The sequence below is a fragment of the Schistocerca gregaria genome, chromosome 7 (assembly GCF_023897955.1).
Source record: "Schistocerca gregaria isolate iqSchGreg1 chromosome 7, iqSchGreg1.2, whole genome shotgun sequence".
In the NCBI taxonomy this organism is placed as follows: Eukaryota; Metazoa; Arthropoda; class Insecta; order Orthoptera; family Acrididae; genus Schistocerca; species Schistocerca gregaria.
Window position 1 is genome coordinate 232,763,519 of NC_064926.1, and position 144,179 is coordinate 232,907,697.

At 42.9% G+C, this 144,179-nt stretch overlaps 1 protein-coding gene across 1 annotated transcript; it reads right to left on the bottom strand.

Moving 5' to 3' along the window:
• Positions 1 to 34,277: 34,277 nt before the first annotated feature.
• Positions 34,278 to 111,398, bottom strand: LOC126282358 (uncharacterized). The gene is made up of 3 exons (XM_049982016.1): positions 110,464 to 111,398; positions 109,556 to 109,998; positions 34,278 to 34,360 (listed from the first exon to the last, which is right to left on the bottom strand). The coding sequence occupies exons 1-3, from the start codon at positions 111,396 to 111,398 to the stop codon at positions 34,278 to 34,280; spliced, it is 1,461 nt and encodes a 486-aa protein (XP_049837973.1).
• Positions 111,399 to 144,179: the final 32,781 nt, after the last annotated feature.

Genomic DNA, 144,179 nt, shown 5'->3' on the forward strand with positions numbered 1-144,179 from the left:
TTCTACTGCGAAACTACGTCGGTGACAAGAGTCTATAATTCAGTGTATTACTCATATTTCCTTTCCTGAATGTTGGTAAACATGTGCAACTTTCCAGTCTTTTGGTACCTAACTTTCGATGACCGACTAGTTGTCTATGATTGCTAAATATGGGGCTTGAATGAAACCGAAATGGCATGGAGCCTCGAAGACATGCCTTTATTAAGCGCTGTAAGCTGTTTCGCCACAAAGAGAAAATCTAATTTTAATTTACTCATGTTGGTAGTTGTTCTTGATTCGAATTCTGGAATATTTACTTTGTCTTCCTTGATGACGGAATTTCGAAAAACTGTATTTAGCAGCTCCGCAGCAGTGCACTGTTATCGGTAACAATACTAATGGTACCGTGCGGCGAAGGTATTGTTTGTGGCTTGCCGCTTGTGTACTTTACATATGACCAGAATCTCTCTGGATTTTCTATCGGATTCCAACGCAAGAGTTTCGTTGTGTACGCTATACCTTTCTCTGTAGTCAACTGTTCCTCCTTCAGTAACACTGGAAGCATGTTTTCAAGAAAGTCTAAACAACGAGACCTGGTAAGGTTATGCGGTAAGACAATAAGCCACACACAATTAGAGAGAAGCGTCCTTGAAATATGTCTCTACAAAGGCATGTGGATTTTCGTCGGAGTACTACTTGAGTTACGAAGGTTACTGATAGCGTCACGGGGGAAAATATTGCATCGGTAAACAGTATTAATGGAGACGAGGTACTGGCATAATTCAAGCTGTGAGGACGGGTTGTGAGTCGTGCTTAGGTAGCTCAGTTGGTAGAGCATTTACCTGCGAATGGCAAAAATCCCGAGTTCGAGTCCCGGTCCGGCACCCAATTTTAATGTGGCAGGAAGTTTCAGTATTAATGGAATTACTCGCTGATTTGCAATTAGCCTACGACAAAACTCGAGTCACCTCCCTGCAACTCCCTCTCGGAAGTGTTGAAGCCGGTTAAATGATAACCATAAAGGCCATTTGCATGTAATGTCAACCAAAATCTTGTACATGGTTCAGTGAAACGTGTAGAAATTCTGTGTGTGCGTATTGAACGACTGAGTTCTACTGAATGAATAATACCTTCTATTTCATCTGCACGCTGTTCATTTCCACGTTCAGATGAAGTGTTACTGCTGGACACTTCGCCAGTCTCACACTCTTTAACGAAAACGCTAGTAATGACCCCTGAATGAGGCGCTCTTTGGTTAGCAAATCGTCTACCCTATTATCTACAAGCACCAGCAGCATTTCCATTACAAAACCAGCAAACGAATATCACATCGGCGAACTCATCATCTGTAAAGACGTGTGGCATGTTTAAGCGATAGTGCAGAATTGGTCAACAAATCAGAACCACAGTTGAAAAGTTCAGTAATGTAACCGCATTTCCCAGTATTGCCATCTGGTGCGGTCTCTTAAATTTCATTTTCCCAGAACTCGGTATATCAGAAGACATTTACTTTGTACAACCACAAATTTTTTATATCTGCCACTATGGTTATTGTTATTATTAGTCATCAATAGTGTCACTATTAATAACATTATTATCATTATTATTGTTACTAGTGGCGACAGCTTCCGTAGTAAAAGTACTGCCAGTATTAACTCTTATTAGTTCATAGTCCGTTTATTTACTCATAATGTCAGTATAGATACTCAGATGATTTTTAATAATATCTGTCACATTAAAAAGTATACTTTCTTAGGAACTGTGATGCCAAAAAGATACTGCACGTGTGAAAGCCTGTTCAGGTGTGAGGGAGTGCCTGATGCCATACTTACATAAGGTTGAATAAATAATGAATAATAACTTCATAACTTGAACTTCAAAACAAAAGTTACAATCGATAAATGAACCAATAACTACTGGCTTACTACCATGTGAAATGATAATTGCTCTCTGCAACCAGCTGTATCTCTGTAACGAACAAACATTGGACACCGATCCTGTGTACAGAAAAATGACGAAACATTTCCAGAGCGTGTATCAACGCATTAATTAAAATGCTTGAGGTCACATGCGTAAACTGGCGTGGGGCCCTTGATGCAGATCGAATCCTGATAGTAGTAGAAATTTACGTCATCAGTTTCGGTCCCGAATAGGGAAGGTAAGTGATGGTCTGCATTCATCACCATGAGACTGTAGGCCAACGACCTGTGTTCATTTCGATAGCTGTCCGCAACGCCTATTTGAGTGTGGGTACGTGACACTGTTGGTGGTGATCCATTCTTCGAATAAGGACGTTAAGCTCTGCTTTGCTATTGGTGCCATTCCACAGCAGCATAAGTAAGCTAAGTGCCTTGACTGAACTTCACACTCTCCCTCCAGTTCACTCGTAGCAATAAAAGAGCAATTCTACTCCTCAAAGTCACGCAGCAAAGTCATCATTATGATACAGATAAAAGTGACACCTCATAGTGTGTAATTGACAGAGAAAGCCAACGGTAAGTCAAACCCTTGAAGACAATAGGGAGTTCCTGCACTGTCGGCAACGCTAGCTTACTGAGTCTAGGAATCACTTTGACTTTTGACCTATGTGAAGCACTTATTTACCTCCTCATTTCCTCTTTTGATGGTATGTAGTCCCGATATATGTCTCAGTTTCCTTTATTAAGCGTGAATCTACCGAAACCAGTGAAAGGTGTGTATTACTTTCGTACCCTCTTCACAATTTTATCAATCCCTGACGTATTACCGCATTATTCAACATTTCTCTCAGGTATTGGTCTGTCTGTCACTTGCCGTGCTTCGGGGAGCATTTTTCACTTTTTTTTCATTTATTCACTGAAATCAGTAGCCTCATTCCTTTTCCTAGGCCCAAGTCCTACTGAAGATACCTGCATGAAACGATAACATGGAGACGTAATGTCAAGGAGGTGGCAGTTTCTTTCTTTCCTTTCCTGGGACCCGTGGGAGGTTTCGTTGGCCTTCTTTATGCTTGGCTGGTGGGAGCAAGTCCCAACGGCATAAGCGAACCTACTCACCGTGTTTAGAGTAGGGTTCTTTGATTGTCTTTGTACGAGGGTTGAAACTTTAACAGTGGCAACAATTTATTATAGCTCGTACAAAATAGATACGTGTTTGAAAGTCTTACTGACCTTCAAAGTAGTCACCAGCATTATGTAGAATCCGTTGCCAGTTGTGTTGACAGTTCGAGCGGCGCTCTCTATTGTCCGACGAATTTGTAACAGTTCTGTAATGCCGCGAAGTGTTTCATTCAGTTTAGAAATCGAGTTGAACTTGCGAGGGCGTAAGTCAGCGGAGTGCAGCAGGTGGTATAGCACTTAGCAGCTCCATCAGTCAAACAAATCAGTAACAGCTTGCACTTCATGTGCTTGAGCATTGCCATGCAAAATGATGGTCAGGTTCTGCAGAAAGCGCCGTCTCTTCTATCTCTAAGCTGGTCGTAGGTTGTGTTGCAAAAAGGAACAGCATAGAGGCAGAAGTGATGACACTTTCTTCAGAACCTGACCATCATTTTGCAGGAGAATGCTCAATCACATAAAGTGCAAGCCGTTACTGATTTGTTTGACTGATGGAGCTGCCAAGTGCTATACTACCTACTGCACTCTGCTGTTTAGCCCTCGTAAGTTCAACTCGATTTCTAAACTGAAGGAAACACTTCACGGCATTCGCTTCAGAACTGCTACAGATTCGTCGGGCAGTAGACCGTCAACACAACTACACTGCTAAGAGTATCCTACGACCTTCACATCGCTGGCAACGGCTTATACACAATTCTGGTGACTACTTTGAAGGTCAGTAAAACTTTGAAACACGTATCTATTTTGTACGAGCTGTAAATAAATAGTTGCCACTATTAAAGTTTCAACCCTCGTATAATTCAGAACTTTCTAGAACGGCATGGAACTTTTTTTTGTACATATAGAATCTGGCCCTTGGTTGGCTTAATGGCACACGCTATTTAGCGGATGCCAAGGATTGGTCATTTACCACGTCTCTTTAAAGAAGAGATTCTGGACATAGAGTCTCCGGGAGAGTTGTGAATTTTCGTTAGAGTGACACTCAGTCGAGCAGCTGATGAGTACTCAGACTTCTGCTGGAACGTGGGGTTTGATATGAAGCATGGGTGAGATGTGCAAGTTATGTCGCATTTAAACCTCCTGGTATAAGCGCCGGCAGGGGCTGGGGGCTATTTGCTTTATTTCTTCTTGCTTCCGTGTGTGAAGATTAATTATTTCACGTGGAATTTAAAATCATGTATTGAAGTTGTTGCACTGGTTAGCGAGGTCGCGGTAAGATGTTGGTGAGTTATTGTGCAAAAGCTCTCCTCACAGGGTCCTCCAATATAGTTGTGTTGTAAAGACATAAATTTCAGTTATTCTAAATTCAGTGTCGAACGGGCTTGTGATTTTTCTTATAATGATATCGGACGCGACGTGGTCACTGGCCACTCCAACCTTTTCTATAACCCCATCACCGGCAGAGAAGTCAAGCCCACAGTGTAACGAACACCACTAGTCACTGTATCAAATGAACAATTTGCAGATCGCTAGAATTTATAGAAGCTTGGGGCGGCGCATCTTCCTTGTAGCCAATTTCTGTCTGCCTGGATTCCCTTTGTGGGCGTCTGTCTGAAAATCCTGTCCAGTGTAGATAGCTATCCCCACAAAAGAAGTAGTATATGAATGTCTATATTTTGGATATGTTCTACTTGGTAATAACCTTTGTAATAAATAATCAAATTTCTGGGCCCAAATTATTTGTCATTTAAGATTATTTCATCAACCTCTACCTTCAGAACGTTCTGGTATGACATCAGCAATTTCTCGAAGAGAAAGCATGTTGAATGAAAGTAATTTGGTAAACAACTTTATGGGAAGGCAACCACAGATCAGAAACCTAGTGAATTACACTAAGATATACTGAACACTCAAAAACTATTCAAATTTTCATAAGAAATTCAACATTTCAGAAAGTTAAGAATGATGAGGTGTTGCCAAGAGCCTCATAGCTGTATAAACGTGCTTTATTCCCAACTACTGGCTTCACATCGCTATAAATACATCTTCAGGCTCTTCTGTCAAGATTACAAATCACTATCACTATCGAAACGGGTTTACGATATCTTAAACGATTCTGGGGATATTCGAGATCATTAGTGTAGCTTAAACGCCCTGTTTCCTTCACTGGATTCATTATTTTCGGCCAGCTGGATTTCACTCGATGCAAAAAGACACAATAGTACTTTCGTCATACTTGTGGCAAAATACTTACAATCAGAAGATAGACTGAACGTAATGATAGCCATTAGCAGAAATCTGTTACATGACCCTAACCGTACCTCAAGATAAGGAGCTGTAGAACATTGTTGTATACGCTTCTACTTTTTGGATTCACGCTCTTACTCAAGAGATTCATAGTACATGCTCTGTCTTCACTGCTGAGGTAAAACGTCATGCGCTGGTGGGAGTAGAGTGGTTGAAACAGACGGACAATAAACTGCAGTTTGTAGAACTCACTACCGGCAGTAAAGTACTTCCTTTTAGCCACCCAACGAGAAACTTCTAATAAGTAACTTGCAATGAGGTATGACTTCCTCCTCCGGTGGGAGGACGTCACACTGTATGGTAGACTACTTGAGTATTTCAAATTTCGCTTTCTCACATTTTAACTGACTGTATTTTGTACTCAGACAGTATGACAGAGGCTAGTTGGCCAGTTGATATGTCCTCTGTTTTTGCACTCGATGAATCGAGTGTAACACAGCTTATAAGGTTCTATAAACTGTGTAACTTGCTGGCTCAACCACTAGTCAGAATGCTTGAATGTGTTGTCAGTATGTCTCGTTCAGCCTGGCTTTAAGTGATTAGCTAGTCACACTTTCCAGAACTACATTTTTAGGCTCTATTCTATACTTCATTTAATTTTAATAGCAAATTTTGACGTTGCCGAAGTCGTCGATTTTATATTTTACGTTTAGCGCCATTAGCCGTGACGGGCTTGGTGAAGAAAGCGCATATGGGAGGGAATCCGAATGTACTTTCAAGTCAATTAGTATTCCATGCTGTTTTAGCATTACGTGTCGTACATTCATCTGAAACTGTTTTAGCAAGAGCGACGGTAAAGTTGCTACTGAGTACCCTAAATCCACTATGGCAAACACACACACACACACACACACACACACACATACATGCAAACTTGTGGCTTTGTTCAGTCTGCCTAAAATACTCCGGAGGAATGTCATGAAAGGTCCCTCTTGTGCTTATTGAGGAGAAAATTCTGGTACCCTACTACAAGTCTACCAATTTTTAATCTTTAGACGGAATATGCCTGCATGCTCTCTGCCTCTTCATATTTGTTGAGTGTTGTACAATGTCCCCAGTCTACTATTGTGTGTGTTTGTGTGTCCAGTTTGGAAAGACACCAGTTTCAACCAGGCATGAAGAATGGTGATGCCCCAAATCAAGTTCAAGATGCAGATTGATCATTATTAATGGAATCCTTATATTATTAAAACTGCGAGACCCTTTTTTTTTTCAAAATTACCAGTATTCCTGGCGGCGTCGTACACGATGAGTTCGAGGTCGTGCGTCATTCCAGTGACAATTTCGTTTATGTGAAACTAATGACTGCTCCATTAAATATGCGTTAGCTCTGCAGTGCAAATTATCCTTATAGACTGTAGAAATATTTGTTTTAACTTGTCAAATTTTGGATGTTTTATAAGCTACTGATGTACAATTTGAACGAGACTTTCTGGTTGTATCAGAGTTTCACTTTGATTAGTTTGACTGATGATGGTGTCGGCAGTTAATTAAGAGAGGGTAGAGGTAACGACGTTGTGCTGCAAACAGTGACAATCTATTGCAGAGATCTGCGTCTTTAATTCATGTAAATACTTGACACAAACGTTGGGTGAAATATGCTGTTCTCCATTATCTCAAGCTTGTAGTCCCTATATCAATAGAGAGCATGGTAAAGTTCTGCCAAACAAAACATTCACGTATGCTACCAAGCGGTAAGGAGGTGGCACAATAGACAGCTACCCTTCCAACCGACCCGCATTGGTCATTTGTTTTGCCTATGATACTTTTTACTATCTTTCCAGTTCGCTAAATATGTTTGACATACATGTTGCTACATTAAGAGATAAACACTGAAAAATGGTTCAAATGGCTCTGAGCACTATGGGACATAAATTCTGAGGTCATCAGTCCCCTAGAACTTAGAACTACATAAACCTAACTAGCCTAAGGACATCACACACATCCATGCCAGAGGCAGGATTCGAAAATGCGACCGTAGTGGTGGCGAGGTTCCAGACTGTAGCGTCTAGAAACGCTCGACCAACCCGGCCGGCGATAAACACTCGCACATACTGAAAAGCTTCAGAATGTCATCACGGACTTGATCACAGTCTCAGGGCATACCACCTGGACTGCAATCTCAACGAAGGACCGCTGATATTTCTCACAGAGACGTCTGATAGAAGACTGGGAACGGAATTGGGAGGAAACTCCAAGACAGAAAGGTAAGAAGTAGGCAACAGTTCACACGTCGGCACCTTATTCCACGAAATCTCACACAGATTCAATGGTTAGACATGTTGTCTCTCTAATAGCCAGACTCAGATTTAACAATGGATGTTTCCTAGCACATTTTCACAGGCTGGATATCGCACCGACACCTATCTGCTCTTGTGGAGAAAGAGACGAAGGTGTTTTCCTTTCGATGTCATAATCTTCTTGGATCTACTGCAGTCTTTTACAAGAACTTGTGAAGCTTTGTCATCCGTGGCCAACCTGCCTGACGGTGGTTTTAACAATACAGAATCATGGACTTCTCCACACACTATACAGATTCTCTATTGCCATAGGTACCAGCGTTTAAAAGCATCAGATCACCAACAATGAGCAGCACAAACGAATTTAATAACAGGGGATTTTTCATTGGTAATATGGTACGGATCTATATGTAACTACACTCCCGGAAATTGAAATAAGAACACCGTGAATTCATTGTCCCAGGAAGGGGAAACTTTATTGACACATTCCTGGGGTCAGATACATCACATGATCACACTGACAGAACCACAGGCACATAGACACAGGCAACAGAGCATGCACAATGTCGGCACTAGTACAGTGTATATCCACCTTTCGCAGCAATGCAGTCTGCTATTCTCCCATGGAGACGATCGTAGAGATGCTGGATGTAGTCCTGTGGAACGGCTTGCCATGCCATTTCCACCTGGCGCCTCAGTTGGACCAGGGTTCGTGTTGGACGTGCAGACCGCGTGAGACGACGCTTCATCCAGTCCCAAACATGCTCAATGGGGGACAGATCCGGAGATCTTGCTGGCCAGGGTAGTTGACTTACACCTTCTAGAGCACGTTGGGTGGCACGGGATACATGCGGACGTGCATTGTCCTGTTGGAACAGCAAGTTCCCTTGCCGGTCTAGGAATGGTAGAACGATGGGTTCGATGACGGTTTGGATGTACCGCGCACTATTCAGTGTCCCCTCGACGATCACCAGAGGTGTACGGCCAGTGTAGGAGATCGCTCCCCACACCATGATGCCGGGTGTTGGCCCTGTGTGCCTCGGTCGTATGCAGTCCTGATTGTGGCGCTCACCTGCACGGCGCCAAACACGCATACGACCATCATTGGCACCAAGGCAGAAGCGACTCTCATCGCTGAAGACGACACGTCTCCATTCGTCCCTCCATACACGCCTGTCGCGACACCGCTGGAGGCGGGCTACACGATGTTGGGGCGTGAGCGGAAGACGGCCTAACGGTGTGCGGGACCGTAGCCCAGCTTCATGGAGACGGTTGCGAATGGTCCTCGCCGATACCCCAGGAGCAACAGTGTCCCTAATTTGCTGGGAAGTGGCGGTGCGGTCCCCTACGACACTGCGTAGGATCCTACGGTCTTGGCGTGCATCCGTGCGTCGCTGCGGTCCGGTCCCAGGTCGACGGGCACGTGCACCTTCCGCCGACCACTGGCCACAACATCGATGTATTGTGGAGACCCCACGCCCCACGTGTTGAGCAATTCGGCGGTACGTCCACCCGGCCTCCCGCATGCCCTCTATACGCCCTCGCTCAAAGTCCGTCAACTGCACATACGGTTGCGGCATGCTACCAGTGTTAAAGATTGAGATGGAGCTCCGTATGCCACGGCAAACTGGCTGACACTGACGGCGGCGGTGCACAAATGCTGCGCAGCTAGCGCCATTCGACGGCCAACACCGCGGTTCCTGGTGTGTCCGCTGTGCCGTGCGTGTGATCAATGCTTGTACAGCCCTCTCGCAGTGTCCGGAGCAAGTATAGTGGGTCTGACACACCGGTGTCAATGTGTTCTTTTTTCCATTTCCAGGAGTGTATGTACATGCTGTCTACAAAGTGTTCTAGGTGCCAACAAACAGATATTCTAATATTAATTTTCTATCAACACCTCTGTATTTTATGTAAGTGTGAACTGGCACTGTGATATAAGCTAAAAGCCAATAAATTCAATTTAAAAAAAGACAGGGGCCAAAAGAGCAAATTTTTAATTCCAAGTTGCTTGTTACTGCTGTAATATTGTTGATCTGTCAATTCTCATTTACCAATTATGCACACATCATAAAAGGTTTTGTTTCACCCAGATTCCCAGAACTCCTGAAGATAGGCGTTGACTGTGGACATTGTATCACAGACACAGTCCGTTTGACTGTTCAGAGATGACACTAAACCCTTCCAAAGATGTACACAACCAAGCATGAACAGCGCCTATTAGACGTAAGTGGTCCGATAGCCAATCAGTTCCAGTCATTCCACCAGAAAGGATATACACGAAACGTGTTGTCTAGTTCAACCATGCCTAGACGGTCAACACGGCTGTTCCATCACGTCTGCATTGTTACTTTGTGCCTGGAAGGGCTGTCAACGAGGGAAGTGTCCAGAGGTCTCGAAGTGAACCAAAACGATGTTGTTCGGACATGCCTTCAACGAGACAATCGTCGGAGACGTGTTTGGAGGGAACCCGGTCAGGATGATCGCTTTAGACACATTGTTCAGCGAGTGCACCGATGTGGAGGTCCCCTAATGTTTTGAGGTGGCATTAAGTGGGGCCGACGTACGCCGCTGGTGGTCCTGGAAGACGCCCTAACGGCAGTACCATACGTGAATGCCATGTTCCTACCGATAATGCAGCTCTATGGATCTACGCCGAATCGCCATTGAGTAGTGGGACAATCTGGACCAACAGTGCCTTTATGATCTTGTGGATCGTATGCCACGACGGATAAAGGCATGAATCGATGCAAATTGACGTCCTACTGGGTATTAGTGGTACCGGTGCAGCAATCTGGATCTCCACCTCTGTAGGTCTCGCTTCGGATCTGGTTTAAAACGTATCCTAATGCAGTAAAGCCAGAGTTGCATCGTCAAAAGGTATGAATAAAATTCAAGATGACATCGCCCATGCTGTGACCTAGTATATACCATATTTTAATTATGTGCGACGGTGCTACGTTGCTTTTGCATCTTTTTACGATGTCACTATGGTTTCATTACAGTAATACATGTTCTGGAACAGATCTGCAGTTGTCATCGCTGACCGTGACCTGCAGTCTAATGGCCTAACAATTTTATCATCATTGACGGAAATAAACGAAATTTATCTACACTTTCTGGAACATTGTTCTATTCACGACCATGAATGAATTACGTTTCGAATTTTCCGTTTACGTTTTACCTTGTTTTATTAAGAAACATCTGTATCTCTAGGGACTACTTGTGTTGCATTTCTGCTGTCGAATCTCTTCTGCTTCCAGCACTAAATAGCACACAAACTGTGTACAAACTTCTTGGAGAGATGTGTATTGACTTGGTGCATTGTGTTGACATATAGTTATTGATGCCCATATTTCGTCAACACTTCCTGCCACTGACGCTGCTTAAAATCAGCTTATGTTAAACACCTAAATATATAACAATAATGCAGTTGCAAAATCATTAATACAACCAAATCTTTGACGACTCTGAAGTAACTCTTTAGGTCCACTTACTGCGTCAAGGAAATTTAATACAACAGACAATACGTTAAAATACGATTTCTTTGCCTATATTGTAACGGGATAATTACAGTTCTCTTTATTACGACTTTAAAACTGCGAAAAACTGTTGTGCAAAGAGCATACATGCTGTGTTCACATCGTCTTGCTAGTTTTACATAGGGTTTGAATAGTTACCTAAACCATTACAAATAACTGCAGGGATGTTTGTTAGAAACAGGGCATATCTCATACCTTCCCCTTCCTTTGCCCACAATTAAGATATGAAAACTGAACTACATATCTGTGTTTATATTATTGTTGCTATTATTATCATTATTTTTGTTGTTTCCGTTAAATATTTTCGTAATTCTAAGCACTAGTATTCATATTTTAATCTTAATACATTGTTTCCACGTGTTCTATGGTCTTGTGGCATTGACGCGAAAAACTAAATAGAAAAATGAGAAATAAAGAAATAAACAAATGAGCGCACTGGAGACATCTGACAGCCTTGACATAAAACGTGAGTCTGGCGGGATCTCATCTCTTTTTCCTTAGCTTCATGGCAGCTCACCAACTCACGCTGCTGGACAAACACCCGTGGAAACGATGGATACTGGAGAGAGTGATTTAGACACAGCTGTGGTGTTCTTCCATCATGAGACTGTTGTGATGCTGTTCTCCACACCAGCATACTCTGTACATATCTCTTCACATCTGCATAACTTCTGGAACCTACCACCATTTGAACATTCTTGCTGTAGTCTACTCTTGCCCTCCCTCTACAATGTTTACGTCAGCCGCTTCCTCCCACTACCAAACTGGCGACTATTCGATGCCTCAGAATATAACCTGTCAACCGATTCATTCATTTAGTCGAGTTGTGGCATGAATGTATTTTCTTACAATTATATTGAGAACCATGTTAATAATATTAACTCCACCAATTGGACAAATCTTTGACTTTCTTCTGTAGCACAACGTTGTAAAGGCTTCTGACCCTTTCTTGTCTGAACTTCTTACTGTCCTCGTTTCACTTTCGTACAAAGCTACAATCCACACAAATATCATCATGAAATGCTTCCTAATACTTAAGTTCATGTTTAATGTTAATAGTCTTCTTTTCATCACAAGTGCTTTTCTTGCTCTTGCTCGTCTGCATTTTATACTCTCTCTACTTCAGCGATGGCAGTTATTTTGCTGCCAGAATTGCAAAAGTCATTGACTATCTTGGTGTCTCACTTTTTAGTCTGATACCGCCAGTGTCACTTCATCTAATTCGACATTCCACTGCCCTAATTTTGCTTTTGTTGATATTTACCTTATAACCTCTTATCAAGCTATTATATATTCCGATTAACCTGTCGTCTAAGTTATTTGACTCCTTTTCAGAATTGCAATGTTACTGACAAAACATAAATTTTTATTCCTTCTCATTGAACCGTAATTCACTTTCAAACTGTTCTATTTGTTTCCTTTGCTACTCGTTCAATGTATATATTGAACTATATCTGGGATAGGCTACAACCCTGTTTCATCCCTTCTCAACTACTGCTTCTTTTTCATGTCCTTCGCCTCTTATAACAGCAATCTGTTTCTTACAAGTAGTAGATAATCTTCCGCTGCCTAGGCTTTATCACAGCTATTTTCGCAATTTCAAAGTGCTCTGGTTATTTGTTCAACGGATCTGTCGCTTTCGAAAATACACTCAGTGGAAGTTGGATAGCAGCCTAGCGGTACTGTGAGACTGACAGTGTGAAGCCATTTTCCGACTAAGATTGTAGATGTAGGTGTCACGTCCTAACGGACAGCGCTTCTTCCCATTTACGGCCCAGTACACCGTCATGATGTGAATTATTCCCATTCGGAAAACAAATGTTGAGCAGCACACACAGGCAAAAGTTGTGGACTTGGCTTGTCATTCGGCACCTGACAGAGGCTGACGGTCCCTGACAAGCGTTTTAAGTCGCCCGCTAGAGTACGTCACCTGTTTCCACGGCTGAATACCTTAGTCGGGTTGAACACCCTGGCTGAAGGACGGAGACACGAGGTTTCAAACACACAAACACACACGCACGCGCGCGCGCGCACACACACACACACACACACACACACACACACACACATGCATACACCCCCCCCCCCCCCCACACACACACATAGGCTCACGTTCTCTCTCTCTCTCTCTATCTCTCTCTCTCTATCACACACACACACACACACACACTAAACGTGTACGCAGCAGCGTGCGCAGTCGCGCAACTCACCAAAGCCCCTCTCGCTCTCCGATCGGCCGCACAATATATTCCGCGCGTGTAACGAACCAGACCGCATTTGCATATCCCCGCCGTCGCTAAGGCCCAGTCTTAATTTCACTGCCCGCCACGTAATGATTCTGAATAATGTCACACGAGTGTGTGTGTGTAAGTGGAAATCCTGATGCTGAACCATTGTGCCGTCACTATTCAATCAAATAAGCTGCCGTGAGCTTTCCTTTTTTCTGGATGGCAGTCGGTACATCAACGTTCGACTAGACACGAATACCAGCTGACGGCGATATTTTTGTCAAGCGGTTCTAGAGCAATGTTTAGTAAACATGCCTGAACTGTAAGATAATCCACCTTCACTTCGCTCTGAATAACTCTGACTTTTGCAGAAATTTCGTAAGCAGGACAACAACGCTTGTGACATACCCTTTCTCTGCAGACGGTTGGCGTGGTGTATGAGCTGATTTTCTTGAGAGTTGCCAACTGTTGGACCACCCTGACACCGCCGGTGCTGATCGTTTGACTGTTGCTAGGTAACGAGGCAATGAAGCACCATTTCGACGCCTGACTGTTTCTAGAAAACGACACAACCGATTCGTCGTTCGGCAGTCTATCACGTCGTAAATACAACTTCTATGGATGTGTACCATTCATCCGTCACTAATACGAGAACACCATGGGTATAGACAACCGTAGTCTAATGAAAGTGACGCAGTATATAACATTGTACGCCTAAGGCGTTCACCACAAGTACATGGAGCGTGTGCAACTGAGGGGGACTAGCAATACAACAATGAATCGTCTCCATTGGCTATAATACTTGTGGCAGCCGTTCTATGGTTCATTACTCCTAAAGCAGCTTATTGATGTGAAACCCTCAGAGATATACTCAGTTAATATGCTCGAAGCTATACTTGTTTTTATAGTCAGAAAAGGTGCGTAAATTGTGTAAGCACACCGTTACTATTTCAGTTTCTTTGTACTTACGTAAGGCGCGTTTTCCCACTTTTTGATATACTGGAACTGGTTCCCTCCTCGTGCATGGGCGAGCGTCTATTGTTCACTTATCCCCAGCACCAGAACACAAAAGAAGCTAGCTTTCAACATCAGGTGGGGCCATATCAGGAAAGGTGCAAATAAACGGAGTTGTGACTTCTTTCTCCCATAAATGGTGTAGGATCCAGAAAGGTACAACTTTGTTTTAGCCATGACAAGTAATTTATTTTAATTTCATCAGAACTGCTTATTATGAATTTCATAATCGACATATATTAGAATACAAGACATCAGTTTAATGCTAAAATCTCAAAATAATTCGCAAAAGAAAAACAATTTTATGTAGCCCTGCATAACAGTGAAGTGAAAGGAAACAAAAAAGTTCAAACCAGTTTATTGTATTAATTATAACATGAAGCTGTAATAGATTGCTGTAAGACGAAAAATGGGGTAATAAAAACTAGTAGCATATCATAATGCACTTCACTTACGAACTGATACTTTTACGTTTCTTTTACAGGGAAAAGCCTCTTCAGGACCGAGCCGGATTGGTGACAGTACAAAAGTTCTACTGTCACCTCTACGTTTGTTAGTATTAATCGAGGAGCTCACAATATGCGGGTCTGTGAAGTTGCCTGTGCGTCTGGGTAGGATTACTCGCTAACACGTGCCCATCGATGTTATCGAAAGAGGACGAAACGCGATTGAAGAGCAGCAGGGTTTTGGACAGAGAGAATAAATACGAGATAGTCTGGGAGGGTAGTAAGAGCAATAGAGGGTTTTCTTGTTTGCTGCGACAGATCATGCAAGGGTAAGACTATGATCAGTTACTGGGTATGAAAGGTACATAAACGAGGTAAACGTTTGTAAGAAAATCTTATATTGAACCAGATATGGTCAGGTATAGCATCAATCGTGTAGTAGCATCGCTCCTCAACAGCGATCTCTGGTTCAAGGTGTTATGCGTAATGTGTTACAGCACCTTTAGATAGGGAGACGTATGGAGGACTCCCAAGTGTAGAGACATGCTGTATCTGACGAATGCTGGATATATATGCTCACTCGCTATGGACAGTAACGATTCTTTATTTGCAAGATACCACGCTGGAAATAAAGCAAAGAAAGTTGTTTTGTTACCAATGTAATTCGCATATCCATAAGTGATGATTGAGACAATTTATATCACTCAATTCCAATGACATCGTAAAGGTTATTGTTAATGTATAATCAGTTTATTGTGTGTTAATTGCGAGCATTATTAATTTTCAAAGAGTCAAAATACAAGATATAAAGTTCGTGCCTTATTGTTACTTACCACAAGTCAGTACCAGTTCCCAGATACATGTCGTTTTTGATTAATTATTTGGCTTAAGAAGTTATTGTCTCTTCCATATTCGATTTCATTTACACGTATGCTAAGTGACAGCCTTGCACAGTAGCTGTATGCTAACCTTACAATTTAAAGTACTAACAGAGAGAACTGCGAAGAGCGTTACCTCTGCGCAGATAAAGGTAAGAAATTTTATTTATTTTTATTATTTTTTATTTTATAAAAAGGGAAACGTATAGATTAAAGTTAGATATAGTGGGAAATAGTGACGTTTCGTCCCAGGGGAGCAAGACTTTTGGTCAGGTGAATACAGGGTTATAAATATAAAATCAAATAGGGGTAATGCAGGAGTAGGTTTAATAATGAATAAAAAATAGGAGTGCGGGTAAGCTACTACAAACTGCATAGTGAACCCATTATTGTGGTCAAGATAGACATGAAGCCCATGCCTACTATAGTAGTACAAGTTTATACGCCAACTGGGTCTGCAGATGATGAGCAAATTGATGAAATGTATGATGAGATAAAAGAAATTATTCACGTAGTGAAGGGAGACGAAAATTTAATAGTCATGAGTGAATGGAATTCGAGAGTAGGCAAAGGGAGAGAAGAACACATAGTGGGTGAATATGGATTGGGGGAGATAAATGAAAGAGGAGGCCGTCTGGTAGAATTTTCCACAGAGCATAACTTAATCATCGCTAACACTTGGTTCGAGAATCATAAACGAAGGTTGTATACATGGAAGAATCCTGAAGATACTAAAAGGTATCACATAGATTATATAATGGTAAGACAGAGATTTAGGAACCAGGTTTTAAATTGTAAGACATTTCCAGGGTCAGATGTGGACTCTGACCACAATCTATTGGTTATGACCTGTAGATTAAAACTGAAGAAACTGCAAAAAGGTGGGAATTTAAGGAGATGGGACCTGGATAAACAGAAAGAATCAGACGTTGTACAGAGTTTCAGGGAGAGCATAATGGAACAATTGACAGGTATGGGGGAAATAAATACAGTAGAAGGAGAATGGATAGCTCTGAGGGATGAAGTAGTAAAGGTGGCAGAGGATCAAGTAGGTAAAAAGACGAGGGCTAGTAGAAATCCTTGGGTAGCAGAAGAAATATTGAATTTAATTGATGAAAGGAGAAAATATAAAAACGCAGTAAATGAAGCAGGCAAAAGGAAAAACAAACGTCTCTAAAATGATATCGACAGGGTATGCAAAATGGCTAAGCAGGGATGGCTAGAGGACAAATGTAAGGATGTAAAGGCTTATCTCACTAGGGGTAAGATAGATACTGCCTACAGGAAAATTAAAGAGACCTTTGGAGTAAAGAGAGCCACTTGTATGAATATCAAGAGCTCAGATGGACACCCAGTTCTAAGCAAAGAAGGGAAAGCAGAAAGGTGGAAGGAGTATATAGAGGGTCTATACAAGGGCGATCTACTTGAGGACAATATTATAGAAATGGAAGAGGATGTAGATGAAGATGAAATGAGAGACACGATACTGCGTGAAGAGTTTGACAGAGACTGAAAGACCTGAGTCGAAACAAGGCCCCCGGAGTAGACAACATTCCATTGCAACTACTGACGGCCTTGGGAGAGCCAGTCCTGACAAAACTCTACCATCTGGTGAGCAAGATGTATGAGACAGGCGAAGTACCCTCTGACTTCAAGAAGAATATAATAATTCCAATCCCAAAGAAAGCAGGCGTTGCCAAATGTGAAAATTACCGAACTACCAGTTTAGTAAGTCACTGCTGCAAAATACTAAGGTGAATTCTTTACAGACGAATGGAAAAACTGGTAGAAGCCGACCTCGGGGAAGATGAGTTTGGATTCCGCAGAAATGTTGGAAAACGTGAGGTAATACTGACCCTACGACTTATCTTAGAAAATAGATTGAGGAAAGGCAAACTTACGTTCCTAGCATTTGTAGACTTAGAGAAAGCTTTTGACAATATTGACTGCAATAGTCTCCTTCAAATTCTGAAGATGGCAGGGGTCAAATACAGGGCGCGAAAGCATATTTACAATTTGTACAGAAACCATATGGCAGTTATAAGAGTCGATGGGCATGAAAGGGCAGCAGTGATTGGGAATGGAGTGAGACAGGGTTATAGCCTTTCCCCTATGTTATTCAATCTGTATATTGAGCAAGCAGTAAAGAAAACAAAGGAAAAATTCGAAGTAGGTATTAAAATCCATGGAAAATAAATAAAAATGGTGAGGTTCGCTGATGACATTGCAATTCTGTCAGTGACAGGAAAGGACTTGGAAGAACAATTGAACGGAATGCACAGTCTCTTGAAAGAAGGATATAAGATGAACATCAATAAAAGCAAAACGAGGATAATGGAATGTAGTCGAATTAAGTCTGGTGATGCTGAGGGAATTAGATTAGGAAATGAGACACTTAATGTAGTAAACGAGTTTTGCTACTTGGGGAGCAAAATAACTGATGACGTTCGAAGTAGAGAGGAGATAAAATGTAGACTGGCAAAGGCAAGGGAAGCGTTTCTGAAGAAGAGAAATTTGTTAACATAGAGTGTTGATGTAAGTGTCAGAAAGACGTTTCTGAAAGTATTTGTATGGAATGTAACCATGTATGGAAGTGAAACATGGACGATAAATAGTTTGGCAAGAAGAGAATAGAAGCTTAAGAAATGCGGTGCTACAGAAGAATGCTGAAGATTAGATGGGTAGATCACGTAACTAATGAGGAGGTATTGAATAGAATTGGGGAGAAGAGGAGTTTGTAGTACAACTTGACAAGAAGAATGGATCGCTTGGTAGTACATGTTCTGAGGCATCAAGGGATCACAAGTTTAGCATTGGAGGGTAGCGTGGAGGGTAAAATTCGTAGAGGGAGACCAAGAGACGAATACACTAAGCAGATTCAGAAGGATGTAGGTTGCAGTAAGTACTGGGAGATGAAGAAGCTTGCACAGGATAGAGTAGCATGGAGAGCTTCATCAAACCAGTCTCAGGACTGAAGACAACAACAACAAAATTCATGCAGTTTTGGTTTGGTTTAAAGTTATTGACAGTTTGCATTCTCGCAGTCAGGAAAGTTCAGTACAGGGCAAAGCACATAAGCGACGACATGAAGTACACGTTCGAACGCCATTCCCATTCAAACAGATGTTTTGCAGGGAACTGTCGGTTGTTACTTCAAACGTACAATTTTCACATGGGAACAAGTTTGTGCGTATCGAAATTCATTGTATCTGTGCATTACGGGTAACAGTAGTTTGCGTAACTCAACCATGGACAATGCCGAATATACTCGTTTCCCAAAATAAAACTGTTGCAATGAATACCAATTCTGACAACACGTCAGTCAATGAAAGTGCATCTTCAATGCTAAGCAGTCAAACTGCTTTGAATTTTGCTTTACCTTCCGATATCGAAATTAATCAGACGGCACATTCCACTAATTCGGAAGCCGATGATACACATACTTCCCACGAACAAAATTTGCATTATGATCATGTACCTTGTGAAACTAATCAAAATGACGATACCGAAACCTCAACAGACCATATATCTCAAATTCTGAGACTGTTGAACAGTGTACGTAAAATAGTTTAAACATTGATTGTCGATTATGGAATAATGCCATTATGATGATGTTTCAAGAAACCATCAATGAACACGAATAGCAATAAAAAGTCACAGCAGAAACAAGACGAACGTTTCACTCGAATGAACCAACAGACAAACAAACTCATTGATGAAGTTAATAAATTGTCACAAAAACAAGAGGAACTAACATGCTGTATAGAACAACAAATTAACGAATGTTTAGAACAACAAGGACGCGACTTAATGAACCCCTCATTCAGCACATAGAGACATGTAATCGACTTAAAGGGGAAGTTACACTTCCAACCCAAGCTCAAAATGAGACCATTAACCAACAAAGCAAAAAGATCGAACAGATACACGAAACTCTCGTTGACTAGCAACATTGAATCAGCAAAACTGTAATACCTCACGTAGAAAAACACGTAGACAATTGTTACAATACAGTTTTCGGTGATCTTAAAACCGTTCGGTACACGAACAAAAAACTTCAAAGCGATTTTACAGAGCACAAAACACAAGTAGAAACTAGTTTGAGTCAACAACTCAAAAAACACCAAGACGACACACAAACTGTCATCAATAGACTTGAACAATTAAGTACTGATTGTATCGTAGTCAAATCTGACATTCGGAAACTTAATAAGTGTACAAAAACACTGCAGAATCAGATCGACGAAAATAACGTCAACGATACTGCTAAAATTTCATCACCTACAGAAAAACTTGATAACCTTCCGAACAGAGTAGAAATAAAGTAATACCGATACTAAATCTGAAGACATATTGCCTTCTTCTTTCATTCAGTCGGAACAATTTCAATCTATGAGCCGTGCTATTTTAGCTGAACTCACATAGCAGTGCACTGAAATGAAATGAAATGGTCGTATGGCATTTATTGGCCGGAATATCCACATCGGGGTTCGGCTGCCGTATTGCAAGTCCTTTTAGTTGACGCTACTTCGGAGACTTGCGTGTCAATGATGATGGACACACAACACCCAGTCCCCTCCCGGGAATCGCACCCGGCCACTTGCGTGGTAGGCGGTACCGCTACCGCTGCGCTGTGGAGGCGGACACTGAACCGAAAGTTCAGAGTTTAACACCGTGATATTGCCACGTAAGAAGATCAGACATCATACAGTCAAGTACATAGTAACCTCCACTAAATCAGGCAGAACAATTTGACACTCTATCACTAGAGCAGAAACTTGGCAGATTACGGCAGTTGAATTAGACGTAGAGCAACGCCCGCAAAATACATTTTTTAACAGTAATGAACGGACACAAAATTTCCAACACGATGGTTTGGATTACAAGCATCTCTTGTCAGTACGTAAGTTCAAAGTATACCGCAATAACAAAACAGACCTCTATCCCTTAGACGGGTACAACAGTTTTCATGGCCTATTATCCATTAATTAGAATTCATATGCAGTTTTTTGGAGGGCGAGCCCACCACGAGGATGCGCCCAGTTGCAACACAATGCTCCTCATTAGAAGAATTTCAAAATGTCTTTTTGTCAGCTTATTGGTCGTACATTACACAACGAGGAATAAAAAGATCAGTTAATCAGTCAACAGTCATTTGAACTTCGCAAACATTACGTAATTTTTTGAGCTCATGGTTCAACAAAATCTGCACCTTACCGAACCTTATAGTCAATCAGCATTATAACGGGATAACGAAAAGAAAGCTTTACTGCATTTCGAGATCTTTTAAAACTGTTGGAAGTACAACATTCTGACAATCCCTTTGTCAATAAAAATTTCTCCCAAAAAGTCAACTGTAATAACACGCATGGATATCAAAACTCATCAAGAAATTTTAGTGACAGATGTGATAAGAGGTTTAGGAGTAGCAAGAACATTGAGAATAATTTTCACAGATGACAAAATTTTAATTCTCAGTATTCACAAAACCAACATCAGAACCAACAATTTGGTAGCAACGACCAGATTTTTCAGCAACAAAACCAGCAAGTTGGGAATTCCGGAGAACAACATTCCCAGCGAGGTCAACCCAACTTCAATGGTTCGCCGCAAACTTTCGTGAACACGCGACAAAATAGCAATAATACTCCACCACTAGACAATAATTTCGTGTATCGAAACTAGATATTGCATTTTAACCAAAATGTTTCGTATCAGACTAGCTACAGCAACAAACGAAGAGGTCATAATAAGAATTTTCAGTGTAATTATGCAACATTTTTTTTCTAAAATCAAAGGCAATTTCGACAACAACCACCACATAGTCTGAATGAACCTGACGTACGTTGACACCCACCTCATTACCCTAATGACCACAACAGCAGAAGTGAACAAGTAATTGGGATGCCACAGCAAGCTTCGAAACGTAATCAAATTCCGAATACTACATTACTAGTGGACAACCCCGTTGTTTTAGCCTGCAACGACGATCAGTAATTAGAACCTCACGAAACAGTAACGGAAAGTGCATCACTTTCCATGACATTAGAGAAACGCTTTTACAAGAAAAGAATCAGACTAAGAAGACAGCTTCACACCCCATCACTGAAATACAAATCGGTACACATACAAATTTATTGCTGTGATGGATTCAGGTTCGCCTGTTACTGTGAAAAGTGATGCTGCATTTAATAAGTGTAACCGAAATTTTTCCTCTTCGACTTTTCCACGGACCAAAACAAAAGTACGCGGCGCAGTTTCAGGCAAAGGCGTCGACATAAAACTGCAAACTTGTTTACCTTTCTCTGTACATGGTCACACATTTTATTCTAATTTTTGGATTGTTCAAAGACGTCGACGTAAAACTTCAACCACATTTACCATTCTCTGTACATGGTTACGCATTTTATTCTAATTTTTTGATTGCTCCCTTACTCACCATCTACGTAATGTTTGGTATGGACTTTCTGGTCGAACATAGAGCTATTTTCGATTCAAAAACTCGTACCTCATGTTAAATGAAAAGCCCTACCAGTTTGCTATGGAATTTCACCATCATCTGGGGAACAAATCGTCAATACAATCGAACTTGTTTATGTTACCAAAAATACGCATCTGCGTACATCCTTTTACACTGACACTCATTTTCCGTGCACTAATGTGTCAGACTATGTGGAATACGACGTTGAACAAACAGTTACCAACAAGGTCGGAGAAAGCCAAGCAACAACTGATGACGAACGGCGACAATTACATGACGTTTTACTACAGCATTTACGAGTCTTTGATGATATTGGAGGTACTATGACAGGTTTCTTATATGAATTTCAGGTCAGACCTCACAATTCTTTCAAATCTAAACATTATGCCATACTATTTATTTATAGAAAACAGGTGAAACTGGTATGCCAATCCATGCTTGACTAAGGAACCATAGAACCAGCTGTGAGTCAGTACAGAAGGCGATTACACATGGTTATTAAAATGAATGGAGCATTACGCCTTGTTCTCGATTCGCGCCATATCAACGACATTATTGTAACGGAAACCGATCGAGCACACACTTTAGACAAACTTTTACAGAAATTTTAGATCTAGTGTTTATTCAACACTAGATCTAAAATCGGGTTGTGCACATTGAACTTCACTGGAACTGTAGAAAATACACGGCATTTCTCTTTTTTGGCAATTGTAACCCAATACGTTCAGCTACATTCATACGAGGTATGAACACAGTAATACCCGCTGAAGTGAAAGACAGAATAACCACATATGTTTAGACATTTTAACTGTGAAACCCACATGGTCTGCCCCCAACAATACTCTTCAAGCTTTACTTCAGACGTTTCTTCAGCAACGCCTGTTAGTTAATCTGAGTAAACCCCACTTTGGTAAAGCTTCTATTAAATTTCGAAGCCATGTCGTTTCTGCCGACAGCGTAGCGCCCGATCCATAAAAACTGCCTCAAAAAAGCAGCTTCGTAGCTTCCTAGTACTGATCAACTTTCTTCGTCGCTTCATTCGTTATTCTGCACTCGATACCGCGAGGTTGTTTCAATTAAGGAGCAAAAATATTATCTGGACTTGGCATGGATAAGCTCTTTCCGAATTCTTGGACCTTAAACATGCACTCTTGAATGCACCGGTAGTATCACAACCTGATCCCTTTAATAACTCTTCGATCGCCACTGATAATTCCAAAACAGCCCTCGACGTATACATTACTCGAAGAGACAGAAGAAGATTACATCATCGTTATTAAAAGTATTTCATTTGCGAGCCGCATTTTGTCTGCTGCAGAAAGCGACCGTTCGATTACAGAGTTGGAAACCTTATCTGTCGTTTGGGTCTTTACTACATTTTGACACTTTTTGTATGGAAAACATACAACTGATTGTACTGTCCACCGTGTCATTCAGTTTCTACTTTCCTTGAAATTTTCTCACGGTAGCCTTGGACAATGGAATTTATATTTACAGGAATTTGAATTTACTGTAATCCATATTCCCGGTTCTCAAAACGTGGTAGCTGATACTTTATCCCGTTATCTTACTACCAGACAACAAGACATTGCCACACAGTTTTGCCAAACTAATTAAAGCAATTTGTACATACAGCAAGTAGCATTTGAAAACTTTATTTCTTCATCTCTAAAAGACATTTCCAAAGAACAGGATAATAACAGTATCTGGAAAAATATTGAGCACGTTGGCATGATAAGTAGAATTCAAGAATCAGACTTCAATACTTAGTACGTAACAATACTCTCTTTCGACATACACATTCACAACTGTGTCTTATGTAAACCTGAAGATATAGGCAACAAATTAATTTAGTACACGCACTTAAGTTAAGCATATTATGGTTCACAGAAGTGTTCCCGCTTTCTCAGACAGAACTGTCACTTTGTAAATACGGACAAACGTATACGACGTGTACCAGAAACATGCAAACTTTGTCAACAAGCGAAATTATCGAGACTCCTTATCTCGCTCCATTATATCCCGTTATACCAATTAAATTACGTCAGATGGCCCCCATGGATATCTACGGACCAGTTCCCAGAAGCAAAACAGGATTTCCTTACACTTTCGTAGTGGTAGAACTAACTTCCAAATTTATACAATTCACACCGTTACGTGAAGCTACAGTCATAACTGTTTCAGCAGCTTTTACTGACGTTTCTTACCGATTGTAGGTCATTTACCAAAAGTTTTAGCTTGTAATGTACCGCAATTGAGATCTACTACCTGTACACGTACTCTGAAAGCTAGGAAGATTACACCTATATACATATCCAGTTACCATGCTTGATAAAACCTATCTGAACGCATTATGAAAGAAACTTGTAAGCTTTGTTGTATATACTGAAATAAGAAAAGCACCGACTGGCATGAGTATATTTATACACTACTGGAAATTGAAATAAGAACACCGTGAATTCATTGTCCCAGGAAGGGGAAACTTTATTGACACATTCCTGGGGTCAGATACATCACATGATCACACTGACAGAACCACAGGCACATAGACACAGGCAACAGAGCATGCAAAATGTCGGCACTACTACAGTGTATATCCACCTCTCGCAGCAATGCAGTCTGCTATTCTCCCATGGAGACGATCGTAGAGATGCTGGATGTAGTCCTGTGGAACGGCTTGCCATGCCATTTCCACCTGGCGCTTCAGTTGGACCAGCGTTCGTGCTGGACGTGCAGACCGCGTGAGACGACGCTTCATCCAGTCCCAAACATGCTCAATGGGGGACAGATCCGGAGATCTTGCTGGCCAGGGTAGTTGACTTACACCTTCTAGAGCACGTTGGGTGGCACGGGATACATGCGGACGTGCATTGTCCTGTTGGAACAGCAAGTTCCCTTGCCGGTCTAGGAATGGTAGAACGATGGGTTCGATGACGGTTTGGATGTACCGTGCACTATTCAGTATCCCCTCGACGATCACCAGAGGTGTACGGCCAGTGTAGCAGATCGCTCCCCACACCATGATGCCGGGTGTTGGCCCTGTGTGCCTCGGCCGTATGCAGTCCTGATTGTGGCGCTCACCTGCACGGCGCCAAACACGCATACGACCATCATTGGCACCAATGTAGAAGCGACTCTCATCGCTGAAGACGACACGTCTCCATTCGTCCCTCCATTCACGCCTGTCGCGACACCACTGGAGGCGGGCTGCACGATGTTGGGGCGTGAGCGGAAGACGGCCTAACGGTGTGCGGGACCGTAGCCCAGCTTCATGGAGACGGTTGCGAATGGTCCTCGCCGATACCCCAGGAGCAACAGTGTCCCTAATTTGCTGGGAAGTGGCGGTGCGGTCCCCTACGGCACTGCGTAGGATCCTACGGTCTTGACGTGCATCTGTGGGTCGCTGCGGTGCGGTCCCAGGTCGACGGGCACGTGCACCGTCCGCCGACCACTGGCGACAACATCGATGTACTGTGGAGACCTCACGCCCCACGTGTTGAGCAATTCGGCGGTACGTCCACCCGGCCTCCCGCATGCCCACTATACGCCCTCGCTCAAAGTCCGTCAACTGCACATACGGTTCACGTCCGCGCTGTCGCGGCATGCTACCAGTGTTAAAGACTGCGAAGGAGCTCCATATGCCACGGCAAACTGGCTGACACTGACGGCGGCGGTGCACAAATGCTGCGCAGCTAGCGCCATTCAACGGCCAACACCGCGGTTCCTGGTATGTCCGCTGTGCCGTGCGTGTGATCATTGCTTGTACAGCCCTCTCTCAGTGTCCGTAGCAAGTATGGTGGGTCTGACACACCGGTGTCAATGTGTTCTTTTTTCCATTTCCAGGAGTGTACATTTCAAGAAATTACTGACTTCATTCCAAATGATTCTACATTGTTGTCTCCGTACATGGTATTAAAGAATGTTGAACCACCGAACAAAATAAAGTAATTAGTAGCATTTCCTACTTCATGATGACTATGTCACCATGAAGTCACCAACATTGCAATCAACAATGTTGAGCGTGCATCTGAACGAAGAAAGAACACGGCGTGGTAACATTTTACAGCTGTGCACTGAGTAAGCCGGAAATTCAACAGTGAATGTATTTTGTCTGTAGGTTGGTTATCTGTTGCTGGCAAGATATGTGAAACCGGCACCAATAGAATTACCAACAAAGGAAATGACAAACGTGCATCTTTTCACTGGTATAGAAAAGGTCCTCACAACTATGTTTGAGGATCAACATCTTTGATTGTGCTATCGGAATAATTCCAAACAACTGCCATTGGTTTAGCTATTTAGCTGAACGTGTGCATTCATCAACCATTTCCTAACCGTCTTAAACGAGTCTGATCCAAATATTAACGTAATTTACACCCCCAAGGGCGATTAGACAAGATTTTACCATGCAAACGACTTATTATTTGGTACCTCTCTCCCCCTTCCCACTCGTACAACCATGTTAGTGTTCGCTACTAATACTGATATGTACTGTATACAGATCTTGACTAGGGCGACTCTCTCATTTCGACGCCCCAAGAGGCCTTAAACTGGTTCTATCTACGCCAGAAATCGTTTCCGTACACTTTTACACTAACGCCTTCATTCCCAGTCTGTAATGATGTCGAGAAATCCCGCCATGACACTATTTTTAGCCACTACGTTTAACTTTCCGCAGAAGTTAGGACGTTTGCCCCACTGTGATTATTCTCCACATGTTTCTGCACGCGCGCTCTAGTGCACGCATTTGTAACAAATTTTCCTCTTAAATACTGGCCCATTCAGAAACACATTATGTATCCTACCATTAAATTTATCGACGTAAGTTTGGTGCAACGTGGTCCGCACCTGAAATAGATATAATCATCGTGTCATCTAGAAACACAGTTTCGTGGCAATAATTCCGCTGATAACCTGACACGATTCCGTGTGTGAAATTTTCTGCTTGAGACTCACACAATTTTTCATGTTGCAAGCAATAAGAAACGTCTTTAAATGAGGATATAAGATAAACATCAACAAAAGGATAATGATGTTAACTGAATGTAGTCTAATTAAATCAGGCGTTCCGAGGGAATTGTTTTAGGAAATAAAACAGTAAATGTACTAGATGACTTTCGCTGCTTGGGCGGTAAAATAGCAGATGATGGCCGAAGCAGAGAGAATTTAAAATACGGACTGTAAATAGCAAAGTAAGCATTTTAATTCAAAATGTTCAAATGTGTGTGAAGTCTTACGGGACTCAACGGTTAAGGTCATCACTCCCTAAGCTTACACACTACTTAACCTAAATTATCCTAAGGACAAACGCACACCCATGACCGAGGGAGGACTCCAACATCCGCCGGGACCAGCAGCACAGCAGCATTTCAGTAAAAGAGGAATTCGTTAACATTATATATCAATTTATGTTTTGGAAAGTCTTTCCTGGAGATATATGAAGTCTTTTCCGGAGCGCAGTGAAAGAGTTTGATAAGCAGTTCAGCCAAGAAGCGAAGAGAAGTTTTTGAAATTTGGTCCTGTAGAAGAGAGCCGAATATTATGAAACGTTCTTTCCTCTTAACTTGAAAAAGAGAGTAGTACAAACACTTACACTTCCGATTATTGATTACAGTGATGTTATCCACAAGCCCTTTCTCAGGAAAACTCACGGCTCCTGGATCTTATTATAAATGCTTGTGTTCGTTAAATATAGTCATATTTCACCATCATATGCACTGCTATCCTGGCTTCGTGCAGAAAAGTGCAGAGACTTCCATACCATCCATCTTCTCGGCTGTCTCTCATATCTTTCGTCGACCTTAACGTTCTTGTCTGAACAACGTGGCGGTAACACACATTCCCATCAGAGCAAAATCCTTTATGTCCCACTCCATCGTGCAGTCACTTTCTCGAAGTCGTTTTCACTAGCAGCAACCCGATTCTTGAATAATCTCCCGCTTTATGTAAGAGAACTGAACAACATTTGAAGCTTCAGGAGACAGTTAATGATACATGTACTAAAGTGACAATAACGGTTACTGTTGTCCCCGTACGGACTCGTCACCTTTGTACATGCTTCTTCCCAATCAGATATTATTCATGCACCAGTGTTCTTAGCGGTTGCAGTCACCTCAAATTTCATGTTCTCAGAACTCGCTATATCTGAAATCATCTGTCATATATATTTATAAATTATTTCTGTGGCTGCCACTATAATTATTGTTTTTACTGTCATTACTATTTTACCTGTTATGACTATTAGTGGCAACGGATGCAGCACCACAATTGCTGACAGTTTTAACTTTGTTAGAACAAAATCTGTATTATTTACTCACAATGCCATTTCAAACACTTAAATCACTGTAATACTATTGTCATATTAACATGTTTTCTTGCTATCTGAAAAGAGTATTTGTCTATCAGGAGTACAATTGCACTTGATGTAGCAGCTAAAATCATGCGAAATGAGTCGTACCTATGAATAAAGGACTCACAGACAAAGTGGCTTACCTTTCAAAACCACATTAAAATGGTTATTTCTTAGAGAACTGTGAGGTAAAAAACGTACTTATGTGTGAAACCCTGGTCCGATGTAAGAGAGGACCTGATGGCCCTAATCATAACAGGTTAGATAAATATGTAAATGAAATAAATAAATAGATGGGCAGATCGGGTAACTAACGAGGAGGTAGTGAATCGAAGTGCGGAGAAAAGGAATATATGGCTTAACTCGATTAAAGGAAAAGCACGGATGATATGACATATTCTGAAGCATCAAGGAATAACCAGTTTGTAATGAAAGCAAGTGTGTTTGTGTGTGGGGGGTGGGGGGGGGGGGGGGGAGAGGGTGAAACTGTAGAGGAAGACCAAGAGATGAGTACACTAAACTCGTTGAAAGGTTGCAGCAGTCACTCGGAGATGAAGAAGGCTTGCACGTGATAGGGTAGAGTTGAGACCTGCATCAAACCATGCTGCACACATAATATCATTACTGCAGCAATATTTAATTGGCTTCCAAACGGCAACGCTATCTTTCAGGACGACGATATTGTAGCAGTTGAACCTGTTCTCTTGGTAAATGTTTCGAAGACCGCAGCGTGGACATTTACGAGCACGAATTGCTCTCAACCGCACCATTTTTTAATGCTGCTGATACCATACCATAAAATGACACATACTGTCATTCTGTAGACCTCCCCTAATTCAGTACCAAGGTTTTATGATGAAACACAGTCGCAGAAAGCGAAGGAAAGAACTCCGTAGTAACAATTAGTTGCCCCTCTTTCAATAGTTACAAAGTGCACTCCGTTGTCATATCCCCACATTCTTTCAGTGTATGAATTTCACAAGTGTCACATTTACTCTGGAAACGACGCATCACGCAAGCGACGTTTCCAGAAGAGAACGCGAATAATCGAGAGGGAATGTAATTACTGAATCCAGATGACATACATGTTTATTGGTGAATACGATTTACATAACATTACTGCTGCATCAATTACTCACGTGACACGATTTTCTGTAAGCTTGTATTCTGTCGCTAATACGCAATTTTTCGGTCCGTATTCGCTCTACATTTACATTAGATTTTAACGAGGTTTGTAATAATACAGTATTAAATTCAAAGTGCTGATAGAAACATACTCGTTTTCTCAGGCGAAAGGAACGTAAATCCACACGATAAAAATGTTCTCAAGAGCAACATAATAATATTGTCACAGTTTTGGAGAGTATTTTCATCTTCACTAGAAGTGAGTGACTAATAAATTGAAAATGAAGTTTCTAAAAAACTAGTCTCTGGGTTGATGTCTGACAGTAGCAAAAATTTAACAATAAATTTTTAATAATTACATGGTATTAGAACACTCCAGTATTAACAGCTGAGAAACGACAGTTCATGTAGCATACAAGTGGAGTGACTGAAAAACACTGCAGTTAGATATTCTTTCTAACAATTAATCACTGCGGTTGCTTCCGTTACAATAACCCTCCAGGACTCGGGTAGGCGCACCGGCCGGGCATCAAATCCGCCCGGCGGATTAACGAGGAGAACCGGTGCTCCGGCCAGCCTGGATGTGGTTTTTAGGCAGTTGTCTTCATCCCGCTAGGTGAATACTCGGCTGGTCCCCACGTTCCGCCTCAGTTACAGGCGTCGCCGACATTTCAAAGACGTCCGCACTATTTCACGATTTACACTAGACGCAGACAGTTGGGGTACACCGATTCCGTCCGGGGGGGGGGGGGGGGGGGGAGGGTACGGAATGGCATCCGGCCATGCCTAACACTAACATTTGCCACATCCGTTGTAACCACGCCAACCCTGCGATCGCTGCGGGACTATGGCGTAAGCGAAAGAAAGATTACTTCCCTTACAACCCCACGTTTCAGTCCTAAGTTATACACATCATCACGTGTTTGTCAGTTCGCCATCTTCAGCGATTCACACTCACAGTTCGACAAAGGTATCCTCCATACGTTTCTATGGATCACAGACTTCAATTCATATTGCACTTCCGTGTTTTCCAATCTGTGGTCGTATCTTTTGACAGGTGCTCGTCTCGGTGATTTTACTTTTTGGCATGTACCAGAGAATCTCGTTGTTCCTTTCACCATCCATTCGCTTCGCAACCTGTTTCACAACGTCATCTAGGGTAGCGGCGCTGGCCACCAAAGTTTCCGGTTTCCCTCCAAGACCCAGAAAAATGATCCACGGCTTGATGATGCAGAAGGAATGGAACACATTTCATTAACGAAAATTAGGTTAGGTTAGTGTTGTTTAACGTACCGTCGACAACGAGGTCATTACAGTAACGAAAATTAGAGTGACCTGTATCTGAAAACGTTTATTGACAATCTCCCTACTCTATAAGTCGGAGTGTGGACTGTAGGAAGTGTGAATGTGGTCGGAAATGGAAATTTCAAAAACAGGAATGCAAAACCTCTGCTATAGATATATTCGGGGTCAGAGAAGTAGAGAAGTGAAATAGAAAAAAATATTAACGATTTATGGTCCGCTGGATACAGGGTAATATCAATAGAAACGGAAAAAGGTGTGTTACATCCCAGATTAGTATCCCAGGAACACACTAAAAATTCGTCCAAGTTCCACGTTGCCAGCTCCTGGGATCTGAACCACCTGTGTCTCTGACTAGTAGACAGCCAGGTAGGGGGAAATACTGAGTGACCTGTGGTGAACACTGAAGCAAGAATGAGCGACCGATTGCCTAAGTCTGCAAGCGAAGCATAATGACATCATGGAAGCAGAGAGATATTGTCATACTAGAGATAAAGCAGAGTTTCGTAAGGAAGGCTAGGTACAACACAACAGTAAGTATTCAGGTGTTGAGCCAGCGGAAAAGAGCCTCTAAAGTTAGACGATGCGAAGGTCTGAAGTGGCTAGGAGAGCTAACAGCGACGGAAAACGAGGACATTCGATGTCATAGCCATTCCCAAGACCGTCGAGTGCCCAGTCTCAGCCCTCGTGTCAGCTACAGCTATGCAGTGGGAGGTGAGGCTATTGAGGTCGACCCTCGGCACGCCTAGCTGTATTCGAACGCCTACGGAACCCCCCCCCCCCCCCCCCCCCCCCCGGGAACCATGGACCTTGCCGTTGGTGGGGAGGTTTGCGTGCCTCAGCGATACAGAGAGCCGTACCGTAGGTTCAACCACAACGGAGGGGTATGGGGGGTATCCGTTGAGAAGCCAGACAAACGTGTGGCTCGTGAAGAGGGGCAGCAGCCTTTACAGTAGTTGGAAGGGCAAAAGTCTGGATGACTTACTGATCTGGTCTTGTAACACTAACCAAAACAGCCTTGCTGTGCTGGTTCTGTGAACGCCTGAAAGCAAGGGGGAACTACAGCCCGAGGGCATGCAGCTTTACTGTATGGTTAAATAATGATGGCGTCCTCTTGGGTAAAATATTCCGGAGGTAAAATAGTACCCTATTCGGATCTCCGGGCGGCGACTACTCAGAAGGCCGTTGTTATCAGGAGAAAGAAAACTGGCGGTCTATGGATCGGAGCGTCTAATGTCAGATCCCTTAATCGGGCAGGTAGGGAAATGGGTAGGTTTAAGTTAGATATAGTGGGAATTAGTGAAGTTCCGTGGCAGGAGGAGCAAGACTTCTGGTCAGGTGAACACAGGGTCATAAATACAAAATCAAATAGGGCTAATGCAGGAGTGGCTTTAATAATGAATAGGGGAAGCTACTACAAACAGCATAGTGAACGCATTATTGTGGCCAAGTTAGATACGAAGCCCACGCCTACCACAGTAGTACAAGTTTATATTCCAGCTAGCTCCGCAGATGACAAAGATATTGATGAAATGTATGATGAGATGCAAGAAATTATTCAGATAGTGAAGCGAGGCGAAAATTTAATAGTCATGGGTGACTGGAATTGAATAGTAGAAAAAGGGAGAGAAGGAAACGTAGTAGGTGAATATGGATTTGGGGGAAGAAATGAAAGAGGAAGCCGCCTGGTAGAATTATGAAGAGAAAATTACGTAATCATAACTAACACTTGGTTCAACAGTCATAAAAGAAGGTTGTATACATGGATGAGGCCTGGAGGTACTCAAAGGTTTCAGATAGATTACATTATGGTAAACAGAGATTTAGGAACCAGATTTTAAATTCTAAGGTATTTCCAGGGGCAGATGTGGACTCTGAACACAGGGAGAGCACTAGGGAACGAATGACAGTAATGGAGGAAAGAAATACAGTACAAGAAGAATGGGTAGCTTTGTGGGATTAAATAGTGAAGGCAGCAAAGGATCAAGTAGGTAGAAAGATGAGGGCTAATAGAATTCCTTGGGTAGCACAAGACATATTGAATTTAACTGATGAAAGGAGAAAATATAAAAATGCAGTAAATGAAACAGGCAAAAGGGAATACAAACGTCTCGAAAATGAGATCGACAGGAAGTGCAACATTACTAAGCAGGGATGGCTAGAGGACAAATGTGAGGGTATAGAGACACATATCACTTGGGGTATGATAGATACTACCTAAAGGAAAATTAAAGAGACCTTTGGAGAAAAGATGGAAACCCAGTTCTAAGCAAAGAAGGGAAAGCAGAAAGGTGGAAGGAGTATATAAAGCGTCTATACAAGAGCGTTATTCTTGAGGACAATATGATAAAAATGGAAGAGAATGTAGATGAAGATAAAATAGGACATATGATACTACGTGAAGAGTTCGACAGAGCACTGATAGACCTGAAGTCGAACCAGGGGCCCAGGAGTAGACAACATTCTATTAGAACTACTGACAGCCTTGGGAGAGCCAGACCTAACAAAACTCTACCATCTAGCGAGCGAGATGTATGAGACAGGCGGAATACCCTCAGACTTCAATAAGAATATAATAATTCCAATCCCAAAGAAAGCAGGTGTTGACAGATGTGAAAATTACCGAACTATCAGTTTAATAAGCCATGACTGCAAAATAGTACCACGAATCCTTTACAGACGAATGTAAAAACAGGTAGCAGCCGACCTCGGCGAAGATCAGTTTGGAAATGTTGGAACACGTGAGGCAATACTGACCTTACGACTTATCTTAGAAGAAAGATTAAGGAAAGGCAAACCTACTATTCTAGCATTTGTTGACTTAGAGAAAGCTTTTGACAATATTGATTGGAATACTCTCTTTCAAATTCTGAACGTGGCAGGGTAAAATACAGGGAGAGAAAGGCTATTTACAATTTATACAGAAACCAGATGGCAGTTATAAGAGTGGAGTGGAACGAAAGTGAAGCAGTGGTTGGAAAGGGTGTGAGACAGGGTTGCAACCTATCCCGGATGTTATTCAATCTGTATATTGTGCAAGCAGTAAAGGAAACAAAAGAAAAATTTAAAATGCCACACTCGTGTGTGAACGATAGTGACACTTTCTATTACATTTGGGGTGAGATTTCATTTACGACACGGAAGAGGTAGTTCACGCCTGTTGTCTCCAAAGTTTATCAGCTGTACTTTGGCTGCAAGGAGATGCAGTAGAAAGGATAGGCTAATCATTTCTGGTGTAATACCTGTGCTGTGCATCTAATAGAGTGGCTCAATGGGAAGCAAACTTCCATGCGATTTGAAGTGTAAGGTAAGAGCCATATTGACGACTGTCAAAAGAGGATTGTGTATCCAAACTTACTGGCCTAGAGCTGCCTGTATCTCAATCCCCTGCACATTGGATGTCGACGTAAAAGAACATTTATCATCTTCTGTTGAACCTGGAACCCAATATGAAGAGTTTAGAGTTAGTGAGTCAGAGATTCACCGTCTTACACAGGAACAAGTCGATGAACTTGTTCAGGATATTAAACTCAGCAAGGCCAAAGCAGAACTTTTGGGTTCCCCACTGAAAGGGTGGAATGTAATTTGTTCTGGCGTAAACGTCTCATAACGACTTTTTTCCAGTAGATGGAACCGTCCGTTTCTGCAATAATGTTGATGTGGTTGCTGGAAGCATTGGATATTGAATACTACCCACAGGAAGGGAGGCTTTCCATAGATACTTTAAAGGTGAGCTTCAAATGTGTGCTTCTACGTAATAGAATGTGAAAAACCTTCATTATACACAGATGAAAGGGACATTCACCTCATTGAAGCATATTCTACAACTATCTATAAGTGGAAAATCTGTGCTGATCTGAAGGTCGTAGCGCTCCACCCAGGTAAACAATTAGAAAATATCGAGTTCTCGTGTTTCATTTGAGAGTGGGGCAGACGTGCAACTGATAAACATTACATTGCGAAAGATTAGCCAAAGCGAAGCAACCTAGAACCAGGGAAGATGAATCTATAGTATAATTCTCTTGTCGATAGTGAACAGATTCTGCTGCCTCCACTCGATAATAAACTCGGTCTCATGCAGATTTTCGTAAATGCCCAGAACAGGGAGAGTGCAATCTTTAAGTGTCTTCAAACAATGTTTCCCCAGATGACAGATGCTAAGCTCGAAGAAGATACATTTATCGGCCAACAAAGAAGGGCAGTCCTGAGGAGCGATGATTTCACTGAAATACTGGACGAATAGAAATAAAAACAGCATGGTTCTCCTTTCAAAATGTGACCATCATTTTTCTTGGAAAGACGAGAGCAGAGAATTGTGTGGAATTGGTGGAGAACATGGTGACATCTTTCGAAAACATGGGTTGTCACACCGCTCTTAAGTTGCACTACTTATACTACCACTTAAACTTCTTTTCAAAGTCTTTCCATGCTATCAGTTATCAACATGAGGAGTGGTTCCATCAGCGTGTCGCTACGATGGAGAAGTGTTATCGGGCAAAATTGAATCTTAATATGTTAGCCGACTACCGCTGGACAATCAAGAAGAAGACTTCAGAAACTCCCTTCACACTAAAATCTCTAAAGAGGAAAATGAGAGAGTATTTTGTTGAAATGTGTGTAGACATACACGGAAATTATGTTTGTAATAAATATACTGAAGTGACGTGTTTATACATACAGAGATGGAGATACCGTATACAGAAAACAAATAGAGTAGTTAGGGTTACATTTATATACTATGTGTATACAATTACAACAAAGTGCGTGTACCGCTAAAATAAGAACCAATTAAATAGTTTTCGTGCTGTTTTCGTGTTCAGTGAAGTACGAACCTAACAAAAGGTTTTCCCTTGTTGACCAGTGTTTCCTTCTGTCGTTCCCCAATCTGCGCTTCTTGTGCTTACTGTCCAAAAACTTTGAATGGTAAGTTATGTAAAATATTTTAGAACATTGTTCTAGGAAACAGCGAGCTGACACTATTATAATTATACTGCAGAGATCATCATCACATCTACTTTCCTTGGTGGTAGTAGGAATTCCTGGTGTGGAGCAGGCCCGTCCGTGCTGATGTTGAGACCACTGCTCAACACCAACACGGACGGGGCCTGCCCCACATTAGGGATTCCTACTACCACCAAGGAAAGTAGATGTGATGATGATCTCTGTAGTAGATCGAAACGGGTCATCAACACATGCAAAGTAACAACTTACACACGATCACGACTGTGTTAGTAAATAATCCTAAGTTATCTTTTTTTGTGAAGCTACATTCAACAGCAAGTCTTACCACGTGTCTCCTCATCCAATGACTTCATTTTGCTGCAACTGTCTATGATGCCCTTTTCAGCGCAACCATTCAGCATTTAGGATTTAATTTCCCGTTAGTGCACGTCTAGTGATAGCTCTTCGCCAGTACAGTGCCCACTATAGCAGATGTGAACAAAACACAATCAGGATCATATTAAAAATTGTTGTTATCCATAGTGTTCTGTGTTCACAAATGTCTCGGAAGACACTTGGAGGCGGAAAGAAGCGTACGGGGCTGGTGAAACCACTGCGTGGGCAGATGGCAATGGAGAGAAGATGGAGAGTTGGTGTGAGGCAAAGACAGAGGCTATAGTCACATTAACAGCGCAGCCAAGTATTCAGTTCTTCTCACTGCACATATTGATCACGTAACCATCTTCTTAAGTGCATTGGCTCCTAGCTTGCTTTACGAACCACGTTAATGAAAAAGAAGCCTAGTCTGCAATTTTGTAGCACAATATTTTTGCCGATGGGTTTGTTTCTAAATAGCTTTTCTGTTACCACTCATGGTTTTCTTTTATTTACATTGCACACCATGCGTTTCAGAAAATGATTCCCATTTTCAAATGCGTTCCTCCATGTGTTCTATTCCTGTTTTGTAATGTATTTGATGTGTGTGGTTCTGCAATGATCTGTTAACTTTACTGCACTCCATATAAAATGTGCAATTTTTCAGTTAATTATCGATATTTATATATAGTGAGTGACGGGATTTGGAAGAAAGTGTACTTACAGTTGTCTAATAGTCCATTTCTGCATTTGTTTTTATATGCAGTCAACAGAGATTATGTTACAGGTCTTCCACACAGTATGATACACTTATGTACAGAGGATACGTATCTTAACAATCTGGTTCATAATTTGCTCGTTTCCTTTTACAATAGTGCTTCTCTCTATGTGTTAAGAATTTTATTTAAGTATCCTGTCGAATCATCTGTAGAAATTCTCTAACAATGCATCTCCTTGTTTTCTATTATGTGAATACATCTCCAGTTCTAACAGAACCATCTTATACCCTTTATTTAGTAGCTTGACATTTTGCTGTACTTTTCCACATGACAGCCCTCTGTAGTGTATTTGGGCGGCTAATTCTGATACTGTGTGTGTGTTGAGGATGTAGGCATTTATGTGTTCTGCTTAAGTTGTGTTGAAATCACGCACTTTTCGACCTACGTAGAACTAGGAGCATTCCTTGCATGTTACTTTATGTATATTTATTTGTTACTTATAAAAAACTCTTTCTTTTCACAGTAGCTGGTCTTCACAGACCATTTCTAACCACCGGCCGGAGTGGCCGAGCGGTTCTAGGCGCTTCAGTCTGGAACAGCGCGACCGCTACAGTCGCCGGTTCGAATCATGCCTCAGGCGTGGATGCGTCTGATGTCCTTAGGTTAGTAGTTCTAAGTTCTAGGGGACTGATGACCTCAGCCGTTAATTCCCATAGTGCTCAGAGCCATTTGAACCATTTTGAAACATTTCTAATGAGTCAAGTCAGATCTTTGACGATGGTGACAAAACGATGCAGCACTACTCTTATACAAGACACCAGCTGACAATAGAAAAATCAAGGTTCTGTATTCCCGACGCTTAGACTTTCGTGAGAAACTTCGATCAGCTTGGAGGAAAATGCTGAAAGAGACCGACACTACCTCGCCTTATGAGGCAGCCCCTTGCATGGCTTGCACAGCCACGCAGAAAACGTATGAATGTGCATAGGCTGCAAAGGCTGGTGTGTGCACAAGCTCGATGGTCTGATTCTACGCGTCGCTCAGCATTGTGATGTAGCTAACTGCCGTGTTTTCTTAATCCCGAGAAAAGAGCCACACGCCCGCTTAGTCAGAATTGGAGACTGCTGGCTTGCGTGAAATTGAGTGAAGTTGTGTGGACAGTGAGTGATATGGGCCTACTGCCGCGCCCTCGGCTACGTGACATTGATTAAGTGCTCTCACAAATATTTCTTAGGTGAAATTCGGCCTTTCTCTCTGCTCAAGCCATACTTCGCCACAGGACGTGTAACATGAGAAAAAGGGTGTCTCTAGCGTCACATGCATGGACGTACAGGAACGTTGCATTGAAGGCCAGCGATTCTGCCGCCGTCTACAGTACATCTACATCTACAACTACATTTATACTCCGCAAGCCACCCAACGGTGTGTGGGGGAGGGCACTTTACGTGCCACTGTCATTACCTCCCTTTTCTGTTCCAGTTGCGTATGGTTCGCGGGAAGAACGACTGTCTGAAAGCCTCCGTGCGTGCACGAATCTCTCTAATTTTACATTCGTGATCTCCTCGGGAGGTATAAGTAGGAGGAAGCAGTATTTTCGATACCTCATCCAGAAACTCACCCTCTCGAAACCTGGACAGCAAGCTACACCGCGATGCAGAGCGCCTCTCTTGCAGAGTCTGCCACTTGAGTTTGCTAAACATCTCCGTAACGTTATCACGGTTACCAAATAACCTTGTGACGAAACACGCCGCTCTTCTTTGGATCTTCTCTATCTCCTCCGTCAACCCGATCTGGTACGGATCCCACACTGATGAGCAATACTCAAGTATAGGTCGAACGAGTGTTTTGTAAGCCACCTCCTTTTTTGATGGACTACATTTTCTAAGGACTCTCCCAATGAATCTCAACCTGGTACCCTCCTCACCAACGATTAATTTTATATGATCATTCCATTTCAAATCGTTCCGCACGCATACTCCCAGATATTTTACAGAAGTAACTGCTACCACTGTTTCTTCCGCTATCATATAATCATACAATGAAGGGTCCTTCTTTCTATGACTTCGCAATACATTACATTTGTCTATGTTAAGGGTCAGTTGCCACTCCCTACACCAAGTGCCTATCCGCTGCAGATCTTCCTGCATTTCGCTACAATTTTCTAATGCTGCAACTTCTCTGTATACTACAGCATTATCCGCGAAAAGCCGCATGGAACTTCCGACACTATCTACTAGGTCATTTACAATATGTCTGAGTAGTGGCTGAGCAAAGTAGTTCCACTGCCATTCCATGATTGTGGGTAAATTAAGGTACTGGTCAAAATCGTCCTAATGGGGAACAGAAGTCAAGGAAGCTGCGGAAAGGCGGTCAGCAGACAACTTGCTCATTCAGGACGAGGGTTTTTCAGCTCAACAAGCCATGAATACCCTCATTCTCGTCTTTGCTATCAAAATAATGAATGTGTAATGGCTACTTAAATGCTGAATGTGACGTTTGTGCATCATCTAACAAAGTGGTAGCAATGCCTGGCGATGCAATTGCAGTTTTCTTTGCGACCGTATCTTCGCAAGGACTAATGATATTAAAAATGTCTTACCGGTTCCACTTGGTACATCTAAAAAGAAAAACCACCTTGTTCAACATCAACCGTCAACATAATCCGATTATATATATATATATATTTTTTTTTTTTTTTTTTTTTTTTTTTTTTTTTTTTTTTTTTTTTTGCTCTCCTGTCAGCATTGGCTCATAATTCGAAACAATTGTAGCAAAGTCAACGTCGTTATACTGTTTTTCTCGTTGCAAATCGCTTTTAACTAAGACAGTAGCCGGGCGATCAGATGATGGCATACCGTATGACTAAGTGGAAAATCTGAAATTAAAATACATTCATTTTCAAGCAACACTAAAGCTTCATTATACATTTCTGGAGGGAAATCTAGACTTGGACATTGGTTTGTTTGGTTTGCTCGGTGCAATGCGTCTTCAGTCATATAAAGCACTCCGTCTTCAGGCCACAAGTGGCCCATCGGGACCATCCGACCGCCATATCATCCCCAATGACGATGCGGATAGGAGGGGCGTGTGGTCATCACACCGCTCTCCCGGTCGTTATGATGGTTTTCTTTGACCGGAGCCGCTACTATTCGGTCGAGTAGCTCCTCAAGTGGCGTCACGAGGCTGAGTGCACCCCGAAAGATGGCAACAGCTCATGGCGGCCCGGATGGTCACCCATCCAAGTGACGGCCACGCCCGTCAGCGCTTAACTTCGGTGATCTGACGGGAACCGGTGTACCCACTGCAGCAATTCATTATATAGTTTTTGTATTTTTTTCCACTGTCGATGACTGTGTTGGATAATGTGTAGTCAAAATAATTGCAAATAGATGACGAATTTGTCTGACAGGCCTGGATTGATTTTGCGCCATTTTCAGTACCTTTCTGTTAACTCTCCGGCTGTTAGCTCCAATCACTGTCGTCTTTCAGTTACGAAAGACACATTGCTTATAAAACTTTATTACAGTCTGGAGGACACTTATCAACCGCGCTAACTCTGCTGCTACAATCTGAAACAAAGTAAGTCTGCATTACTTTATTGCTTTCCTAGATTCAATCGATCTTTCACGTGCGTAAATTTAGACGTACTGAAACTGATTGCAGCTACCTTCCATGTTACCTAGTATTATCTTTATTTTTAAACTGTGGAAGAAGTGTCAAGTGCAAAAAACCTAGGACAGAGTTTAGTAGAGATCCTAATGTATGGTTGGAGTGGTTCAATGAGCTGAGTGATGAAGATGCTCACAGCGATAACTCTGACTCAGTGACTGAGGCTGTGTTCATGAAAGCGGTCATAATTCAGGAACAGAACAAGACGTGTCAGAAATTGATGAATATGAATCACAGGAAGAAGTAACTCAAGAGGATGCATTTTTCTAGGGAAAGATGGAATAACTAAACGGAGGAAAAATAAATATCTTACCGCTGTTAGAAACAGATCTTGTAATTTTATTATGCGTTTGCCTGGACCAAAAAGTCAAGCTCGTATAAAAAACACAGAAATAGAATTTCCGAATTTGTTCTTGGATCAAAAGATAATAAACATTATCGCAACACGCACTAATATATACATCAATTATGTTCGTGGTAACTTCTCTAGGGAAAGGGAAGCTAAAGAAACAGATGGAATGGATATCATAGCTTTCTTTGGTTTGTTATATCTATGTGAATCTTTGTGATGTTCTAGGAAGAGTATATCGAAATTGTGGGATAACTCAAAGGGAAACGGACTTGCATCATGTTACTTATGCGTAAGTGAAAAACGATTCAGGTTTCAGTTGAGATATCTGAAGTTTGATACTATCCGTGATAGAGGTATTCACACAGAGATTGACAAGTTGGCTGCTGTGAGCGCTGTCAGAAAGGCACTTGAACTATTCACGAACAATTGACGAAAATATTTTTCACCTAGTGAGTATCTTACTGTTGACGAACAGCTTTTGGCATTTAGAGGAAACTGCCCGTTCAGGCAATATATTTTTACCCAACCAGCAAAGTATGGGTTAAGTGTGTTTGCTTTGGTTGATGTGAAAACAGCTTACACTCTGAATTTAGAACCGTACGACAGTAAGGAAAGGGAGGGACAAAGTAATGCCAGTAATTCAGCTTAAGATATTGTGCTTCGAATGGTCACACTGTTCCAAAACTTAGAATATATTACACTGTGCACAAGTGCTGAATGTATTATATTTAGATTTAATACAAAAATCATAAAACTAGTCATAAAGACTGTTCAAAGTTAACAAATAGACCGCTTACTTTGTGGATGACACCAGTAATCCGTGCAAATGACGATGTCACGAATTTTCGCGCGAGTAACTAAGGGTTAATACAGTAAGTTAACGTTTAAACAGCAAGTATCGAAAATATCCATCAATTTTCCCTAAATCCGGTAACAGATTCCACAGAAATGGTAGATGAAAGTTACTTGAACTGGTTGCATAGACACAGTTAGTTCTTCAACTCATAACTGGTCTGGCCCTATACGGTCCGATCGGGTCCGTAGCCGTATACATATTGCCGTATCATCTTCTGCCAATAGCATCATTTGATGTGTTATGGAATTTCGTACAAAAGCAACACTGAACGGCAGACTATCATTCCGTTGGATCAAGAGTGTTATTTACCATCAGGATAATAAACAATAGCTAAACGAAAAGGCAGACGAAGCACTTCAGAGATCGGATCGCGCCTAACTTGGGGATAGCAGCCGAAGTAGTTCGACTATAAGACCAGAGCTAGCCCGGCAGTCTCGGAGGACAGACATGTTTTCTGTCTTGGTCGGTATCGGTTAATAACTAATTAAATACCTCTGATTATTTGGGCATGTAACTGAGAACAGTTTGATAGTAATTAAGCTAATACACAGTTCACTGTTTCTTTTATTTTCTATGTAAGTGTGAAGAATGGAAATCATTCATAATGTGGTATATAACTGCGTAGTTTCTCGTATTCTGCTAATAAAAAACGAATGGCATCCCGTTTAAAGTAACCAGTGCCAAATTAAATTTTTTGTACTGTACGAGTTCCTCGCATGGTCTGTAGCATCGTCCATATCCTCAGATGTTTCCATTTTATTGAGCACTACTGACAATACCTCGTTTCTTCAATAGAAAATTTCGTATCAAAAACTCTTCTAAAATTGAGTTATACCAACACTAAGTGAAAAAACGATTTTTTTTTAGATTCGTTTGTAGCGTATTACTTCCTGATGTTACGTAGGAAAGAGTACCTGAACTTTACGAAGCAAGTGTTGATTGTAATGAGAAACTGTTGGATAATACTGCATAATTAATAATTGAATCATGTATTCAACTGTTGCCGTGAAACATAATTTTGGTAGTATCTAGTAACGCTTCGTATGTTTAAACGGAGGGAATTAATTTCGGTTAGCGGTATTAATTGCTTTCGTCGTGATGGGTAGCTGTACGTTTTGCAATCATCAGTTTCGTAATGAAATAAATTGGGAAATCCACTATCTGGATTACATTTCATTGCTCTCGCCGTTCACCTTAATACAGTTAACGTTCAGTCGTTTGGACATTTTCAAATATATCGCATGCTGCAATGGAAATTTGTTCACTGAATCAGTTTAACGCTGCTACTAACTACTGACAAACATTGAACGGTCAGTCAACTATGACTTAATCGGCAACCAGCAAAATCTGTCGTATGTCCACAAGTCGTCAGTAATGAATGAGAGCAAAGCTCCGTAGCACATGGCCGCGACATTAAATTAAATCACTGTAGGAAGAGCGTTCGAACATGATGAGGGATAATAAAGCTTTACCCATATTTCATGGCAGACGTGACAAGAGGATACGGCTGTACGTTTTCTTGGAGACACCCGCTAGAGAATGTACGTTTTGTCTGCCATAATTGGCCAGTGATACTGGTGCTGTAACGGCCAATTCGAGTTCGTAAGCTTATTAACTAAGAACGAAAAGCTCGGATTAAAAATGGCGTACGACTGGATACAGTACTTCGTCCCCATTGATCATTACATACATGGAAGAAGTAACTACGGAAGTAAAAGATAATTTCAGGAGCGAGATTAAAATTCACAGTGAAAGATTACGGTAAGTGAAAGAGAGAGGGAGACACGGATTTCCGAGTATATGATAATTCACTTCCCTCGAAAATTTCCGTCATCTATGTTACCATAGATGATGTGTCACTGATCTCATTCGTACTAAGACTGCACTACACGCGAGATCCTAGTTGCTTCCACTGCCTTGAGTGGAATATAAGGGTTCTGAATAATGTTCGCCAACCTGCAGTCTTCTACAGTTGTCCCCTGAGCAGTAAACAGTACATAGGTCGTGAGTCCGTTATCTTGAGGTTATTATAAACTGTTAGCGAAAAACTGGTACTGTACAAATAATTAAATTTTGAACTGGTTTCTTTAAACAGAGTGCCACTCGTTTTTTTAGCAGAATATGAGAAACTGCACAATTGTAGTCCACTTTATGAATCATAAATAATTTCCATTACTATCACTTTCGCAGAAAATAAAGAAGGTAATGAACTGTACATCAGCGTAATTACTATCAAACTTTTCCCAGTTACATGTCCAAATAATCAGAGATTGCTAATTGGGTTCTTAACCGATACCGACCAAGGCAGACATGTCTGACCTCCAAGAGTGGTGAACAACACTGATCTTATAGCCGAACAACTTCGCCTGCCACCCAAGCTAGGTGCGGTCTGAAGATCTCCAAAGTGCTTCGTCTGCCTTTTCGTTTGGCAGTTGTTTATTATTCTAGAGGTAACTAACACTTTAAAACCGATTGAATTATAGTCTGCTATCGAGTAATGCTTTTATATGAAATGCAAGTACATTCACTGATTAGTTTTTCTAATATCAATTGTTAAATGTTCTGATTTTGGAACACTACTTCCGACAGTAGGAGTAGGTTTAATAATGAATAGGAAAATAGGAATGCGGGTAAGCTACTACAAACAGCATAGTGAACGCATTATTGTGGCCAAGATAGATACGAAGCCCACACCTACTACAGTAGTACAAGTTTATATGCCAACTACCTCTGCAGATGACGAAGAAATTGAAGAAATGTACGATGAAATAAAAGAAATTATTCAGATAGTGAAGGGAGACGAAAATTTAATAGTAATTGGTGATTGGAATTCGAGTGTAGGAAAAGGGAGAGAAGGAAACATAGTAGGTGAATATGGATTGGGGCTAAGAAATGAAAGAGGAAGCCGCCTAGTAGAATTTTGTACAGAGCACAACTTAGTCATAGGTAACACTTGGTTTAAGAATCATGAAAGAAGGCTGTATACGTGGAAGAACCCTGGAGATACTAAAAGGTATCAGATAGATTATATAATGGTAAGACAGAGATTTAGGAACCAGGTTTTAAGTTGTAAGACATTTCCAGGGGCAGATGTGGACTCTGACCACAATCTATTGGTTATGACCTGTAGATTAAAACTGAAGAAACTGCAAAAATGTGGGAAATTAAGGAGATGGGACCTGGATAAACTGAAAGAACCAGAGGTTTTACAGAGTTTCAGGGAGAGCATAAGTGAACAATTGACAGGAATAGGGGAAAGAAATACAGTAGAAGAAGAATGGGTAGCTCTGAGGGATGAAGTAGTGAAGGCAGCAGAGGATAAAGTAGGTAAAAAGACGAGGGCTGCTAGAAATCCTTGGGTAACAGAAGAAATATTGAATTTAATTGATGAAAGGAGAAAATATAAAAATGCAGTAAATGAAGCAGGCAAAAAGGAATACAAACGTCTCAAAAATGAGATCGAGAAGAAGTGCAAAATGGCTAAACAGGGATGGCTAGAGGATAAATGTAAGGATGTAGAGGCTTATCTCACTAGGGGTAAGATAGATACTGCCTACAGGAAAATTAAAGAGACCTTTGGAGAGAAGAGAACCACGTGTATGAATATCAAGAGCTCAGATGGCAACCCAGTTCTAAGCAAAGAAGGGAAGGCAGAAAGGTGGAAGGAGTATATAGAAGGTTTATACAAGGGTGATGTACTTGAGGACAATATTATGGAAATGGAAGAGGATGTAGATGAAGACGAAATGGGTGATACGATATTGCGTGAAGAGTTTGACAGAGCACTGAAAGACCTGAGTCGGAACAAGGCCCCCGGAGTAGACAACATTCCATTAGAACTACTGACGGCCTTGGGAGAGCCAGTCATGACAAAACTCTACCAGCTGGTGAGCAAGATGTATGAGACAGGCGAAATACCCTCAGACTTCAAGAAGAATATAATAATTCCAATCCCAAAGAAAGCAGGTGCTGACAGATGTGAAAATTACCGAACTATCAGTTTAATAAGTCACAGCTGCAAAATACTAACGCGAATTCTTTACAGACGAATGGAAAAACTGGTAGATGCGGACCTCGGGGAGGATCAGTTTGGATGGAACACGTGAGGCAATACTGACCTTACGACTTATCCTAGAAGAAAGATTAAGGAAAGGCAAACCTACGTTTCTAGCATTTGTAGACTTAGAGAAAGCTTTTGACAATGTTGACTGGAATACTCTTTTTCAAATTCTAAAGGTGGCAGGGGTAAAATACAGGGAGCGAAAGGCTATTTACAATTTGTACAGAAACCAGATGGCAGTCATAAGAGTCGAGGGGCATGAAAGGGAAGCAGTGGTTGGGAAAGGAGTGAGACAGGGTTGTAGCCTCTCCCCGATGTTATTCAATCTGTATATTGAGCTAGCAGTAAAGGAAACAAAAGAAAAATTTGGAGTAGGTATTAAAATTCATGGAGACGAAGTAAAAACTTTGAGGTTCGCCGATGACATTGTAATTCTGTCAGAGACGGCAAAGGACTTGGAAGAGCAGTTGAACGGAATGGACAGCGTCTTGAAAGGAGGATATAAGATGAACATCAACAAAAGCAAAACGAGGATAATGGAATGTAGTCAAATTAAATCGGGTGTTGCTGAGGGAATTAGATTAGGAAATGAGACACTTAAAGTAGTAAAGGAGTTTTGCTATTTAGGAAGTAAAATAACTGATGATGGTCGAAGTAGAGAGGATATAAAATGTAGACTAGCAATGGCAAGGAAAGCGTTTCTGAAGAAGAGAAATTTGTTAACATCGAATATAGATTTAAGTGTCAGGAAGTCATTTCTGAAAATATTTGTTTGGAGTGTAGCCATGTATGGAAGTGAAACATGGACGATAACTAGTTTGGACAAGAAGAGAATAGAAGCTTTCGAAATGTGGTGCTACAGAAGAATACTGAAGATAAGGCGGATAGATCACGTAACTAATGAGGAGGTATTGAATAGGATTGGGGAGAAGAGAAGTTTGTGGCACAACTTGACTAGAAGAAGGGATCGGTTGGTAGGACATGTTTTGAGGCATCAAGGGATCACAAATTTAGCATTGGAGGGCAGTGTGGAGGGTAAAAATCGTAGAGGGAGACCGAGAGATGAGTACACTAAGCAGATTCAGAAGGATGTAGGTTGCAGTAGGTACTGGGAGATGAAGAAGCTTGCACAGGACAGAGTAGCATGGAGAGCTGCATCGAACCAGTCTCAGGACTGAAGACCACAACAACAACAACAACAACAACAACTTCCGACAGTGCCAGCCATCCGGAAAGCAGGACTACAATGTAGGCATTCTTTCTTAAGATACATGTTCCGACTAAACCAACTGTCACGGGTACCTCACACGACCTTACATCATCTTTCCACTGCTGTACTGTCAACCACTTTAAGAAGAGCTTCTAGTAGCTGAATATGTTGGCTGCAAAGCAAGAAATATTACTCACCCCCTTCCTTCTTGTTTATCCAAAAATAGGAAGGGCTCGAAGACAATAATGAATTTTGGAAATAACCAAAATTTTATTCAATTCCTTTTATAAATTTTTAGGTGTAATCTCTCAACATCCATACCAGTTCACTATACCTGTGGATCCCCATGTTTTTCAAAACTTGAATCAGATTAATATTTTTCTCATTGTCGAAATAATTCATTTATATAATCATAGACTTAATTATTTTGTGATTAGAAAAGACTAATTGTTACCCTCAGCAAATTCGTGTTTAACCTTATACCCCAAAATCATCAATCCTTAGTTACACTTCCTATGCTAGTTACATTATTCTTTTAATAGTAAAGATTTTCAAAGTTGCATTATTTAGCTCCTTTATGCTGTTAGTAGACTTTTGTTAATTTAAAATCTGTCATTTCTGCTGGAATAGTCTACAGCAGTCCACCACCTCCAAACTAAGTTTCAATCAAATTTTATGCCGCTGTTAAGCTACTATCGGTGTACTACCACCCATTAAGTTCAACAAAATATTCCCCGTTAGAAGTGAAAATGCTATACGATTACTATCGGTGTATTACGGCCCTTTCAATTCGGTGAAACATTTGCATCATAAAATGATTTCATCACACCATTCTTAACACTTTTCCTCACTGCCATGTCGGCACCACGCCGTTCTGCAGTTATTTATTTTTGAAAGCGTCATCAAGAAGCCCCTTCACATGTGCTAAAACAAATAAAACAAACATAATACCTATACATTTCACAAGTACGTGGAGGTGGAAATTATTAAACTCCCTACTTTTAGCAGAACATACGCAAGCAACCCATATTAATGCTTCTGTTGTCCATGATGTGGTCTTGCATTGTGAAAGTCCAGATTTTCCCAACTGGTGATGAGTCTAATAAATGTCCGTCCATTCTCCCATCTCGTGTTGGTCATAAGAGATCTCCTCGCACGCGTACTCTTACGGATTTATGGACAGACCTGCAGGATTCATGGTGTCATTTCCCTTCAGCACTACTTCAGACATTAGTCGAGTCCATGGCACGTCGTGTTGCGGTACTTTTGCGTGCTCGTGGAGGCCCTAAACGATATTAGCCAGGTGTACCATTTTCTTCATCGGCCGCCGAGCAGCACAAGCTGTGTGACGGTTACAAAGGGGCGGCGTTTTTAAATCGCACCGTTGTGAACGTATTGCAGAATTGTCGTGTCGATAGGTTGACAGGGCGAAATAGGACTCAGGAGAGCCTCCCCAGAATAGCTGGGGATAGGACTGATAGCGAAGGGAACGACGAGGACCCAGGGCCTCAGACGCAGGGGCCTGACGGAGAGCAGGCCGCCCCCCCCCCCCCCCCCCCCTCGCGAGCTGTACGTCCGCGATCTTCCAGGCAAAGAACTAGCAATAGGGCTGAAGAAGATCTCGCGTGTAGGTCTGAGCCGGACACCACCAACACACAGGAAACAGATGTCGAACATGCACTCAGACAACAAATCCAGAAGCTACAACAGGAACAACAAGACAACAACATGGCGACTTCCCGCCAAAACCAACCAACCAATCAGGACACAGCACGACAGGACACAGAGCAAAACTCAACCAATGAAGACAGAAATCAAACATATGATGATGACAACATATCACAGTACTACCGCTCTTCAGAATGTGAGTCTTCTGAACAAGAAGAGATGGAACAAGACGATGGGGAAGGTGATTTCCAAACTCCTCCCCCACGGAAAACAGCAAAACGAAAGAACACTGAAGACGACACAGCAGCGCATAAACAATTCACCATTCAAACGCAAAACCGATTTGAACCTTTCGCACCTCCAACACAACGAAGCAACAGAACCAGAAATCCAGAAACTGCAACCCCACCAACTCCATAATCATCAAACGCACCTCAGACCATCCCAAAGAAACCAAGGATGCCGCCCATTACCATCTAGTACAAAGGCCACTACCTAACGCTCAACGCAGCATTGAAAAAGCACATGGAAGGACCAATACAGGCTATCTATAAAGGAGACACTATCAAGTATCACTTTGACTCAATGAAAGACCAACGGACAGCACTCGACTTCCTTCATCATCACAACATTTGCAATTTTACTCATCAACCACAAAGTGAAAGACCCCTAAGAGTAGTGATAAAAGGTTTACCAGAAACAGTCACAGAAGCAGAAGTAGACAAAGACTTACGATACCTCAACTTTAAGCCAAGAAACGTTCACCAATACAAGAAAAGGGACAATAATACAAAACAGTTACGACCCATGGATGTCATCTGTGCAACACTTGACAGAAAACCTGAAAATGACGCCATTTACCACGTCCGCTACATCCTTGACACAAAGGTGACAATTCAATCTTATCAAAATAAAGACGGTCCACCACAATGTAAAAAGTGTCAGGTTTTCTTTCACACAGCAAACTTTGTTCTATGCCGACTCGCTGTGTCCGCTGCGGTGGCCCCCATAGTGCAAGAGAATGCAGCCTACCAGTAAATGCTACATCACACTGTGTAAACTGCAAACAAGGTGTCCACCCTGCGTCCTTTAGCGGCTGCCAAGAATTCCAGAAAGCAATACACATTTACCAAGCACAACGACCACGGACCACCACTCCAACACTAGCAACAATTCAACCAGGCATAAAGAACGCTCCAATGCCAACTCCAACTGAAGCCAGCCACAGAGGACGCTAAACATGGGCAAATCTCCAGACAAATCAGGAATCATCCTCAACTACCCAGACACAACAGGCACCAAATTCAACCTCAAACCAATCAACTGGACCTGCTTCCTTCCTCGACTTCCTGAACCACATTAAAAACTTCTGGTAAAGCACGCAGTGGACGAAAATCATAGCAATCATCACCACCACATTTCAGCAATTTATGGCTGCCCCAGACATACTATCAAAAATAATGGCAATTGTCGGTGGAGTGATGAAATTCTTTGGTACCGACAATGGGAATTAGACTTACCAGGAAACAAAACCTACATTTTTGTAACTTTAACGCCTCAGGAATACACAACAAAAAAGACCTATTAAACGAATTCGTAGAAGAAAACAAGATCGACATACTATTCGTTACTGAAACGCACTTACGTCCAACACAATCTTTTAAACTCAGGAATATGGTCTGCCACCGAACAGACCGAATCAACCGACAGGCAGGCGGAACGGCCATTTTCATTCGCTCACATATACGACACAATCCTGAAATTACGCCTCAAATGACGTCACTAGAAGCCACAATAGTAAAAATAGAAACAGTACAAGGAAAAATAACCCTGGTGGCCGCATACCTCAGCCCCAGAGCAATATTCGAAGAAAATGACTTGCTACAAATATTTGATAACAACAACAAAATCTTGCTGGCCGGCGACTTAAATGCAAAAAACACCACGTGGAATGCCCGACGGAACAATGCACGCGGAAACACGCTATATAACCTACAAGGACGACTGAATGCTGCAATTTCCGCTCCTGAAGATATTACCCACATTCCATTCGATCACCACCACCAACCGGACGTCCTAGATAACTGCATAACCAAGAACTTCCATCCCAACCTGCATCTCCGAACCCTTCAAGATCTCACCTCCGACCATCTACCTGTGATTGGCCACATCGGTAACGCAATAGAACCGCCTCACCCACGACACAATACCACAATAAATTGGGACCAATTTCAGAGATGGCTAAATAATAACATTCGCCCCACAATAGACCCAACAATTACTCAAAAAATAGAAGAAGCATCTACAACAAACATATTTCCTGAAACAAACGTTCGCACTCTGCCACCACTTATACAAGATCTCAACTACCTCAAAAGCGCAGCTAGACACCGATGGCTCCAAACACGCAACCTGGAAGATAGAAGACAATCAAACAGACTCAAAAAACAAGTACATCACCGTGTACAAGAATGGAGAGCCGAAGTCTGGGAAGGTAGAATGAGCACCCTGCAACTCCGAAACAAAGACGATTGGAAACTAATTAAAAACCTGCGACCCACAAAAACACATAAACCGGCCTTACTGCACAACAATAGCTCATCCTTGACGCCTTCAGCCAGGCGGAATTATTTGCAGCTACCTACGAACAACAAAATACAATAGAACCTCAAGAAAACCAACAACCTGACGTACTCCAATATCAACATGTGACAACTAAAGCCCAGAATATACGTCAGACACCACCTCGCGACCTATCAGAACGAATCACTCCTGCGGAAAGAAAAACAATTATCAACCGACTCAGCACAAACTCCGCTCCTGGACCGGACCTGATCACCAATATTCAACTCCAGAGTCCTACTGACCAGAATCATCAATACATGTTTAATCAACCATTATTTCCCACAAGCATGGAAGATCTCCAAAATAGTACCTATTCTAAAACCTAGAAAGGACCTGAAACAACCGCATAATTACAGACCGATAAGCCTACTTCCAACCATGTCAAAGCTCCTGGAACGCATCCTGCGCCCAAGAATTCGACAACCTTTACTTGACGGCAACATCATCCGACAAGAACAATTCGCCTTCCCAGAGAAGCTGTCAGCAGAACTCCAGGTACTCCGTATCACAGAATATATTGCTCAAAACATGAACCTCTCCAAGTATACAGCTGCTGTGTTTCTAGACGTCGAGAAAGCATACGATAAAGTATGAAAGGACAACCTTGTCACGAAACTAAAAGACCAGACCGACATACCTGAATGCTATATCAGAATGATCGATAGTTTTTTACATGACCCGAGATGATTTGTACAGATAGAGAGCAAACGATCAGCACGCAAAGTAAAAGAAGGAATGCCAGAAGGTTCGGTATTTTGCCACCCCTTTTTACCGTGTATGTAAACGACATCCCGAAAACAGAAACCTCGACAATAGCGCAATTCGCAGACGATACGGCACTTCTGGAAACGCACAGACGACTATCAACAACAATAAATAGACTACAGAAACAAGTTGACTACACAGAAAAATGGGCCAAACTAAACAAGATCAAAATAAACCCACTGAAGACAGTCGCCATTATATTTACACGCCACCGACCACAAATCCATGAACAAATCGAGTTAAACGGTACGCAAATTCCATGGACAACAACAGTAGAATACCTTGGCGTAACAATAGACAATAAAATGTTATTCAAGCAACACATAGATCAAAAACGACAACGCATATCAAAAACCATCCACGCAATTTACCCTCTTCTTATTCAAGCAACACATAGAACAAAAACGACAACGCATATCAAAAACCATCCACGCAATTTACCCTCTTCTGGCCAGCGAAGAAATGTTTGAAAGAATAAAACTAAACATATACAAAGGAATAGTCCAACCAATGATGCTCTACGGCTGCTCGGCGTGAGGCATAACCAGTAAAACCAACAGGAAACCACTTCAAACACTTCAAAACAGATGCTTAAAGCTCATTCTTAACGCCCCATGGTGGACGAGTACTAATCAAATACACAAAGAACATGCTGATACTGGACAACCAAATTAACACCTCTACAAGAAGACTCGGCGAAAACATAGAAAGGCTCAGTCCTACTAGACAGCAATTACAAGAATTGGCACCTGTAGAACCAGCCCCTTGGCATAAAATAAGAGTTCCGCTATCCATATTACAGTACAATTAAGAACCAAGATGCAAATCAAATAGGAAAGATCACAACAAAAACAACGAAGCAACAATATGTATATATGAAAATACCAAGACTGTGGGCCTCAAGGACCAATAAACAGCGTCCAAAGGCTCTCAAATGAATACAAGGTGTTCCATTTTTATTTTTTTTTCAAATAAATGGTGTCCCCAGTAAGAAAACCTACCCCGCACAGTTGAGGGACCAACCTCCTCTGGAGGTAGTGCACTAGCCATCGCACAACACACCAAAAAAAAAAAAAACACTTTCTTATGCTCTTTACTGTATGTACATCTCCTGTGTAATTCAATATAACTATACAAATGCCGTAAATTAGTTTCCTAATAAGTTTAAAAAATTACATAAACATATTTTCTTACGTTGTTACAATATAAACACCTAATATTTAAGTTTTTTTTATTTCGGTTGTTTATAAACTGTGCAACTGTTTACATCCTGCCAAGAAATGCTTTATCGTTGTTTTTTGCTTTGATTACATCTATATCCACTGTTTACATACAGACGAGACTCTTAAGAGCACGGTGCGTCCTCGACCCATCTGTTACTACTAACCCGCTTCAGTAATGACTCAACGCCGCTACCCAGCGTCACCTGCTACGCTCTGTAATTTTGCATACGAGACTTAAAACTTGCTACTCACAGATAAATTGAAAAAAACTTACTGGATCTTCCTTCAGGCATGAAGGACGATAATTCATTTACCAAATAGTTGCTTCATTCCACAGTCTGGGGCATCATTCCTTCTATATTTCAGTGTCACTGTTGCTACAAACTGCACTAGTTGAACTGCATGTAATGGCTGCACATTTTCTACTGACTTTAACATACGAACATTATGTGAGTTTGTTATATCTAGGGATAATTATCTTACTCTTAGCTAGACATGTAATGGCTGCACATTTTCTACTGACTTTAACTTACGAGCATTATGTGAGTTCGTTATATCTAGGAAGAATTATCTTACTCTTAGCTAGATATTTTTCATTAAAGCTAGTATGTGTCATTATTCTCCCTCCATCACATTACGTGGCCATTTATTTAAACCCTACTTACCAAGTTTATGTCTTTTATCTGATTTCCGTATCAATGTGGTGTCTTATGTCGAGAATATGTCTGCTCCCTTGTGTTTCATAAAATAGTTGGCAGAAACCATTTCGCCCATAAATGTTACTTAATGTTCGATTTATAGGGCGCCTTTTACCTTTCCTCTCTCACTCTTCGTAGATCATTGGCCGACTTTCCTGTTGCTTGATAACCATACTTCTCTTACCTCTCTCTGTGTAAATAATTGAACTCCTTTACTGCCGTCTGATCTCTAAGTTACCATTTAGTTTTCCCTCTTCGTAAACATTCGGTCAACTTTTCTGGCGCCTACTAATCATAACTCGTCATTTACGACAAACCCCTTTGGGAGGACCGTTACTACCCTATCAGTGTGTCATAATTAACTACTGTAGATACCGCTTCACCGCTTCAATTCATATTAAAGAGTAACACTATGTCTATCTTGACACAGTCTGTACATTATCGCAAGACTTAATTTAGTTATTTCCATTATTTTTGCCTCCAGAATTTCTCCTATCGTGCATTGCCATTTTCACTTACCTGGTTCAGCATAGTCTTCTTATTGCACCCTTCAGCTTATTTTTATGCAACATTTTATCTGTGTTATAACAGCCCTCGTCTACCTCCCATTCTTAAAATTTTCAAATAAACAGATTTATTTAACGTTTCTGTAAATATCTAAAAATTGTTCCAGTACGTACTTTTCGTTTTTGTTAAGCGCATAAATACGTTACTTGCGTCTTGTAACAATATATTGTGTAGCAATATACTGTGTTTTCTTGTTGTTGTATCTGTAATACTATACTTCGTATATTCTGGCTTGTCCACATACACTGAAGAGCCAATTAAACTGGTAACGGCGTGCGTATTCAAATAGAGAGATACGTAATCAGGCAGAATACGGCGCTGCGGTCGGCAATGCCTATATAAGAGAACTGGTGCGATTGTAAGATCGGTTACAGCCGTTACAATGATCGGTTATCAAGGAAAAACACCCTGCAAGAACAGGACCAATGACGACGGTTCTAGACGCTACAGTCTGGAACCACGCGACCGCTACGGTCGCAGGTTCGAATCCTGCCTCGGGCATGGATGTGTGTGATGTACTTAAGTCGGGTGATGCTGAGGGGATTAGATTAGGAAATGAGACACTTAATGTAGTAAAGGAGTTTTGCTATTTGGGGAGCAAAATAAGTGATGATGGTCGAAGTAGAGATGATATAAAATGTAGACTGGCAATTGTAAGGAAAGCGTTTCTGAAGAAGATAAATTTGTTAACATCGAGTGTAGATTTAAGTGTCAGGAAGTCATTTCTGAAAGTATTTGTATGGAGTGTAGCCATGTATGGAAGTGAATCATGGACGATAAATAGTTTGGACAAGAAGAGAATAGAAGCTTTCGAAATGTGGTGCTACAGAAGAATGCTGAAGATTAGATGGGTAGATCACATAACTAATGAGGAAGTATTGAACCGGATTGGGGAGAAGAGAAGTTTGTGGCATAACCTGACCAGAAGAAGGGATCGGTTGGTAGGACATGTTCTGAGGCATCGAGGGATCACCAATTTAGTATTGGAGGGCAGCGTGGAGGGTAAAATTCGTAGAGGGAGACCAAGAGATGATTACACTAAGCAGATTCAGAAGGATGTAGGTTGCAGTAGGTACTGGGAGATGAAGAAGCTTACACAGGATAGAGCAGCATGGACAGCTGCATCAAACAAGTCTCAGGACTGAAGACCACAACAACAACAACATTTTTGTGGCGGTATTTCCATTTTGGAATAAGGCGTTTCTTTCACAACTTTCTCAAACGCAACTCTGTAATCTACCGCCATATGACGCTTCTTAGATCTGAACTGATAGCTCTGTCTCCCGTAGACGAATGCAGTATACATTTGACCATTTTCTGCTAGCGGCTTCTGACCGAAGCTGGCAGTCAAGTGTGTGTTTATTGATATCTTGACGACACTGAATTTCGGTACGTGACCTTATAGTATCTTACTCCTATCCATTTGTGATATAATAGCTTTTTTACCATCAAACCTTCTGTCTCTAAATAATTGACCTCTCGATCTGTTTTGTTTGCTGCGAGACCAATATTGAATCAAAAATACTTGAACAAACTCTTTATATGATTTACATGAATGACTGCTTCTGTGCTCATCATATTTTACTCCTTCTAACTTATTGCTACGAATTTGATTTTTTGTTATTGAGGCAAGTTTTCAGGAATGATTCCCTCAAACTGTCTAATGAAGGCTACTATGTGTATAGTTTCCGTGCTAGAGAAGTGATGGAATTTATCCGCATTAGCTACGTCACTTACATGAACAATTCCTTTATTTCTTGTTCACATCAAATTTAGACTTTTTGCTTAACTTAATTTTCTGTCTTATCTTGCATCTGAGGAAATACTTTTTGTTCTGTTTCTCTTAATTTACCCTGTATCGTACTTGTGTTGACATTTCAAGAGGATTCTACATGTGAAATATTACGACTAAGTGTTCCATAGTTATTATTCCACTGTATCTCATGTTTATCATTACATACTTTGATAGCTTTGCTTTGCTCTTTCCTTACATTCCTATGCCATTAATTGTTTTTGTGTTACCCCATTTCCATCCTGAAAATCCTTATTTAACGTTTTGATTTGTTGGTGAAATTTTCATTTATTTCTGACGTATTAGCTTCTAATTTTTTACCGCTTTCTTTTATTTTTATAATCTGTTTACTTGAAACATCCCATCTGTAACCTTATGTCCCAGCGCATCGAACTTAGCGTTAGGTTGAGCTATTCCCACATTAACTTCTTTTAGACCCTTCTCTGTACCTTTTGTGTTACTTTTTGTTCTTTCAAAATTAATTTCAGCAAAGACCTGATATCTTGATCATTATCCTGGGTTGGTAAAGTGTCAGCTGATACTGTACCAGGATTTAATGCACGTAACTCATCTGTTGCCTCATTAGTAATGTCGATGTCAGAGTGATTTCTTCATTATTAGTGAACTCAACTTTCCCAGTGAAATGACTGATAGCTAATTCAGAATTCCCAATGAGATCATTGTTTATTCAATTTATTATTTCGGATTCAGCACCACAGTGAATTAATTACGATTACATCTGACGTATCATTAAACCCGTATCTGACTTCTCCACCATTTATTTGTATAAGAATCTCCGGATCGTCACTATTACCGTACGACTGAACCCCTTCTCTGCATTTGAGAGCATATCTCATTTCCTTTTTCCCAGATAATTTAGTAATACTAATTCTCCAATTACACATCTTAGACTGCTCTATGCTAGCGCAACCGTTATACTACCTTTCTTCCTTCACGTGTTGCATGCTCGTAGCACTTCAGCACTTCCTGTTCCTGGTTTACACCGATACTACGTTCATGATAATAAAAAAATTCATCTTGCGGCATCAATTACTATAGTTCAACAAAAGTTCAATACAGTCAAAGGCTGCTTATCAGAGTTCTTATGCTGTTCTCTAGTCATTTACATTTCACACGTATCACAGTTCCTACACAGTTCGCTGGTCGGTTACAGTTTACAGTTCTCGCTAGTAAAATGTAGCCTCATAAATCCTAAGTACATCGACTTCAATTACACTACTGGCATTAAAAATTTCTACAGTACGAAGATGACGTCCTGCAGACCCGAAATTTAACCGACAGGAAGAAGATGCTGTGCATGCAAATGAATAGCTTTTCAGAGCATTCACACAAGATTGGCGCCGTGGCGACACCTACAGCGTGCTGACATGAGGAAAGTTTCCAACCCATTTCTCATACACAAACAGCAGTTGACCGTCGTTGCCTGGGTTGAAACGTTGTGATGCGTCGTATAAGGAGGAGAAATGCGTACCATCACGTTTCCGACTTTGATAAAGGTCACATTGTAGCCTATCGCGATTGCGGTTTACCGTATCGCGACATTGCTGCTCGCATTGTTCGGGATCCAATGACTGTTAGGAGAATATGGAATCTGTGGGTTCAGGAGGGTGATACGGAACACCGTGCTCGGTCCCAAAGGACTCGTATCACTAGCATTCGGGATGACAGGCATCTTACCCGCATGCCTGTAACGGATCGTGCAGCCACGTCTCGAACCCTGAGTCAGCAGATGGGGACGTTTGCAAGACAACAACCAACTGCACGAACAGTTCGATGACGTGTGCAGTAGCATGGACTATCAGCTCGGAGGCCATGACTGCGGTTACCCTTGCTGCTGTATCACAGACACGACCGCCTGCGATGGTGTACTCAACGACGAACCTGGAGGGTACACGAATGGCAAAACGTCATTTTTTTCGGATGAGATGAGGTTCTGTTTACAGCATCATGATGGTCGCGTCCGTGTTTGGCGACATCGCGGTGAACGCACATTGGAAGCGTGTATTCGTCATCGCCATTCTGGGGTGTCACCTCTTGTTCGCATTGACGGCCCTTTGAACAGTAGACGTTACATTTCATATGTGTTACGACCCGTGGCTCTACCCTTCATTCGGTCCCAGCGAAACCCTACATTTCAGCAGGATAATGCACGACCGCATGTTGGAGGTCCTGTACGGGCCTTTCTGGATACAGAAAATGTTTGACTGCCTCCCTGGCCAGCATATTCTCCAGATGTCTCACCAACTGAAAATGTTTGTTCAATGGTGGCCGAGCACCTGGCTCGTCACAATACGCCAGTCACTACTCTTGATGAACTGTGGTATCGTGTTGAAGCTGCATGGGCAGCTGTACCTGTACACGCCATCCAAGCTCTGTTTGACTCAATGCCCAGGCGTATCAAGGCCGTTATTACGGTGAGAGGTGGTTGTTCTGGGTACTGATTTCTCAGGATCTATGCACCCAAATTGCGTGAAAGTGTAATCACATGTTAGTTCTAGTATAATATATTTGTCCAATGAATATCCGTTTATCATCTGCATTTGTTCTTGGCGTAGCAATTTTAATGGCCAGCAGTGTATTTCCCTACCAGATAGGTCATGTACAGCAAGTGAAAAAAAGCTTGATATTGTTTCCCAGAGGGATTTCCGTGTGTATTCTAAATACCTTCTCTCAGAAATTTCCCTCCTTCGTACCTCCTCCGTCTTGCCACAGATGATGTGACACTCGTCTCATTTGTTTCAAGGTTGCCGTGCACATGAGGTGCCTAGTTGCTTCCACTGTCGTGGGTGAAATGCATAAATTCTGACTAATGTTCAACAACCTGCAATCTTCTGTAGTTGTTGTCCCCTGCGCAGATAACAGCACATAGGTCGTGAGTCTTTTATTTTGCTGTAACAAACTGTTAGCGAGCAACTGATATTGTATAAATAGATAAATTTTGAACTAGTTTCCTTAAACGGGATGCCACTAGTTTTTTACTAGCAGGATACGATAAACTGCACGATTTTAGGCCGTTTTATGAATCACAAATAATTTCCAGTCTTCACACTTTAAAAATAAAAAATAAACAAAATAATGGAGGGTGTATTAGGGTTATTACTATCATACTGTGGTTAGTTACGTGTCCAAATAATCTGAGATTGCTAATTGGGTTCTTAACCGATACCCACCAAGGCAGAGAACACGTCTGTCCTCCGAGATGGCCGAACCAGCACTGATCTTACAGCCGAACCACTTCGAGTGCCATCCAACTGAAGATACCCGAAGTTTTCTGTCTGCCTTTTCATTTGGCTATTGTTTATTATTCTGCTGGTTAACTATCACTTTTGAAGTAACAGAAACATAGTAAGCTATTGAGATATGCTTTTAAATGAAATACTAGTAAATTCCTTTTTTTTCTAATATTAATAACAGAAGTTTATCAGTATGGCGGATAAGGACCACAATGTAGGCGGTCTTTTTCATGAAATCTGTATGGAATAAACCATCTGTCACCGTTACGTCACACCACCTTACTTCTTTTCCCACCGCTGCCTTCTCAGCTACTCTAAGAAGAGCTTCTTGTATCTGAAAATGATAGCTGCGAAACCAAAAACACACTACTGGAAATTGAAATAAGAACACCGTGAATTCATTGTCCCAGGAAGGGGAAACTTTATTGACACATTCCTGGGGTCAGATACATCACGTGATCACACTGACAGAACCACAGGCACATAGACACAGGCAACAGAGCATGCACAATGTCGGCATTAGTACAGTGTATATCCACCTTTCGCAGCAATGCAGGCTGCTATTCTCCCATTGAGACGATCGTAGAGATGCTGGATGTAGTCCTATGGAACGGCTCGCCATGCCATTTCCACCTGGCGCCTCAGTTGGACCAGCGTTCGTGCTGGACGTGCAAACCGCGTGAGACGACGCTTCATCCAGTCCAAAACATGCTCAATGGGGGGACAGATCTTGCTGGCCAGGGTAGTTGACTTACACCTTCTAGAGCACGTTGGGTGGCACGGGATACATGCGGACGTGCATTGTCCTGTTGGAACAGCAAGTTCCCTTGCCGGTCTAGGAATGGTAGAACAATGGGTTCGATGACGGTTTGGATGTACCGTGCACTATTCAGTGTCCCCTCCACGATCACCAGAGGTGTACGGCCAGTGTAGGAGATCGCTCCCCACACCATGATGCCGGGTGTTGGCCCTGTGTGCCACGGTCGTATGCAGTCCTGATTGTGGCGCTCATCTGCACGGCGCCAAACACGCATACGACCATCATTGGCACCAAGGCAGAAGCGACTCTCATCGCTGAAGACGACACGTCTCCATTCGTCCCTCCATTCACGCCTGTCGCGACACCACTGGAGGCGGGCTGCACGATGTTGGGGCGTGAGCGGAAGACGGCCTAACGGTGTGCGGGACCGTAGCCCAGCTTCATGGAGACGGTTGCGAATGGTCCTCGCCGATACCCCAGGAGCAACAGTGTCCCTAATTTGCTGGGAAGTGGCGGTGCGGTCCCCTACGGTCTTGGCGTGCATCCGTGCGTCGCTGCGGTCCGGTTCCAGATCGACGGGCACGTGCACCTTCCGCCGACCACTGGCCACAACATCGATGTACTGTGGAGACCTCACGCGCCACGTGTTGAGCAATTCGGCGGTACGTCCACCCGGCCTCCCGCATGCCCACTATACGCCCTCGCACAAAGTCCGTCAACTGCACATACGGTTCACGTCCACGCTGTCGCAGCATGCTACCAGTGTTAAAGACTGCGATGGAGCTCCGTATGCCACGGCAAACTGGCTGACACTGACGGCGGCGGTGCACAAATGCTGCGCAGCTAGCGCCATTCGACGGCCAACACCGTGGTTCCTGGTGTGTCCGCTGTGCCGTGCGTGTGATCATTGCTTGTACAGCCCTCTCGCAGTGTCCGGAGCAAGTATGGTGGGCCTGACACACCGGTGTCAATATGTTCTTTTTTACATTTCCAGGAGTGTATTACAAACCGTGGAATTATGAATGCGGTGAAGCTAATATTTTGCGCTACGTAAGATGGCGACAAGGGATTCAAAGTTATGAAGTAAATACAACTCTCTTCCTTCTCTTATCTTCATGGTATTAACAGTGAATACTGAAATATTTTGGAAGCGTAGGGACGTGATAGAGTATACCTAATAAAAGTGATTAGTTTTCTTTTTCAGAAAGTGACTCAAGTGATCACGACTTGCGTAGATGAAAATTTACTGTTTTTTTTAATTAGATAACTGTACTCATTGTTGTCGGTGTAAGCGGTAATCCTTGGTCGGTGAAGTAACCAGTACAATAAGGGGAGTTGTCATGACAGCACGAACATGAAACCGTCGTTCGTGATATTATTACGGCCAAGTATTATCTTTCAGTTGACATGTTTTGTTAAAAAATGCCAGCTTGCATAATTTACAGATTTACTAATAGTTGTGAGTGTAGTCTAAAGTGTAAAGCCATCACGTTTCATTTGTAAGATGACTCGTTCAAGCGATAGTTTCCTATATAGACTTAAAGTTTAGTTGTGGTGGCTACTTTTATTCAAAAAGTTTCTTGGTCTCTGTGACCGAGCGGTTATAGGCGCTTCAGTCTGGAATTGCGCTGGTGCTATGGTCGCAGGTTCGACTCCTGCCTCGAGCATGGTTGTGTGTGATGTCCTTAGGTTAGTTATGTTTCAGTAGTTCTAAGTCTAGGGGACTGAGTGCTTCAGATGTTAAGTCCCGTAGTGCTTAGAGACATTTGAACCATTTGAATTTCTAAAAGTTTTATTTTTGTAATTCGACTTTAGGTTTTCTGTCACTAAAACTCCAGGAGCGCTCTGTTTGAATGCTGTGAGAAGGCAATATTGCAAACTTTCCAGACATAGAAAAATATGTTCTCATCACTTCGAGGATTTAGAAGGAACATTGGTTTCGTAATTCTGTATAGAGGAAAAGGCTGATTGTGAAAGCATCCTTTTCACAACACATACTTCGCTTTTTGGTTATTCGAAACGAGTAACGAAAAGAAAGTTACATTAAAGAGGCCAAATGCTTAGTATTGCTGAATCACATTACATTTAAGATCAGAAAAAAGCTTGAAAAAAAGTTCAAATGTGTGTGAATTCTTGTGGGACTAAACTGCTGAGGTCATCGGTCTCAAGACTTATACACCACTTAAACCAACTTACACTAACTTATGCTTAGAATAACACGCACACCCATGCCCCAGGGAGGACTGCAACCTGCGGCCGGACGGGCCGCGCTATCTGTGACACCACGCCTTAAACCGCGCTGCCACTCCGCGCGGCAAACGCTTGAAAATGCCTTCCTGACTCGGTGCTACTCGCAAAACCATTGTAATGTTTATTTAAAACAACCGTTGCGTGGACACGACACAAACAAAGAAGAAAAAGCAAATCGTTAACAGTAATCTGCTAATGTTTAGGGGCTACTAAGACGGCCTCGCCGGCTTCAAAGCTATGTGCAGTGTAAGTTTGTAGCGTTATCTCCATTTATTATACGCCCAAGAACAGAAATCAACGTACAGAGAGAATCTTTGAATAAAGTTGCGTAATTACATTTTTCAGAAAAATTTTTTGAAGAAAAAATGCTGTTCATTCCCCAGAAATCGACTGCAGGAGCAGAAAATAAATTGTCTAAATAATAATACCATCTATCGTCGGAGGTATTATCGTTAGGCGTGATCCCTGAAAAGAAAGAAGCGAACTTAAATTTTGCATCCAAGTTGTTCAAGATATAGTCGTGTGACGGTACGTCACGTAAATGGACATTTGGAGAAATGGAACGGAAGTTTTTGTTATGAGACGTATGAATTATAAATTATTTCAAGACTGTGTACGTGTGCGCGATGTATAACAAATAGCAAAGACGTAAGTTATTATTATCAAAACACAAATATCGATGTAATTAACAAAACACAGTTTTTTGGTATAATCTCTAACATAGGCGATGAAGATCAGAGACAATGCTTTGATTGAACTATCTCTCCTGTTTTGTTTCGTCTAGCCGCAGGCCGCCATTGTAGCCCTGTCTGATAATTAAAGTAAGTTTTATCTGTATTTTTCAAAAATATAATAGAAATTTTTATCAGAAAGTGTGTATTATTGACTTAGTTGTCACTTCTCATGATTGCAACCATTAATTACAATTAACAAAATTTATAGAGACCTTCATAGTGCAAGGATTTCATCTCCCCTAACAGGATTTAGTCGGCCATTACGCTGATTGTGTTATTTAATTTAAATTTCAAGTGCCGCGCGAATGTGGCCGAGCGGTTCTAGGCGCTTCACTCTAGAACCGCGCGACCGCTACGGTCGGTTGAAGTAGTTCTAAGTTCTAGGGGACTAATGACCTCAGATGTTAAGTCCTATAGTGCTCAGAGCCATCTGGACCATTTTTAAAATTTCAAGTCATAATATTAAATGTAAACGAGAGAGACATCTCAGTTTTCATCTTTCATTAATTTCGAAGTTTAAATTAATTTCATTTAACAAAATTCACCACACTGAATGAGTTCAGTATGTTTCATTTTGGCCGCCTAACTGCAGACGAGATTCTCTCCAGTTTTGCCTTGCAAATAATGAACAAGAAATATTGAAAAGCATTACATTCCGCAATATCTCCGATAATCTTTGTGTAATTTGGTACATAAATAACCAGTAGCCCCTGGGCCCATATTAATTATTACAGTTTGCGTAAGAATATGCATATTTTCTTTTCCAAATAGCAGTGCTCACGTAAACTATTTATTTGAAGGAGGTGAGTCACGCGCTTTGTTTAAAAAATATTGTATTGTACGTACTTCGGGGCAGCCGATGTCCGTACGAGTGTTATCGCGGTATAAGTTAATAAAATGTCTCAATCTAGCCCACAATATTTAAAGCCACCCCAACCAAAATCATAAAATATATAACTATAAAAATAAAAGTATACACTTATACCGTGATAGTCGGCCAAAATACTACATAAGTTACTGATTCGCAGTATTCCAGTTACGAGATCGCGACGTAATCGCTGTGAGAATACCCCAGCCTATTAGCTACCCAAACGCTAAAACGGTTCGTCACGAAACAGCGAACTGTTAATCGAAAACCTCAGTCGCGGCTATCGGACTGTCGCTGCAGCCACTCTGAAGCAAATGCAGCTCGTAACGGATACGCAGTGATTTTCCACTCTGCGCGTGTGGTCCGGTGTGTCGCTCACTCGTTGCGAAAACCAGAGCGGTGAAATCCTGTCATGCCGCCCCGTTTGCAACTGAAACTTCACTCGGGTGGGATCACGGGCCCGTAAAATTTCGCAAGCGCTGTTCCCGTGGGCGAGTGGCGGGTGGTGTTCGGTGCAGACGGTATTGCTCCCGCAGTGGCCAGCCGGCCATCAAACGCCCGCAGACGGAACTGCCCCAGGGCTACGGCGTGGGCAGGCGCAGCCCTGCCGTGTTATTCCGCGCTGAGCTGTGGCCTGCGGTTAGTCGGTCAGCCAGCCAGCGACCAGCAAATCATCGCTGGCGTTTTTCGCGTTCGCCATTGGGCCAGCCGTTCGCACTGCTTCCTGTGACAGGGCACAAACGGACAATTCCCTGCCCGGCAGAGGACCACTCTACAATCGTCGGGCGGGTTCATTTCGCCAAGCTGGAATTCTCGGAACTCTTGACGCAATTCGATTTTGATTCTGTACCACTGCTAACGTACCCACTGGCTGCGTACGTATATGTATATGTATGTGTGAGTGTGTGTGTGTGTGTGTGTGTGTGTGTGTGTGTTTGTTTGTTTGTGTCTGCACGTGTGGGTGGATGTTGCAGGAGTATTGCGTTTCGTAGAGAGATGGAGAGAGAGAGAGAGAGAGAAAACAGCGTGAATTACAGTGAACAGGGTGTTATAACCATATATTCATACAACTTTTTTCACCAACAAGTTGTTAATATACGAGCCTGCGTCATTTACAGTTGTACTAACAGATTTGGATATAGTCTAATGTATAAGTAAACCATGTTTCATTCGTGCCTTCATTCAAGCACTACAGGATGTTTCAAAAAGAATGTACTTATTTCAGATGCTTATATTTATTAAACTTTAAGACATATGAATATGAAACTTAACACACATATTTACGAACATCTCAAGTTCAGGTTACAGATGTTCAATATGTCCTCCATCAGTGACAGGAACAATATCACATCGATACTCAAATTCCTATCATACTAGGGCAAGCACGTCCTTCGTCACTGATGTTATGGGAGTACGGATCCGGTTCTTCAACTCTTCCTGCTTCTGTGGGAGTGGTGGCACAAAACGGTTGTCTTTAACGAACCCCCAAAGTAAGAAGTCAGACGGTGACCGTGGAGCCAAGCTCAGACACGGTAAATCGCCAGCTCCAATCCAACAGTTCGGTATTCATTTAGATTTTCACGCACTTGGCGACTCTAGTGAGGGGGTGCCCCGTCTTGTTGATAAATGAGTTTCCTTCGTGTAGCCTCGGAAACAACCAGTTTTGTAACATAGCGAGGTACTGCTGACCGTTAACTGTGTTTCCATCAAAGGAGAATGAGCGTTAAACAGATGATCGGGATTCCGCACAAAACACATTGAATTTGGGCGAATCTCATACATGTCCAATGGCTGTATGTGGTTTCTGTAGGCTACAGTTTCGAACATTGTGTTTGTTTACCTGACCAATAACATGGAAGGTCGCTTCATCACAGAACACCATACGTTGTGCAAAAGTGTTATCATTGTCAATAGCATCAAGAATCTCGTTACAAAATGTCACACGTTTGGGTTCGTCATCAGGACGCAGAGCTTGTAACAGCTGTAACTTGTACGGCTCCATAACCAACCGACATCTTAAAACATGCCAGATTGTTGTCGTAGGCAGTTACAACTCCCGAATGGCACGACAAGTTGATTTTGAAGGGCTACGTTGGAAAGCAGTTTGAATTCGTGCAACATTTTCTTCAGGAAAACGAGGGCGGCCAGAACTCTTTCTTTACATACACATCCCGTATCTAGAAAATGTCGATGCCATCTGCGAATGGTCCACCCACTCGGAGGATCAATTTAGTACCTCAACCTGAAACGTCTTTGCACTGTAATCACGGAATCGCACACCGCAAACTCGAGAACAGAAAATGATTTCTGCTGCGGGGTAGCCGTTTTAAACATATGACGGTTACCAAGCAAAACAAAAGACAACTGACATCTATCGGCTATTAATATAAACTAGAACATGTATTCGTTTGTCCAATAGCCGAGCCGAGGTGCAGCGATCGATAGTTTGGACAAAATAATACTTTGTAATACGTATATTATTTTTGAAACACGCTGTAATTTCGTATACACACTAAAGTTTAATTGAGCTGCTTAGTTATAGTTTAGTGGCGTTTAGTAAGTAATCCAACACAAGTACAGAGCTGGTAGAAGTGTGCCAGAGGCGCCCTCTTGGGTCCGTCATTGCTGTCAGCGCCTCACGGAAACTTGCAATTCCCGTGGGGTGATATCGACACGTGATACCACACAAATGGTAATCAATAGAAACATACATTAAGTAATTGCACTGCACAGATATATCAATATACATAAAATAATACACTTTTCATAAACTATTTTAACCACATCTTCTGTAAAGATATTATACTAACCTTATCTTTCCGATCCTCAAGGCGATTACATGATATTATTTTTAATTGTTCATTATGGCAGGCTTCACTAATCCTTATGCTTTCCTGCGAATCTACTCACTCCAACGTGCTAGTTCCTTCTTCAGGTCGCTCTATGGATGATTCTGCAGCTGAAGCTAGGTAAGCTAAACACACCGTAAAAATTTATGGTACAACATTTTAATCAAGCCATGGAAGCTCTGGGGGGCTTGGGGCGGGGCCAGCATCTGTATCTGCACCGCGCGGCAATTTGAGAGGGCGCCAAATTCATATACTTGAAGAAAAAAATCTTGTTTCACAAAGCGCCTAGCATTCAGTAGCATTCAGCGCACGTTGGTCTATCGATTATTCATATGATTTTGAAATGGGTATCTGTTGGTTTTTGAACATTTTTGAACGCATCCTAAGTTGATTTCTGAGCGAATCATAAGCTCATTTCCGAACGTGTGCATAGTGTACGTGATGTCTATGCCAGGGGAATCACCGTCCCATCTAGAAATAAAAAAACTTTCCCTTGGAGAAAAGGGAATGGGTTCATATGAGCAGAACCAAATAAAGCCGAACGGGTGAGTGACAATGGCTGTTTATGTGGTTGATTGGGTGTGCAGATGATAAGCGTTGTTATAATTATTAGCCAAATCCATAGATTCAGACTATCAGAATGGAAATAAAAGGCTAACAAGAATAACAGGTAAGGAAGATTACACATTATCTTCTCGCTGTTTCGGAGAAAATGAAATTTTAACAGAAGTTTTGTCAGATCACTACACTACTAAGGGCTAATTTAACAGTCAACTGTTATTAGCCGCTTAAGTTCTGGGGAAATCGCGTTGTATGAGCACGAAACAACGCCTAAACGGAGAATAAATGTGGGATAACTTAACCGGTGATTGTAGCAGCATTAGTAAAGAGAACCGGAAAATAAGTTTTGAAAATGGCAGGATTAGTTACAGAATTAGCGATGACGATATTGTTTGTTCGAAGGAGGAAGGAGAAGAAACGGGGTCATAACACACATTATGTGAAACTATATGGCGATTCCAAATTTATTTAAAAATTTCGTACTACTAATACTTTTCGATCTCACGCTTGAGAACCTGGAGCATATGATTGAAATATGAAACTATTTCCTAACATAAACCTTTTTTTGTGTAGGCCCAATTGGCGTTTGATATTGGTACTTCGTGAATTACATTCTGTCCTGTTGTTAATGTAAATGAGGTAGATAAAAATGAGCATTTGTGCCGAAACATTCTCACTTATTTAGCGTGCGTTGCAATTGCTAAATATTAGTAAGGTCTCGTTCGTTTTACCTAGCATACGGTGACAAAATAAAAGTAATCAGATCGAGAAACCACACCAGTCTTGGGTAATATTCGTATTAACATCTTTTTTAGTATTAGACAACGACATTTGGTTTTTCATGTTGGAAAACGTTGACGAACTTTGATAATAGATTCTTTCGCAGAAAGAAAAGAACACCGTATAAAACTGTAGAAAAAAATGGTGGGACCTAAGGACTGAATAAATGAGTACTGTTTTATTATTCTCTGGTCTGAACTGGTTTTAAGTTTCTTATATTTAATTTTATGTCACACAAAACTGGAAGTTATTAGCTACTAGGTAATAAAGAGTGTAAATTTTCTGAAGAGTTCTTATACTCCCGGTCACAAATAACACCACCCAGTATTGATCCTGACTTCATTTTAAAGGAGTCATTAACTGAGTGGAGAACCGAAAAGTGTGAAGACAGAATGGACCAGATCCTCCTACAAAGCAAAGAGGACTGGAACATAATGAGATATTTTCGCGAACAAAAACCTGCGAAGACTGACATCGAGGGACCAGCTGACTTAGTAGTTTCCGATCCATTATTTAAAACGGAAATATTTGCAGAGACTTACAAAGCGCAAGACATTATCTATAAACCGAACAACGAAATCCCAGATGCCGAGGACAATAGAACAAGGCAAAGACCGGAAAACATCAGAAACACAACGAGCAAACAAGCGCCACTACTGACGAACCCGACTGAGATCCGGAAAATAATTAGGAATTTGGGCATAAAATTAGTCCCAGGCCCAGACGTCGTGACAAATGCACAATTATAACAGCTACAAAGAAAACCGATAGTGCTGCTAACACTAATTTTCAGTAGATGTCTCAGACATGAGTACTTCGCGACGCAATGGAAAACATCTAGAATTGCACCAATAACAAAACCGGGTAAAGATTTAAAACTGCCCCAGAACCACCGACCTATTAGCTTCCTTCCAACCTATCCTAGGTTTTCGAACGAGTAGTCCTACAAAGGCTGAAACAACCACTACTTGAGAATGATATCTTTCGACAAGAACAGTCTGTATTTCACACCACAATATCGGCACAGATGCAATTCCTACGCATATCCGAAAACATCTCATATAACATGAATAGGGGCAGGAGTTTTCCTGAATCTAGAGAAAGCTTTTGATAAAGTCTGGAAGGATCGCCTTATCGTTAAACTACAAAATATGAATTGCATCCCAGATCCCTACACAAAAATAGAGCTCACTTTCTATCACACAGGAAATTCTATGTAAAAATTGACAAACAATAATACAGCATAAAATCATTGGAACAATCAAACACTCAAGGGTCGGTATTATCCCTAATCAATGTTAGCGACGTACCTGTTTGTTGTTGTTGTTGTTGTTGTTGTTGTTGTTGTGGTCTTCAGTCCTGAGACTGGTTTGATGCAGCTCTCCGTGCTACTCTATCCTGTGCAAGCATCTTCATCTCCCAGTACCTACTACAACCTACATCCTTCTGAATCTGCTTAGTGTATTCATCTCTTGGTCTCCCTCTACGATTTTTACCCTCCAAGCTGCCCTTCAATACTAAACTGGTGATCCCTTGATACCTCAGAACAGGTACTACCAACCAAACCCTTCGTCTGGTCAAGTTGTGCCACAAACTTCTCTTCTCCCCAACCCTATTCAATACTTCCTCATTAGTTATGTGATCTACACATCTAATCTTCAGCATTCTTCTGTAGCACCAAATTTCGAAAGCTTCTATTCTCTTCTTCTCCAAACTATTTATCGTCCATGCTTCACTTCTATACATGGCTACACTCCATACAAATACACTCCTGGAAATGGAAAAAAGAACACATTGACAACGGTGTGTCAGACCCACCATACTTGCTCCAGACACTGCGAGAGGGCTGTACAAGCAATGATCACACGCACGGCACAGCGGACACACCAGGAACCGCGGTGTTGGCCGTCGAATGGCGCTAGCTGCGCAGCATTTGTGCACCGCCGCCGTCAGTGTCAGCCAGTTTGCCGTGGCATACGGAGCTCCATCGCAGTCTTTATCACTGGTAGCATGCCGCGACAGCGTGGACGTGAACCGTATGTGCAGTTGACTTTGTGCGAGGGCGTATAGCGGGCATGCGGGAGGCCGGGTGGACATACCGCCGAATTGCTCAACCCGTGGGGCCTGAGGTTTCCACAGTACATCGATGATGTCGCCAGTGGTCGGCGGAAGGTGCACGTGCCCTTTGACCTGGGACCGGACCGCAGCGACGCACGGATGCACGCCAAGACCGTAGGATCCTACGCAGTGCCGTAGGGGACCGCACCGCCACTTGTCAGCAAATTAGGGACACTGTTGCTCCTGGGGTATCGGCGAGGACGATTCGCAACCGTCTCCATGAAGCTGGGCTACGGTCCGGCACACCGTTAGGCCGTCTTCCGCTCACTCCCCAACATCGTGCAGCCCGCCTCCAGTGGTGTCGCGACAGGCGTGAATGGAGGGATGAATGGAGACGTGTCGTCTTCAGCGATGAGAGTAGCTTCTGCTTTGGTGCCAATGATGGTCGTATGCGTGTTTGGCGCCGTGCAGGTGAGCGCCACAATCAAGATTGCATACGACCGAGGCACACAAGGCCAACACCCGGCATCATGGTGTGGGGAGCGATCTCCTACACTGGCCGTACACCTCTGGTGATCGTGGAGGGGACACTGAATAGTGCACGGTACATCCAAACCGTCATCGAACCCATCGTTCTACCATTCCCAGACCGGCATGGGAACTTGCTGTTCCAACAGGACATTGCACGTCCGCATGTATCCCTTGCCACCCAACGTGCTCTAGAAGGTGTAAGTCAACTACCCTGGCCAGCAAGATCTCCGGATCTGTCCCCCATTGAGCATGTTTGGGACTGGATGAAGCGTCGTCTCACGCGGTCTGCAAGTCCAGCACGAACGCTGGTCCAACTGAGGCGCCAGGTGGAAATGGCATGGCAAGCCGTTCCACAGGACTACATCCAGCATCTCTACGATCGTCTCCATGGGAGAGTAGCAGCCTGCATTGCTGCGAAAGGTGGATATACACTGTACCACTGCCGACATTGTGCACGCTCTGTTGCTTGTGTCTATGTGCCTGTGGTTCTGTCAGTGTGATAATGTGATGTATCTGACCCCAGGAATGTGTCAATAAAGTTTCCCCTTCCTGGAACAATGAATGCACGGTGTTCTTATTTCAATTTCCAGGAGTGTACTTTCAGAAATGACTTCCTGACACTTAAATCTACACTCAATGTTAACAAATTTCTCTTCTTCAGAAACGCTTTCCTTGCCATTTCCAGTCTACATTTTATATCCTCTCTACTTCGACCATCATCAGTTATTTTTCTCCCCAAATAGAAAAACTCCTTTACTACTTTAAGTGTCTCATTTCCTAATCTAATTCCCTCAGCATCACCCGACTTAATTCGACTACATTCCATTATCCTTGTTTTGCTTTTGTTGATGTTCAACTTATATCCTCCTTTCAAGTCGCTATCCATTCCATTCAACTGCCCTTCCAAGTCCTTTGCTGTCGCTGACAGAATTACAATGTCATCGTCGAACCTCAAAGTTTTTATTTCTTCTCCATGGAATTTAATACCTAATCCGAATTTTTTTTTGTTTCCTTTACTGCTTGCTCAATGTACAGATTGAATAACATCGGGGAGAGGCTACAACCCTGTCTCACTCCCTTCCCAACCGCTGCTTCCCTTTCATGTCCCTCGACTCTTATAACTGCCATCTGGTTTCTGTACAAATTGTAAATAGCCTTTCTGTCCCTGTATTTTACCTTAGCCGCCTTTACAATTTGAAAGAGAGTATTCCAGTCAACATTGTCAAAAGCTTTCTCTAAGTCTACAAATGCTAGAAATGTAGGTTTGCCTTTCCTTAATCTTTCTTCTAAGATAAGTCGTAAGGTCAGTATTGCCTCACGTGTTCCAACATTTCTACGGAATCCAAACTGATCTTCCCCGAGTTCGGCTTCTACTAGTTTTTCCATTCGCCTGTAGAGAATTCGTGTTAGTATTTTGCAGCTGTGGCTTATTAAACTGATTTTTCGGTAATTTTCACATCTGTCAACACCGCTTTCTTTGGGATTGGAATTATTATATTCTTCTTGAAGTCTGAGGGTATTTCGCCTGTTTCATACATCCTGCTCACCAGATGGTACGGTTTTGTCATGACCGGCTCTCCCAAGGCCGTCAGTAGTTCCAGTGGAATGTTGTCTACTCTGGGGGCCTTGTTTCGACTCAGGTCTTTCAGTGCTCTGTCAAACTTTTCAAGCAGTATCGTATCTCCCATTTCATCTTCATCTACATCCTCTTCCATTTCCATAATATTGTCCTCAAGTAGATCGCCCTGGTATAGACCCTCAATATACTCCTTCCTCCGTTCTGCTTTCCCTTCTTTGCTTAGAACTGAGTTTCCATCTGAGCTCTTGATGTTCATACAAGTGGTGGTCTTATCTCCGAAGGTCTCTTTAATTTTCCTGTAGGCAGTATCTATCTTACCCCTAGTGAGATAAGCCTCTACATCCTTACATTTGTCCTCTAGCCATCCCTGCTTAGCCATTTTGCACTTCCTGTCGATCTCATTGTCGAGACGTTTGTATTCCGTTTTGCCTGCTTCATTTACTGCATTTTTATATTTTCTCCTTTCATCAATTAAATTCAATATTTCTTCTGTTACCCAAGGATTTCTACTAGCCCTCGTCTTTTTTCCTACTTGATCCTCTGCTACCTTCACTACTTCATCCCTCAAATTTACCTATTCTTCTTCTACTGTATTTCTTTCCCCCATTCCTGTCAGTTGTTCCCTTATGCTCTCTCTGAAACTCTGTACAACCTCTGGTTGTTTCAGTTTATCCAGGTCCCATCTCCTTAAGTTCCCACCTTTTTGCAGTTCTGTCTTACTATTATATAATCTGTCTGATACCTTTTAGTATCTTGAGGGTTCTTCCATGTATACAACCTTCTTTCATGATTCTTAAACCAAGTGTTAGTTATGATTAAGTTGTGCTCTGTGCAAAATTCTACCAGGTGGCTTCCTCTTTCATTTCTTAGTCCCAGTCCAGATTCACCTACTACGTTTCCTTCTCTCCCATTTCCTACTACCGAATTCCAGTCACCCGTGACTATTTAATTTTCGTCACCCTTCACTATTTGAATAATTTCTTTTATTTGATCATACATTTCTTCAATTTCTTCGTCATCTGCAGAGCTATTTGGCATATGAACTTGTACTACTGTAGTAGTTGTGGGCTTCGTATCTATCTTGGCTCCAATAATGCGTTCACTATGCTGTTTGTAGTAGCTTACCCGCATTCCTATTTTCCTATTCATTATTGAACCTACTCCTGCATTACCCCTATTTTATTTTGTGTTTATAACCCTGTAGTCACTTGACCAAAAGTCTTGTTCTTCCTGCCATCGAACTTCACTAATTCCCACTATATCTAACTTTAACCTATCCATTTCCCTTTTTAAATTTTCTAACCTACCTGCCCAATTAAGTGATCTGACATTCCACGCTCCGATCCATAGAACGCCAGTTTTCTTTCTCCTGAAAACGACATCTTCTAGACTAGTCCCCGCCCGGAGATCCGAATGGTGGACTATTTTATCTCCGGAATATTTTACCCAAGAGGACGCCATCATCATTCAATCATACAGTAAAGCTGCATGCCCTCGGGAAAAATTACGGCCGTAGATTCCTCTTGCTTTCAGCCTTTCGCAGTACCAGCACAGTTCGGCCGTTTTGGTTATTGTTACAAGGCTAGATCAGTTAATTATCCAGACTGTTGCCCCTGCAACTACTGAAAAGGCTGCTGCCCCTCTTCAGGAACCACACGTTTGTCTGGCCTCTAAACAGATACCCCTCCGTTGTGGTTGCACCTACGGTACGGCTATCTGTATCGCTGAGACACGCTAGCTTCCCCACCAACGGCAAGGTCCATGGTTACCCAATGTAATATTGGCTCAATTTGCAGGAGACAGTGCCTTGCACTTAGTAGTAGAACGACCGGAGTAATAACGTGGATGCAAAGACAGCTAAACACCGTAGAAGAATGAGCACGCGAAAACCATGTCAAATCAAATGCAGAAAAACCACAAGCAGTAATATTCTCTAGGAAGAGTCCAGAACTACGTGACAGATTACTAATAAATGGAACATACATAAATTGGACATATCAGGTCAAATACCTTGGAGTCATGTTGGAAAATAAGTTCACCTTACAACACATGTCGAGTATAAAAAAGTGAAAATGATAAAACTAGTACATACACTATTCCCACTTTTGACCAGCACTGACATGAGAATCAGAAAAAAAATTAATACTGTATAAAACAACTATATTACCAGGTCTATTCTACGGTTGTTCAACTTGGGGGGACAACTTGCAACACAAACCAGCAAGTGCTGCAAATAGTCCAAAACCAATGTTTCAGAATAATGCTCGAAGTCCCTCGATGGACTACAATAAACGACTTAAATGCTGAATTCAGTATGACAACTGTCACACAAATTTAGGAAAAAATGAAAAAAAACTGTTGGAAAAAATATACTGATTACGAAATACAACCAAACACCTAGAGTGTGCTGGAACAGTCGAACCTCGAGAATGGTACAGAGTGAGAGTTCCCAGTGCCATAATAAGGGATTAAATACACTAAAGGAAAGCCAGTAGCAATCACCATATTAGGCTTAAAGGACGACAACAGCCCAAATCCTCTAATAAAGAGAAACGGAATATAATTCTGTTAAAAACTATAAATGAAGCAAGTCCTGCCGCCAAACACACGACATTTTAAATTCCACCCTCCTGAATATAGGCTTGATGATTTCCATTACAAAATATACACGTTTGAATTACACACAGCGAAATACAGTGATGTGAGGGAAGAATACTGCGTGAAGAGGCGTGGTACAGCAATTTGGCACACTTAAGACCAAATAATATGTCTTAAACTCCCTCAAGCATATATGTTTGATATATAAAACTCTTCAGAAAAATGTTCAGTACAAAATGAGCACATTTTTCAAAAATATTTTTTTTTAATTTTTGAAGTCCTATTTGAAATGATTTCTGTCTTCTTAAATACCAATCACACAGTGCAGTGAGGTATTTTTATACCCAACACATTGTTTGTACAACTCAAGATAGCTGTTGCATCAGCCATTTCTCGCTCAACTTCGAGTTCTTGCAATTGTGCGGCCTTCCCACCTAGGTGGATTTGGAAGTGTGAAATTTTTAAATCATTACGTGCTGCTGCGACCATCATTTACTCCTTGCAATAGCTATTTTTATTCAATTGTTTTCTATATATTAATGCTGAAGACTCAAGTAGTATGCAGATTATACCCTCATGTCTTATTTTCCTGTCCCTTCTTGTCAGCTCGTTCCAAACGTTCTTTCCTTGCTGATTCTGCGGAGAACGTCCTTATTCTTTATGTAACACACCACTTAATTTTAAACATTCTTTTGTAGCGCCACATCAAAAACGCTTCGATTCTCGCCTATTCCAGTTTCCTCACTCTCCATGATCCACAACCGTAAAGTATTATGATCAAAGCGGACATTCTCAGAACCTTCTTCCTTAGATCAAGGCCTATGTTTGATACCTGTGGATTTCTCTTAGAAAGTAATGCTCTTTTCCCTGTGCTAGTCTGCTTTTTACGTCCTCTTTGCTTCATCTGATATGGATATTTTACTGACCATGTAATAGAATTCCTTAATTTACTTTGCTACGTAATCATCAATTTTGATGTAAAGTTTCGGGATCTTATTATTTCAGCTATTATCACTACTTTATCATTTTCCGGTTTATTCTTAATCCAAATTCTGAATTCATTTGACTGTTCACACCGGTCAACAGATCCTGTAATTCTTCTTCGCATTCATTGAGGATACCATGTTTTCAGCGAATGTTATCACTGATATCCTTTCACCCTGAATTTTAATCCCGCTCTTGAACCGTGCTCTGATTTCCATCATTGCTTCTCCGAAGTTTAGACTGAACAGAAAAGCTGAAAGACTGCACCCTTGTCTCATACACTTTTTAATCTGAGCACTTCGCTGTTGATCTTCCAGTCATACGGTTCCCTCTTGTAGCTATAGTACGTCGCCCGACTGTCCCTATAGCTCACCCCTATTTTGCAAATAAGTCATAACATCTTGCACCATTGTCGAACACTTTTAGTAAGTCGACAAACCATACGAGCGTGCATTGAGTTTTCTTCAGGTGCTTCCATCATGAAGCGCAACGTCAGAACCGCCTCTCTAGTATCCTTATCTTTCGTAGACCCCAACCGGTCGTCACCTAACAGATCTTTTCCTTCCTTCTATATATTCTTCTTCTGAACAACTTGGATGCATCAGCCGTTAATATAACTGTACGATAGTTGTCACACTTAGTTCGTTTTTCTATCTTAGGAATTGTGTGGATGATATTTTTCCAAAGGCTGAGGGTAAGTCATCATTTTCATACATTCTACATAACAAGTTGAATAGTTGTCTGTTTGCCACTTCCCCCATTTATTTGATGTATTGTTATCTGTCCCTTCTGCCTTATTATGTCTCAAGACTTCTAGACCTCTTTTAAGCACTGTCTCTAAAACTGGCTCCCCTATGTTTTCCATATCGACACCAATTTCTTCTGCCACATTACCAGCAAGTCCTCTTCCTCATAAAGGCACTTGATGTAATCTTTCCATCTATGACCTCTCTCTCTTTACGTTTAACAGTGGAACTCCCACTGCACTGTTAATTTTACTAACCTTCCGTTTAATTTCAACAAAAGCTCTTTTGACTTTTCGACAAGACGCGTCCGTCCTACCAGCGCTTATTTCCTTTCCGACTTCTTGACATCTTCCCTGCAACCAATAACCTTAGCTGCCCTACACGTATTATTTATTTCGTTTCTAAGTGATTTATATAGCTGCTTTCCTCCCTTTTGCTAAACATTTACATACTTCTTTCTTTCGTTGCTTAGTTGAAGTATTTCCTCTGTTATCCAAGATTTGTTCGCAGTTACCTACCTGGTATGTAGGTTTGTCTTTCCGACAACGGCGATTACACTTCTTAGAGACCCCTACTCCTCTTCAAGTGAACTGCCTAGTGTATTATTCCTTCTTGCAGTACCAACACCCTTACTGAATTTCAAATGCGTCTCTTCATTCTTCAGTAGTTCAGTAACACACTTCCTTCCACAGTTATTTTTCCTATGTGATCTGAGTCTATGTCTGCACTTGGCTATGCCTTACAATCCAATAACTGACTTCGAATCTCTGTTTAATCATATCGCAATCCAGCTGGAATCTTCCCATCTCTCCAGGTCTTTTCTGGATACTCCTCCTCCTGCTGCGATTCTTGAATAGAATATTCGCTATTTTCATCCTATATTTTTTGCAGAACTCAGTCTTTCTCCTCTTTCACGTGTACTTTCTAGCTCCTACTCTCCGATCACACTTTTTGCTATTCCTCCGCCTACAACCGCGTTCCAGTCATCCGTGATAATGAGACTTACACCTCCCCTTAGGTACTGAAGTTGGCCTTCGTAACTGAGTGGTCAACGTAGAAGGCATTTTCGGTACTGTCGAGGATTTTTCCTTAATTAAATGGCTGTTACAAGGAGAACATAGCCTCGTGAAGCCAATTGAGGATGTACATGACCGATTAGTAGCGCCTCCATGTTTTGGAAAGCCTGCCAGACGGCCGGCAGAGCTGTGTGCTGACCACATGCCTCTCCGTACGGCATCCACATGACGCCGTAAGGCAGAGGATAGCACGGCCGCCGGCAGACATCTCTTGCGCCTTCACAGCCTGACGAGGAGATCATTTTACGTTCTGAATTACCTAGTCAACATCCTCATATTAAAACGTCCCCTTAGAAAAATTACACATGACTGTGCTTAAACTGACACACAATATTTTTTTAGCGCAACGCAATATGACTTTCAATAATCCCTACAAAAGAATGGTCCTGACTAACATTAACCTATACCTTTCACAAATCACTTACCTCACAAAAATCTTCGTTACTCGAACTACTGCAATACAGTGAGCGCCACTACTGCCAGCTAAATAAAAGATTCAAACTATGGAAGGCACTAACTACTGATAGGCATAGTTAGCAAATGAAAGATTTTAATAGAGAACAAACAATGTATTTACCTTAATAGTCATAATATATATAGCAGTTCATGACATCCATTCTTACAAATGTACTGTTTCTGATGGACACACCTCCAGATTATCTATTCTCAAAAATCTGCCATCTCACTTCCCACACCCACCACTGCTGGCAGCTCACCTACAACTGCGCAACGCTACTCGCTGTTAACATCCAGCTGCCCAGCACTACATTGGCAGAAAACAATGCAAACTAGCCACAGAGTGCACACAGCACAGCCAGTGATTTTCATACAGAGCGCTACGTGGCGTTACGAATATAAAAACCTAAACAGTCTACTTACATAGCCCCCATGCTCCCCATAAAAAATTTTACAAATTGTTTTGGGCAGTGGCCAATACAGATTTGAAAAAAAATTTAAAATTACAGTAACAAAGAAATCAAATGCACACACTTATTGTTACAACGTTGGTCAAATGCTAAAATTTTGTCACAGTGCATAAAGACAGTCCTGATCGTTCATCACAGTAACATTGCAGTGTTTTTCTCAAAGTCTGAGCAGGAAAAGAGAATTCACACGGAAATAGTGGATTTCCATGCAGTCTTGAAGAAGCAGTGTTGTCCTTCCAACGGAAAGACAGTGCTGACTCTTGACATGCTGACAGGTAATGGGCCACAACTGAGCAAACCCACAGCAGAGTCAGTCGCAGTTTTGATGAATATTGGTAGGTAGGTCATCACAGTGCAGACCCACTGTAGTTCTAGTAGAGATTATGGAATTGGTGGTCCACCAGAGGTGCACACCCACTGCAGTCCTTGTAGAAATAATGGTATTCGTGAGTCATCAATGGTGTAGACCCACTGTAGTTCTTGTAGAGATGGCTAGCAGCCAACTGTTGCGACTGTGGAGGTGCACAATCACAATCGAAGAGTCTTGCGGAGAATATAGCAAGTCCATAAACCAACACTTGTATACTCACAAAGTTTTTGGAATTGTCCTTAGAACCAGCAATGCTGTTAACCAGTCCCTTGCTGACTTATCAACACACGTGGGAGCACTAACAGTCCTCTTTTTTATTTTTTACATATTGTGCATATACTATGACCAAGGGAAATGTGTGCAGTGAAATCTATGCTTACAAGTTACTTAATGTGCTGAACTGGTGTCAATTACAATATTATAACAAAAAAATACAATAGCAAAGGTACAAAATACATCATTAAACATATAATAATACAGATAACAATTTCTAGGCTTCACAAAACAATAGAAAAAAACATATACATCAGTGTTACAAGAATTATGACATAAGTAAATACATAAAAGATCAGAATAACTTTTAAAACATCATCTTCATACATGAGCATTAAAACAAAACAGAATAAATAGTGTCTAAACATCTTTACCAAGAAAATAACATATTATTAGAAAAATTACATAACATAACTCATAACACATAAAGACAGGAAAAACACAAATATGCAAGAGTACACAAACAAATAGCGGAATAACAGAAAAGGAAAGGACAGGGTTTGTTTTACTGCAGTATCTTGCAAACGAAACTTTCTTTACTTCTTGGAGATCTCCCTTCATTCTTCATTATTTCAAAAAGTGCTATCTATACCAGCTTTCTGTACTTTATTCGTAAAACTTCTCACTGCATTTCTTCCAAGTCATCGCAACTCATTCTTTTATATAGTCTACCCCCTCCTAAACTAACTTACATCTACTGAGCTCAAATGCATAAACTAAGGGACGAGGCAATGCAGCAGCACAAAACAATTAATACAAACAGCAAGGAAAAAAATACAAATTGGCAAAGCAAGCAACAGTAAATCTAAATTAACAGAGGAATTGCAATATTACAACTATAATGAGCCAATGTGCAGGAACAAGAAAAATAAATCAGTAGTAAAACTGGCTTAACAAAGTAATACAAAGTGAAATTTAGTAGCACTACGCCTGGCAAACAGCAGCAGCAAATGCATTAACTTATATCTAAACATGACAAACACACATGCTGAAAAAATAGTACACTAAAGACAACAACGCAGATAAGGGAAACGTATATTCACATCTTAATGTCTATGTAATTAAAGTGGGGCACCACAAAAGCTGATTCTACAAAAAATTACCAAGTATTTGAAAAGAAAATTATATATGCAGTTACTGTTAGTAGTCCCTTCTTATTGTTCTTTCCATTCTAAGAGCTCCTTTTCCGAAGAATGTGGATCATAAAATAATTATTTAATAGATCTGTTGACAGAAAGTGTTCACATTAGCAAATGTATTTAAGTTTATTTTATAAAACCAATGCTGCAACACAGCTGGAAACCAGATATCAAATGAAATAAGCAGCTATGAACAGAAATGCATAAAAATGTCATTCAGTAGTCATGTGACATTTCAAAAGTTAGTAGAAATTCTCTCAAGTCTCGTAGAAAGACGCTTGTCGTAATCAGGTGTGCAGATGTAAGTATCTTTCCAAGTAATGAGCGTGTCATATTTGCGATGCTTTCTACATAGGAATGTCAATAGCGAGGATAATGGCCTCTTTTTTTTTCTCCACCTGTGCCTCTGAAAGGCACACACTAATGATTTTTCCCAGGTGACTGTCGCGCAGCTAGGTGCCCACGCCGCATTACGTGCAGGTGGTCACTTAATTTTCTTACCGAAATATTTAGGACACCAGTTTGCACTGCAGTGACAGTCTCATATAAAAATTTCACAAGTCGAGAATTTGCGTTTCAAATCTGTAGAAACAAAATCCTGTAAATATAACAGTGTCCAAATAATTTTCGCCAGCATAGTGATACATTCACGCATATACACACATTTCATAACTCTTAAAATACGATTCTCGGTTTCCAACATCCTTTTTCACAAACCAGAGTCCCTAACCACTACTCATTATTTCTTACTTTATTACACATATACATATTCGTAGACACTTCTTCAATATTTCATCATAATAAATACGTAGCATAATCAAATTCCTCATATAGCATCAGCTTATTGATCATAAACATACCGCAACAGCGTAATACAAGACTTCATCATAACATCATAAAACCTCAGCCAAATCTGAAAATCGTCGTAGCTTCTTCCAATAATTTCAAAACCTAAAAAAAATTCTCAGCTCATGTCAAAAGTGTCATCACCCTCAAACGTACTTTAAAAATCATGATCCCATACCAAATACATCATTCAAAGCTCTCATAGTATCACAATGGTTCTGAAAAAATATGAACATTTCACAAAGTACAGACAAAATACAATTTCATAAGTGTGAAGTTATGCAACTGTGTAATTACGTAAACATCTGTCACTGATGTAGCAAAATAAATATTTCTCTCTCTCAGTTAAAAGATCAGATAGCTGTGTAATTCTGTGTGAGAGAAATATGGTACCGATGTGTAAAGTTATATAAGCAAATACCATATTAGCTAGGGCTCCTTGTGCTTGCCAGATACATACTACACAAAGAAAGTGTGTACCCCCTGAGGATTAATGTAATTATACCCTCAGGTGTTACAGATTACAGCAATGGAATGTAATATATTACGGAAAACCTTTCTACCTGTTGTACTTCAAATATCTTTAAAAATAAATGTTTTAAGTACAAAATTAATCACTCAATTACATGTACTGTAGCGCTAAACTGTGCGTCTTGTTGTAAGATAATCTCTATGGAAGTGTCGTAGTTATTGCCCTCCGAAAGCTAAATTCTGCAGAAGTCAACGTACTTACCTCATGATAAACAAAAGCGAAATGATTTGCGTATTGATAGTTATTACGCTTATTGCCGTGATGAAGGAACTACTGTGCTGTAACGTATTGTTGTGCTACGGAAAAGGCTGTCTCCTTGTAGCTATACCACAAAAGTTACTAATAAAACATGTTTTACTTTCCAGAAGAATTCAGAAAAACTGTGCAGATATAAAACAGAAACACCGCAAAAGCAACATTGTAAACTGTTACTCATTAGTAGCGTCGTGATAAAATCGTGTAGTTGTCACATAAACTAACCACTGTGTCATCTGGTATCTCACAGAAAGTACTTTAAATCCGGAATGTATTTTCAAGTAATCCAAAATGTTGCATTAAAATCTCATTAGCAGTACTGGTAAAAGTTCTAAGTATGTGAGCCTTACAGTCGTTACGTAATCGTGCAACTAACAGGCAAGAATGTACACACACAATAACACTGTGACGTCTGTTCACTATAACAATGCATTCGTAATTTCTGTTTAAATAAGTTCTCTTGGTTCTTGACTGGATATTTAATTTCAAACACTGTTGCATTTTAACAGATTCTCAGTCTGACAAAGCTTACTAGTAATGTAAAGTGAAAAGTTATATGGCAAAGACAAAGTTAAAAAGCAGATTATCTTTCAATAAACGGTTTTACATTTGAAATGTGGGACAATCTTTTACTCTTCATAGTACTCAGAGTTTCAGCTTGAACACAATTATCATGCAGTACTCGTCGGTAAAGAATACTGGAATTTTTCTCAAGGTTAGCGTCTATGTTATTTTTCTCTGAGCCAGCCGGCGCACGCGGCTGCCTGCTGTGCCAGTCATTGTCTGTGTCTTTGTTGGCGCGCGTCGTTATTATGATTTGGAGACCTAACTTCTACAAATTCACCTTGTCGAGAGTGCCCTGCTCTGTTTGAATCTCGCCAGTTCTGATGCAATTCAAGTCTGTCGTTACGATTATATCGTCTGTCGTCATGTCGGTAGTTCCTGTAGTTTCTTTCTTGTCGGTAGAGTGGTGGAGAATTTCTCCCTCAATTATCACTGCACGGTGGACCGTTGCGTCTGAAGTTATTCCGTCTCCCTTGATAATAATTGTTTTGGTTCCCATATTGTCTGTTTCTATGGTTGTCTCTGTCATATTCATTACTACGGAAAAGCGATCTTTCTCTGTAACTATTATTCTGCCAACGGCTGTCATACAGGTGGTGTCTGTTTTGGTCACGATTTAAGTTCTAAGAATAGCCTTGTCGTGTCCAGTTATTATTTCTGTCATCGCGAAATTGTGACGGATGTGACCTGTAATTGTGTTGCTTCTGTTTTCGCGTTCCGCGATTGTCAGTGTCAATTTCCAGTTCTTGTAAGAGTCCCTGAAAAGCTTCAATGTCGTCTTTGCAACGTCCTGCCAAAATAATATGTCTTAAATGTTCAGGCAATTTGATTAAGCAAATGCGGATGAGTTATGAGGGGCTGTATGCGTTTAAAAGATATTGATTCTTATGCAACATGTCATCAAAATATTTCACAAGACTGGAAAATTCAGATTGTTCGAAATGTTTCATCATTATGATGCTACACTCCTGGAAATGGAAAAAAAGAACACATTGACACCGGTGTGTCAGACCCAACACACTGGCTCCGGACACTGCGAGAGGGCTGTACAAACAATGATCACACGCACGGCACAGCGGACACACCAGGAACCACGGTGTTGGCCGTCGAATGGCGCTAGCTGCGCAGCATTTGTGCACCGCCGCCGTCAGTGTCAGCCAGTTTGCCGTGGCATACGGAGCTCCATCGCAGTCTTTAACACTGGTAGCATGCCGCGACAGCGTGGACGTGAACCGTATGTGCAGTTGAGCGAGGGCGTATAGTGGGCATGCGGGAGGCCGGGTGGACGCACCGCTGAATTGCTCAACACGTGGGGCGTGAGGTCTCCACAGTACATCGATGTTGTCGCCAGTGGTCGGCGGAAGGTGCACGTGCCCGTAGACCTGGGACCAGACTGCAGCGACGCACGGATGCACGCCAAGACCGTAGGATCTTACGCAGTGCCGTAGGGGACCGCACCGCCACTTCCCAGCAAATTAGGGACACTGTTGCTCCTGGGGTATCGGTGAGGACCATTCGCAACCGTCTCCATGAAGCTGGGCTACGGTCCCGCACACCGTTAGGCCGTCTTCCGCTCACGCCCCAACATCGTGCAGTCCGCCTCCAGTGGTGTCGCGACAGGCGTGAATGGAGGGACGAATGGAGACGTGTCGTCTTCAGCGATGAGAGTCGCTTCTGCCTTGGTTCCAATGATGGTCGTATGCGTGTTTGGCGCCGTGCAGGTGAGCGCCACAATCAGGACTGCATACGGCCGAGGCACACAGGGCCAACACCCGGCATCATGGTGTGGGGAGCGATCTCCTTCACTGGCCATACACCTCTGGTGATCGTGGAGGGGACACTGAATAGTGCACGGTACATCCAAACCGTCATCGAACCCATCGTTCTACCATTCCTAGACCGGAAAGGGAACTTTCTGTTCCAACAGGACAATGCACGTCCGCAAGTATCCCGTGCCACCCAACGTGCTCTAGAAGGTGTAAGTCAACTACCCTGGCCAACAAGATCTCCGGATCTGTCCCCCATTGAGCATGTTTGGGACTGGATGAAGCGTCGTCTCACGCGGTCTGCACGTCCAGCACGAACGCTGGTCCAACTGAGGCGCCAGGTGGAAATGGCATGGCAAGCCGTTCCGCAGGACTACATCCAGCATCTCTAAGATCGTCTCAATGGGAGAATAGCAGGCTGCATTGCTGCGAAAGGTGGATATACACTGTACTAGTGCCGACATTGTGCATGCTCTGTTGCCTGTGTCTATGTGCCTGTGGTTCGGTCAGGGTGGTCATGTGATGCATCTGACCCCAGGAATGTGTCAATAAAGTTTCCCCTTCCTGGGACAATGAATTCACGGTGTTCTTATTTCAATTTCCAGGAGTGTATGTTTTTCTCGGTCTTGTGTAGCTTGAGACCAATACGCTCAGAGGAAGGCATGATAAAATTCTCCTTCACTGTGACAATCGTGAATGACCGATCGCATTCTTACAGCTGGTTCATTCACTAAGTAGACACACATAAATTCTAATCTATGCTGCAATGACCAGTTGGGAGGAAAACAATGAAAGAATTGATGAAGCCACGCTTGTGGATGAATGTCGTTGCCAGAATTCTTAAATGTTTGGAATTTACGTGTAGTAATGAACGGCTTATAGCCAAAATCATCGTGTCGGCGAGTCGCACATTGCTCATTGTTACTTCGTTTCGGCGGTTCCATCTCAAAATTCAATGCGCCTTGCCAATTTCTTTCATAATTTCCGAAGTGTCCTGTGTTATTATTTTGTGGTTGTTCCGTATTTCTATGGCCCTCTTCCCGTATTGGAGCGCGAGTGTCCTCTGAAATATGTCATTCTTGTATTACTTGTGCCAACTGATCTTGTACTTCCCGGATTTCTCTTTTGTACAGTGTATTGATTTGATTTTCATTTCGTTTGAATTTTCTAATTTGTTCATACTCTTCAGTGTCAGTGAAGGCTACAGGTGTTGTGTCATTCAGATCATCATGTACCTTCGTAGATAAGTTAGTGAACTGATCTGAGAGTTCGGCTACTTTATCCGATAGTGATATTATTTCCTCTGTGTGTTTTTCTGAACCGAGTTTCAGAGTGTCCATCTACTGTGTCCTTTAAGTTTTCCTGAGTTTTTGCAAGTTGCGTAACCGAATCGGTAGATGCAACTGAGTGAATTTTAGCTTGCAAGGTCTCATGATATTCATGAACAATAGTTTGCAGTTCTTTTATGGCTGCTTGGTGATTCTCTAATATCTGAACTGTCGTTGTAAGCATTGTCTTGCTGTCGAAAAAATAGGTTGAAAATGCTGACAAATTTGTGTTTTTAAGTCATTACAGACTTTTTGACAAATCGATTCAATGTTATGCAACTCAGTAGTTAAATCTTCACGTGTTTGTTCAAGTGTGGTGTCTAAGTTTTGAAGCTTTTGCTGTGTTTGTCTCTGATTTTGTTCCATTGTGTCTAACTGTTGCTGTGTTTGTCTCTGATGTTATTCCTTTGTGTCTAACTTTTGAAGATTTTGTTTCATTGTGTCTAACGTTTGAAGCTTTTGCTGTGTTTGTCTCTGATTTTGTTTGATTTGTTGCATTAACTGCAATAATAATGTATTAGTGTCTGGAATCTGTTCCTCTATGCTTTTCGGCAGTTCATTTGCACCGGCAACATTCATATTTTGACAAGCAGAAAATGTGTCTTGACTTATTTGAGAAAACGGTGAGGACGCAAAACCTGAGTCTACAGTATTTGCAATATTGTGTTCTGTTATTCCCGATTCCTGATCGAGCTGTTGCCGACCGATCGATCGATAATGCTTCCCTATTCACTAATTGTTTCTCGGTCTACACCATTATTTGACGCCCGCTCCATTTCCCTATGCACAGTTACCAAATTACTACTTTAATGTCTGTTAATTACACAGTGGTGCTAGTAAGCTAGGCTTGTCGTCACTATTATTTCTCAGTTTACTTTGGAGCCAAGTGTTACGTTTTTCACACGCCATTATTATCACAATATTTCACACGATAACACAGAAAAGCACAGAAAAGCACAATTTGAAGCACAAAAATAAGAGAACACATTAACATAGCGCTAAAAATAATATCTAGTTAATAGCAAGCGCAGCTGCGAAATGCTTGGTGCAAATCTACATGCATGCCACAACTGTTTTACCGTACAACAATGAAAGACTGCAACTACAAAGGAGATTCTCTCGACAATTACGCGCTAGCAATAAACAAAAGCTAAACTAATTACACAAACTACAAGGAAAAATCAGAAGATTCCAGTGAAGTATCCTCGGCTAAGGGTCGACATATGAAACGTCCCCTTAGAAAAATTATACATGACTGTGCTTAAACTGACACACAATATTTTTTTAGCGCAACGCAGTCTGGCTTTCAATAATCCCTACAAAAGAATGGCCCTGACTAACATTAATCTATACCTTTCACAAATCACTTACCTCATAAAAATCTTCGTTACTCGAACTACTGCAATACAGTGAGCGCCACTACTGCCAGCTAAATAAAAGATTCAAACTATGGAAGGCACTAACTACTGATAGGCATAGTTAGCAAATGAAAGATTTTAATAGAGAACAAACAATGTATTTACCTTAATAGTCATAATATATATAGCAGTTCATGAGATCCATTCTTACAAATGTACTGTTTCTGATGGACACACCTCCAGATTATCCATTCTCAAAAATCCGCCATCTCACTTCCCCACATCCACCACTGCTGGCGGCTCACCTCCAACTGCGCAACGCTACGCGCTGTTAACATCCAGCTGCCCAACACTACAATGGCAGACAACAATGCAAACTAGCCACAGAGTGCACACAGCACAGCCAGTGATTTTCATACAGAGCGCTACGTGGCGTTACCAATATAAAAACCTAAACAGCCTACTTCCAATATACTTTCTGTATCTCTTCATCTTATGCCTGCAACGTTGGCTTGTATACCTGAACTGTCGTTGTCAGCATTTATTTTGTTGTCGAATCTGATAGGAAGAACCCTATCATCGAAATGTTCAAAGTAGCATTCTCTCTTCCCTATTTATTACAAAACCTACAACCGTTCCACCATCGTCTGTTGTTGCTGATATTACTCTATATCCGTCTGACCAAAAACCTTATCATCTTTCCATTTCACTTCACTGATCCCTCACTGTGTTTGTGTCATTTCATTTGCCGTTTCAGCTTTTTAGCTTTCCTACTTTGTTCAGACGTCTGACGTCCCATGCACTGACTCGTAGAATTTTGTCCTGATGTTGGTTGTTCCTTCTTTTTCTGACGGTCACTACGCCCTTGGCAGTCTCTTCCCTGCTCCCTCCGCCCTCCCTCTCCCCCACCTCCTCCCCACACAGACACACACCTACGGGAGACCCGAAAGGGTGACTAATCCAGAATCTTTCGCCAGTGTAGAGAACATCACGACACTATTTCTATTACAGGACCTATGTCCTGCCGATACGCGTTATATGTGTTTAATGGAGTGATTTCCACCAAAACAATACACTGTTGACCATTGCTGATTCTTCCGCCCTTTAGAGATAGTTTCCGCCCCAAGGATAAGAGAGTGCCCTCGACCTCTTCCCGTTCGTCCGCCCTTTTTGACATGGTTGTCGGCAGACGAGGGTGATTTCTTATGCCGGAAGCTCTCAGCTCCTATTGCTGACATTTTTTATGCAAATGTAGCGGAGGGACCCGGCATCGCGCAGATATACATTTATAGACGTCAGTCTACGCCCGTACCACGCAGCGTCTGGCCTTGTCATATAGTGATATAATGCTGTACATACATTCAGCGGCGTACGTGGATACTATTTGCAAAATGTTTTTTGAATAGTGTTAGTAGTATTGCGCTTCGTTTTGTCCACGTCTCCCTCTTCCTGAAAATTACTGAGACTCCTCCCTCCTTCCACCCCCCCACTCCCGCTTCACTTTTCCCCCTCCTCCCCATCTCTTACTCGCTTGCCACTAGGCATCTAATGGTGTGTAAGCAATTGCGCCAGTGTTTTAGTGTAAGCGGAACTGTACTTGTAGCTGATAATTCTATAAGTAACCATTCACTTGGCGAACGAATCTCATTGATGTTAAACGTGGTTGTACCTCTGTAGTTTACCCTCTAACTTCAAGTTTAAACCTGGTGAGAAATTGTTCTCTAAACGCCATTAAAGCTTTGATAGCGATCCTCACAAGATAATTGTTATCTAAACGTCAGTAAAGCTTTGATAGCATCGCTCCCAAAAATTTATGTCTTTTTAAGGCAGTGAACTCTGACTTCCATTTAACTATACCTCTGAATACAAGTTACTTGTTCAAAGCAGTCATCTACAATTATATCATAGCCTCACGTAAGAGAACTTACGTTCAGCAATGCCCTAACCTCCTACAATATCTAGAGATTTATGAGCTAAATATGGACCAGAATTTACTGTAATGCCAATATAGTACCTCGTTAATGAAAGCGTACATTGGGACTTTTCGGTGGTGCGCCATCGTCATTAACGGTTGAGTGGCTAGATATGAAGTAATGTTAAACTCGAGTACTTATTTTATGCTCACCTGACTGGAGCTAACGCCTCACGTTACTGGCCGCGTAAGGTAAATGTGGTACCGTGGCTACCGAAGGCCCCTCCGTATAAAATCTGGAAGCTACCAACAAAAGCTTCTAAAGCAAACCGAAATTACCTTTTCAGAGGCTGATACTTAGGAAACGAGTTAAGTTGTTTTACTATTCCCATACGTCTTCTACACCTTCCATTACGGTACACAAATATTTATATTAATTTGTCATCCTTTTCTTTTTCAGAGATTTTATGAGTCTTTTTGACAATCTTTCTCCAGTTACTGGAGGTCTGCTTTATTGCAGTTTCTTTCGCGCTGAGGATGATTAGAACAATATTAAAATCATATTCAGAGATAAAATGCGTCAAAATGAGAAATAAAACATTATTCAAAATAAATAGGAGAAATTCTAAAAAGAAACGCATGGCAAAACTTGCAATAAAATCGTTAAGACTAGTCATTAAGGATATCTAAATGTTTTTAGTGGATTTTGGGACGCGCCCGTACAGCCATCTCAATAGCAGAATGTCAAATACGACAATACCAACGCGATGGAAACTCAAAATCCAGTACACGAGCAGAGACAATCTCCCACCCAGCTGGGAATTAATACCGGACCCCTTCGGCAAGCAATCCACAGCGCTGCCCACGCTACTATCGAGGAAACCAAGAATGATGAAGTTTGTGAAAATTAGTTTGGTAATATTTCACAGAAAACACGCAAGTGGAAACCTTAATAGCGTAAGAACATGGCTAATATACCGATGAAATACTAAAACAACACGTTTGCCTTCCGTGATTCCTACGTGCCATTTGGGCGACTAGCAAATACTCCATAAATTACTCACCAAGTTCAACATGATGGCCACGTCCTACAATAAGAAGTAAACTCAAGAGAATACCATCCAACACAGTTCTGCATCGGAATATTAAAATGCACCACTACAAATTATAAATCCTCCAAAATACTATATTCCCTAAGTGCAGCCTAAACCCTCAAGAACTAAGTACTGACAAGAAAGGAAACCTTTACAAAAGTGGCATGAAGCGCCTATATGCTTCCATAATCACGCAACTTGGGTAGAAGAGACCATAAACTGTGCAAACGTTGATGCACGTGGATTTCTCACTCCCTCGCAGTATGTGGCCCTAATCATTTCCAAGTTAACGTATAGGTTAGGCCTTGTTGCACGATTTAGCAAATTTTAGCAAAATACTATTCAGTAAACATTATTTGTCAAAATGGCCGACATGTTACCACATCACAAAACAATACATCAATACACCTAGGAAGAATTGCGTGCTGGGCTGGGCCTATTCCACACACACACACACACGCGCGCGCGCGCGCGCGTATGCAGCATCATCCCAAAACTTTAATTTAGATTTTCCTCACTCACGATGCATTAAAATTCTTTGCTAAATCTTAAATTTAATTAGGACACGATATCTGTAAAGGAACACAAGCATAACCAAATGAGAAGAAACGTGATTTTATTAATAATTATTATCTCTTTCTTAAGAAAAATTTAAAGCTTTTATTCAAAGATAACTTTACTAAATGTTAACATTTCCACAATGTTTCACAACAGGATGGATCTCGACCAGCCTCTACATCTCAAATGTGAGCTCAACACTAAGCACTTTAACGAAATTGAAAACATTGCCCAGGCATGGTCCAACATACTCCAACCCATAACAAGGCCAAGTAGATTAACATTAGATGTAATATGCATAAAAACCCATATTAATATCACACAGTAATCATTTTAAATCTTTCAGTAACCAACTTCGGATGCACACAGCTGGTATGACTGACACATTATTGGCTTGTTAATGAGACCAACTTAAGCAAATAATCTGCTAAATCAAACATACATAAGTGATGCTAAAACCACCACGGGGTCTTCCTTTTGTCTTCCAAATAACCGGCTCCCTCACATCCAATGACTGACACCATATAACATGTTCATGGCACAATTCGTTCAAGGGAGGCATGTATTAGCTAAATTAAAATCAAACACTAGCATCAGAATTAATTCACTGAATGCAACTGCTTTGAAATCATTTGTATTAGGTATAGGTACTCTACCTGTTAGTGACATATGAGAACTTGTGCCAGACCAGGACTAGAACCCAGATTTCCTTCTCTTCGCAAGTGGCCACCTTAACCACATCACCAGCTGTGCAGCTGAACAGATTCAAACCTCCGTATGTCACAGTGTCTAAATCCTATATCATAGTCTACTGACCTAATGCTCGCAACATTACAGAAATTCCCTCCAAAAGGGAAAATGAGTCAACGAGTAATCGAGATCAATGTTGTTACCATCCTGCGCCTGCCTCGGCTTGTAACATTTATATGCATGTGTGAAAGAACAGACAACGTTGACGAACCACAACTATACGAAATAATTAGAAATTAATGTGCTGAATGTGAAAGCCTTGACGTCAGCGTTATTAGGTACAGATCTGCTACCAAATAGTGACATGTGAAAATTTGTGCTTATCAGAGCTCGAACCTGGATTTCCCATTCGTCACAATGGGCCACCTTAACTACTTGGTCACAACGTGATGAATTCGTTTAATTACGATATAGGATGTAGACAGAGTGAGATTTGGAGGTTTGGGTCAGTGTGGGGAGCGTGCACGGATAGCTCAGTTGGTTACAGCAACTTATAACATCCCAGCTTACTCAACCAAATTATAACGTCCCAGGACTTTCTGCACCAAATTATAACATTTCAGCTCCTCAACACCAAATTAAAACGTTGCATTAGGAGGTGTCTGCTTCGTGCAAAAGGTCTTGAGTTCATATTGACGACAACAAGTAATTCTTCATTACAGACGTTTATTTACAAACAGAACTGACAGACTTCACAGACTCAACAACTGACTCTCCGAGCTAACCGCACTGCATATCCGAACTGGCAACTGACAACTCCTAGGTGTATTAATATCTTTCCAAACAATGAGAGTCTTTGACAATGTTTTGTTTATAATACGATAGCAATTCACGACTTTAAACTAAATTAGACATTACAGAATTTTAGTACAGATTAAAGTAAGTAAAAGGATTAGTACATATAAATTCTTACAAGCATAATTTCCAAATAGATTTTATAACATTTTTCTACCAGCTTCTGGATAACCTTCACCAGATTTGTACCGATGTTTCCAGAAATATCTTGACATTTCATTCTGGATATTTCTTGAGTGATTTAGAACAACTATTTATATGCAAAATGATTTCAATCGTGTTTCAAAACATAAATAAATCTTTTTAGCAATATTTCTTGATACAAATCGTCTTTCGAAATTAGGTTATGAAACAGTTTTCACAAGTTTTCGTATTTTTGCGATCATAATATAGAATTTCTCCATAGAAAGTTCCAGAAGTGTGCATTAAACGTTCATTTACAGACTTTCTCTTTAGCTGGTGAGTTTTTAAAAGTATCTTGTCCATATTATACGAAATAATTCAGCTCAAAACTGATAATTTATACAATTAATCAGAGCTACAGCAAACAGTGAGTCTTTCTTTTACAAAATGAAATATAATTACAAAATTGAATGAAAATAGGTTACTAACACTAATAGATATTTACATTAATTCTATTTTTGTTCTTTCTGTGCAAAATGTCCTAATATTGACACAGTACAATATTTAAACATCACCAAAGTTTCCCTTTACATTTTGCATATCTGTATCGACATCCCCTAAAAGTCTACTGTATCGAATACTTCAATATGTCCCAATATGTCCTGTAATGTTACAAACTGCTACACGATAAGTGGGAAATCCAAGTCTGAGTCCCAGTCTGGCACAATCCTTCATATGCAGCTACTTTTTTTACCTTATTTTCCTTTATTAAAATAACCATATATGTACATAAGCACAAAAACAAATATTGAAGTGCTGGTACTGATTTAACACAAATTGTATCCCACAATAGACTGAAGAACACATTTCAGTATAGTGCCATCCCAGCTTACAAAATAGAACATAAATAGTAAACTGACAATAGCCTCTTCAGTCCAGACAGAGACATAGAACCGAAACGCAAACATATCTATAATTGATTGTCTTAACTGGAATGACAGTTCTGTCATTTGATTCATAACCGTCCAAACTCAAAGTCATTTGGAGCACACAAACGGATAACAAGAGATGCACAGGAACATAAATGAATTAAAACGTCATAATGAAGTTAATAACACCATTGAGAAGTCGGGAGTAGTCCTAGGAACTGGTATAACCCCTTATTCGTTGTGTGTTTTGTTCGCTACATAGTCTTCCGTGTGATTTGTGTCCTTCCGGCATCGAGAATTACCCTCCGCCTTGTTTTTCAAAAATTATGTCTAACATGTTAGCAAACATTTTACTGAAATTTGGGTTACGTTTCATCTTCCAGCGTGCCGTTCCCATGTAAGCCTCAAAACTAATGAGATTATCTTCACTATTGTGGATGATGATAAATGTCACAAACTGTCCTTACATCCACATCACGGCGTTGTTGTTGGTGGCGGGAAAATGTTTCGCGTCCGGCCAGAGCAGGATGTCGGTGCAGTGGCTGGCTGGGCTGCTGCGGGTAATCAGGAACAGCCTCTGCTGCACCCATTTCGAGTTAATAAGATGACCGCCACAAGTGAAGCGATGGCGTATGGTGTCGATCAGACCACAGCGGACGCATTTATCACTGTCACTTAAACCGACTTTCATTAGTGGGTATAACATCTTTTACCACTTTATACCACGTGGACGCCACTTCAGCAGTGAGGACGGTTAAACTTATGTTATCCCAAACTGCCTTCCAATGAACACTCGGGTATTTAAGTTCAATGGGATTCCGGACTATTGGAGATGTCCATCTTTTCAATAACAGGGACGTCGTCGGTAAATCCTGCGTGAAATAATGTCCATCAATATACATCCTGGAAATTGAAATAAGAACACCGTGAATTTATTGTCCCAGGAAGGGGAAACTTTATTGACACATTCCTGGGGTCAGATACATCATATGATTACACTGACAGAACCACAGGCACATAGACACAGGCAACAGAGCATGCACAATGTCGGCACTAGTACAGTGTATATCCACCTTTCGCAGCAATGCAGGCTGCTATTCTCCCGTGGAGACGATCGTAGAGATGCTGGAAGTAGTCCTGTGGAACGGCTTGCCATGCCATTTCCACCTGGCGCCTCAGTTGGACCAGCGTTCGTACTGGACGTGCAGACCGCGTGAGACGATGCTTCATCCAGTCCCAAACATGCTCAATGGGGGACAGATCCGGAGATCTTGCTGGCCAGGGTAGTTGACTTACACCTTCTAGAGCACGTTGGGTGGCACGGGATACATGCGGACGTGCATTGTCCTTTTGAAACAGCAAGTTCCCTTGCTAGTCTAGGAATGGTAGAACGATGGGTTCGATGACGGTTTGGATGTACCGTGCACTATTCAGTGTCCCCTCGACGATCACAAGAGGTGTACGGCCACTGTAGGAGATAGCTCCCCACACCATGATGCCGGGTGTTGGCCCTGTGTGCCTCGGTTGTATGCAGTCCTGATTGTGGCGCTCACCTGCACGGCGCCAAACACGCATACGACCATCATTGGAACCAAGGCAGAAGCGACTCCCATCGTTGAAGACGACACGTCTCCATTCGTCCCTCCATTCACGCCTGTCGCGACACCACTGGAGGCGGGCTGCACGATGTTGGGGCGTGAGCGGAAGACGGCCTAACGGTGTGCGGGACCGTTGCCCTGCTTCATGGAGACGGTTGCGAATGGTCCTCGCTGATACCCCAGGAGCAACAGTGTCCCTAATTTGCTGGGAAGTGGCGGTGCGGTCCCCTACGGCACTGCGTAGGATCCTACGGTCTTGGCGTGCATCCGTGCGTCGCTGCGGTCCGGTCCCAGGTCGACGGGCACGTGCACCTTCCGCCGACCACTGGCGACAACATCGATGTACTGTGGAGACCTCACTCCCCACGTGTTGAGCAATTCGGCGGTACGTCCACCCGTCCTCCCACATGCCCACTATACGCCCTCGCTCAAAGTCCGTCACAGGCACATACGGTTCACGTCCACGCTGTCGCGGCATGCTACCAGTGTTAAAGACTGCGATGGAGCTCCGTATGCCACGGCAAACGGCGGCGGTGCACAAATGCTGCGCAGCTAGCGCCATTCGACGGCCAACACCGCGGTTCCTGGTGTGTCCGCTGTGCCGTGCGTGTGATCATTGCTTGTACAGCCCTCCCGCAGTGTCCGGAGCAAGTATGGTGGGTCTGACACACCGGTGTCAATGTGTTCTTTTTTCCATTTCCAGGAGTGTAGCTTACTTCAAGAAAAAACTGCTTGACATGTCGTAGTTTGTAATGTATTTTACCTACATCAATGGGTGGATGCATATAGGTGGGTTGTAAGGTTCAGAAGAGCCAACTGGTTACGCTGAGAGGTTCCTTGTCCAACAAATGGGTGATTCGGTTAATATATAACGCAGTACAGTTTCGGTTAATGTCAGACATGTTTAGTCGGCCGGTCTGTCTGGAAGACGTCAACGTGGTGTATTTCACTTTGAACAGATGCCTGGCCAGATAAATCTATTAGAGAGTTTCATCACGTGCTACTTGATAACATCTAAAGCTAAAGCACGTGATGTCAAGGTATTCACATTCAACGAAATAATTTCGAATTATTTCGTACACCTGTGGAGCATCAGTATTGACTGTTCTCTCAGACATGCAAGTAAACATCTACATCTACATGGATACTCTGCAAATCACATTTAAGTGCCTGGCAGAGGTTCATCGAACCACCTTCACAATTCTCTATTAGTCGAATCTCGTATAGCACGCGGAAAGAATGAATACCTATATATTTCCGTACGAGCTCTGATTTCCCTTATTTTATCATGCTGATCGTTCCTCCCTATGTATGTTGGTGTCAACAAAATATTTTCATTCGGAGGAGAAAGTTTGTGGTTGGAATTCTGTCGCAACGAAAAACGCCTTTCTTTTAATGATTCCCAGCCCAAATCCTGTATCTTTTCTGTGACACTCTCTCCCAGATTTCGCGATAATACAAAACGTGCTACCTTTCTTTGAACTTTTTCGATGTACTCCGTCAGTCGTATCTGGTAATGATTCCACACAGCGCAGCAGTATTCTAAAACAAGAGGGACAAGTGTAGTGTAGGCAGTCTCCTTGGTAGGTCTGTTACATTTTCTATGTTTTCTTTCCAATTTAAGTTGTTCGTAATTGTAATACCTAGGTATTTAGTTGAATTTACGGCTTTCAGATTAGACTGATTTATCGTTAACCGAAGTTTAACGAGTTTCTTTTAGCACTCATGTGGATGACCTCACACTTTTCGTTATTTAGGGTCACTTTTCGCACCATTCATATATTTTTTCTAAATCGTTTTGCAGTTTTTTTATCTTCTGATGACTTTATTAGTCGATAAACGATAGCATCATCAGCAAACAACGGAAGACGGCTGCTCAGATTATCTCCCATCTCGTTTATACAGATAAGGAACAGCAAAGGGCCTATAACACTACCTTGGGGAACGCTAGAAATCACTTCTGTTTTACTTGACGACTTTGCGTCAGTTACTACCAACTGTGACATTTCTGACAGGAAATCACAAATCCAATCACATAACTCAGGCGACATTCCACAATCTCGCAATTTCACTACGAGCCGCTTATGTGGCACAGTGTCAAAAGCCTTCCGGAATCTATCTGACATCCCTTTTCAATAGCACTCAGCACTTCATGTGAATAAAGAGCTAGTTGTGTTTTAAAGGAACGATGTTTTCTAAATCCATGTTGAGTGGGTGTCAATAGACCGTTTCCTTCGAGGTAATTCATAATGTTTGAACACAATATATGTTCTAAAATCCTGCTGCATATCGACGTTAACGATATCGGCCTGTAATTTAGTGGATTACTCCTACTACTTTTCTTGAATATTGGTGTGACCTGTACAACTTTCCAGTCTTTGGGTATGTATCTTTCGTCGAGCGAACGGTTGTATATGATTGTTAAGTATGGAACTAATGCATCAGCATACTCTGAAAGGAACCTAATTGGTATACAGTCTGCACTAGAAGATCTGCTTCTATTAAGTGATTTGAGTAGCATCACTACTCCGAGGCTGGCCGGTGTGGCCGAGCGGTTCTAGGCGCTACAGTCTGGAACCGCGCGATCGCTACGATCGCAGGTTGGAATCCTGCCTCGGGCATGGATGAGTGTAATGTCCTTAGATTAGTTAGGTTTAAGTAGTCCTAAGTTCTAGGGGACTGATGACCTCAGCAGTTAAGTCCCATAGTGCTCAGAACCATTTGAACCATTTGAACAATTCCGAGGATATTTATTTCTACGTTTCTCATGTTGGCAGCTGTCCTCGATTCGAATTCTGCAATATTTACTTTGTCTTCTTTTGTGAAGGCATATCGAAAAGCTGTGTTTAGTAACTCTGCTTTGACAGCACTCTCTTCGATACTATCTCCATCGCTATCGCGGAGAGAAAGCATTGATTGTTTCTTGCCGCTAACATACTTCACATACGACCAGAATCTCTTTGGATTTTCTACCTGGTTTCGAGACAAAGTTCACTCTTTAGATACACCATATTTTCGCCACAGTGCCGAAGTAATTTCGATTTACTTTGTACAGCTGTGGATCATCAACATTATGCCTGTTCTCTCAGGCATGTATTTAAACATATTGGCACTTCACTCTGAAGAATAAATTTTAGTCACAAAGCTTAAATCACACCTGCGAAACACTGCTTATTCCGAAAGGGGCTATAAATAAAGTCTATATTACACGTGGCAGGCCTGTCTTATTCACAATTCACATCAAAAGAAAACAGAGTCTTTCCCCATAATGACCCTTATAGTCCATTGCTTGTGAACAAACAACATTCCCACATTTCTCAAATAACCGGCACAACCCATGCTATCGACTGTTGTGCTCTCCCACACAAAATTCGTCCCAGCAACAGAGAGCTTCAAGCCCGACCATCTAACGCCATTGGCTAGTGCCTTCCAAACCAGATTACTTACTTACTCGTTCGGCATCACAGAGGCATAATTTAAATTATTCTTATCACTATATACTAAAAAAGAAAACAATATAATTCTACACTACATTAGATATATTTTTGAGCCACTCTATGGCTGAGTCACTGAGTCTATGTATGTCCATGAGTTCACCACCATAGCCATACACGTTGCACACGAGTAGATGGTCCATTGTCTGTATTTCACCGCACTCACATACAGCGCTGTCTGCCAGGCCCCAATTGTTCATCAGGTTTTTACATCTCCCAACACTCGTTCTGACCCGGTTTAGAGCTGTCCACACTCTTCTTGGTAGGCTGAAGCCATCAATCTTCTTGTTCGGATCGTGTACTAAATTTTTGTTCTTAAATTCACTTGCCGACCATACTTCGTTCCAGGCCGTTCTCGGCTCAGAGGCTTGTAGTTCTTCACCGATTTTCCAAAAAGGTGATCTGGATTTAAGCCTGTTTGTCGGTGTCAGATCTTGGTGGATAGGGAGATCCGGGTTGTCTATAATTTTCCTGTTGGTTTTTAGGGCTAGCTGTGATCGCCTGATTTCTGGAGGCTAGTACCGGACGCCATGCACAGGGGGTGGCCCTGAGTGTTCCCGAGATTATTCGCATTGTCTCCCTAAGCTGGACATCCACTTTAGATACGTGTGCACTTCTCCTCCAGACTGGTGAACAGTATTCATCTACAATGTAGACAAGGGCTAGTGCTGAAGTTCTCAAAGTGCTCGCTCCACATCCCCTTGTTGTTCCATCCAGATTCGAAAGGATAGAATTGCGGGATTTTAGTTTTTGCTTTGTGTCTTCGAGGTGTGAGCTGTACGTTAGGGTCCGATCTAGTTTCACTCCCAAATATTTAGGCTTATCCTCATGTCTTATGTTTTGGCCATTCGAAAAGATCTGTAACTTTCTGTGTGTCTCTCTGTTGTTGAGGTGCATTATGGTGCTGGTTGTTTTGTTGGGGTTGGGAAGTAGGTGCTACTTGGAGTAATAGGTGTTCAGGACTTCAAGGTCTGCATTCAGTGTTTCGTCGAGATCGTTGAAGTTTTTACTCTGATATGCGATGGCCAGGTCATCCGCATATGCAAATTTGCGTGATTTAGTTTCTGACAAGTCAGCTATACATAGATTGAAGAGAACGGGTGCTAGTGCCGAACCCTGTGGCAGGCCATTATTCAGAAACATGCTCTTACTGTTCGTACCATGGAGTGAGACCTTGATTTTCCTGTTCGTTAGTATGTTCTTGAGTAGTTTGTACGTCTGATTGCAATTTATGATTCTAGTTAGCTTAAGCAGTAACCCTTCAATCCATACTGTGTCGTAAGCTGATGTGAGGTCTATGAGGACCAGGCCAGTTTTCATCTTGTTCTGGAAGCCTTTCTCAATATAGGTTGTGAGGGACAGCACTTGATCGCAGCAGTTTCTATCTGCTCAGAAACCCGCTTGGTATGTTGGGAGGTTGGCTACGATGTATGGAGTTAATCTAGTCAGCAATATTCTCTCGAATAATTTATAGGAGTTAAATAGCAGGGATATTGGTCTGTAATTCCTAGGATTATCTCCAGTCTTTCCGGGTTTCAGCACTGCGGTGACTTTTGCTTCTTTCCATTCCTTAGACACAACCCCCGTGCTTATGCATTCCGTACAAAGTTTGGCCAGCCACCTTCTTCCTAAAGTTCCCAATTCCTTTAAGAATTCTGGTAGGATGTTGTCAGGACCGGCTGCTTTTCCTGTCTTCATTAGCTTCAAGTCCTGGGATATCTCTTCTGTCTCCACTTCTTTTACAATGCCCATGTTGGTTGGGTTATTAAGCAATAGAATGCTTAGCTCTTAGGAAATTTCTCTCTTTTCGGGTGCTTTTAGCTGGATTTTGGAGGTCTGTTTCAGGACAGCTGCAATCTCAGATGCGCTGGTTCCAAGAATCGGCCTGTTAGGCGCTATGGCACCGTCTAATTTCCTCAGCAGGCCCCAGCTCTTCCTGCTGGAGTGGGTAAAATCTAGATTTGCCATCGCCTCCTTCCATCTACTCCTGCGTTCCTCATTCATGGCGTTGATCAATTGGTCTGCAGTCTCCTTTTCCCCAGTCTTCTCATAATCCTCCAGTAGTGTTTCACACTCTTTCGTCCAGCAGGGGGTGTATTCCTTTCTCGATCCTCGTGGAATTGCATTTAGGCCTGCTTTTTGTACTAAGTTTACGAATCTTTTGTAGTTCTCAGGTTTTGGTGGTATCCGATTTATCGTTTTCTCAAGATAGGATACATATTTATTCCAGTCAGCTTTCCTCAGGTTCCACCGGGGTATTGGGGGGCTTTTTATGACTGGGATTGATAGTCCGATCTCCACTATTACTGGTTTGTGCTGCCTCCGGGAAAACGCCTCGAGGACCCTTCTTATAGCTCGCACGGGTGTACCTGTTGCTCCACGTGTGACGAAGGTCAGGTCACGTGTTGACGTTGTGCCCCACGCCTTTGATATGAAGGTCGCTGTGCCCTTGGGGTCGAAAAGGAGGTGTAGGTCCCGGTTGTCTGCCCAGTCACTTAGTCCAATCCCTTCAGCTGTGGATTTCGGGTATCCCCATCTGGTGTGCTGAGAGTTAAAATCGCCAGCGTAAACTGTTAGGTGGTTAGCCTCGGGTAGGTTACCTGTGGGCCATGTCTGTGATGGCGGTTTGTAGACATTATACAGTGTCATCTCTCCCAGTTTTATGCCTATCGTATGCTCTGCTGGTACCACTTTGGTGTCCAAATTCCTTAGGAGTTCGTTCTTCACTAGGGTGGGTATGCCATGTTTGTCGTGTCCAGTGTAGCTCACAGCTGTAAATCCTGGTATTTTGAGTCGATTGATGGTTTCATCTGTGAGGCGGGTCTCTTGTAAGAGGACGACACTTACTCGTTCTCTCGTTAAGATCTTTTCGAGGATTTTTCCTTTGGTCCTCGTGTAGCCTTCTATGTTGAACTGGCATACGTTCACCTTCTGCATGTTAGACTCTGCTCTATTTGCCTCTGTGTGGACCGGGAGGCATTGTCGCGTCCGGCCGCCGTGGATGTGTAGACTTTTCGCCGCTGTACCATGTTACAGCGTTGCCCGGGGTACACCATCTAGGAGGTTGTCTACACTTCGTACCCCTCCAAATCAGATGACTGTTCTTCACAAGCCACAATCACTCTCTCCAGTACACCACTGCCGAGACTACTCGACACACCCTCCACTTGCCTGCTTGAGTAGCACCAGTATCAGGTCTGAGCCTACCGATCATTCCCGGTGGAGGGTACATTCTATACTTCTTTCAAACGAGTGAGGTTCAAAATGTGCCGGGAACTGTTGTAGACTGAAAACAACAAAAGACACATCTTTGTGCTGGATGCTTGTAACAGCCCACACATCACTCTGCCGATCTGGGCTATTCGTATTCATCCAGTTGTTGGTAGATGAACACCAGCGCAGTCCAAGAGCTACAGGGAGAGCAACCATCATATATAACTGAACCACTGTGCACCACACAACTGCAAAAATACGCTGCACTAACAATCTGATTGCCGGATACACGTAAGTGGAAATGCCCTAAATGGTTACTGTATGATGATGAATGCGAACTTCTAACATTCATGGTGGAGCCTGTCCGTTCTATATCGTGTCTCCCTACCACTTTCGCGCAACGATGCTCTGAGTGTGTTTTTTAATGAATTGACTAGTTTGAACCTGGGATCTGTTGCCGGTAAGGAGACGCCAGACCACACATGACATGTAGAATTCAGAAGAGTTCAGTGAGACTAGCGATGATATAACCAAATACTAAATTATCTCGGCGTCAGCTCCACTGCATTCCCTGTAAAAGAATCTTAATACTAACTAAATTTAGTGGAAGGGGTTCAAGGCTTTCCTATTTTTAGTTAGCTGGTAAAATAACGTCGAAAAACCAGTTAAGTTTACCATTGGAAATTTTATTCTACTCACAAAACATTGTTTATAAATTGCTCTATTGATAAAAGGAAGTGTTTTAATACAGGATGGTAAAAACCAACTGCGTTCAACAAAAATGTGAACGAATATTCCCTGGATGGGTTTCCAAGTTCTACAATGGATCTTAGGGTGACCCATGCCATATCACATCTATAATCTAGGTTTCAATTAAGTTCCACAAAAGAGAAAACTATCAAAATGGTCTACAGTGACCCTCAATTATCTTTAATTACTTATCTAACTTGAAGTTACAGTGGCTGATGTGGCTTCTCAATAATTATATAACAGAGAAATCATCCCGTTTCAGATTTTTACTTCAAGTGGCAAATGTTAAGACCGTGAGCTTGAATTTACGATCGACACTAGTACTGCGCAAAAACCGGGTGTAACAGATGAGACTTCTGCAGTTCTGAGTGAAGCCTTATGCGCTCAAAAATGCGGCATCGCGTGCGTTCATTACCTTGTCGGTGTTCAGGCAGCGTCATGGAAGCAGTGGGCGCACAGCTCCGCTCACCACGCCATCTCGGAACTAACTCCTCTCCTAACTTCTCCTTACCGAAGTTGGTTTAAAAAAACTATCTGGCTGTGTTTTCATCCGACTAATCAGGGTCTCAATGTTAACCTTAAGCTCCGCCTACAAAAATTCTGTCTATCCAATGAGAAACGTTATACTTTTCGTGGTGGGGCAATGTTTTTAAGGTTTGCAACGTAACAGAGACGCGAAAAAGTCTCACGCTAAAACTTGCGGGTGGTGTGGCCCTTTTTGTGTTATCGTAAGATCTATACTGTTTTTCTGGAGGGCTATAGCTTTTTAACATGGGCTGGGCGGGGGGGGGGGGGGTGGTCCTTGACGTAACAGAGACGCGAAAAAGTCTCACGCTAAAACGTGCGGGTGGTGTGGTCTTAGCGGTAGGCTGGCAACGTGTGTGTCCAGTCTGTCCCTTATCGTAGGGCGTTCTAGCTTAACACAGTTCTGCTGTCGGCTTCTGTTCTCGTTTCTCCCCTCGGAGAAGGTATGACATGCATTTAGGCATTCTTGTGTGGCAGGCAAGGTAGGCATAGTAAACAGCCTGTGGCATATCCACGCTGCCAGGAAGGTGGTATGGTGAGGGAGGTGGTATGCTGAGCTCGAAGTTGCTGACACACTGGTTACTGGGTCAGTGATGGTGGCCATGGACCTTGACTCAGAGCAAGTGGCCAGTGGGGTTCTTGGTGGGAGGCAGTAAAGGCATCTACTTGCGACCCAGTGATGCCACGCTGCCCAGGGAGATGAAACCTGACTGTAGACCGTGGCTCTGCATCAGGAAGCAGCAGCTCCCCAGTGGCACAGAGCTAGGTGGTCGTTCATTCATGCCTCAGGCAAAGAGACAAAGAAGAAATGTGAGGTACATCGGCAAGTGGTTTCATGGAAACTGTGGCGGGGTGTTGGCTGTCAAGAGCTGGATGGTCAAGTGGCCAAGTTATGACGCCGTCTGCGTGGCTGTTGCCGACACAGACTGGGCGTTACACTGTAGTCCTACTGTACCGTTGACGAGAGGTTGGCTTCGTTGGTTTAAATGCACCTCTCAAGCAGTGACTGTGTGCAAGAAGCCTCGTCACGCAGAAGTCACTCGCATGCCTCGTTTCTGACTCAAGCGGAAGTGTCTCACGTAGGAGCCAATGATCGACGTCCAGCTTTTGCCAAACGGTAGTGGGCCGAACCACAGAAGCTTCCCATGGGTTGGTCATTGTTCTCGTCTGTGATTCTCGGAAATTCGGTGCGGAAACATCTCGATGTTGCTTATCAGGCTAGCCGTTGTCCCCAGTTGCACCCTAGTTACGACTCCAGGCTGTGGGTGTGTTTGTCATTGTATTTGCTCCATTGTTAGATAAATCCAGCTCACAGGGGTGATATTTGAGAATCTAGCTAAAGCAAGGACACTAATATGTGTATCATTGTTCTTACAACTTACATTCTCCTGCTATAATTCGGCGTAAACATTCCATTCGTTATTTTTCAACTTTGCATGCACATCTTTCTTTCCTGTATTACACCATATACACTACCTCAGAGACACAGAGTCCAAAGATGCTTCTTTGCGCTCTTTCCATTTCAACCAACTTTTTAGCACCTCCATCGTTCCACATCATAGGAAGGGAATATGAATCAGGAAGTCTTCGCACTTAATAAAGCGTGTTACAATTCGCATCTCACATATTCTCATATTACATCCATCACATACTGTAACAGGAAACTCGAAGGAGTTCTCATGTGTAATATTAAGACACGTCCTGCATTAACTTACACAAACAATATCATGCACTCAAAATCAAAAGCCGGCAGTCTCTGAACTGTACGAAGTCATTTATATTAATCTATATGGACACAGTTTGTCACTTCATCTAATAAATGAGCAAATCTGTCCACAAAAGAAAGGGGTCAGCGTTGAAGTGCTATGGAAACATTCTCAGGTGGAGAAAGACTCCATGATTCAATGAGCCCATTGCATTCTCGTAACACAATATTAATCACCATAATAAATCAATAAACGTACATGTGCTTCACCATCTTTCACAATACAGCATAAGCCTAAGTATAGTACATGATCTTCACAATTAGTCCTCAGCACTTTCATAATAACAATCAGTGTCTCAGCTCACAGTCATGTCTAGCCACGGGGAATTACAAGTAGTCTAGTGGCCCCGCTCCAGAGGGCTCTTCGATATCACAGACTTACTTCTTGTGTCACAGTAGCTTCTCAGCTGCCCTCCTGTACCGTTAATTCACATTTTAACCTCCACAGAACATTTTTAGTACCCCTTACGTTCTCCCTTAATGCCAGATCTCTAGCCTGGACAGATATTGTTGAGGGATTTTCTGCTGTCATGTGCACTTCATCCCGGTAGACGTGGGTCATTTTAATTGACACTCTCAGGGCCAAGCCTAAGCGTGTTCCGGGTTCTGAGTCAGTGAACATGATGCAAAGATAGGACATCTAAACCATCCAATACTGCTGAGAAACTTAGTCCAGGTTCTACTTAGAAGTGTGCCACTTACCCTAACATTGGCCACGTATTAGTAAACTAGAAACTGTTGTCCTGGTGGTCGTCATACTACCAAACTGTCCTGTAGCCTAAATATCACCTTATACAGCAGGAAAGAGTGGCCGAGCGGTTCTAGGCGATACAGTCTGGAACAGCGCGACCAATACGGTCGAAGGTTCGAATCCTGCCTCGGGGATGGATGTGTGTGATGTCCTTAGGTTATTTAGGTTTAAGTAGTTCTATGTTCTAGGGGACTGATGACCTGAGAAGTTAAGTCTGATAGTGCTCACAGCCATTTGAACCATCACGTTATACAAAATTTATGTTTCTCACTAAAATAAATAAGCCAAGATTAAACTATTCACATATTCACACAATATAAGTTTCACCTGAAAAAATACTTTTATGTATTATCTAAACCCATACCATAACTGTTCATAGTACTCTCTCTACGTAAATCCTATTTGCAAGAAAAATACTTTTACTCTAGCTCACTCTCAGCCTTTTTTTTTTTTTTTTTACGCATACAGTTTTCCACCTCTAACCCAAGCATTATCCCGGCACCTGTTGGCATAACACCTTTTCTTTGTGGAATGCCTAACAACTTATATCATGTGGCTTGATGCTTCAGGCTGCGTCCCATGGTAAATTACACTTCGTGCATATTTCTGCAGTTAATGGTTCGGCCCTCGGGTTACAAGGATACAACGGCACAGGGATACAACGGTACAAGGATAGTGTTGTATCTTTAATTGGAGAAACAACAAATAACGATTGGCGTGAGTTCCAAATTCTGTTTATTGCCAACAGTCCCTCAATTCTAACACAACTCAGTGCTTGATCAAGAGCAGCGAATGGGCTGCAGAGTCCAAGTCAGGTATGGTAAACAGTCGTAGCACAGTGTAGCGTCGTTCCTGGGTGCAACGTCGACGTAGCAAGTAGGTAGCCCAACACGAAACTGCCAGGCGTTCTCGCTCGCTCGCTGTAAAACGCTGGCTTCATATGCCAGGTGTAGGGGCAGGTTAAGCAGCGGTGCTGCTGTTCCTGCAGTGACATCTTCAGGGTGCTTTTATTCCTAACAGAGTGAGCTGTCCTCACTAGGCGTCAGTCATTGCGACGCCATATTTGTTACCGACATCGTGCTGCGAGAGAAATTACTCTCGCAGTAGATCTGGCCATCGAGTCGTTGGCCTTTGGTGGACCTGGCGGCCCAGACCACGAATCAGGCGACTGGCAGAGTGTTCTGCATCGCTGTAGAACACCCTGGCGATTTGCCGGAAGCGATCCCGTAGGAAAGGGATGCCCGCTTCCTCATGGAGCAGCCTTGCTGGGTAGCGAGGCGGCTTGTGGAGCGCAAGTCGCAGCGCCCTATTTTGCACGCGTTGAAGCGTCGCAATGTGCGTCGCTGCCGCGTTACCCCACACCACGGCCGCATATTCCAGTACCGGTCGGACGAGGGACAGATACATGGTGAGGCCGTGGCGTGGAGGAAGCGTCGATGAGGGATTGAGGAATGGGTAAAGCGCACGAAGGCGCCCCACTGCCCGCCCTCTGACGTCGCGGATGTGTGGCAGCCACGTCAGGTGTCTGTCCAATGTCACCCCGAGATATTTGCCGGTCCGCAACCATGGAATGGGGCCCCCCATGATCGTGACCGGCGGTAGGTCCGGTGGCATCATCCTTCTGCTAAAGATGACAGCCTGGCTCTTCGCAGCGTTAAACTTAAGGCGCCATTTCGTGGACCAGGCACCCAGGACGTCACATCCGAGCTGGAGGCGGCGGCGCATCTCGGCCGCGTTCATGCTGCGGGTGAACAGCGCCGTGTCGTCAGCATAAAGCGCCAACTCCACGCGTGCCACCCGCGGGGCGTCGGCGGTGTACAGGGAGTACAGCAGGGGACCGAGGACCGACCCCTGCGGCACTCCCGCCCGAATCTGGCGGTCGGTGGATGTGCCCTCATCAGCTCGGACGTGGAAAGTGCGCCCCGAGAGATACGAGCGCAGCAGGACCACGTGCGACGTCGGTACCCCGTGCACAAAAAGTTTGTACACGAGGCCGTCGTGCCACACGCAGTCGAAGGCTTTGGAGACGTCGAGAAGTACCGCCCCTAGGTACTCTCGCGTCTCCAGCGCACGCATCGCCTGCTCCACGAGGCGCAACAGCTGCTGTGTGGTAGAGTGGCCCCGCCGGAAACCAAACTGCTCCTCGGGAAGGAGTTGCTGCTCTGTCACGATGCGCAGCAGCCGCTCCACGTACAACCTCTCAAACACTTTTGAGAGGGACGGGAGCAGACTGATCGGCCTGTAGTGCGCTGCCAGTCGCGGATCCTTGCCGCTCTTGGGGATGGCAACCACTTCCGCATGTTTCCATGCGGAAGGGAAGGTCCCAGTGCGGAGGAGACTGTTAAAGATGTCCGCCAGAGATTGGTGTACCTCCGGCGGTATCATCCTCAACAGGTGGTTGGTGACACCATCGGTGCCACCCGCCTTCCTCGGATTGAGGCGACGGAGCTGCAGGTCCACTTCCTCGGGTGTTATCTCCTCGATCACATCGTCAGCCTCCCTTGCAGCGAGGAAGACCCGCAGGCGATCCTCCACCAGACGAACATGATCGGGATCGAGCACACCATCAACAGGACGAAAATTTTCCGCGAACGTGTCCGCGAGGATGCTGGCTTTAGCATCCGGCTCGCAGACAACGTCCGCGCCCGCATGGAGAGGCGGGACTCGCTGGCGACGACGAAGGAAGCGCTTGGCGGTCCGCCAGGCACTACCATCCGTCGTAGTTAGGGTGGCCACCAAGCCCGCCCAGTCCCGATTCCGATGTTCATCGATGGCTGCCCGAATCTCGCGTCGCGCCCTGTTGAGGCGGCGCTTCGTTTCTGGCTGCCGTGTGAGCTGCCACTCCCGGAAGAGGCGATTCTTGTTTGTTATCGCCTCCAGGATAGGCGGCGGGAGTTGGCGCGACATGTCTCGCGACCGGTCCGGCCGCCTGGGGGTGGCCGCCTCCGCCGCAGCTAGTGTGTGCCGCGTGAAGAAGGCTAACGCTTCTGCAGCCCCATGCACAGCGGGATCTGGCGCGCCCTCGAGTCGGGCAAGGACCTCGTCACGGAAGCGCGTCTCGTCGATGCCACGGAAGTTGCGGCGGACGGACGGCAGAGATGCACCGATGACGTCCATGTCGAAGACCACCGGGAGGTGATCGGACGACATGGCACATCGAACGGTGGCCGAAGTGAAGTGCCCAACACCTTTGAGCACGGCGATGTCGAGCACATCTGACTGGCCTCGATGGGGGAAGACAGTGTGATCATAAGGCCCCAGTACAATCGCGCCATGCCGCTGTGTGGCGCGGAGGAGTCGGCGGCCGCTGGCATTGGTAATGCGGGAGTTCCACTGCGTGTGCTTGGCATTCAAGTCACCCGCAATGAAGACTTTCCCGCGCAGAGCCAGCAGGGCGTCGATGTCGGCCTCCTGAAGCAGTCCCCTCGGCGGCCTGTAGGCCGCAACGAAGGTGATCACCCCTGCCGTCGTGGTGACAGCCACCCCAGTGGCCTCCACTGCAGTGAGGGGCGGAAGCGGGACGTCATGGTGCTTGAGGGACGCCTTGATATAAATAGCCGTCCCCCCGCCATGCGTCAACCTGTCGGTGCGGTAGCACCGATAGTTGGCCACCTTGACATGTATCCCCGGCTTCAGAAAGGTCTCGCACACGAGGCAGATGTCAATTGCCTCGTCGCGCAAGAACTCCCTGAATTCCCCTTGTTGGGGGACCAAACTGTTTGCGTTGAAAGCGCAAACGGTGAGGCCATGGATGTGGCGATTATCCATGACGCGGCGGGGTTGCAACGCCGGCCTGAAGGGCCGACGTGACCGCGGTGACGAGCACCGGTAGCTGCTCTAGCAGCTGGCTCAACGACCGCAAGAGCGAACGGAGCTCGGCTGCATCGGTGGCCGAGGGGGCGGCGTTGGCCGCTGGGGCGGCCTCCGCCACTGGGGAGGCCGGTTGCGGCAACTCCGTAGTAGACGACTGCCGCGGAGCGTCGGCAGCCGGTGGCGGCGTAGCACGAGGTGCTGTCGTCTGTTGCGGCAGTGTGTCATCGGCAGTCCGGCGTGCAGCGGCATGGGTGGCCCGGCCCGCGCGCCGGCGACGCCTGCGCGGGGCGGCAACCCGCGCGCTCTGCGTGGGTGTTGGGTTGGCCTCCCCCCCGGGCGAAGCCGGGGACGGCGCGGCCGGTTGCCTCGTCTCGCCCGCCGCCAGTTCCGAACGTCGGGCGGTGGCGGTTGATGGTCCGCCCTTGGTGGCGGCAGCAAAGCTGGTGGATGGGTGCACCTTACGAGAGGGAGCAGCCCCTCCGCTCCGGTGGTTTCGGCCCCTTTTAAAGGCCGAACAGCCTCTGTAGCTGGCAACGTGCGCGCCGCCGCAGTTGCAGCACGTCGGCTTCTCTTCCTTGGCAAGCCCGCAAGACTTGCTCTCGTGCTGTCCCGCGCATTTGACGCAGCGGGGCAACATAGAGCAGTAGCGGGAGACATGATCGAGCCTCTGGCAGGAAAAGCACTGGGCCCTCTTGCCTTTGGCTCGGAGAGGTTACACCGCGACCCTGACCCGGCCGACTCGCTGCACCTGGAAAATCTTCCGATTTTCCAGGTTGTCGACGAGGACAACCTGGTACAGTGGCATGTCGCGGTGCGTGCGTGGGGACTTCATCAGTCCGGTGGACCGGACGCCGAAGCCCATGTCTTCGAGTTCTTCTCGAAGATAGTCCGCCCCAAACTTCAGTGGAAGGTGGCGGAACACCACCTTCAGAAGTTTGAGCGGCTCAGAGGGGTGCGTGTAGCACGGGAGGCCATCTCTGGAGATGGTGTCCATCACCGCGCGGTACTCCTCGTTGGAGGACACCGTGACCTTGTAGAGGTCACGGCCAGCAGTCTTGACAGTGGCGGACGTGGCCGCCCTGTCTAGTTTTTGCTGGAACTCCTTGTACCCTCCCGCCCATTGGATGACGATGGGCGGGGGCTTCTTTTGGGCCGACACAGGAGGCGCGGCACCATCTTCAGTCGCGTCCACACTGGCCCCCGCGAACGCGTTGGCGGTCGGCAGCGGCGTCGGTTGCTGCAGCGCAGCAGCCCTGGCAGTGCGCCGCCTGGGAGGGGCGACAAAACCATCCTCATCCGGCTGCCGGGAGGTGGCAGGTGGACGAGTGGGCCGCCGCGTCTTCGTCGGTCTCGGCGAGGCGGCGCTCGCGGAGGAGCCCGCGATAGTCGTCCCAGACTCCGTGGTGGAAGGGCGGGAAGCCCTCGAGGCCTTCTTCCGCGGCCTCGCTGTGTCGGACGTCTGAGAGGGAGTGTCGGAGTCGTCATGCGTCATAGCCCGGCGCTTTCTGGGCGCACGGGCAGCGTCAGAGTCAGTGTCACGGCGCTCTGACTCGGCAATGGCCTCAGCCAAATTTGCGTCAGGCAGGTCGATATCCTGCATCTCGGCGGCCGCAGCTAGCGTAGCCACGGGCTCTTCTCGTGTCTTGGGGACCAGGGGTGCAGCCGGGGGCACATCGACCTCTTCAGTGGTCGAGGCCAGCGGCGCAACTCCCGCCGAGGCCGCCACCGCCGGGACCGCAGACTCGCGCGATTCAACCGGCGGGGCTCTCGGTGGCACACCCGACACTTGCTGCCTCGTGTACGGCAGAGTGGCACCCTTCCGAATGTGACAGAAGGCGAGTATAGTCGCCTCGTCGTCCTTTCGACCCGGGTAGGAACCCCCGTGAGCGAGTTTGTTCATAAGGATGAACACTCGATCACGAGAGAGCACATCAGAATCCGAAGAGTCATTCCTGTCGTGGTCAGTTGTCGTAAGCCGGTTCGTCATAAGTGGGGGGCCGGATGGGGCCGCCACCGGGATCAGCTCAGTCGCCCGAGCTGGCCCCGACGGGCGGCGATCCGCCACACCCTTCGCAGGTAAAGCAACCTCTCTCAACGACATCTCGAACAGCACTGCGTCGTCGTGCGTGCGTCGTCGTCGTCGCGTAAACTGCCAGGCGTGGCGGCATATGCGGCTATATAGAGCGGGTGGCGGAGGAATATGCCCGCCGTAACCGAGTCCGCTTGTTGTGTCCTGTTATGATTGGCGGCGCGGCCTCACGTAACTACCTCTCAGGAGGACGCCGGCCGAGGTTGCCATGACAGTGCGGAGGCACTCAGTGTGTCAGGCCCGCGCCTGCGCTGTACAGCTGTGCAGAGCTGCGCATAAGCGGGGCGTGTTGTCCGTTGGCTGTATGACGTAAAGACCGCAGCCACGCAGCTGCAGGCGCCACGGTGTGGACATTGAGTATACCTCAGATAGAATGTTACCAAAACTGAAAATACAAAATCTGAGCTGCTACGTATATACAATTGAAGTCCACCATCTATTTCTGGCATCAGAATGAAAAGTCTTCGTCTCCAAGCCATTCCGATAGTGACCCCAGAATGAAGTGGACTGCTTGTCCAGTGATCTCTATTGGATGATGGGAGCCAGGATGACCTCGTCTCCACCTCGACGCCTCCTGGGTATGTATTATGAGACAGGAGCAGATTGTAGCAACCTGCAAAGAAGAAATCGTTGACCAAAGCAGCTCTTTACTGTACATCTGCTTTGGACAATTATGTGTTGGTCCCTTATCTCTGGCGTGGCCTAGCGTGGTCTCGTGACATTTCATCGGGTGTGCAGCAGACGAAGTAGGCTCTGTAAACAGCTTGCGGCATATATACACTGCCTGCGAGCTGGTGTAATAAGTTCAGAGTTGCTAGCACACCGGCGATGAGTCGACAGTAGCGGTCAAGGACCTCACTGCGGAGCAGGCAGCCAGCAGCAGCGCAGCAGCGCACTGACGGCATCCTTCCATGTAGCGGGTAGCCACCCGGTTACGCGATGGCAGGGACTGCCCCGAGGGAGGTGAACCCTGGACTGTGGGCTGTGGCCGGCCGAAGTGGCAGTGCGGTTCTAGGCGCTGCAGTCTGGAACCGCGAGACCGCTACGGTCGCAGGTTCGAATCCTGCTTCGGGCATGGATGTGTGTGATGTCCTTAGGTTAGTTAGGTTTAATTAGTTCTAAGTTCTAGGCGACTGATGACCTCAGAAGTTAAGTCGCATAGTGCTCAGAGCAATTTGAACCATTTGAACCCAAATCATGCAACGAAAATTACTCTCAAAACATCATGAATTTACCTCAGTCAGAGCTACACCCTCCACACACTGTGGATTAAACGCCTCATTGTCCTGTCGGTGCGTTCGATGCCTCGATTTGTTTCAAAAGAGCCGAAATCCCTAATCGTCGGAGCAATCAAGAGGTCTCCAGTAATCATTTCTCAGTTTCTGTTTTCTTTGGTCCATTGAACAAATAGAGCTTTAGATGCCGCTTTTGTGTGTCATTTTACGAATTGTTCATTGCCTACAATTCTACTCGAAACTTATTGGATACCTGGATGATTCGTGAACGATTCAATGACAGCATGAAGTATTGTCGGATTTGAAACTTCTAATTAACAAGGTGCTACAGCCGCCCCTAGTCTGTCATTTACTCCGCCACTGATTGACACTATGTATTTTTATGAAGCTTCTGTCTGATTAATCTTTTGTTTTAAATATTTATGTGTGTTAGTGAAGCCTGACTTTGCCAGGGAGGAGATAGAGCTCTTAATGTGGTTTATTAAATAAAAAAATGAATTTAAATATTTTAACACCTAGACCGTAATTTTTCTATTACTATTAAATTACAATAACTAGCTTCGGTTACCATCTGTTACCATCTTCAGATCGCTCAGAATTGAAAAAGCTGTGAACATGCATTTTTAAACACCAAGACTACAATACGTAGTTTCAAAACATCTCTGTGAGCTCAAAATTTTTAAAAAAATACGTATATATAGACATAAAATAAAGGATGTGTAACATACACATTTTAGTCTTGTTTAATTTGATTTCTGTGTAGACGTAGACGTATACATCCACCTTCTTAGCTGAGTGGTGCAGTCTGACAACAGCGGCGACGGCTCCCGGACATGCTACAGTGCACAGCGCTACGGCAGGGAGTGTTTACGTCTACATCTACATCTACATCTTCAGCCATACTCCGCAAGCCACCTGACGGTGTGTGGCGGAGGGTACCCTGAGTACCTCTATCGGTTCTCCCTTCTATTCCAGTCTCGTATTGTACGTGGAAAGAAAGATTGTCGGTATGCTTCTGTGTGGGCTCTAATCTCTCTGATTTTATCGTCATGGTCTCTTCGCGAGATATACGTAGGAGGGAGCAATATACTGCTTGACTCTTCGGTGAAGGTATGTTCTCGGAACTTTAACAAAAGCCCGTACCGAGCTACTGAGCGTCTCTCCTGCAGAGTCTTCCACTGGAGTTTATCTATCATCTCCGTAACGCTTTCGCGATTACTAAATGATCCTGTAACGAAACGCGCTGCTCTCCGTTGGATCTTCTCTATCTCTTCTATCAACCCTATCTGGTGCGGATCCCACACTGCTGAGCAGTATTCAAGCAGTGGGCGAACAAGCGTACTGTAACCTACTTCCTTTGTTGTCGGATTGCATTTCCTTAGGATTCTTCCAATGAATCTCAGTCTGGCATCTGCTTTACCGACGATCAACTTTATATGATCATTCCATTTTAAATCACTCCTAATGCGTACTCCCAGATAATTTATGGAATTAACTGCTTCCAGTTGCTGACCTGCTATTTTGTAGCTAAATGATAAGGGACCTATCTTTCTATGTATTCGCATCACATTACACTTGTCTACATTGAGATTCAATTGCCATTCCGTGCACCATGCGTCAATTCGCTGCAGATCCTCCTGCATTTCCGTACAATTTTCCATTGTTGCAACCTCTCGATACACCACAGCATCATCTGCAAAAAGCCTCAGTGAACTTCCGATGTCCTCCACCAGGTCATTTATGTATATTGTGAATAGCAACGGTCCTATGACACTCCCCTGCGGCACACCTGAAATCACTCTTACTTCGGAAGACTTCTCTCCATTGAGAATGACATGCTGAGTTCTGTTATCTAGGAACTCCTCAATCCAATCACACAATTGATCTGATAGTCCGTATGTTCTTACTTTGTTCATTAAACGACTGTGGGGAACTGTGTCAAACGCCTTGCGGAAGTCAAGAAACACGGCATCCACCTGTGAACCCGTGTCTAAGGCCCTCTGAGTCTCGTGGGCGAATAGCGAGAGCTGGGTTTCACACGACCGTCTTTTTCGAAACCCATGCTGATTCCTACAGAGTAGATTTCTAGACTCCAGAAAAGACATTATACTCGAACATACACGTCAGCGCGGTGAGTCGCGAGCGTACATCGTTCTATTTGTGACATCACTCGTTGCACACACAACATGGAACAATGACTCAGATTAAAAGAAAATATAAGTTGAAGTTTACATCTGATATGAATTTTTCTAGAGCAAATTCATTTCTAGTAGAGTAATGTTTAGAGGAAACTGCCAAGGTCACCTTCGATGACGTGGGAATTAACCTCTCTGTAGTGAGAGCTGGTTACTTTAAACTTACGAGATCTGGCATGTGTGACAAAGTAATTGAATTTAGTGGAGGGATTTTGAAATTTAAGTACAAAGTTCGAAATGTCAGCGAAGTAACAATTACGCATGCGGGTCATGCAATTTACACAGTACGGATTTTCGAACTTCCCTTCGGAATACAGCAGAATAAATAAATTCTGTATTAACAAATTTCGGCAGGGTGATCAAAAATGTTGCGGAGAGATGGTCGAAAGCACAGCGCTACGGCACGGGGTGTTTACGTACTAGGCGAGGAAGAACAAGATCGATCTACAGAAGCACATGCCTTCGTATATTCATTTCGGTGGATACCGTGGAATAGTGATATACGACGGGCAGCCAAGAAAGCGCGCTGACTGTGATGCGCCGGCCATGCTCGCGCACAATGTACGGAACGACTCGTGGCGCAGACACACCAGTAAAGTGGCGAGTCCCCCCTGTAATAACAGCGCTGCCTCTGACCCACGCTGCTGAGGACACGGGCATCAAACCCGTAACTCACACCGTCACAACCCCATTAACTGAAGATATTAATTTAGGCACTCCCATGGCAATAACTGGTGACGCAGGGCCGATGATCTCCGTGAATTTCAAACCGCCATGATCCAGGATGGGACAGACATCGACTTTACACAGGATCAAATCCCGTATGCTGATGTGAAAGAATATCCCAAAGGGACCTCTTCCAAAAACGAACAAGCAGATGTTTTCTATGAAATTCACGCCACCAGGATCCAGCGAGGATAGACATTGTCTCTACAGAGTATCGAAACCCTGACAAACCAGTCGACACCGAACACAGGCCAAAGGGAAAATTACAGGGGAAGCTTCTTTGAAAAGAAACGGAGACTCACACATTGGGATGCTGAGAAAGTAGCCCCAATACTTCGCGAGAAGCTGAAAGGAGCTATTAGCCAAATGAGTAGGCAGACTCCTGAAACGCCTGACCCAGCCACACCGTTTCAGGTCAAAGGCATGTTGATACGACAGCCGCCTCCGCAAAGGGCTAACACCAAGAGGCGCTTGGTGACGTGATCTGTAGACCGTCTCAACATCCAATGCCGGATCATCATGAACTAGGAAAATAAGGTGACACTTTGTACCAGACCAGACGAACAGGCAGCTGGGCTGAGGAAATGGAAGAAATGGATATGAATACCGAATGGCTGCACTCCTGCGAACTGAAGGTGAACCAATATCATCCCAAACGGAGCGGCACACAGGTACAAGACTACTTCCCAAGGACACACCGACTTTGGAATGTGGATTTTCTGTGGATTGCCACCCAAGTAAGAAACATTATCCTCCTAACAAGCACCGTACAACATGGTCCAGTCTCAAGCCAATAAAATTTCCACTTTAAATATAAATATGATGGAGTCCTATCTGCACTTTCCCATTGTATAACACTTCTTGCATGCTGCAGATTCTACACGAAGTAGCTGACATTGACTAAACGAATAACTGGAATCGATGCTATTATTAATCCGGGAATTGGAGATGATTTAGGACAACCTTTTTACCAAAGGAAGGGATCATCAAGACAGCCGTCGAAAAACTATTAAAGAGTAGAGAAATGGTTGTCACCATCAACCACACACGTATAATCAGTGTGGACACACCATCAGGTAGTAGCAATCGGCGAGGCAGGACACACTCCTGACAGACAGAAATAGTCCCACATTTGGGAGGAACCACTACCATTTAATATTTGCAGGTTATTTCAACGGTGTGCTAAATCCAAAAGGCCAGAAGCTTAGTTTAAATAATACTGTGGAATTGGAACGTATGCGTTTAACTGATACACGGAAACACATGCACGGTAGGAACCCTGGTTATATACAAGTAAAATGCCACTCATCCAGTCGACTGGACAGAATTTATGACTCGGAATAACTGACGATCAAGATCCTACACTCTCATTTTTGTCTGACAATTTTTTTCTGATCTTGTCGCTTACATATGCACTATTAACGTGGATAAACAAGAAAAATTTTGGGGAAAACCTACGTGGAAACTATGCAACAGCCGTCTCCGATATGTAGAATGTCGGCGAGTCTTTAACGACACATGGAGGAAACGCGAAAAGAAAGCCACACAATACAGGTCGGTGACAGAATGGTGCCCAAAAATGTCAAACCAAAAATAACGAATATGTTTCAAGATACAAAGGAACACAACTGAATTTTATTTTATTTCTCAGAGATCTATACAAAATACATGCCTCTTGCATAGAATATTACATAGCGACAAAAAAATCAAAAATTTTAAAACTCGGGTGGCAGCGGTCGGAAGACTGCAAAATGAAGTCCAGGTGGCAGAATATGATATAACAAGAAAAACCATCTATTTGCCACGTAACCGGTGAAAGTAAGAGATGGAAGAGGAAAATTATAACTCCCGTCAAGCTACGTGATGGCATCATATTCCTGCAGCCAAACTAAATGAGAAGTGCAGTCCATAAACACCTGGAACAGCTTCTGGCGGCGAAACGCACCGACGCTGGAATGCAGCAAGGAAAAAACTGGAAATTTTTGGTAATGTCTTATGGGACCAAACTGCTAAGGTCAGCGGTCCCTGAGCTTACACACTACTTAATCTAACTTGAACTAACTTACGCTAAAGACAACACACACACACCCATGCCTGAGGGAGAACTCTAACCTCCGTAGGGGGGAGCCGCGCGAACCGTGACAAGACGCTCAAGACCGCGCGGCTATCCGCTCTGCATACAGCAAGAATGAGTCGAAAACTTCCTCCAGGAAATCGATGAACAGGAACTAGACATTGCTATATCATGGAGACCTAAAAATTAATCAGCATGACTCCTCGGTCTCATCGCAGAGTTTTGCCATGTTTTTCAATATTAATGAAACTTAAGCTATTATGTATGTATAATGAATTACAGCAGAAAAATTTTAATACCGCTCAAGAGCTCATGCAAGCATATCTGTCTGAATCCATACACACCAAGAAAGCAGTTTTATTCGTGATTTCAAATCACTTACGTAACTGAATGGTGACTACAAAATCATTGCACGAATCATCTCCCGTAAAATTAAAACGTTGTGGCAAATCGTGGACTCATTGCCACTGCAGATGCTTGCAAGATCAAATGTGCTTAGTATCACTCGATTTTGCTACGGCATTCGGCAGAGTTAATCGCCATCATCCTATAAGCACCAAGCGTGCAATGGGATTTCAACTGCAGTTTACTAACTTCGTATGTGAAATTCTCAGTACATGAGTTACAAGACTAATGATTAATATCCAACTGACTTAAGCAATGAAAATTAACAGCTCGGTGAGACAAGGTTGCGTCATGTTAATGGCACTGTTCGTCATCGCCTTTAAAGCCTTACTTGCTACTTTAAGAAAATTTTTACGAGGCTTAACGATCAATGGAAAGAAGACTGTTTGCAATGCCTACGCAGACGACGCAGATTTTCTAGTCACGGACGATCACCAGGTAGAGAAAGCTGTTCAGATGATACGTAAATACGACCTTGCCTCAGAAGTAAAGTTGAATGAAAGGAAGTCTGGGATTATAAATAATTTCTGAAACATGACAGTCAGCTAACACCTCTGTCTAAAATGAAATGCCTTGTCTCTGAACACAGGAACAGTATAGGACATACGATCGCTGTTAATTACAGGCATCTTCGTGCGTGTATGCTTACATGTGTACAGACCCACTCTATGAGACAGCTTGATGAAATGCAGAAAATAACCATAGCCAATGTCCACGTGACGTCAAATATCAACTATTAACGTACAGCATATTCCGAATGAACTGTTTCACCTCAAAACCTTTTCAATCGAGCTAAGTTACGTAAGTCAAGCTACCCAAATAACGCGCTCGCACGGGAAGACAGTTTATAGGAAGTTGATGGAAAACAGGAACATTATCGAACAAAAATATCGAATCACAGATGGCCAGTAATCTGGAAGAATATAGATTCCCATGGTCTGCCAACGATAGCGGAAGTGTCTTGGTACCGAGCAGTGAAATAAAAACTACACACCAACCCCAAGCTTCATGCCATACACTTGACGGGCTCACCACTGTGCACTATGCACAATGTGCAACTTAACGAATGATGAAGAACATCATTTTGTGTGCACCAGTGTTAAGGAAGTCTGGAATTTCACTCGATACAAGATGGCAACCATCACGTGGACTTCCCCCAATTCCATTATCCTGATGACTTTCTATGCCCGGACTCCGTTCTGTACCGTAACAAAAAACGGGATTCCTTTAAACGGCGGAAGGAACATTCAGTCCATTATTTAGTGTCACACGCTACCAGAAGTACGGACGAGTTCTGCATTTATATTGCATCCCAACTGCATCTGCTTTCAAAAACAAGAACTTATAGTAAAAACTATGCCAAATTCCTAGAAATACCATTAAGATAAAAAGATTTAATTTGAATTAAGAATTAAGAAGGTGTTAAAACAAACGATGAATTCAGAATGAAATTAAATTCCTTTTCCATCGTTCTCAGAGAACATGTTTTTATCATTATTCTTTCCTTATCATTCTGTGGCGAGTGTCGGCACGATGTAAATGGATGTTCAAGTCTGGTTGACACAAGTCGGCGTCCGTCGATCGCAACAACTCCCATCTGTAATTGTTAAAACAAACTTCTTCCTTTTTTTGGTTACTTTCAGATACTATCTCCCTTTAATAGATATCGGCGTATCGATAGAGCAGCACGGCGAAATTTATAAGCAGCCCTCGCTTATAATTGAAGCAATGGTGATCGAACGATTCTTTACTGTTACACACAGCGACTGCGCCACTCGGTACCGCAACAACTCCCTTTATCGGAAACAAGAAACGTAATATCCTTCGCGTGCTCGCGATGGATTATAAGTTCCACCACTCAAGACGACGCCACATTGTAGTCTTGCGATGATGTTGATTTGTGCAGTATTATAGCGTTGTTAATACGTCGCTACGGTGCTAATTCAACAACTCCTACGTCGTAAATCCAGAGATAATGTATTCTCTAAATAACGTACAGAAAGCGTCGTAGTATAATGTTCAATTATTGATCCCTGTTAATGTCACTCAATCACCTTTACCTTTAGCGTCCTATCAAGAAAATATTTAATCACAGTTACGCAATAAAGTTCAATTAAATGATGTAGCTGGCCGATGCGGCCGAGCGGTTCTAGGCACTTCAATCTGGAACCGGGCGACCAATACGGTCGCAGGTTCGAATCCTGCCTCGGGCATGAATGTATGTGAAGTCCTTGGGTTAGTTAGGTTTAAGTAGTTCTAAGTTCTACGGAACTACCTCAGATGTTAAGTCCCATAGTGTCTGAGCCATGTGAACTATTTTTAAATGATATAGACGACACGAAGTATTAATGTTATATCTGAGTTTATTGAACTTCTTAATCGTCTAACCACAGCACTGGAAAGCACACCGATCTGTCATTCAAGCAACTGAAGCTACGATGTACATTAGTAATTCTGACACTGACTACAATTTCCGACAACACGCTCTACCTGTGAATACTTCATGATTGCGTGTGTATGTGTCCTACTCAAGTCTATTTCTAGAGTTTATGTCGGCGTCTGGTACAGTGCTGTGTCCTTCAATGTTCATCCGAGAATTGATTATCACACGAGTTACTTTTGCCTCCCGTATAATATCTGTTCCATTGTCTGGCTAAACGGTAAATGTTCTATCACATTTCTTCAGAACTTTGACTAATATGTGAAGACGATACTCGAAAAACTTTAAAATTCCAGATCGATCTGAAACAATCTAATATCGGTCAATAAGCGTGCTTCTATCGTGACTTCTAAAAGAGAGCGAATTAACATCTCCATTGAAATTTTTCATTGTAGTCGCAGCGAACGTACAGCTCCATGCGACTGCAACTCTTTTCTTGGATAAATGTTATCTCTGACCACTATATCTGGTTTGGGTTTTAACCTTCATGAAGCGTATATTTTGAATTCTGTATTTAAGGTTTCATGCTTCGTAGATTAATTGAGCATCTGATAGTCTTTAATTTACTTCTTTCTGTGAAATAGATGTTGCTAGTTCCCTAGTATTTCTGTTGATCAAACATTCAATAGTGTTAATATTTTGATGCCAGTAGCTACCATCAAGTTCAGGATAACCAATTTTTACATCTTCTTCTGTCAATAGGGATGTCATTAGGTGCTCTATATTTGTTGTGTTATAATACGTATTAAGTTCACTTGTTGCGTTTCCTTCTGTGTTTTAAGGGCGAGAAGACGCCTTGATTTATTTTAATCAGTGACTTCCGAGACAACAAGGTGAAGTGTATTTCATTCTTTTTTGTATTTCTTTCCCGACAACAAACTTATTTAGTTCGCAGATACGTCGAGACCGATAGATACATCGCTACAGAAGGGACAGAAATATTAAGTAAATAAATAAGTAATAATAAGAGTAAATGAAAAAGGGCCCTACCCTGTTGTGGGTCTGGTGCTTTCAGAGTTATGAGGAGCCGCTCTTACCAAACACAAACACACAAAGGGAATAACAATACAGACACGAACAAACTGAGAAAGCAGAACTTCAAGAAGAAGAAATCTGAAGCAGTTCGTGATCTAGAATACATAAAAAAATGACAAAACTTCTCTGCTGTAAGCAATTATATCCGTAGTAATCAAAGTCAAGAAGCTACCCGACGAAGGCAAACAAGGTGAGAACTTGGTTGGGCTATAAGGGAAGATAGGTGCCTCAACAAAATAAAAAGGAAAAATAAGCAAAAATAAAAAAAATAAAGTGGTCAGCATAGATCGAGGCCTTGTGGAGGACACGGTCTCGTTACCCGGTTACTGAGAAGGATTTTTTCCTTTGTGGCAGGATGATACGTGATGCATTCAGCCGAGGAGCTGTTTGACTGAGTACTAGCCTTACTACGGTCTGGAAAGTCTGCAAAACAGGCGGGAGAGCTTTATTCTGACCACATTCCCCTCCACAGCCAGTGGATGACACAGTGACCACTAGACATCCCGGACGAAGAGACAGTATATATGTGAAAGGGAGTGCAATGAATTGTACAATGAATGTAACCTTTCTAAAATTTTATTTTGTGGGAAGCGACAAATGAAGAGGAACAGGTGAAGCTGGGAAGTTGAAGAGCAAAGTCGGAAAGAAGGGATGTGTCGTTTTGTTACTGGAAAAACGTATCATTTTACAGAAAGGGCGCAGTTTTCTTTGCAGTAATAATTTGAAGGTGTACTTGGCGAAGAGAATTATAGTACTGAGAGAGCGAAAGCAGATTGAGAATACAAAGACGACCGGAAGAAAAATGTTGATAACAGATTATCATAGTGCCATTTCTCCAACGACTTACTACATTTTAGGAAGAGTCACTGATTTCGAAAATACCATCGAAGGAGAACAAGAAACCGCAAGAGTCAAGACTTAGAGCTCAAAACTCAGTGAAAATATCGGTGCAGAAGACAACAGGAGGTCAACTTTATAAGAGGTCAGTAAGAAGAGGGTCACACGCTGTTTTCATTACGAGAACACGAGTATTTGATAAATCCGCGGAGACTATATACAGAGGAGATGACGGCATTATTTCGACCAAATACGTATGTACGTATGTGTATTCCACATCTAAACTACTGGATTGATTTGACCCAAACATAGTATGTATATCTCTTACTGTCTGGAAAGACACTGTGGAGATAAGATCGATTCCCTATCGCTTGGCGGTGGTGGTGGAAAAGAAGTGTAACCAGCGACACGCAAATACCCAGACTTCACTCATCGAGTACTTGAGAATGAGAGTACTTCGTCTCTTGCAACAAACTGTACACATAATATCAAACCTTCACTTACCTATTGCTCGATGACACTCCCCACAAAATGTTGAAAGAAAAACGTTTTTCGCTTACAACATTTTCGCCGTTCCTGTAGAGAAACTGCCGCCTTATGTGTGTGTGTGTGTTCCTAAGGAACCAAAATTCTGAGGTCATCAGTTCCTAAACTTACACATTACTTACACTAACTTATGCTAAGAACAACACACATACACACACCCATGCCCGAAGGAGGACTCCAATCTCCGGTGGGAGGGGCCTCGCAATCCGTGGCTTGGCGCCTCAAACCGCGCGGCCACTCCGCGAGACACCGCCTTAACAACGGCAAATTAGTACTCCTTGACTACATCCTCTATTCGCGACACAGTTTTCAGTCAGTATTCACTTTCACCACTGAATGTGGACGAATGGAAAAATTGGTAGATGCCGACCTCGGGGAAGATCAGTTTGGATTCCGTAGAAATACTGGAACACGTGAGGCAATACTGACCTTACGTCTTATCTTAGAAGAAAGATTAAGGAAAGGCAAACCTACGTTTCTAGCATTTGTATACTTAGGGAAAGCTTTTGACAATGTTGACTAGAATACTCTCTTTCAAATTCTAAAGGTGGCAGGGGTAAAATACAGGGAGCGAAAGGCTATTTGCAATTTGTACAGAAAGCAGATGGCAGTTATAAGAGTCGAGGGGCATGAAACGGAGGCAGTGGTTGGGAAGGAAGTGAGACAGGGTTGTAGCCTCTCCCCGATGTTGTGCAATCTGTATATTGAGCAAGCAGTAAAGGAAACAAAAGAAAAATTCGGAGTAGGTATTAAAGTCCATGGAGAAGAAATAAAAATGTTGAGGTTCGCCGATGACATTGTAATTCTGTCAGAGACAGCAAAGGACTTGGAAGAGCAGTTGAATGGAATGGACAGTGTGTTGAAAGGAGGATATAAGATGAACATCAACAAAAGCAAAACGAGGATAATGGAATGTAGTCGAATTAAGTCGGGTAATGCTGAGGGAATTAGATTAGGACATGAGACACTTAAAATGGTAAAGGAGTTTTTCTATTTGCGGAGCAAAATAACTGATGACGGTCGAAGTAGAGAGGATATAAAATGTAGACTGGCAATGACAAGGAAAGCGTTTCTGAAGAAGAGAAATTCGTTAACATCGAGTATTGATTTAAGTGTGAGGAACTCATTTCTGAAAGTATTTGTTTGGAGTGTAGCCAAGTATGGAAGTGAAACATGGACGATAAATAGTTTGGACAAGAAGAGAATAGCAGCGTTCGAAATGTGGTGCTACAGAAGAATGCTGAAGATTAGATGGGTAGATCACATAACTAATGAGGAAGTATTGAATAGGATTGGGGAGAAGAGAAGTTTGTGGCACAACTTGACTAGAAGAAGGGATCGGTTGGTTGGACATGTTCTGAGGCGTCAAGGGATCACCAATTTAGTATTGGAGGGCAGCGTGGATGGTAAAAATCGTAGAGGGAGACCAAGAGGTGAATACACTAAGCAGATTCAGAAGGATGTAGGTTGCAGGAGGTACTTGGAGATGAAGAAGCTTGCACAGGATAGAGTAGCATGGAGAGCTGCATCAAACCAGTCTCAGGACTGAAGACCACAACAACAACAACACTGAATATCATTGTACGATACATAGTGTATAAACACTGAGACGTGCGAAAAACTGTCGCATACACATGACGCTATAATTTATTACTTCTTTACTGCTAACTCTGTTCCTAGCATATTCTGTAGACAGTATCTACATATACTGTTGAATGTACTGCAACATTACGTCACGGCACGGCATATAGTTCAGGTAATAAGACGTCATAAACATTGAGCTGCATGAAAAAGAAACTGCTATGCGAAATTCGATAGAGATACAAGTGAAATATATGCACAACTAAGTGTGAAATATGGTAAATAAATGTGAAATTATATGACACGCGTCCATGAGTAAAGCCATGGGTAACTTGGTATACATGTTACCTACTGCCTGGTAAGAACTGTGTGGGTAAGAACCAACAGCCTCCTACTGCGGTTAGGGTAGTGGACAGAGAAGGGTGGGTAGGAGGAAATGTAGAGTCAGAGATGGGGAAGGAGGAGATGGATACAGATAGGGGAGAGGAAAAAGTAGACCGAGAGAGAGGGCGGAGGTGACTGGAGAGAAGGGGTGGTGGAGAGAGGGGTGGGGGAGGAGAAAATGGACGGCAAAAGGGCAAGAGGAGGAAATGGGGGGAGTAGATAGATACAGAGGAAGAGGAGATGGACATATAGGGAGGGAAGCAGAAGATGAACTAACAGAAAATTAGAGTAAATACATACGAGGGCAACGACGGGTACTCAGCTACTCTGTTACAAAACTGTTTATTATTGCACTACACTGGTCTTTAACCGCGGCTCCTAAATGTAGAACACATCTCATTCAAAAGAGCGGCTAACGAACAGCTACGTAACACATGGTTTGAATGTCAGAACAAAATTGTAAAGAAAATTTCGCGTTATTCCATACAAATTGTTCCAGATGTAACACTACATCACTGTACCTTACTTGTTTAATGACACACACACAGCTTCGCACCCCTACCCCTCCCCCTCATCGAGTAATAATTCTAGTGGAGTTAAATAAGACAACAGTACCACCAATAGATTGCCATCGAACTGTGGCTATATATTATACTCGAATGATCCATACAGCTGCGAGAAAATATGCATTTTGTTGATTTATGCTCTACTGAAAAATGTAAAGCTACTTCCTACGAATAAATATCTCATTAGGGCTGTCTCATGGGTTAGCTATCAACGTCACACGTTCATTGCTGAGGTTTCAGACAGGGATAAATTCCTACGTCATAAGCGTTTGTAGCTCCCGAAGTGCGTGCTCTTCCTCTGTGCGGCAAACATTTCACAGGCCATTTATATTCACCATCGGGCATTGCATCCAGTTACATTAGCGTGCCGCAAATGTCAGATTCGATTGCTCCAGCGGAATGTCAAATCGCGCGCTCCGGTCAGTCCGGCCATCATGCAGCGATGACGGATTCGTTCCTGTGACACCTAGCGGTCAGTTACCACGTGCTTGTACTGTTACAATTGAAGGTAGTATTCTTTCTGGCATAATAATGTTTAACTGGAGGGCAGGCTGTTCTGGATCTCTCTTAAGGGAATAATATCACCTGGACCAATAAACAGAAGAAATTGCTGCTGTATATTTGCTGAAGAAAAAATAATACGAATAATAAACGAAATTCTTGGGGAGCAGCAACAAATCCGTCAATAATAAAGAAGGTTACATCTACAGAATGGTAGCAGAGATTGAATTTCTCTAACACAGGAAGGAGAATGTTTCAGTTTCCTTCTGATGTAAGTGAAGGGCTTCAGGTAACAGTTTTTGACGCAAGCAGGGAACTTCCTCTCCTGCCGGGCCCGCATCTCGTGGTCGTGCGGTAGCGTTCTCGCTTCCCGCGCCCGGGTTCGATTCCCGGCGGGGTGAGAGATTTTCTCTGCCTCGTGATGGCTGGGTGTTGAGTGTTGTCCTTAGGTTAGTTAGGTTTAAGTAGTTCTAAGTTGTAGGGGACTGATGACCGTAGATGTTAAGTCCCATAGTGCTCAGAGCCATTTGAACCATTTGAATTTCCGGCCGGATATGGCACGTATCCTGTATACCTGAACGCAACTGTTAAGAGGGAAACGACCAGCTGTGACGGTGGTTAAATGGGCATACCAGATCATTTTGTAAGGTAATGTCCCTTAAGTGAAGATAAAGCAAGAACTTCTAGGAAGATTTTAACAGGTCAAACACCTTAGAATACAGTTCTGGTAGAAGATACCATAAGCCTTTTAGATGACGCTGTCTCAGAAAAACCAAGGCGTAACTATAGCGAATACACACGGTGAGTACTGTGGAGGACTATACGAAATGAGAATGACGCCCAGTTGTTCTACGATCACTTGGTCCAGTAACGGAACCGTTAAAGGAGATAGCCACAAGAGTACCTAGAAAGAACCAAAAGATTCAGTGAAAGATAAGAGGTGTGCTCTGACCCATCGCTATGCTGTCCAGAGGCAGCAAGGTATGGCTAGACCCGATAGCGTGGGCATGAGTTGTACGGAGAAATAAGATACATTTCAATAAAAGTACATTATGCGTGTGTGTGTATGTGTGTGTGTGTGTGTGTGTGTGTGTGTGTGTGTGTGTGTGTGTGTGTACAATTCAAAATACAGCGAAGAGAAACAGTGAAGCTACAAAAGATACATCCTAACTGTACTTCGGGTATCAGTGACTCTAAAAGTATCACAAGCAACCCTAGTACATTAGTATTACTGTTAGCAATCTAATTCTGAACAGTAGTAGCTGTAGAAGAAAACATTGTGGTGGTAGTAGTAATGGGGCCTTTTCATTCTTGTATTAGCTTTCCTGTTGGTTTTTGTAGGAGTAGTAGGCCATAACTTGTATGATGTTGTAATAGTACTAATACGAGTATATGATGAAGATAAAAGTAAAATTAGTCATAGTAATTTGAAATAAATTTATGGCTCTTTTCTCTCACAGAAAATGAAACCATACTGAGAGCAGAAACAGATGCTATAAGAAATATGCGTGTAGATTAGGATCTATGTATATATCTAACTGGTAGAGCGCTAATAATAGAAACAAATGATGATAAATAGAAATAGTATTTACATACTGTATACTTATTTCAGTATTTAGGCTAGAAAAAGAAATGGATTATCGTAAAGATTCACGTAAATGTAAATCTACAAATCAGGGCCAGTCGTTGGCCGCAAGGAAATGTAGTGCAACAAATAAATAAATAAGTAAATAAAAAATAGTTTGGATCTATAACTGACATAGTTAGCAGAATTATTAGTGGACCAGAGATCAGGTGATCAGTGTCTTCCTATATCTTTTCTTTGGCTTACAAGGGCCAAGTCAGAACAACAACATATAACTAATACATACGTGAAATTGGCACGAAAAGTAGAAAACTTTCGAAAGTGAAGTTAAAGGGAAAAAAAGGAAACGAGACTCTGCACTTTCTCTCGTCTTGGCATGTTTACGTTGCCCTGTATTGTTGTGAGTCATCAAACTTCTGGTTCGATGCTTCCCGCCTCGCCTTCCTCTCCTGAATCATCTCAGAGTACCACTTGCGCCCAATATCGTCAATTATATGTTGTACAAACCTCTTCTATGTCTTCACTTACACCTTTTACCCTCCATACGTCCCTGAAGTATCTTGGAAATTATTTATTGATACCTTCACACATATTCTGTCCCTTGTATCTCTCTCTTCTCGCCGGTTCTACGGAGAAACGCCTCATTTATTATCAGTCCAACAAATTTTGAACGTCCTCCTATAGGACTACATCTCAAACGCTTCAATTCTCTTCTGTTCTTCGGTTTTCCCGTAGTTTGTGATTCACTTCTATATAGTGCTGTGACTCAAATGAACGTGCTCAGAAATGATCGCCCCAAATTATCGCCGATTTTTTATACTAGTAGATTTCTTTTGTACAGAAATGCCTTCTTAACTGTGTTAGTCTGCTTTTTGTGTCCTTCTTGCTTCATCCATGGCATATTTTGCTCGAAACGAAGCAAAATTCGTTCACTTTGTCTACTTTGTAGTGAACAGTCTTGATGTTAAGTTTATCGCTAATCTCATCTACACTTCGCCTCGTTACTTTCATCATTCTTCGGTTTAATCTCAGTTCATAGTGTATACTAAACAGATGGTATTTCCCGTTGAACAAGTCCTATAAATCTTTTTCGCTTTCACTGAGAATAGCACTGTTTTCAGCGAATGTTTTCAGTGATTTTATTTCACCCTGAGTTTAAACTCCACTTCTGAGCCTATCTTTATTTCCATCGTTGCTCCTTCGACGCTCTGATTGAACAGTAGGGTGAAAGACTGCGTCATTGCCTTACGCCAGTTTCACTCCAAGTACTCATTTCTATGTCTTATTTCTTACTTCTCTCTCCTTATTCTTGTACACATCGGTTATTACCTGCCTTTTCCTATAGCTTACATCTATTTTGCTAAGAATTTCTAATGTTTTCCACCATTTTACAAAGTCGAACCCATTCTTATAGTGACATATCATATGAAAGCGGCTACATTTTCCTTTAATCTTGCCTCCATTGTAAGCGGAACGTCGGAATTGCCTATAAGGTGCTCCTATCTTTCCTAATGTGAAACTTAACTTCGTTTAATAGACCTTCAGTTTTCTTTTCCATTCTTCTGTTTATTATTCTTGTGAGCTAGTTGTATGCATAAGCTCAGCAGCTGACTACGCGATGGATTATCTTCCCTTGCTTTGATGTCGTAATTTTTGTAGTATTTTTTGTTCTCATAGACTAGATTGGCATATATTCTTGGGTTCCAAATGGTGTATTGAAACGTCCAATGAAACTAAACTCACCTTGTGAGTGTGCGTTGCCGTGTGGTAATATGTTGGTAAAAAGTTGTGGCAGATTTCTTGTTGCGTGCTCGTGAGTCCGCTGAAAGTCACCGTGTTTATTTTCACGTTCGTTCGCCAATCTCTCCTGCAACTCTCCATCACACGTCGAAGTAATTTAGCTGAAACTTTGTATAGTAATTGGAATGACATGAAAGAGTAATGTTTATGTTTGCGTCTCACCCAATTATTTATCAGAGGTGAGCACTCGTTTATTCCTTCCTCGAAAACTTTTACTATCGAGTTGTAACACGTAACGTTGACAATCGTAAGTTCCCTTCCTGTTTATTAGAGCAACAACAAAATCAGAGTCATTAACATTACATTCAACAACAGCAATCATAGAAATCAGAGATAATGGAATGATAATTTTCGCTTTTCTTACGCAAGGAGAAACGTCTTTGGTTCCTATACACAGCACAGTATCCGACACAATTATTTCTGTAATAAAATTTGATATTACGCTATCTATGAAATTGTGTGGTTGATATTTCCAGAAAATTTGGTAGTATCCCTCCAGACTCATATATTCTATAAAATTACTTGAATTGCACTCCGAAACACAGGTTATAGCGCGTTTTCACTCCCTGTGATTCTAGTATCCCTTAAAGAGTAGCAGGAGGCCCTTAACTACACAATTTATTCACGCCTTGACGACCCGAATATTCCATGTCTTTTGATCTCTTCGTAATGGAAGATTAGGTGTGCTGCGGTTTCGTCATCCTCACCACACAGCTTGATCTATCTACCTCAATCCCTACTGTGTGCAGGTGATTCTTAAAGTCCCCATGGTCTGTCATTAATCCTACCATGAGTTTAGTCTGTCTTTTGTTCAAGCCCAGACATGGGTTTGGCATTATTACCTCGCCATCTTAATGGATTGTGAACCAATATTCTACGTGCTGCCTCTTTACAGAGTTCAGTAGTTTTAATTTAACCATCGTATTAGTGTTGTTTACATTAGATTCTGGTCCAATAAATGGAATCGTCGCATCTGTCCTGGCCAGCTTATTATCTTGTTCATTGCCATTGGTTCCTGAGTGACCAGAGACACACAGCAGGCTTACCTGTAGCTTTCCGCAGTCTCACAAGGACTTTGTGACACTTTGCAATGATCGTTGCTCTAATTGCAGGTGTTGGTAAAGATTTCAGAACTGCTTGTAGTGCCCTGGACATATATTCCTTATGTGAGGGGTCCATGATAATGTCGAGCCCAGGATTACCCCTGGATAATTTAATACCCCTCCCCCCCCCCCCCCCCCCTCAAAAAGTAGAATTCCATCGAGTCCAGTATATGCACTTCTTCGTAAATGCTATTGCAACAGTTTTCTTGGGCTGACCGTTATATCACATTTCCTGCATCAGTTCTGCACACTGATCGATACAGATTGTGCTGTTGTTCTAACAGCGCTAGAAAATTTTGCAAGAAATAGTATGACTAGATCTGCGTATTCTTGCCCAAAACGGCCTTCAGTACGTAGCTCTTCAGTGAGTTAGTTCACCACTATTTTCCACTGTAGTAGCGGTGTTGATACCAGTTTTCGTTTATCGTGGTGGCTTCTATATTTCTTCTGCTCACCATGGTCTTAATCCACCTACATATGGTTGCCTCAAAGCAATTCCCTTCTGCAGCTATAACCATGGCTTTAAAGGTCTTACTGCTAAGAGCCGACTCGATATCCAAGAAGCTAATACAAATTGCTAGAAACTGTAGAACTTCTTCCACCCTTGCAACAAGTTTGTGGAATGCTGTTCCACATGATTTGTCTTGCTGGTATGTAGACGAAGCTTAGTTAGCCTCCTTTGGCTAATGTGCACACTGACCAGTATTTCTAACGTCTTTAAAAGGAAGGAGGACGGACTAATCGGTCTCATCTTTGGCCCAGGTACAATACAAGGTCTATGCAAGGACGATGTACTTGAGGACAATATTATGGAAATGGAAGAGGACGTAGATGAAGATGAAATGGGAGATACGATACTGCGTGAAAAGTTTGACAGAGCACTGAAAGACCTGAGTCGAAACAAGGCCCCGGGAGTAGACAACATTCCATTGGAACTATTGACGGCCTTGGGAGAGCCAGTCCTGACAAAACTCTACCATCTGCTGAGCAAGATGAATGAAACAGGCGAAATACCCTCAGACTTCAAAAAAATATAATAATTCCAATCCCAAAGGAATCAGGTGTTGACAGATGTGAAACTTATCGAACTATCAGTTTAATAAGTCCCAGCTGCAAAATACTAACGCGAGTTCTTTACAGACGAATGGAAAAACTGGTAGAAGCCGACCTCGGCGAAGATCACTTTGGATTCCGCAGAAATGGTGGAACACGTGAGACAATACTGACACTACGACTTATCTTAGAAAATGGATTAAGGAAAGGCAAACCTCCATTTCTAGCATTTGTAAACTTAGAGAACGCTTTTTACAATGTTGACTGGAATGCTCTCTTTCAAATTCTAAAGGTTGCAGGGGTAAAATACAGGGAGCGAAAGGCTATTTGCAATTTGTACAGAAACCAGATGGCAGTTATGAAAATCGAGGGGTCATGAAAGGAAGCAGTAGTTGGGAAGGGAGTGAGACCGGGTTGTAGCCTGTCCCCGATGTTATTCAATCTGTATATTGAGCAGGCAGTAAAGGAAACAAAAGAAAAATTCGGAGTAGGTATTAAAGTCCATGGAGAAGAAATAAAAATGTTGAGGTTCGCCGATGACATTGTAATTCTGTCAGAGACAGCCAAGGACTTGGAAGAGCAGTTGAATGGAATGGATAGTATCTTGAAAGGAGGATATAAGATGAACATCAACAAAAGCAAAACGAGGATAATGGAATTAAGTCGGGTGATGCTGATGGAATTAGATTAGGAAATGAGACTCTTAAAGTAGTAAAGGAGTTTTTCTATTTGGGGAGCAAAATAACTGATAATGCTCGAAGTAGAGAGGATATAAAATGTAGACTGGCAATGGCAAGGAAAGCGTTTCTGAAGAAGAGAAATTTGTTAACAACGAGTACAGATTTAAGTGTCAGGAAGTCGTTTCTGAAAGTATTTTTATGGAGTGTAGCCATGTATGGAAGTGAAACATGGACGATAAATAGTTTGGACGAGAAGAGAATAGAAGCGTTCGAAATGTAGTGCTACAGAAGAATGCTGAAGATTAGTTGGGTAGATCACATAACTAATGAGGAGGTACTGAATAGAATTGGGGAGATGAGGAGTTGGTGGCACAACTTCGCTAGAAGAAGGGACCGGTTGATAGGACATGTTCTGAGGCATCAAGAGATCACTAATTTAATATTGGAGGGCAGCGTGGAGGGTAAAAATAGTAGAGGGAGACCAAGGAATGAATACACTAAGCAGATTCCGAAGGATGTAGGTTGCAGTACGTACTGGGAGTTGAATAAGCCTGCACAAGATAGAGTAGCATGGAGAGCTGCATCAAACCAGTCTCAGGACTGAAGGCAACAACAACACAATACGTACTCTATGGCTTCGGAATGGAAACAACCTTCACAGTCCTCGAAGCATTAGGAATGATTCCAGCTGCTAGGCTAATCCTAAATAACCTACATAGGAATTTAATCAACTCCCACCTCCTGGGGTAATTTCATCTACACTAGGTAATCTGAACGCTTGGAACAGTCCGACCGCTCACTGGGATCCTTCCGAAATCAACACGTTCTCTGGCAGGTTCTCATATCTCCCTACGTTTACCTGTAAACCAGTGCCTCTCATGGACTGAATTTTGGCCTGTGTCGTCGGCCAGAGTGTACTGAGGGAAGTGGAGTTTGAGAAGCGAATCCAGCGTCTCATTCGCCATATTTCTACACTTACCATCCTCATTCCCTAGAGTACTTCCTTACGAGATGGTATTCTTGTGCGGGTTTGAGAATCGTGGCGCAAGTAGCTGTACCTTCCACTTCCTCAAAGAACACCTTCCAGGACGATAGTTTCGCTTGCTTTATCGCTAGAGGCTGGCTCTGAGCACTATGGGACTTAACATCTATGGTCATCAATCCCCTAGAACTTAGAACTACTTAAACCTAACTAACCTAAGGACATCACACAACACCCAGTCACCACGAGGAAGATTTATCGCTAGACAAGGGCCTCCCGATATTCTGCCCATTGTCCTGCCTTTCTTGCAACTTTAAACAATCTACTTATTTGAACAGTCTTCTTACCTGTTATCTTTGAAATTCACGGTTATTGTTCCACCAAGGTTCCATGCCTGTTGATGCACTTCTTGGTAATCGGGCACTTTTCTAAATATGGTCATAATGGCAAACATCACTGCGTTTGTCGTTTCTGTAAAATGTGGTAGAGCCCTTATTGAAGTTCTGACTTCAGACGAGCGCGAGTTGAGATCCTCTGTATATGTGCCACTGTTTTCCTAGGAATCCCATAGGGCATCTTCTGTTTAACACCCACTTCAACTTCAACCTTAAATACACGGAGACAGATGAAGTTGGCTCCAAAGCCACGTAACGTTGTTTGACATAGGTTCCCATTAGGATGGGCCCAAAAGGTATGTCAGTTACGTCTTCCCTTCTTGATCGTAGCTTTCTTTCGAATAAAAATTCGTGACGGGCTTCACCTCAGTTGAAGATGTTGCTGTTTCGCAAAACCGTATTGTCGGCATTTGCAACACAATCCAGTTGTTCATTCTACTGTCAGCAGCTGTTTACCAGTCTCGTCCACTCCCTGGAAAGAAGGAGAACTGTCCTCACATGGGCCGGCCGCAGTGGCCGGGCGGTTCTGGGCGCTACAGTCTATAACCGCGCAACCGCTACGGTCGCAGGTTCGAATCCTGCCTCGGGCATGGATGTGTGTCATGTCCTTAGGTTAGTTAGGTTTAAGTAGTTCTAAGTTATAGGGGACTGATGACCTCAGAAGTTGAGTCCCATAGTGCTCAGAGCCATTTGTCCTCATATGGGAGGTAAGGTGACGCCAATATAAGCTGAGGCCAATACAGTTTCCCTAGTGCTTCCTTCCTCACACTACCTCTTCCTGGAGGTAACTACGTCCCTGGAAAAATGCCATTAACATGAATGAAATTTCATTTTTAACATAAACGCAATTTACGCAATTCCTTTTATTTCTAGCATAAATCAACTTGCCTCTAGTTCCTCTGAAGCTTGAGACGCTTCCTCTGTATAGATTTCCTAGCTCAGGGCCACGTCCACCTATTGTCTTCCCAGACGACGACTCCGGCCGGCCGTTTCCTCTTTAAAGGATTACCTGCTATACTTGTAGGCTCCATTTTGCCGCCATGTCACCTCCGATGTCTTTGATTATCCGGACGGTAACAAGTGAAAACCCTAATTAGAATATGAAGCCCTGTTCGCTCATTAGCCTCAGCAATTTCTCATCGACATTCACCACAAGGGTTTAGCTGTATAGTACAATCTTTCGGTTGAATATCCTCAGATTCTCTGTCGAGATATTCTTAATCTGCGTCCTTATTTTCTCGAATGGGAGCTTTGAAGGATTATCTTTAAGAAGTTTTGCTATCCAAGTTGATACATTTGCCGTCTTACATAGTCGATGTCTTGACCAACAGGTACGCCTCCTGAGTACCATCTCCTTAAGTCAATCAATAGTTCTCGTCCCCACCCTGACGAAGATAACAGTATCTTGGTGCAGACAGACCCTCCTGAATGAGTCACCGACTTCCATTTCCCCTCAGTCTTCTTAAAGAGAGTCATCTGAACCAACTTTATTTTACGTGTGGTGATGTTGACCAGTGGATATCCCTGGTGATTAATCGCCATGCTAAAAACCGAGACTCTATTTCTGTAGGTCTGTTTTCCAATTTCCCACCTCGGCTTTTCCTAGCTGCGTTTATCCTGAGGACTCGGATTATTACTCTCTTTACTTGCACTTTTGTTTCCTCTCTTAGGGGTCAAAAGGGGCTACTGACGGCCTTCACTGTGAGACAGACTTCTTTTGGAGGTTTTAGGCTCAAGACTTGAGTTTCCTCAGTTGTTGTTTAGGAAGCTACACTTTACCTTTCTTATCTTTCTGTTGTTTGAGAAATTATCTTTTCTGAGCCACAGACAAAGATTTAATCTTAACCTGGTGCAATATCTCCGAGACAATTTCCACTTCTGTCACCCGGTCCAGCTAAAGAAAGAACTTCTATCGATTCCAACCCCACTATCTGGACATTTGAGGTCTCGTCAATATTTCGTCCCTCAATATTTCGTTTTTCTTGTTCTGTGTTCCCCATTTTGGTTCCACGAGATTGGGGATGTATTCACTAGACACCAACGAACCTGCATTCAGTGTAAGGCTAATTACTCAAGGATGTCATCCGGTATCCAGGCGGCTATGTTAATGACATACCTTCCTAAGTGTCGCTCACACCTCGGCATGGATTGCATCACGCATTGGACTGGGTATGTAGAGAAATGGGGTATGACTATGGGAGAGATTTGGAATTGCGAGACAGTCTTAGTAACGTTCACCCGCTGAGGCCTGTCCAGCAAGGGAGACCCTACTAGTAGCTTATTACTTCCAGTGTGGCCTTCAACTCCTTGCAAACATGCAAACCTCTCCGCTTGGAATGATAGTGCTTCTAAAAGGCAGTGTCTCACGGCGAGATTGCAAAAGACTTTTGTGCAGTTTGTAAGACAGGAGATGAGGTACTACCGGAAGTAAAGCTGTGAGGGTGGTGTCGCGAGTCGTGCTTGGCTAGCTCAGTCGGTAGAGCACTTGCCCGTAAAAGGCAAACTTCCAAGGTTCATGTCTAAGTCGGGCACACAGCTTTAATCTGCCTGGAAGTTTCAAACCGGGCGCTGTCTTGTAATTTGGTACAGAGACAGACAACACTTTAACTAAAATTTAATGCATTCATGCTGCGAAGCAGAACGTTCGTACTGGAAAAACCACCTATCAAAATATTTTATTTGCGTTTTAAGTGCTGCTGTGTATCTTTCCTTCTATTATGAAATATCACCGTTGTGTATTAACATGAAGTAGAAGCCAAGGCAACCAACCGTGTTTGACTGTCCTACCAGGCGGAAATTAATGCGAAAATAACATATTTTATGTTATAAAAGATGCTTGAACGTGAAAGCCAACGTATACTACATCATCAAGCACATTCATGTAATTGGAAGAGCACATCAAATCATCAATAAAAATACCTCCGTTGCTAAAGATAAGACGTAGAGCTTGTAATTTATCAGGACTACCGACAACTCAGAGTTCTTTGCACGCAGCCAGTGAATAATTTCGTTAGTAGCTGGGGACGGTACTTTAGCTGACAAGGTGCATCTGCATAGTTAACAACGCTAAGTGCACAACGTGTTACCTAGTTGCGTGCGACGATAGGGTCACGTTCCTAATGGCTCTTCCCTGGAACGTAGGCTCCTGAATGGTACGGGAAAGCTATGGAGAAATCACGGTCATACACAACTGTAAAATATGAAGGAAGGAAGTGGAAACTTCCAGTTAAGTACTGGCGTCATACCTTTCACAATCATGCGTGGTTATTTGGATCAGCATTAAATGTTGTTCCACAATTTCAGCGAAATTGTTGGAATTATGCTGGGTCATTCACAGAGGACAATTTTTATTATGTAACTTACCCTTTTCAAACCGTCAATGTCGCGAAGATGCAGTCATATTCTCCGGCTTCCAAGTCCTGAAGCGGAACATCCACGTTATCATAGTTTACTCGTGAGGTTCCGTAGTCAGTTCATTATCATATTTTGCAGTTTTCATTTATTTACTTATTTATTTATGTATTTATTCTTTTTTTATTTGAGTCACTCTGCTGACTGGTTTATTTGTGTCTGCCACGAATTCCTCACCTGCACCAACCTTTTCACCTCAGAGCAACACTTTCAATCTATTTTCTCAATTATTTGCTGGATTTATACAGATTTCTGTCTTCCTTTACCGTTTTTACCCTCCTAGTGTCGTGGAGGTTGGTCTATGTTGCCTTAGCAGATGTCCTATCATCGTATTTCTTCTTCTTGTTAGTGTTTCCCTTGTACTTTTTTTTTTCTCGTCGATTCTATGGAGAAACTCCTCAGTTATTACCGTTTCAGACCACCGAATTTTCGGTATTCTTCTGTAGTAACACATCTCAGAAGCCTCAATTTTTTTTGTTCCGATTTCCCTACAGCTCATGTTTCACTACCATACAATGCTGTGCTGCAAACGTTAATTCTCAGAAATTTTTTCCTTGGATTATGGCCTATGCTTGATACTGGCAGAATTCCCTTGACCAGGAATGTCCTTTTTTGCCAGTGTTAATCTGCTTTTCATGTCTTCCTTGCTCCGTCCATTACGGGTTATTTTGTTGCGCTGCTGGCTTAATTTCTTAGCTTCGACTACTTTGTGATCCCCAGTTCAGATGTTAAGTTCCTCGCTGTTCTCATTTCTGGTACATCTCATTACTTTCGTCTTTCCTCGATTTACTCTCAGTTCATATTCTGTATTTATTAGATCATTCCATTCAACGTATCGTGTTATTCTTCTTAACTTACTCTGAATATAACAATGTCATTAGCGAATTTTAATCCCACCCTTGACCCTTTTCTTTTATGTCCGTCACTGCTTCTTCGATGTACAGATTGAACGGCAGGGGCAAAAGACTATATCGTTGTCTTACTTCTTTTTTAATCGAAGTACTTCGTTCTTCGTTTTCCACTCTTATTGTTCCCCCTTGATTCTTGTACATGTTGTGTATTACGCTTCTTTCTCTACAGCCCACCCCTTCTGTCTCAGAATTTCGAAAATATGGCACCATTTCACTTTGCAGAACGCTTTTCCCAGATCCACAAATCCTATGAACGTGTCTTGATTTTTCTTCATTCTTTCTTCCACTATGAAGCGCAATGAACTTCCTCTCTGGTACTTTTACTTTCCTAAATCCAAACCAACCGTCATCTGATAGACCATCAATTTTCTTTTCCATCATTCTGTAGATTATTCTTGTCAGGAACTGGGATGCATGTAGTGTTAAGCTGACTGTGCGATAATTCTCGTAATTGTCTAGCTCTATGAGTATTCGGAATTGTGTGGATAATGTTCTTTCGAAAGTCAGAAGATATATCGCCAGACTCATATGTTCTACGCACCAACGTGAGTAACCGTTACGTTGCCACTTGATTACAATGATTTTAAAAATTCTGATGGAATGTTATCCATCCATTCTGCCTTATTTGACCTTAAGTTGTCGAAAGCTCTTTTTATATTTTGACTCTTGTATTGGATCTCCTACCTCTTTGCAGTCGCCTCCTGTTTCTTCTTCTACATGGCAAGATACGTCATTCCCCCCTTAGAGGCCTTCAGTGTACTCTTTCCATCCATCCGCTCCGTTCTGTACACTTAACAGTGGAATTTAATTGCATTCTTAATGTTTCCACCCTTGTTGTTCATTTCATCGAAGTTTGTTTACTTTTTTATGTTCTGTGTCAGTCCTTTTCGATTTCTCCATTTTTTCACGTAGCAATTGCGTCTTAGCTTCTCTGCCCTTCCTATTATTTTATTCCTAAGAGGCTTGTATTTATGTATTCCTGAATTTCAATAAGCGCTTTAATGCTTCCTTCTTTCACCGATCATGTGAAGTATTTCTACTGATAACCATGGTTTCATCTCAGTTATTTTCCTCATACCTGCGTTTTGATTCTAATTACTCTGATTGCCCTTTTTAGAGATGTTCATTCCTCTTCAAATTAACTGCCTACTGAGCTATCCATTATCGGAGTATATACGACCTCAGAGAACTTCAAGCGTATGCCTTCTTTATTTAGTACTTCATTATCTCACATTTTTGGGCATTAATCCTTCTGACTAATCTCTCATATTTCAACCTAGTCTTTATCATTACCAGATTGTGATCTGAATCTACATCTGCCTCTAGGTAAGTCTTAAAATCGATTATCTAATTTCTGTCAGAGCATAATGTATTCTAAGTGAAATCTTTCCGTATCTGCCGGCCTTTACCAAGCATACCTCCTCCTCTTGGGATTCTTGGACAGAGTATTAGCGAAAACTAGCTGAAATTTATTGCCGAACTCAATTCCTCTTTCTCTTCTCTTACTAGCTGAAATTTATTGCCGAACTCAATTCCTCTTACCCCTCTTCCGTAACCGTTTCTTTTAATCCTTCCCGTAAAGTCGCAGTCCAGTTCACCACAGCTGTCAGATTTTCATCTCCATTTACGTACTGAGTCCCTGTCTCTTCATCTTCTTTCTGCGACATCGGCATGTATACCTGAACTACTGTTGTCGCTATTAATTTGTGGTCGTTTCTGATGAGAACAACCCTATAACTGAACTACTCACAATAACCCGCTCTCTACGCTACCTCCTATTGATAACGACTCCTACTCCCGTTATACTGTTCTCTGCTGCTGTTAATTTTACCCTACGCTCGTCAGACCAAAAATCCATCTCTCCATTTCACATCACTGAACCCCATTACATGTAGACTGAGCCCCAAATTTTCCCTTTTGAGAGTTTGTAGCTTCCCTACTACCTTCAGATTCCTGAAATTCCACGCCCCTACCCATAGAAGGTGATCCTTTCGTTGGTTATTCAAGCTTTTTCTCGTGGTCATCTCTCCCTCGGCATTATCTTCCCAGAGATCCGAATGAAGTGCTCATTCGGAATCTTTTGCCAATGGAGAGATCATCATGACATTTTTTTCAATTACTGGACACATATACAGTAGGTATACATTATCTGTCGTTAATGCAATGGTTTCGATTGCCTTCTGATTCTTCTGCCTTTTAGTTGCTGTTGCCCAACCCAAGGCCATGATAGCAACCTGAACCTCGGTCCGCTCTTCCGCCCTCTTTGACAAGGCAGTAGACAGAACGGGAGCAACTTGCTATGTCTTCGGTCGCTATTTTTGATGATTTGCCGTTATTCAAGATTCAAATACCGGCGCGCTTCGAACTAGGACTGTTCATGTTTTTTTTAATATATAGAGAGTCCAATAGAACGATGTTTAAAAACTATCATTGCCGGCTCTCGGTATATCGAAAAAAAGTATCGGTATATAGGTATAGTTACGGAAAGAATATCTGTTTACATATCTATAAAAATATCGGCTGCACATTTCAAATACACTGCCGGTTTTAGAGCTGTATATTTAAGTACTGATTAATTTAAATGTGTGTGTATTCGTAAGGGACCAAACTGCTGAGGTCATCGGTCCCTAGACCCAACCACTACTTAAACTAACTTTTGCTATGAACAACACACACACCCATGCCAGATGGAGGACTCGAATCTCCTGCGGGAGGGGCCGCGCAATCCGTGACATGGCCTCTAACCGCGCAGCCACTCCGCGCGGCATTGATAATTATTACATATTCTGAACATCAACAGTCTAGCAGCCTGCCTATCCCCCTTAGAGCAAGAGTTGAAAGGAAAACGATCCACGTCCACGCTTGGCGCTAACAATTTTGCTGACAATGGTAATTACATGTAAGTGGCTCAATAAAGGTTATCTTGTGAGTCCGTCGTTCGGTTTAGTCATCGTATTTTTCCTGAACACTTCACGTCGACTTCCCTTTGTTTTTTTTTTTAATTTCTTCCAACTCCAGCGACATAGTAGCTGTAGTGTGTCAAAACTGCGTGGTGAAGCTGAGCGTTGCAGTTTCCGTTGGCAGCGTCGAGCGCCGATTACATCACCATCTCCACTCACACGTCTCCGTCCACCGCAAAAATCAATATTGTCAATTAGATTTTTGTTCATCATTTCCAGCACCTGTTTTTGAAGAATTTGGACGTTTTTTTTATAGAAACAGGTGCGATATTTGTCCAAATTAGAGATCATGTTATTCCGTTCACACAGCCAACCCCCCTCCCCCTTCCCGCCCCCAGCGCAATCGGGCTTCTTCTTTTGCGCAACACATAATCAAAGATCAATTTTCGACGTTTGTTTTGTTTTTGGGCTCTAAAACAGTTAATGTCATACACGACCATGTCGAAACCTTAGAACACTAAGACAAAAAATGAGTTAAAAACGACTTCATGTTAAGCCCGATTGACGGAAGGAAAGACAGCTAAAAACAAGGACTTCCCCTTAGAGAAAGGTCCACAAAATATGACGTAAAGACGTCGGAGGTCCTAAAACCAAGATTAGATGTCCTTCGCCATATTGCGACGACGAAGAAAAAGTAATACGCGGTCAATAGCCCGCGAGTCATCCGCTAAAACGGTAAACATACCGTAGGACGTAAGTGGTTAAAAAAAGGGCTTCAGGTCAGGAATTGGTGAACCGTCAAAGGTTGATGACAATGAGCACAAAGTGGTTGGGGATCACCACTTAACAAATGGCGATAGCTAACAAGACAGTGCTCAATACACAGCCTAGCTAAAACGATGTGGCGAGAGAACCGAGAGGAGGTCGGCCAAGCAGCTGGGAGAGGTTTGATTCCCCGGAGCTAGTTCCCATGAAGGGAAGACCAATGTTGAAGCCAAAGTGACACCAGCTGCCGACAGATGGCATCACGATTACCGGGAGGAATGGAAGACCTAGCGGGATGAGGTGTGAGGACTACAGCCTTGGTTTCAGCGTCAGCAGCCTTGTTTTCGTTAGACCTACGTCACCAGGGACCCACATAAACATCGCAGGGTGACCAAGTGGAAGCTTTTCTTGGATCTGTTGCACTAAGAGATAAACTTTGCACGTCAAACAGAGTCTCTAAAATGCGTGAGGGAATCTGAGAAATTACACAATTGAAAAGACTGTGTCGCCAGATGTACTGCGTGGCCTGATGCAGGGCGAAGAGCTGTTCTGTAAGCAATGAGCACTTTACCGGCAGCCGACACCAAAAATAGTAGGTGCCAATGAAGAAGGCACACCTGACACTGTGGTCAGTCCGAGAGACATAAAATTGTCCAAATGGGTCTATCACTATGAGACTTCACATCTTAGGTCATCAGTCCCCTAGACTTAGAACTATGTAAACCTAACTAACCTAAGGGCATCACATACATCCATGCCAGAGGCAGGATTCGAACCTGAGACCGCATCAGGCGTGTGGTTCTGGACTGAAGCGCCTAGAACCGCTCGACCACAGTGGCCGGCCGAGAGCCATCAGTGTATATCGAAGTACTGTTGTTAAATTCCGTGCAAAAGGCAGAGAAACGTACACCGATAGATAAATCTGGAGTAGGGTCTTATGAAGCAAAGAGAGTCCAAGGTGAACACGGCCGCCGCGAAGCCAAGATGGTGAAGGGACCACATCCACCAGGACAGTGGCAGTTAAGCTGCCAGGCCAAAGGCTAAAACCGAACTCTACGAGGTAACAGTGAAGAGGGACGTACGCGGTCAAAGGAGTCATCGAAGAAGGAGGCATAGCATAGGTGGCCGAGCAAGGAGGACAAATGGCATGAGTATCTGGCTGAGGAGAAAATCACATCTGTATGACATCAATAGGTTGGCACCTTATGCGTGCAGACTCTCGACCGGGATAATGCAAAAGGCGCCAGTTACCATACGGATGCCGCAATTGTGGATTTTATTTAGAGGGCATAAGATGGACGGACGTGAAAATGCGTAAACGAAACACCCATAACCTTGTTTAGAATGGACAAGGGATCGGTACAAACGGAGGGGTTGGGGGGGGGGGATGAGGTCCGATCCGCTATCCAGGAAATATCGCTAAGGACACGTAGGACAGTGAGTGACCAGTACGGTGGGCGGGCAGGTAAGAGGACCAAGAAAGTTTCCCATCAAGCATGAGCTCCAGGAATTTCGTAGTTTCAGCGGACGGAAGAGTAGCAGGCCAAAGATGTAAAGACGGTGGAAGAAACCAATTGCGCCGCCAGAAATTCATACAAACGATTATGTCTGTGGAAAAGCGAAAGCCATTCCTCCACAAGTTAATACGATCCAAACATCACTGAAGAAGCCACTCAAGGAGACAAGTCCGTGCATGAAGAACTGAAATAAAGCGCAAAATCGTCGAAAAAAGGAAGCTGGAGATGCCCCGCAATAGACAGGGCATAATAGAGTGAATGACGATAGCGGAGAGGACGACGCTCAGGAAAGAGCGCTGAGGCATCCTGTTTTCGTGGGTAAAGGTGTCCGACAAGACAGAGCCCACACGTATCTTGAAACCTGCCTTTTAAAAATTGCTAAAGGAAACGGGGCATCGGTGGTCCCACATGTAATGAGGACAGAGCAGACAGTTCTCCAGCAGGCGTCGTAGTTTTCTCCAGATCACAAAACACGGCCCAAAGTCTGCTATTTTAGCAGAAAACCGTTCATGACATCCGAAATCCATATTGTGCAGTGATTAGTAAATTGCGAGACTCGAGCCACCATACCAGCCAAGCTGGTGAGGGAAATGGGGCGGTAGCTAGAAGGACAGTCTTTGGCCTTACAGGGCTTAGCTGTGGATATTCCAGTGGCTTCACGTGCCATCTGCCCAGATGCGACTGTACGTTTGAAGGAGAATGTGCTTGCCTACAAGAGAAAGGTACAGTAACATCTGAAAGTAAACGTCGTCCAGCTCTGGGGTAGAATATCGGGATGAAGTGAGAGCATGATCTAGCTCCTGCATAGTAAAGGTGACATTGTAATGATTCCAATAGAAAAATGGTATCACCTGAGCCTCCTCCACTCGTTTCCAATGGAGGAATGCAGGGGGATAGTGGGTGGAGCTCGAAATCTCCGCAAAATAGCAGCCAATGATGTTGGTGATAGTCATGAGGTCCACAAT

Excerpts from the sequence above, each read along its gene's own strand:
- LOC126282358 (XM_049982016.1), bottom strand. The coding sequence starts at position 111,398 with ATGAACAAACTCGCTCACGGGGGTTCCTACCCGGGTCGAAAGGACGAC. Across the intron at positions 109,999-110,463 it reads ATCTCCAGAGATGGCCTCCC|GGGCCGAAACCACCGGAGCG; the intron begins GTGCTACACGCA and ends GGCCTTTAAAAG. Across the intron at positions 34,361-109,555 it reads CACCGATGCAGCCGAGCTCC|GTTCAACAGAAGATGATAAA; the intron begins GTTCGCTCTTGC and ends ATTGGGTTCCAG.